General features: G+C 38.6%; 1 protein-coding gene across 2 annotated transcripts; it reads right to left on the minus strand.

Annotated features, from left to right (window-relative positions):
• Nucleotides 1-2,059: 2,059 nt before the first annotated feature.
• On the minus strand, nt 2,060-72,558 carry ARHGAP29 (Rho GTPase activating protein 29). Of its 2 annotated transcripts, XM_055339983.1 has the most exons (23): nt 72,426-72,558; nt 66,517-66,753; nt 52,069-52,203; nt 42,740-42,836; nt 42,309-42,381; nt 39,757-39,805; nt 39,143-39,280; nt 38,199-38,263; nt 37,460-37,570; nt 37,274-37,354; nt 36,899-37,087; nt 36,028-36,165; nt 22,448-22,605; nt 21,780-21,919; nt 21,399-21,503; nt 19,098-19,196; nt 17,710-17,849; nt 17,247-17,435; nt 16,852-16,989; nt 12,224-12,456; nt 10,448-10,778; nt 10,242-10,350; nt 2,061-8,074 (listed from the first exon to the last, which is right to left on the minus strand). In XM_055339983.1, the coding sequence occupies exons 2-23, from the start codon at nt 66,719-66,721 to the stop codon at nt 7,185-7,187; spliced, it is 3,813 nt and encodes a 1,270-aa protein (XP_055195958.1). In that variant the 5' UTR covers nt 66,722-66,753; nt 72,426-72,558; the 3' UTR covers nt 2,061-7,184. The 2 variants fall into 2 exon arrangements, with proteins under 2 accessions (XP_055195959.1, XP_055195958.1); XM_055339984.1 differs by lacking the exons at nt 66,517-66,753; nt 72,426-72,558 and adding an exon at nt 50,328-50,452 and having other exon boundaries at nt 2,060-8,074; nt 52,069-52,112.
• Between the last annotated feature and the right edge of the window lie 71,621 nt (nt 72,559-144,179).

Consider the following 144,179-nt stretch of genomic DNA (forward strand, 5'->3'; position numbering starts at 1 on the left):
GTTTTTAACTTCAACCCTTTTTCACTTCTATCTGAAAAGAACTATTATGTCCCTGGCTTCCAGGTGAAGCATCACTTTCTCTACCCTGCCAACTCCACCCTCAACCTTCACCAACTCCACATCACAATGGGTCACTAATCCCTGTCAATTATGTGCCTAAAAATAAATCAGAATTAGGTCAGCGGCTTGATTTAGGGCCTATTTCTCACCTGGATTGCTGACTCTCCCTGATTACCAAGCTGGGAGATCTCACGCAAACCATAGTCTGTATATGCTTAAATTCCTCAATAGTTCTCCATTACAGCACCATTTTCCAAGCTATTCTTTTGGAATTGAGAGAGAGAGAGTGTGTGTGTGTGTGGGGGGGGGTAGAATTGTTTATTCCATCAACTGCTCTATTATTCTCTCATTATCAGCAAAGTTTAAACTACAAAACTCACCGCAACCCAGAAAAACCTTAGCAATGTTAGATGCAATGGTTTTAATGAAATGAATAAAGTTTAATGCACACATACACTAAGAATGACCTTGGAGTTGGAATATAACCCAGAACTTCAGTATCCTAGCAACTAGTAAGAAAAACTATAGCCTGAAAATATATTACTTACCACAGCCTCTGGCCTAAAAAATGAAGATAAAATAATTTAGAAATGACAGAACTTACAATAAAAATACCTGAGTTCAAGTCTTAGCACCCTTTCTTATTAGCTCTGTAACATATAGTAAGTCATTTAATCTCTTTGAAGTCTATTTGCTTATCTGAAAAAGGCAGTTAGGAAAACTCACCTTGGCAATTTATTGCAGGAATACTTTACAGTAGTTAAAAAAAAAGGAAAAATATGTTTGCAGCTACATTTACATGGATTAATCTTAAAAAGATGATGAATGTAAGAAGCAAGCCACAAAGGAATCAAGGATGCCACTTGTAAAAGGTTAAAGAGACAGTCAAAATTAAATAATACAGACAGCAAATTTTTTAAGAGCCAGGAAATGATGAATATACAATTCAAGAGAGCGGTGCCTGGGGGGGCTCATTCAGTAAAGCACGAATGATCTTGGGGACCAGGGATTAAGTCCTCCCTTAGGCTCCCTGCTCAGCTAGTAGGAGTCCGCTTGTCTCTCTGCCCCTTTCCCTGCTTGTGCTTGCTAATAAATAAATAAAATACTTGAAAAGAAAAACTTAAAAGAAAAAAAAAAGAATTCAAGACAGAGATTACACCAGGGTGTGTGTGTGTTGGAGAAGGGGGAGAGGCAGTCATGTGATTAGAGAGGTGTGCTCTGGTGGCTCCTTAACATTCTGTGATGGGTTAGGGGTTAACGAGAGTTCATTTTATAGTCATCCTTTAAATAATACACATATACGATCCCAAGACCCTGAGATCACGACCTGAGCCAAAGGTAGATACTTAACCGACTGAGCCATCCCAGGGCCCCTATGATCCAATTTAAAACAAAAAATCATTTAAAACTGCCAGTGAATCTGAGTTAAATATGTATCTGCACTCGTAGGTGGAGATTCATAGGTTCACTGCTTTGTCCTGTACTGGATCACAGCGCAGTCTGATTTCACTGGCAACTCAATAGATGAACTCTTAGAACTTTGAAGAAAATAGCTGGATGCAGAGAAGTTTTTTCATTCATTGGAAGTGGATCTCAAAAAAGCAAATTTCTGGTGTAAAATGAAATGAGATACAGATCATTAATTTAGCAGGAAGCAATTACAATACGCCAGGCTCTGCGCCTCTAATGTAAATAAGATCTTACCATACTTGACCCACGTCCTGAGTTTTATCCCAGGGCCACATTCACTTACTGGTCAGCACTCCCTAGACAATGAAAAGGCCCCCTGGTCTATTCACATTTGTAACTCAAAAACATGGACAAAACAATCTCGTCCACTCTGTTCTCTGAGAAGTATGTTAGGGTAATTAAACTGATTGTAAAGACATTAAAATAACATGTAATATGGTTTAGCTATTACAGGAAGCATTAATGTCTAAAAATTACTTGTATTAGAGCTGAGACAAAAAAGAGACATTAAAATAATTTACAACTTTCTACAAGTTTAATAAATATATTCATTTATGTTTAAACATTTCTGACAAATATGTATTACCATTCATTTGCAAACTTTTCCTAGTGAATTTAATAAACAAATATTTAATAGTTGCTCATTATCAAAAGATCATGAATGTCCCTTCCCTCCTTTCTGGTTGGGTTGGAGGATTCAGTCAGATGACCAGAGCCCAGGATTGAATGGTGGGGTCAGGACTGACATCACTAGGGTCAAAGTTGAGCTGGCCTGGTCCTTGTTGTGGTTGAGGCTAGGGTTTCAACTGGCATATTAGGGAGTAGTGTTGTCAGCACAGTGCAGTGGTGGACTTATTTGACATATTTGGAGCTAGGTGGACCAATGCAGCTGCTGGCATTATCAGGAAGTTGGAATATAGAGAGAGTAAGCAAATAATATATTTAGAGTTATGGGAGCCAGATTTCTCACTATGAGAGAAAGGAATTACAAATATGTAAAGGGAAATACTAAATTAAACCCTGAAGTATTAAATTAAGATTGAAGGTATCAATATGAACCCAAAGTTTCCAACACATATGTATATACAGAAATACACATAGATGTATGTGTGTGTACACATATGTATTTTTTTTAAAGATTTTATTTATTTATACATGAGAGACATAGAGGCAGAGATACTGGCAGAGGGAGAAGCAGGGTCCTTGCAGGCAGCCCGACGCGGGACTCGATCCTGGGTCTCCGAGATCACACCCTGGGTCGAAGGCGGCGCCAAACCGCTGAGCCACCGGGCTGCCCACATATATATATTTTTTAAAGATTTTATTTGAGAGAGAGAGAGAGGTAGGGATCAGAGAGCAAGCTTGAACAAGAGGGAGGGGCAGAGGGAGAAGCAGACTCCCCATGGAGCAGTGAGTCTGATGTGGGGGTTGATCCCAGGGCCCTGGGATCATGACCTGAGCTAAAGACAGATGCTTAACCATCTGAGCCACCCAGGTGTCCCTAGACATGTATTTCTTTGATCTGCCCACCAATAAGGCTTTATTCAATGACTTATTCAAGTCAATCAATAACTTTTCAGTAGCAATGAGCACTTCTTATGTTGGTTTCCATATACTATTTTCCATTTAAAGGAGCTATGGATCCTTGGGAAAAGTACAAGGTAAGTTTGGGATACCTTATGCCAAAAAATAAGGAAGAGCTCAAAATATCAAAAGGACATAGAAGCAAGCTTGAATAGAGACTCCCATAGACCAAATGTGGGAAAAGTTCAGTATCAAAATACATGACAGACATATTTTACAACTTACTGAATATAGTAGGAATCCATTAGTACACACTGACATAAATGAATCAACAAATGAATGAAGGGACTGCTCTTCTTCACAGAGTATCAACCAAAGCATTAGCAATGATGAACTCACCATTTGGCAACCAGAATAGTGATAACTGATTCAGGTAACAGGTGTCAATGGACTCAAAGTTAAATGGTGACAATTTGATGAGAAATACAACATTTATATAGTCTCAAAGACTCTCCTCACAAAGTTTTTATTAATTTTAAAATAGTGAAAACTGATACTATCCTAACCAAGTGATCAATGTTAACATCACCAAGAACGGGACAATGTGACATTGTGTATCTCTAGGTATGATACAGTGAGAATAGAACATCATTCCTGACAAAAATATATATCCTGAATCTAATCACAAGGAACTCTAATCATTTTATTTAATCATTAGATAAACCCTGAGGGACATGCTACAAGTACCTTCCCTACAGTCTTAAAAAAATCAAGGCCATGAAAGAAAAGACTGAAAAAGTGTTCCAGATCAAAGACGACAACTTTTGATCTTGCATAGCGATGCTGGAGCAGAGAAAAGTACTGGGGCAATCAGCAAATCTGAATGCTCTCTGTGGATTAGATGTCCCATGTCAATGCTAATCTCCTGGTTTTTATCGTCACACTGTGACGACTGTGGTTATGTAGGAGTGGTTCTTTGTTTTAAGGAAATATCATTAAAGTATTTTTAGGGGTAACAGGGAATCATGTCTGCAATTTACTTTCAAATGGTTCAAAACTGGTTCAATATTGGATAAGACTACACTAAATTGAAAAAAAAAAGGAAGGTAAATGAAGATCTTTACAATATTGAGCCTTCCAATCCATACTTTTCATAGAACATACATTTTTTTTCCAAAATCTCCTTAAATACTTCTTGATATAGTCTAAAATTGCCTAATATTGATAGTCTAATATTGAGATCTTTCTAAAAACTTTTATTTTTTTATTAGTTGATGATATATAGGAATACAACTTTTGCATATTGTGAATGTGGCAACTTTCCTAAGCTCCAGATATTATTGAATTGTCTACATATATAATCACATCATCACATCAAAACAATTTCCTGCCTCTAGGAAAGAAAAACCCAGAGAATTATATTGACAATAACTTGCCATAAAAATATACATGGTTGCCATTTAAAGAGATTTTTATAGTTGTACAAATACTGTAAGTAATAATACAAGGTTAGCTGGGCATAATGTAACTATAGTATCATCTTTAAATTAAATCACCCAAGGAAGGGAGGTATGACTTCATTAGCTTCTGAAATCTCTGGACAAGTCCTTCACAGGGATCGTCTCTTCTTCATCTCTATATCAAAAAATGCATTGCCTGAAGTGCACTAAAAGTAATTTTAAATATTCATAGATTAAGTCCTCAGCATGTCAAACAAGCCTATCAAAGAAAGTCATGATCAACTCTTCACAAATGACTTCTTGCTAACTTGAACAAATGCTTCCCACAAACCTTTCTGGCAGCTCTTAAGAGTGCTCCCCACTACTGCCCTTTCCCTTAACTCATTTTCTTTCCATGTGTCATAAAACAATTTCCTAGGAAGAACTGCCACCATGTTACTAAGTAGATAGAGCAGGGCACAGTGTATGCCATGGGTACTCCAGAAATAGCAACATCTGCTCAGGAGTTACTTGATCAATGCCCCCTGGGAACTAGAAAGCACCTACAGACTGATGGATTAAGCTGGATGAGATGCCAGAGAGCCCTAAAGACAGAAAGGACCAAGCAGAATTCTCATTTGTGAGGTTTAACAGTGAGGGGAAACAGAGAGCCAACTGATCATATGATAGATTCGACTCAGTTTTCTCAATACATTAAAAGAAAATTGAAGGAGTTTAAAAGTACATTTTCAAAGTTTCAGTATGGGATGATGACAAAGTTCTGGTCATGGTTGCAGAACAATTTGAGAGTATACTTAATGCTACTGGACACCTAAGAATGGTTAAAATGGTAAATTTTATGTTACACATATTTTGCCACAATAAGATATTTAAAGGTGCATTTTCTATTGTTAATTACCTGATATTACCTAGTAATAACACAGGCATTAAGAATACTACTCATCGAAATCCAAAAGCCCTGTGTTTGAGACTTGACTTCAACTGTTAAACCTGTGGAAGCAAACCACATCATAACTAAGCCTTGGTTTCCTTATCTGTAACACAGGAATAGTAAAATACTTACCTATGTATTACAGGCTGCTGTGAACTTGAAATTAAATCATTTATGTAGGAATTTAGCAGAGTTCATGGCACCAAGAGAGGGTTCAAGAAATGTTGGCTCTTATTTTCCTTTTAGGTTTTCATAGTAATGCAATCCTTTTATATTCAGTACAATAAAGACTTAAAGCTCTAGCACAAAGGAGTTACTCTTTTCTCCCCAGTCCTAATTTCATATACAGCTATATAGCAACTTCCCACAAAATGCATTCCATGTTATAGTCAAGGGATGTATGAGCCCAAGTGTTACCACTAGCCAGTCTCAAAGTCTCATACTCTAAGAGGCAATAATCTCAGAGAAGCCACAAGAACTTGAAATAATTTAACAGGTTATTATATATATAATATATATTTTTATCAAGTATAACATGGTCATATAAAAGTATTTACTACAAATAGAATTCACACATAGAAAAAGAGGCTATTTTAATTTTTCTGTCCCTTTTATATCCTATTTTAGGCAAAATGATGAAACCCAGAAAATCACAGAACTGTACTAGTTCTAAAAACTGGGACTTTTATAAATGAAATATATCCATCCAATCATCTACATCTTCTCTCAAATTCCAAACAATGATGCTTATCGAACTATACCCTTAGAATCAACTTAAATAAATCTTTGCATGATTTGGATGAAACATACATTGTCAATGGTTAAAAATCCAGGTAGAAAAAGTACATATAATTACTTAAAAGTGAAAACATTTCATACCAAAGGAGTGGTTTAAAAAAAAAACCCAGACAATATGAAGAGGAAATGCACTTGAATCTTAAAACATTTTTGGATCATTATATAAAATACCCAAAAGTTCAGAACTGTTAAACAACAGTAGTTTATGTAGAACAAAGCCAAGAGGTGAAAAAAATATTGAATGTGTTATAAAACCATCTAGAGCCAAATACGACATAAACTATGTAATTTAGAAAAGTTTAAGTGCACTTTCTTTGTACAAGTCTTAACGGACTACCACATAGAAAATCTGGCAATTAATTAAAATGAAATTAAATAGAGACTTGCAAGCCTTTTGGTCATTATGTAAGTATTAAAACTGCCAACTGAAAAATAAAAGGTTACATATATACCATATAAATGGTGAAAGACGCACTGTAAAATTGTGTGAATGAAACAATCAATCATACCAGACAAAGATCTTTCAGGCACTTGCATTCAGAAATAGTCCTTTATAAATAAGCAATGTAGTTTCACTTCAAAAAATAAAGCTGATTTTCCCCAACTGCACCTATTAGTTGAGAACTATATCATATATTAGGGATGCATTTAAATGGACCACTTTATGGGAAAAATCAACTAAACTTTAAAAAACATGAGTCCACCTATTTATTCACAACTTTAAAAATACAGAGAATTCCAGTGAGGCACAGATGGGGCCCTAGCAAAACACTCTACCATTCAATATAACCAACACAGTAGAACATGATACGACGACAAAAAGCAAAACCCATGATGTGGCAATACTATACAGAAGGGGCCCTGTCAGAAGTTTCTTTCACGAAACAAACACAACACCATGAAACAAAGCAACAAAAAAGAAAAGCTGGATTCTGACAACCCTACACAAACTGTGGGATTTCATCTTCAAGGTCTTCAAACTGCTGCATTCGTTTTAGCCTTGGTCTCTGACACGCCGGGGGCACGTCGGGCAAGTCCCGCTGCTCAGCGTGCTCTTTCGGCTTCCCGGTGGGCTGCGTGGAGGCAGCGGGCGCAGTTTCAGAGTCAGGACCTGTTTTTAGCAGGTGTCCCTGGGGGGCGGGGGCTGGGCCAGGGGGTGGTGCTGGGGAGGGTGCTGTGGGTTTCTCCTCATCCCCTCGCACACCACCCACGGGAGCACGCGGTTTGTAAAATGTTGTCCAGTGCTGGGGCTGCAGTGTTCTGGGTGCTCTGACAGGAGCGGGAGGGCAGGAGTCAGAGGACCGTCTCTCGGACACCTGTCTCGCTGCCCTGGCTGGTTCTGAGTATGGCTTACTGGGCTGCGGGACACTGGCTGGGTGGTCCCCACCAATCCTGATGCTCGTGGTTCCTCCTCTTTCCTGGAGTGCGTTGGGCCCAGTTACTACGGTCTTTGCACTGAGGCCGTTTTGTTCAAACTGTTTCTCCCGTGGTTTTTGTAGAGTTTGCTGGTCAAAGCCATCCAATTTAGAATAGACAATAGTAGGAGTATCTTTCCTATTAACTCCTTCAAAGGCAGGATTCCTGCAAAACTTGTCTGAATTTACATTTCCCATATTTCTGACATTTCTCTCATTTGGAGGGCTTGCGAGAAGTAGTAGTCTATCTACAGGCAAACTTGCAGGCCTAACCTTGGTCCTTGGAACGTGCCTCTCAACACTGTTTGTTTCCCTATCTGATTTCAGAATAAGTAGCTTAGAAGTTTTATAGACATCTTCCATCTTTTGTGATACTGATTCAGGTTCTTGGTCTGCAAGCAAACCCACTTTGTTGTCTAAAAAAGGAAAAGATTTATTTAAAAATCTAACTTCATAGCATGTGGCTAACAAGAGTCTTATATATTCTTTCAAGTTATTCTGTTATCTATGCAGAGAAGTTAAATGCTCATAAAGTACTAAAGGTGCACTTGAAATAAAAATGTTAGAATTTTATATTTATTTAAATCAATATAATAAACAGCTACAAAATCCACTGCAGGTTGGTAAGAAAAAATTTGCTGAAATAACTTTTCCCAAAAAAATGTGCTGCATGTAAACAAGTATGTGTGAGGTGAAAGGAGTGTCACAATTTCAGTAGGTATTGGTAAATCAACCTCAGAAAAGCTACACCAATTTACACACCAACCAAATGCAGGTATGCCCTCAGTCCCAAGGCTCTTGCCAACTCAGTCTATCTGCTATTTTCAGTTACGTTCAACCCACAGTGAGAACATATCCTATTAAATGCCTTAGATGCCTTCTTACCTGATCAACTAATAAACGTGCTGTAACGTTCATCCTGTCCAATCCAGGATGAATGGTTCTGTTTTCAGTAAAGAACACCATTCTCCCCATGGATTGTCGACTCCCAGGCTTCCTTTCTTCTCTTTCCTCTCAAGCCTGGACCCATGGTCCAGGCTTTCTGAAGCTAGAACCCTGAGCTCCTTCAAACCTTGTCCCTTTGTGCAGTGTCTCCCCTAAAAAAAATCTCATTTCTGGAAAATGCTAGCCCTCTGCTCAGGCTCCCCTCTCCTGTTGGAAAACATCCAACATGTGTGTGCCTCGGCCCCGTCCTGGTTTGGAACTTGAGCTGCCCCGAGCACAGCATGCAGTCCTTCTCCCTGTTGCCGGGTCCCTGTCCCACAGCTTTGGGCAGAGGTCTGCAGACAGGAGGCCATCAGAACCACCTGTCAGTCTTCATTTCCTCTGACCTTCTTCCTCACCTGACCCCGTGGGCCTCTCTCCCCTGGGCTTCCAGGGCGACGCTCTCTGGGTTAGCTTTCCCGGGTCCTTCCCCGCACGTGTGGACCACTCTATGGAACTGACTGGTTGTGGTCGGGCGACAGCCCCCAACCAAAGCACATCCCTAAGCTTCCGAGGGTCACACTCCTAGTGGAATGGGTAAGAGCGCAGAGTCGGAAGCCCGATCGCTGGGTGTAGCTCAGTTCTACCACTTTTGCACTGGGTGAGGCAATGTCACTGTGCATCTGTCAAAAAACATCCCAGCTGTTTCTGGATGATGTGTGGCCTAAATGGTCTAACCATGGAAAGTGCTCACAGTTATCTGGTATATAACAGGCTCTCAAAAAAATGACACTTATTATATTTAACTGCTGTCAAGAGTATTCAGCTATGAGTCGAATGGGGCTGATACTACTGACTTTATAGCACAGAACTCTTATGAAGATCAAATCAGATAAATGAAAAAACAAACAAACAAACAAACAAACACAGTGCTTAGCACTGAGCAAGTAGATGGTTACAGGAATGCTAGCTCCCTTACTTTTTAGATCCTGTCAGGTTATGACCACTGATACAGGACTACACATCAAACTTAATATATATCATGACATTTTTAAAAATTGGAATTTAGCTCTAATGATATGTAGCATTAGTAACATATGGAAACCTTTTTGCCAGCATGACAGCTACTAATCATTTCAACTAAAATTATCATACAGTGAATAAAATGCAGTCAAGAAGCTACAACAGACATATTTGTGCTTAATGTGTGAAAGGTGACAGGTAAAAAGCATCTGAAAAAAAGTGTTAGGAGTTTTAGGAGTCTAAATTTTTTTAATTTAAGGGGCCTAATTGACTTGTTATGAGCAGTTAGGTCAATACAATGATTCATAGTAACAGATTGTATGATAATTCATACTGCTGAACACATTTTTGCCTTGACTTTAATTGATGGCAAAAATGAAAAAGAGTTTTTTTCAGAAAGACGACAAAAATACCTATGAATTCCAAGGTGTCTTTTTATAAGAAAAATTATTGTAAAGAATGACATTCATAAATGTAAGGTACAGTAAACAGCAATTTTTTAATGGCCAGTAAAGATCCATTTACTAATGAAGCTTCTCTCTCTGGTTTCTCTCAACTTCACTCATTTTAACTTTTAGGTAAGGTTTACCGGCACAGTTTTAAGTCAGCAAACATGTATTTTACATGGCCACTTACCAATGAGACATGTATCACATTTTTCTAATATATTTTGCTTTCGTTCCAATTCCTCAAATGATGTAGCTGGCTCAAAAATTTTGGTTTCACTATCCACAGTATGCATATCCTGTTGATAGAGGAGAATTTTTAAGTTTGAAGAAGTAAAACACCTCAATTTGAAGATTTTTAGCTCACTAACAAACATTACAAAGGTCAAAACTCACTTCTTTTGAAGAGAAAAATAGTGACTTTGTAGGATGTTCTGGGTCTCTTTCTTCTGGTGATAATAGGGGCTTTGGAAGACACCCTTGATCAATGTGAGGTGCCACACCACCTGTACTACACACGACTACATCTTGTGGCTTCAGGGACCCATCGAAGATCTTCTGTGAGTAAGTGATGAGGAACTCTACCAACCGTGCTTGGTTTGAGTATTCAGCAAGAGAGGAGATGGTGACAGGAGCTGTTGTGGGCCTCGGCCTAATGAGACTTGGTCCAAATATCACCCCCAAGTTTTTGGAGTTCATTTTGTTTTCTTCTGCGTGATCTACAACTCTGGAAAGTAGAAAACATAAAGCCATATAAGATTTGCCTATTAGATTTCCCTGGTGGTAGTTTACTATGGGTTGGGAAGGGTGGAGGAAAAATGGGTTGTAGAATTCTAGAGAAAGGATATATTTGTTTGATTAGATATTGACCACATAATGAATTGAGTTTCACAGTATTAGGATACAATTTAAGTAAATAGAAGGAACTACTAAAGTTTCATCAGCAGAAAAACAGAAGCAAAAAACAAGGAGCTGCTCCTATCTTAGTACATATAGCACATCCTTCCAGGTACTTATGCTGGAAACTGAAACATCAATGTCGATTTCTCTCTCATTGCCACCGCTAGTCTTCAAGTCAAGCTTATTCTGCCTCCTAAAGATCTTTCTGCTCGATTGCCACTCCCAATGCTCTGGCCTTACTTCAAGCTCTCCACCCCTTTTATTTCTATGACTACCTAAGAAGTTCTGAATTGCAGTAAAGGAGCCCCTCCAACCCATTCTCCATATTGCTGCCAGAAAGATGTAACAAGCAAATCTAAACATGTTAAATTCCTGGCTCAAAATTCTTTAGTGGGTACAGAAGGAAGACAGTCAACTCCTCTGGCAGATATGTATGACCCTCCTTATCAAACTTCTGCTGAGCTCACTTCAAGCTACTGCTTGCTATGTCCTAGCCTACCCAAACTACCTATACTTCCCCAAAGCAAAATTATCTCATGTCTCTGTGTCTGTTACCCTCTACCTGGAATGCTCTTTTGCACATTGTCACCAAGCCACCAGCTAGTTTTCCGAATCTGGCTCAGGCTACCTTCTCTGATTCATGATCCCTCCAACCCCTCATCTTCCTCTGCATGTCAGGCTGCCTCTGGTAGAAGAGGAATGATGCTGCACTGCACTTGTCTGCAGGTCCACCCTCAAGCTGACAAGCACCATGGGTGACCGAAACCTTACATTTGCATCATTATTTCCCCAGCCAGAGCATGGCACAGAAGAGGCATCTGAGGGGAAGATGTTAGCTGCGAGAATATAATATTCAAGGTCTCCTTTTCCCTAACACATATTAGAAATAAAACATTCATTTTAAAATATGACAATATCAATGTACTTAATACTACTGAACTGTACACTTAAAGTGGTTAAATGGGAGCGCCTGGGAGGTGCAGTTGGTTAAGTATCCAGCTCTCGGTTTTGGCTCTGTCATGATCTCAGGGTTGTGGGACTAAACTCCGTATCAGGCTCCACGCTCAGCACGGAGTCTGCTTGGGAATTCTCTCTCCCTCTGCTCCTCCCCCCACCCACTCTTTAAATAAATCTTTAAAAAATAATTTTAAAAAATGGGTAAGATGATAAATTTATATTATGTGTATTTTATCACAATTTAAAAAAATCAAAAAAGCAAAACAAAAAAAACAATTATCCACCCACTAATGAATGCTTATTTAAAATTCTTACCGCTTAAGATGAACTATGAGGTAATGAAGACTATTAAAATTTGATACTGGCAGTTGTCTTAGAAGGTCTTTGCTTTTTATAAGAATTCTGTTTATTTCTATACATGTACTCGGCCATTTTTTGTCCTCAGGGTTATCCTTTTTTGACTCCTGTTCTTCATTTACATGTTGGATCTCTTTTGCAAGGTCTATAAATTCCTTGTACAAGCGGAATAAAATGAATGGCTCTGGGAGCTAAAGAAATAAAATCACATTAGGAATATCAATCTGTCCATTTTTACCCTGTTAATAATTTAATGAATAGCTTATGGATTTACCATGTCCCTTCAGATTAACAAGATTTAAGGTCAATCCACATTTAGAAATGTACATATATTTGCTGCTGATGTGATCTACAAAGTGAATCTGACATCATCACCAAATTATATCTGTATTAAAAATGAGGTAAATGATAATAAAATGTTTTAAAATTTAAGACTGCATGATGGGATTTTAAAACCCTGCCCTATATCCTATACCAATTACATTCATGAGTTAGTATGATCTTCAACTATTTTATTAAAATAAGCCCAATCATATTAATCAGAAAAAGCTTCTATTCTGAATTTTACTGGTATGGGGTAGGCAGAGAACAAAATACTATAGGGTCCCTGTGTTTTACTTTGGCCAGAGTAAAGATTAGCATAAGACAATATAACTTATACGAGAGACACTGTCAACACTTATCTAATTTTTAAATACAACTCGAATTGCCCTAAGTATGTTAAAGAAAAAGTTCCTCTCTTACCAAGGGCAATGCCACCTTGATCTCTCTACTGCCTTCAGTGATTTCAATGTTTCCACTTTGAATGGAAACAGTGGAACCCTGGCTAGCTGGTGTCCTGTATTATCTATGGTGAGGTAGGCGCCCACTTCTCCAGTTTCAGAGAAGGGAAACCTTGAGATTAATTTCTGCCTCTACTAACTCTGGGATCTGAAGGAGTTCACTCAACCTCTTGAGGCTTCAGATTTCCCATATATGAGTAAAATGAAGGCCACTCTCTAGTACTATAAGAACTGAGCATGGCTCCCCACTCTAAAGTGTTTGTCTCCTAGTATTTTTTTTTTTTTACAGATTTTATTTATTTATTCATGGGAGACACATGGAGAGAGAGAGAGAGGCAGAGACACAGGCAGAGGAAGAAGCAGGCTCCATCCCAGGAGCCCGACATGGGACTCGATCCCGGGTCTCCAGGATCACGCCCTGGGCCAGAGGTGGCATTAAACTGCTGAGCCACCCAGGCTACCCTGTCTCCTAGTATTCTTGAGATGGAATAGTATTGGACCCCATTTATTTCCTTTCCCTGACTGCCTAGAAGAGACAAAGAATGATTCACTGTGAGATTAACATTCAGAGGTACTTTGTCTCCATTTCTCAGCTGAGAATTCTGCAAAATGTGAAAACCTGTAAAGAAACAAGTTTCCTGGGCTAACATGGAGGATCCAACATTTGTACCTAGTTTCCTTCCCTTTGGCAACCACACTGAAACACAGTTAAGCCTACCAGACTAGGAGAGTAGCAATGGTTATAAAAGCAACATTTTACTGCTGAAGAGCAGATAAATAAGTAACAATTTAGTAGTCCAGAGAAAGCTGAAATTCCAAGATGAGAACCAACACAATCTATAGGAGACCCAGGGACTGTTAGCACTAGGTACTCTGATCCTGGAGGACTGTGGGTTATTTAAGAAGTATTAGATCTCCAGACCCCATCTCCATTCCATGCTTCTGAGCAACTTCTACCCTAGAAGTGTGGGGATTTCTTCTCTGTACCATGTATGAGAGAGGGCCTCTGGATGGGCAATGTCAAGCACAAACAGGTGGGCAACTACCTAAAAAATAGGGATTTAGTCACTGTATGCATGCTTAGTCACAGATCCTGGAGTCTTCTTACCCAATGTGGCTCACAGAGTTCTGGCATCACACCTATAGGCAGGGAAAGATCATTCTCTGGGTATCTGCCAAGCCTCAGAGCAGAGACCTAGAGATACAGACAGCAGGTGTTTCCCAAATAGCCCTCTGAGATCACACTAAAGCTCAGAATCTTTAAAACCTTCATGTATTCAAAAGCTTCCAGAGATTTCAATTCCCAACTCTTTCATTTTATGCAGACAACCATGAAACACTGAAATAAAAATAAATGGAAACAAAACCAACTGAAAGTCTAGAGCTGTGCTGACAATATGGTAAGTCACTGGTCACATATGGCTACTGAGCACTTGAAATGTGGCCATTTCAAACTGACATGTGCTCTAAATGAAAAATACACACCAGATTTCAAAACCTCCTTTCAAACAAAACCAAAACACAAAAACAAAAATATCCCACTAATAATTTAAAAATATTGACTAGATATTCAGATGATATTTCAGTATGTTAAATATTAACGTCACCTGTTTCTTTTTATGTGGCTCCTGGAGAATTTAACATTATATACAGGGCTCACATATTCCTATTGAAAAGTGTAAGAAGCTAAAAGGATTCTTTGCTTAGAAAAAAGTGATGAATATCTCAGATATATAGGATATTACATTCATTAAAAAAGGATGCTGTAATAGGAACAGAGAACCAAATTCTTGGAAATTGAAATATCTCAGAAATGGAAATAGATTACGGTACATGTAGAAGATAAAACTAAGGAAATCTCAGGGCGCCTGGGTGGCTCAGTCAGTCAGTTAAGTGTCCAACTCTTGGTTTCAGCTTAGGTCATGATCTTGCAGATGTGGGGTTTGAATCCCATATTGGGCCCCATGCTGGGCATGGAGCCTACTTACAAAAACAAAATAAAACAATACCAACTGAGGAAATCTCTTAGAAAACCATTAAAAGAAAACGAAACAAAATGAGTAATAGACAAAAGATGAGGGAACTAGAGAACCAGTACAAGCTCCCCGGTACACACATTTCCAGAAAGAAAATACAGAGAAAGTAGAGAGGAGGAAATGAGCAACAAAATAAAAGCTCTAAGAACAGAAGGCCAAGGAGGACAGTGCTTGTGGAGTATCTGAAATGACAGATGAGAATACACCCACATCAACACATACACTGTGAAATTTTAAAACAATGGGGTTCTTGAGAAAAAAAAAGATTCTTTAAGCTTTCAGAGAGCAAACAATAGGCCTCATCACACAAAGAGTCAGAAATGGGAAAGAATTCACACTTCAAAGAGAACAGTAAAAAATGCCTTCAAAATTCTCAAGAAAAATAATTTCCAGCCTACAATACCATAACCTTCCACAGTAGCCACACTCTTCCATCCCATTGAAGAGAGTAGAATAAAGACATTTACAGATAAATAAATTTACTCTTACTCCACCTTGCTCAAGGATGGTCACAACCAAAACAGGAACATAAACCAGATGGGAAGACATGACACAGAAGACAGGTGTTTCCTCAGAAGAAAAAAGACAGTGGGGAAGGGAGAGCCCAGGATGACAGCTATTCACAATATTAAAAAGGATCCAGATGCTGAACAGGACTCCAGAGATGGACATGTTGAGGATCATTAATGCTCTGCTCTCTGTGACTGTCTCTTCATTTTAACCCAAGGACAGAATGCAGCTGGGCTTGACCCAGATATTTTCTGTATTTGGTTCAGCAGGGCAATGTTCTGACTGTTCCTGCAACCCACCCAGGAGCTGTTGCCTAAAACCACTAGGGCTGATTACTGCTTCACCCCACAGCAGTGGGTTTTTTTTGGATCTACTCCTTTAAAGTCCCAGGTACAACAGTGCATACAGAAAGAGAAAATACAGAGCAGCCCACTCCTGATCATATTCCACTGAATTTCCAGTACCCAGCTTACACAAAAGCCCTGGAGGATGCCCCAAATTTCATGATCTCAGGATGCATTCATGATCCTACCCACTGACCTCCCACAATAGCTGTATTTGAATATCACTGAAGGTAAAACTGGACTATGACTCAGACACTGTTCAATTTACTGAATCCTTCACTAATGGTGTGAATAATGGCCTTTTGGTACATAGCTAGATTGATGCTTTCCTCTCACCTAAAACTTAACGATACATTGTTTAGGAACATACAACAGGTATTAAAACTATTAAGAAAATAGAAGGAGGTATTAACATGGTTAGAAAAGATCACAGGGGCAGCCTGGGTGGCTCAGCGGTTTAGTGCCGCCTTTGGCCCAGGGCGTGATCCTGGAGATCTGGGATCGAGTCCCGTCGGGCTCCCTGCATGGAGCCTGCTTCTCCCTCTGCCTGTGTCTCTGCCTTTCTGTGTGTGTGTGTGTCTCTCATGAATAAATAAAATCTTAAAAAAAAAAAAAAGATCACTGGGGTGGAGTTGAGAGCTCTAATTGGAGAAGGGCACATGGGAGCCTACAATAAAGTAATGGAATGTTCTACTTCCTTAAGCTATGTGTGGGAAATGAGTGTTTTTATTATTATTGCTATTTAAACTATACACGTATTTCATATATTCTTTGATCTGCAACAACAATTAGAGATATACTGATGTGGTCTATGTCAATGAAAATATATCTGTAGCAAATGTTATCAGCAAAATACAGATCGTATTTTTTGCTCTCTTCTATTTAATGGTATGTAACAAGAGTAAAAACTTTACCTGTCGAAGGTATAATTTCAAGACATCACAGATGTCATGTGAACTAAATTCTGAAATGTCTACCAAGTGCATTCCATTTTCCAAGGCTTGACACAGCTTTTCAGTTTTTATTTTGTTTCCACATACACGATAAATTCCCTTGAGAAGAAAATGGAAAAATTTGGCAAAATTCTCCTTTAGTACAAATGGCTAAATGCAGACATCTACATATATCTGATGTATCTACTTCAATTTTTGTTAATAATTTAGAAAAAACTAGGGCCAAATGAGGTAATATTTTAAAAAATCTGAATAAATTCAGTTACTTATTAAAAACTTAGAGCATTGTCTCATCATTAGAACAAATCACACAGGCATTTGTATTTTTAAACTTAATTTTAAGAGTTAAAATGTACCTGTAGACACAAAGCTCTATTTTCAATCTCTGAGGCACATATTTTGAGTATAAACGGGATGCCATCTGGTTCCTTTTTTGCAACTTGTGTGAATTCTGCTCCAAATAAGTGTATTTTCCCCGGAAGTTTCTGATGACCACAAATGATGACTAAATTTTCCAAACACTTTCGGTGACAAACAAGGAGACACTATAAAAAAATGACAGTTAAAAAATGGTTTACTCACTTTAAAACTATGAACAACTGAGCAAACTATAGGTAGACTGGTAACAGAACAAAAATGGTTTTAAAAGGGTATTACTTGTGTCTGAAATACACTCAATAGAGAAATGAAATATAAAATTACACTGTGGTTCAGTTTATTAAAAATATATTTGTAAGAGAGCCTAATCAATAAAATAAGTAATAAAAAATATAAAGCAAAAAGCATGAAGGAGTTAATGTAATTCCAGAAAGGTCTTACCTCTTCACATTCGACACCCTGGAATACTACAATGCCTTCACAATCCCTACATTTTGTCGGAGACCTCAATTTTCGAAACTTGTGAGTGAGAGCTGCTTTTGACATCAATGTTTTCTTAAATGTTCCAAGGGAATTGGGTCCTTGCAACAGAAATAAATTAGTATAAGAATTTTAAGATGACATAACAATTATAACACATGACGCTAAATTCTGAAAAATCTTTAGACTTTGTAATCACTAATATGTTACAGAAAGCTATTAGAGTCTGTAACATCAAAATAGGCATCCAATTTATAGATCTTTTACAAAGTACACATTTATCAAACATTTGAGCTATGGAGTAAAAAATCACCATCAAACCAGTAAGATACTTCTAAAATAGCATGGTATAATGTTTTTGATCTCAGCAAATCTACACTGTTATTAATATATTCTTTATAGTGCCTGAGTGTTACAAAGGTGGCATTACATTTAGAGAATGGCCTTACAAAAGCTTCAAAGGACACTAGCTGTATGAGACCAGTGTGTCACTATTATTTGCATTAAAGATATAGCTACTCTTATTTTCTGAATTCATTATAAAATTATAGATAATACTGGCTAGTTCTATTTTTTTTTAATTTTTTTTTAAATTTATTTATGATAGTCACGCAGAAAGAGAGAGAGAGGCAGAGACATAGGCAGAGGGAGAAGCAGGCTCCATGCACCGGGAGCCCGATACGGGATTCGATCCCGGGTCTCCAGGATCGCGCCCTGAGCCAAAGGCAGGCGCCAAACCGCTGTGCCACCCAGGGATCCCACTGCTAGTTCTATATCAATATTCTACCAGAGGTCAGATGTTCCATATTATTCTAATACATAACACCCAAACAGATATAAGGAGTTCTTAAATGTACGAGACTAATTTATATGCGTCTAACTCAAGTCATTAAGGTAACTTGATTTCTCTTTTATATCTGCCAACATCTGTAACTTTCCTTGTCTTCAAGAACATATTTATTTACTTTTCCTGCCTAAATTCTTATACTATTTCTTTTAAAGAAACTTTTTCAGAGTTTCTCATGCATTACAACCCTTTTAACAGATAAGTCACTGTACTAGGTTTATAAAAGATCAAAATAACTAGTCTATTTTTGCACCATGCTAATACATAAAATACAGTAAAGTAGTAGTAGTTCTGCTACTTATTCTTTCATTTTTATTTGTAACATTTCACTATTGTCTTGTCAACCCATATTTGTACATGATTTTTTGGTATATATTAAAGTCATTATCATGTCTTTTCTTTAATACACAGCAAAGTAATTCTTTATATTATTTTTCTAATATCATGCGGTGTTGCTGACTGAAAGGGTGTAGTGGGAACTTGAATCAGATGAGAGCAATACCAGCTTCTGAAGGGGAAGGTGGTTCTCTTTCATCTAGATCATCTGCAGAAGACATGGTTCCACTGGATGGAGTTCGTGGAAGTTTTCGATGAAAGTCTCCTAAAAGAAAATTGTGAATACCATCACCTGACCACTTAGTGTAGAATTTAAGAAATGGATAATGACAATGTTTTTTGAGTAACACAAGTCATATTGTTTTGTTGGCTACGATACAAAAAGCCACTTCCATGCTCAGACTTTGGATATAGGGAATTCTGATACTTATTATTAGGAACAAAAGAGAATATAACTAAACCTGACTTTTCCAAATAAATTTAAAACTGAAGAATCATACATTCCAATGAGACCTCACTGCCAACTTCTGATAGTAGTGTTAGAGATTATATGCTGTATAAGAACAGGGAGTATTTTCTATTCATGTCTTATATCTAATATCTAACAAAGTGACTGGCACAATGGTATTTTCATTAAATGCCTGCTGAATTGAGTCACAAAGAAATGTATACAAAAATAATATACAAAAATCTATGAAGACAGCAATAGCAACAACACATTCATGTTACCAGGAAGATGGGAGAATGGGAACCGAGAATAAAGATCTCTGGCAGGGAGCTGAGCACACAGGACACAAGCTCTGTCAGCAATGGACGCTGTGTGGGCATCAGAGAGGCCAGACTAGGTTTACTGGCTCCCTGCTGATAGTACAAACAGGGCCATACCTATCTAGGTGGAAGATTTCACTTACCTCAAGGCCTTAATGAGCTGAGGGCAAAGAGCTAGAAAAGGTTTTCACAGATGATTTAAACTGACCTCTTTCCCCCAAAAAAGATTCCTCTTCAAAATATGCTGAAGAGGCAGGTGGTCATCTAGTTTTTGCTTTGGACGTGTTCTCAGTGACTGAGAAATCATGGGGTCCCATGTTCCATTTAGAACTACTCTGACTGTAAAATGGCTTCCTTGTATTTCTGAGCAGGAACCTGGCTGCCTAGGAATCCCAGCCTTTGGTCACACTTCTCCCTGAAGGAGCAGATGAGCACTGTCACTTTGATCCCTCCCCAGTCCAGTATGTGAGGATGACTGTCACGTCCCCAAATGTTCCCAGGCTAAGTCTTCACCATTTATCATGTGAATAGTCTTCAAATTTTTGTCTTTATCACATGAAGTTTTATGGGATTCCAAATAATTTAGGCCTTGCTCTAGAATGGATCTTAATTTCTGGGGACAGTGATAACCATCTTGTTTTTACAAATGGTTAAGTATTTAGGCTCACATCTTCAGGGTGTTGCTTGCACAGAGCTAGTTTTAAAGGAGGGCACAAAATAAACCTATAAATCCTAATGCTGCATCGAAGTTATTTCTAACTTTAAATCTCAAAAAACTTATTTATACAAATAAAATTTCTGTAATATGTAGAACACTACTAAAAAATGCCTTGGACTTTTGAGGTAGGTTTAATCTTATAACGTAAATCCACATTGCCAAGGATCCTAGAAAAAGGGCCAGGAAGAACAAGACTGAAACAGTCTTTGGTAGAAGAATGAGGGGGAAGGAATCTCTAAGGAAGAATCTCATGGGTTTTAAGTAATAATGTTGGGTTCAAATGCTACCTTCTCTTCCTGCTAGCTGTATTACCTACAGCAAGTTATCCTTTTTGAAGCCACTAAGGAAAGTTCAACACATCTATCCTGCCTCTCTAAGGAGCATGGGACTCTCTTTATCAAAATACCTTTTAAGGTACATTTGTGAAAACTAAGTAATCACAGGCACAAAGTTGGTATTAACTGTTTTGTTCACCACAGCAATTAACAATGAAACAATCTCAAAGATATACTTATGTTTACAGAATACTATATAGAATATAGTATAAAATACAGACATATAAAGACAGCTGTTCACATCATTATGGATCTAAAAAAAAAAAAGTTAAATAGTATGATTCCATCTGCATAACATTCCAAAGAGGGCAAAGCTCAAGTAGATACAGGTAGTAAAACATTTCATATAGCTAGAGAATGACTAACAAAATTCAGGATGGTGGCTTTGTTCTGGTGGGCAGCAGGGCAAGGTTTTCAAGGGGGTCACAGGGTCTTTGAATATACTGATAATATTTATTTCTTATAGGCTCGGTGGTAAATATTTGAGGGTTTATCTTATTATTTTTCTTTAAACTGCATGTGTATATGTACATACTCCTCTCTAGGAGACAGTTCACTAAAAAAAAAAAAATAAGGTAGTTAAAATATATCCCCAAAAAGGAATATTTCATTGAATGTTCTCTGCTAGACTTAAATGCTTATGTACCTGGACTTATAGATTCAGAATCCAGAGATCTAGATTCACTGCTTCCTCCAGTGCTCTCAGAGTCACTAAACATCCCAAATGTCCATGACCTTATAAAAGAAGGACCTTTAAGAAAAGAATATTTAAAGTCAAACTTGGCTACAGACGGATTTCATGAGGCGAAGTACTGACATTACATGGAATGAGACAAGTCAAATTTCTTGAACAGTGATCAACAATCGATTTTAAGATAGGCATAGTGGTTACAACTGTGAATAAGGCCTCATGAGATTAGACTTCAAGGCCTGATTTTTAAATTCCAGAGCAGCAACTCATTTAATAATCACATTTAAACAATTTGATCTTTCATGAATTAGTGCTCTCTTTAGGGTGAAAATCTACCTGTTACATCAGCACTATTGGAGCATCTGTCCTCTTCAATCTTACTAGAACTGTCAGGAAGGCGCACTACGTCCTCTAACGAGTCGGTAGGTCTGTATCCAGAAGTGTGGGGACTATTTGTTAATTGTTTATTTACATTCCTAAGAAAAACCCAAATAAAACTCATCATTTAGAAGAATGACTGATAATCAGCCTATTTACTCGATTTTACAGAAAAATCTGTTACTTTAATGAGCAGAGTAATTAAATATTAAAAATAAACCTTATTATATTGTTCAAGTTCTTAAAGGAGATGCGAACAAATTTATTAATCATTTGAACTTATTATAGCCGAAACATGGAAAAGAGTAGCAAAAGCATGGCTAATAAGTCATGTCATGATTAAATTTTTCCAGTATAACCACTATGGTAAATGCAGGTTAAATCTGTGGTCACTCAAAACAGATATGACCGTGATTTGCCATTCTCAAAGGATTTTTAAATCTCAAAGAACTGAGCTCTGTGTCGAAATGAAAAGCTTTACTCTTAAGTGAGTTACATCTGAATATAAAAAAAATTTAGAAAGTTTTAAAGTAAATTCTGCCAATGTTAGAAAAGATACCACCTAATCCCAGATAGGAACTTAGCAATAAAGGTTTTATCTTTGAAATAATTTCATTAATTCTTACCCATCAACTTTTTCTTCTTCTGTTGAATTTGTGGCCTTGACAAACTCACTGTACTCTTGGCCTGGGTCATAGAGTTTAGCGCTATCACAGAGAGATTGTAAATTGTCTGCAAGGGAGGCTGCCTGTAAGTGTTGCATCTGGAAGAGGTTAACCGTTACCTATGATCACAGAAACAAAACGTAAAATAACTTATGCTATATGGAATGCTATATAAATATACATTTATTTCAAGTACTAGCACCAGGGAAAAGGCCATACTGTGAAACATGTAACACTGAATGTCATTGAGAGCATACTACATTGCCTGACTCTGTGCAAGGTGTGAAGCAGGAAGCAAAAAAAAACCCAAAACAGTTATAATCCGGTATCTTGGAGTAATCATTGCCAGCCAAACTGGCTTTAAACTGAAAAGTTCAAAAATACATCCCCACGTCCCTACTGGTTCATCATTTTAGGAGACAGATGTGTTTTTGAGGATCCCCACCTCTTGTACTCTGATGGTCTGACCACAATGGTCTAAACTCCTAAGTGAAAAACATAAAGGAAAAAGCTTCAAATAGAGCACAATTATTATGACTTTTATTTTTTTCAATCCTATGGAAGTAAAAATGCTTTATAATTATAATGTATCCTATAGTACTCAACTTTGATAATTAGGCATTATCTTGAATCTATCCAAAATGTATTATCCCACTGAGTTTCTACAAATGCCTAGATATACTATTATTCCTACTACTGGTAGTAACAGTAACAATAGCAGCTGACAAGTACCTACAACTTGCCAAACCCAATCTGAGAGCCACATATGAATGAACTAATTTAGTGTTCCTAAAGACCTAGGCTTTGGGTATCCTAGGTCCTCATAGAGTTTATGTTCTGCTGAAGGTGGTGTCAGAGAGAGGGAAAATAAATTTTGTAAATAAGATAATTTCTGGTATTGAAAACTTCTGTAAATACTATAGTATTTATTTATGTTAAGTTCTGGACTGTGACCCGGTATACATTTGCACTTTTGATATGGTAGGTCAGTGAAGCCTCCCTAAGGTGACACCATCTGAACTCAGCCCTGACAGAAGAAAGAGCCAATGCGAAGTTTCAGAGAGAAGTGCAATCCAGGCAAAAGGGAGAGGCAGTGCAGAGACCTCAGAGCAAAAGTGAGGGAGAGAGCTGCCATGCTCAAGAGACGCTTGAAAGGTCAATACAGCTGAAGCACATCTGAAGAGGTGAAACTTTAGTTTGAGAGGATGCCAGAAAGAAACAGTCAACTAAACTACCGTGAGGAGTCTGTAAGAAGTCTGGATTTAAGCACAATGGGAAGCCAGTAGAGGGTTTTAAACGGTGTTAAGAGCTATCACATAATCTGATTTGTTTTTTTAAATGTCACTCTGGCTTGTGAGGTGAGGAATGTGATTAAATGCCAAATTTCAATTGGCTTAATATATTTTTTTTATAGAGCTTCTTTTTTTTTTTTAAGATTTTATTTATTTATCCATGAAAGGAAGAGAGAGAGGCAGAGACACAGGCGGAGGGAGAAGCAGGCTCCACGCAGGGAGCCCGATGTGGGACTCGATCCCCGGGGACTCCAGGATCACACCCTGGGCTGAAGGCAGGTGCTAAACCACTGAGCCACCCAGGGATCCCCAATTGGCTTAATATTATTTCAAAACTGCCATGTTTCCTCTTGATCTCTCTTGGAACACCAGATGATAATGCTGAACTTCTGATTAGCCTCTAAATCCTTTCCAAGTAGACAGCCATTCCCCAAGGATAACTAAAACTCAGCATAAATAGTATTGAAAAGTGCACATAGTAGAATAGCTTGTGGTCTAACTCTCTCAAGGAACAAAGGAAGTTCAAACTGTGGATGGTAAAGTTTAAGTCCTGCAACTGGTTATGATGAGAAAATTCACCAGCTAATGGTAAAATGAACTTACTCTCATTATCCTAAAAGGTAACTGTACATTTTTATACCTTTTAATAAAGCTCTATGAATCTACTTAAAAACACCAATAATTTAAGAAGCCAAATGAATATACTAGCATAATCAATTCATCTGCTGAATGTTTCTGTATTTATTAATAATAAAGACTTTAGCAATAATATATATGGATAGTCCAATCTTAAAATCTGTTTTCCCTAAATTACTCAGCCTTCTCACTTACCTAACAGAAATTCTAATGAGTGAGCTCCCCATGGGGGTAGATTATGCAGGACTTGCTGAGCATCTTAACTGGGGTGGCTCACAGGTATCTCAAAAATCATCACACTTCTAGATTTTTTTGTGCTCGAATCTGCTCCCAGAGTTAGAAACTTAAGACTTTTCTTTTAGGTCCTCTATTTAGCACAGTGACCTAGGTGCCTTGTAAAGGGGAAATGACTAAATGAATAGTAACAGAAATGTGATTAGCCAAGGTCATACTGTAATTCTGTTCGTTTTCTGTGACTGCTCATGCAAGCAACACAGGACTTCTGACTCTATGCCCGGCTTTCAGCATGTACAGCAAATTTTTAGTTACTCCACGGGCACATGGATTAGTGCAAATATTTATGACAGCTGTTCAACAGAATATTCCTTAATTTCAAATAATGGGAAAAGTTCCTTTCATATAAATTAGCAATAATGTAAAATAAATTTTGTTCAGTGTAATTCTCTATCCTTTTTTTTTTTTAAGAATTTACTTATTTGACAGAGAAGAGAGAGCACAAGCAGGGGGAGTGGCAGGCAAGGGGAGAGGGAGAAGCAGACTCCCCACTGAGCAGGGAATCTAATGTGGGGCTGGATCCCAGGACCCTCGGATCATGTCCTGAGCCAAGGCAGATGCTTAACTGATTAAGCCACCCAGGTGCCCCTCTATCCTGTATTTTTTTAAAGATAAATTTTTCTTGAATATATTTTAAAACAAAACAAAACTCTTGCTCTAATTCTTCCTATTCTTCAAAGCCCCATTGATTTGGTTAGGTCTTTAGTGACTGGTCTGGTCATTTCTTCTTCCTCTTGGTAATGTAATTATGATCTTTATCCCATACTCTTTAGTGCTTCATAATTCAAGACAATTTTAGATATTCAGAAGTAATCTTTGATGTCCATGATATAACTTACAATTTTGCTAGGACATAAATGTGATTTGTGTATCTTTCCTAAGATAATGAGCGACCCTGAGTGTCTAGAGTCTATCTCAAATAATTTTGTTTTCTCTGCAATCACATATGTGATATGTCCTAGAATGAAAATAAAATTTTTTAAAAAGAATTTGAGATGGTGTTTAAAAATAAGTTCCAAAACCCCCAAGTTCTGCTTTGAAGGAGATGAAAACATAAAGAGGGGCACCTGGGTGGCTCAGTGAGTTAAGCATTTGCCTTTGGCTCAGGTCATGATCCCAGGGTCTTGGATCAAGCCCTGCATCAAGCCCTACATTACGTTCCCTTCTCAGTGGGAAGTCTGCTTCTCCCTCTCTCTCTGCCCCTCCCCATTGCTCGTGGTTACCGTCTCTCTCAAACAAATAAATAAAATCTTAAAAAAAAAATCTCCTTGAGAGCAGATATCTGTCTTACATTTCTTTTATTTACAAAGTGGGCATTAATAAATACTTATATATTATATACAAAATTAAGTAATTCTTATTTATATCACATCATACTAAAGGAAATCATAATTACTGGATCACCAAACAGCATTTATCTGAGAAAGTCATGGTTTTTACCTAGAAAATATTATCCATATTCAATAACTGAGCATTGGATTTGGTATCTGCTTGGATTTGCAAGTGAATAAATGCTAGACAGAACAATTAAAATTGATTAATTGGTTCAAAAGAACTCTAGCTAATAAGTTTATTCACAAATATATACACAGAACACCTCTATTAATTGTCTCTATACATTACATGCTGTAGAGATTTTCCTAAGTTTAGGGGTTTGTCCAAGTTTGAGGGACTTTAACCTCAAAATCTACTTCATACACTGTTAAGTATTGCTCTCCAATTTTTCAGATGTGCTAATTCTCTCTTCTTAAATATATGCTAAACTCCTTGAGAGCAGGTATCTGTCTTACATTTCTTTTATTTACAAAGTGGGCATTAATAAATACTTATATATTATATACAAAATTAAGTAATTCTTATTTATATCACATCATACTAAAGGAAATCATAATTATTGGATCACCAAACAGCATCATTTTTTAAGAGGTATGTAAACAAACAAGATTATACCTTGTAAGAGAGCTTAAAACCACATTATTTAAAAAAAGAATCAAAATTTAGAAATGTTTAGTCTGGAAAAAAAATCCAGGAAAGGAAGATAACAATAATCTTTAAGTATTTAAAGTGTTATTTTGTATAAGGGGGATTATATGAGTAAGGTATAACTTGAAAGGTCCATAAGAAAACAAATTTTTCTTAGCTCAATTTAAAAATTATATTAATTTTGGAGCTGTCATACCTCGGCTAAATAATCATTCAGCAAGACAGCATAGTATTTAAGAGCACAGGTTCTAAAGTCATTCAACTGAGTTCAATACTAGCTTTACCATGCTGGATGACACTGATCAAGCTATTTGTAACTTCTCTAAGCAAATGCTTCAAAAAAAGTTAATGTGCAAATGAATCTTGTGCGAGATTTTTGTTCAAAATGCAGATTCCGATTCCAAAAGTCTGAGTTGAAAACCATGATTCTGCATTCCTCATAGGCTCCCAATGTAATGAGAATGTGACTGACCCAAGGACCACATTTTGAGAAGAAAGGTTTTCTAAACTTTGGTTTCTTTAACAGTAAGATGGAGCTAAAAAGTTATATTTATCTAATGGGACTGTGTGAGAATTAGATGAGTTAATGTAGGCAAAGAACTTAACACACCAGCAGGTACATACTCAATCTTAGCTATCATTAGCTATTGCCTGAGGTGAAAAGGACTTGTCAGATATAAAAGTTGGCCTAAGTGACTCATAATGTAATTCTGAATCTTGGGGTTTTATAATTCCCCAATTATAAATTATTAATTTAAGTCCTACTAAAATTGACTCTACAAATTAATCACATATTAATCAGAATTTGGTAAATGAATGAGATTCAATTTTAAATATTCAGGAACGTTTTATGGAGAGAGTTTCTGATTCCAATGGAATAGGCTCACTCCTCTCAGTTTCCCACTGAATTCTCAATTATCCGAGAACTCTGAAAGGTAAACGGTAGCAGGCCGATTGTGGAAAGAAACAACAAATCAAGGTACAGCAATCCAGTAGTATGCTTCCTGTTATTTCTTTTACTACTCTGTTTCCCAGCCAACACTGAACTCCTATTCAAAGACATTTGACTGAAAGAGTCGGGGGGAAACCCTCTGGTTCTTTTGTATGTTTGTTTTCTCTCGTACCCCAATGAACTAAGACATGGCAGCTGTGGCACTGATGGCAGTAGCAGGTGCATAGACACCTAAGACTTTGAGGGGAATTTTTCCCTATGACAGATAAACTGTGATTTGAGGAGAGAGGGGTCTGAAATCCCTGTTGTTTTTTGTCTTTATCTGTTCTCTACTTGGCCCTCGATAGCAGCAGAGTAGTTTGACTAAGTTTCAGAGCTAGAAGATGTGAGCTATAGAGTGATACTAACTAGAACAAATAAATGCCTGCTAAAAATTTTAAAAATCAGCATTCAATATCGGTTAAAAAGAAGATCCTGAGTTACATAAGGTAATACTGAACAGTCCAGAATATCACCCAAAATTACTTGTTACATAAAGAACCAAGAAATTTCATCAACTTGCAAGAGAAAAGACAATAAACAGACACTAATCTTAAAATGACTTACCTATTTGGATTATCAGATAGACTGTAAAGTAGCTATTAAGCTGGTTTAAATACATAAGGGCAAATAATCTTAAAACATGGGAAGACTGAGTCTCAGCAGAGAAATGGAAGATATTAAAAAGAAACAAAAGAAAAATTTACTACTTTGAAAAATATAATACCCGAAATAAAAATTTTTACATTTTTGACTGTATAGGAAAATAGAGGTTAACAAAAGAGAAAGTCAGTGAACTTGAAGACAGATCAATAGAACAACAATTAAGAGAAGAGAGTAGGGGAAAAAAAAGACTACCCCCAGATCTGTAGGAAATAACAAAGGTCTAAAATTTGAGTCACTGGAGTCTTAGAGGAACAGGAGAGGGTTCTATAAAAAAAAAAAAAAAAAATTCGGAGGGGATGCCTGGGTGGCTCAGTGGTTGAGCGTCTGCCTTTGGTTCAGGATGTGATCCCAGAGTCCTGGGATTGAGCCCCACATCACGTTCCCTGTATGGAACCTGCTTCTCCCTCGGCCTATGTCTCTGCCTCTCTCTTGGTGTCTCTCATGAATAAATAAATAGAATCTTTAAAAAAAATTTTGAAGAAACAATAGCTGATAACTTCCCAAATATTAAGTGTCAAACCTGCAGTTTCAAGAAGCTTAGGAAACCCCAAACAAAATACATTCAACAAAATTCACACCCAAATAAACTGTAACCAAAATGTTGAAAATCAATGAGAAAGAAAAAAACCTTGCAAGCAAAAAACAAAACAAAAAGCTCCCAACACATTTCACATAGAGGAAGAAATAATTCAAGTGACTATGGACTGCTTATTAGAAACACAGAGACCAGAAGCAGTGGAAGGACATTTTTAAAGTGTTGAAAGGAAAGAACTAAATTCTATATCCAATGAAAATGTCCTTCAGGAATAAAGATGAAATAAAGACATTCCCAGATGAAAGACAGAATTCATCACCAGAAGACCCACTATAACAGAAATGCTAAAGGAAGGTCTTTAGAATAGAGAGAAATGATACCAACGGGAAAGAACCTCATGGAATGAAAAAGTACTAACAGGGGATCCCTGGGTGGTGCAGCAGTTTGGCGCCTGCCTTTGGCCCAGGGCGCGATCCTGGAGACCCGGGATCAAATCCCATATCGGGCTCCCGGTGCATGGAGCCTGCTTCTCCCTCTGCCTGTGTCTCTGCCTCTCTCTCTCTGTGACTATCATAAAATAAAAATAAAATTAAAAAAAAAAAAAAGAAAAAGTACTAACAGAAACGGTAAATATTTGGGTAAATAAAAAAGATGACTTCCCTTCTTTAAAATCTATGACTTAGGAAAGCAAAAATTTTAATAACGTCTGGTGAGGTTTTCAAAGTATATAGATGTAACACACACATATCAACTACAACCCAAAGCAAGTAAAAGGAACTTATATGGTGGGACTATGTGGTTTCTACATTCCATTTGAGGTGGTTAAATACTAGTTCTACGTAGAACAGTGAAAAGTTCTTATAAATATAGCCCTAGTGCAACCATCAAAAATAAAACAAAACACACAACTGTAAAGAGATATAGTCAAGAATCCAATAAATTGGGATCCCTGGGTGGCGCAGCGGTTTGGCGCCTGCCTTTGGCCCAGGGCGCGATCCTGGAGACCCGGGATCGAGTCCCACATCGGGCTCCCGGTGCATGAAGCCTGCTTCTCCCTCTGCCTGTGTCTCTGCCTCTCTCTCTCTCTCTGTGTGACTATCATAAATAAATAAATAAAAATTAAAAAAAAAGAATCCAATAAATTAAAATGTATATAATAAAATGCAAATAAGCATTTTAGATAAATTAAAATATAACTCTAACACATAAATAAAAATAGATTTTATTAAATCTGTAATATAAATTAGTTGTAATTCTAAAAAATTACCAACTAATCCAATAAAGGAGAGCAAAAGGGAAACAAATGAAGGAAAACATAAGGTACAAACAGAAAAAAAGAAAAGAAGGCCTAAATCTGAACATATAGTTGCATGAAATATAAACTGTCTAAATATTTCACTTAAAAGATAGAGATTATCATAACAGACTTTTTTTTTAAATCAAGACTGAACTACATGACTGAACTACATGAACTACATGATTTTTTTAAAATCAAGACTGAACTACTATAAGAAATTCACTTTAAATACAGTGATAAAGCTCAAAGAATGGAAAAAGATTATACCATGGTAAAAATAATCAAAAGAAAACTGAAATAACTATATCAGTATTAAATAAAGACTAAAAAGTAATAATAATTACAAGGATAAAAAGAGACACTTTCATAAAGATAAAAGGATTAATTCACTAAGAATATGTAATAATCATTAATGCATAAGCAGCGGAGTTTCAAAATTTATAAAGCAAAAACTGAGAGACCTCAAAATATACAATATGTTAAAGACTTTAAAATTCCTTTCTCTGAATAAACTGATGGTTACCAGAGAGGAGGTAGGTAGGGGGGTGGGTTAAATAGGTGAATGGGATTAAGGAATGCACTTGGAATGAGCACTGGGTGATGTATGGAAGTGTTGAATCACTATATTGTACACCTGAAACTACTACTACACTGTATGTTAACTAACTGGAATTTAAATAAAAACTTTAAAAAACCCTTCTTTCTCTGTAATCGATAGAGGTAAAAAGTAAATCATCAAGGATATCAAAGAAATAAACAGGATCATAAACCAACAATAACCAATTGACATTTGCAAAATACTCGAGCCAACAATAGCAGAATACACATTTTTAGAAATATATGCATGGACCTTAAAATAAACCATAACAAGTTTGAGAAAATTGAAATTATACAAAATATTTCTCACATCATAACAGAGTTAAACTAGAAATCAGTATAAGGAATATATCCAGAAAATCCTCAAATACTTTGAAATTAGACAATCAGCTTCTACATTATCCATAGATCAAAGATGAAGTTCCAAGGAAAATTAGGAACTATTTTGTAGGAACCCTGGGTGGCGCAGTGGTTTAGCGCCTGCCTTTGGCCCAGGGCACAATCCTGAAGACCCGGGATTGAATCCCACGTCAGGCTCCCGGTGCATGGAGCCTGCTTCTCCCTCTGCCTGTGTCTCTGCCTCCCTCTCTCTCTCTCTCTGTGACTATCATAAATAAAAATTAAAAAAAAAAATAAAGTTTAAAAAAAAAAGGAAATATTTTGTATTGCACACACACAAAAATTATAAAATTCAACATTTGTGGGATGTAGATAAGCAGTGCTTAGAGAGAAAACTAAATAATTAAATATTTATATGTAAAAAGCAGGGAGGTCTCAATGAACAATCTAAGCAACTAAAAAGAAAAGCAAAATAAACCCAAAGGAAGCATAAATAAAATTTTTTAAAAAACAGAGATACCAAAAAAAAAAAAAATAGAGATACCAATGAAATTAAAAGCTAGTGTTTTGAAAAGGTGAAAAAAATTGATAAATCCCCTAGCCAGACCAGAGAAAGAGAGAAGATAAAAATTACCAGGAACAGGAATCAAAGAGAGGATATCACTCAGGCTACTGAAACACTGAAAGAATAAAGAAGTACTATGAACAACACTGTGCACATAAATAAGGCAACTGAGATGAAAGGGACTGATTTCATGAAAGCCACTAACTACCAAAATTCACACAAAAAGAAATAATTAACTTAAATAGGCCTATTATCAAAGGAAATTAAATACACAGTAAAAAATCTTCCAAAAATGAAAATTCCAAATCCAGATACTTTCACCAGGGAATGCCACCAAAATGAAGAAATAATACCAATTTTACACAATCTCTTCCAGAAAACTGATAGGAAGGAACACTTCTCTACTCATTTTATAAGGCCAGAATTACTGATACTAAACTAGATAAAGACAGCATAAGAAAAAAAAAATAACACACCAATGTCTTTCATTGAAAGAGAAGAAAAAAATACCCAACAAAATATTAGCAAATTGAATCCAGCAATATACAAAAGGAACAATGCACCCCAACCAAAAGTAGCCTATCCAGGAATGTAAGACTAGATCAGCACTCAAATATCAATGTAATCCATCATATTAATAGACTACTAAAGACTACAAAAGAAAAACTATATTATTGCAGCAATCAAATGATGCAAAAAAAATCATTTTTAAAGCAAAGACACAATTATAAATGCTTATAACAATTTAATTAACAAAAATTACATCTTAAGTCCTATAAATTGTACTTATATATTATTTGCCCTAAAATGTTCCTCTATCATATTTAGGTGTACATGATATAGTATATAGTATGTAAAGGTACATATAAAGGAATATAGAATATATACACATATATATTCAATATATACTATAGCAGACAGTTTTGCTGGGTTATGCTGCAATAGCAAACAACCCTAAAATTTTCAGCAGTGAAAAAAAAAATCCAACATCTTCATCAAAAAACTCTCAGCAAACTAGAAAAAGGGGAAAGTCCTTATCCAACAAAGGTCATCATCATCAAAAAACCTATAGTTACCATCATACTTAATGTAGAAAGACTAAGTGCTTTGCCCTTAAAGTCCAGAATAGGATGAGGATATCTTCTTTCACCCAATCCTATTCAATGATCAACTGGAAGCCCTAGCCAATGCAGAAAGAAAAAGAAATAAACGGAATACAGATTGGAAAAGAAGAAATAAAACCGTCCCTACTTGTAGATAACATGATTTTCTATGTAGAAAATCCCAATGATTCTATAAAAAAATTCTATAACTATTTAGCTTTAGCAAGTTTGCAAGATACAAGATCAACATACAAAAATTACTTGCATTTCTAAATATTAACAATGAATAACTGAAATTTGAAATTAAAGAAATGTGTGTGCCTAGATATTTACACATAAATTATATGTGGTATCTATTTATCTATTGATTTATTATCAGTTACATTTACAATAGCCATCCAAATACATAAATATATAGGTTTAAATCTAATAAAACAAGTGAAAGACTTTTATGTTAAAAACTACAAAATGCTGATTAAAAAAATATCATGTACTAAATAAATGGAGAGACTATCTTCATGGATTGAACAACTCTTTCTATATGGTTAATATGCTACATATGTAGTCAATTCTTCCCATCTGAGCTAGCATTTAACCCAATTCCAAATAAAATGTTAGCAGGATTTGTTCGTAGATACAGACAAGTTGATTCCAATGTTTTTATGGGTGAAGGATCTTAAATACTCAAAACAATTCTGAAAAAGAATAAAGTAGAAGATTCACACTACCTGATTTTAAGACTTGCTATAAAACAATAGTAATGAACATAGTAGAGTTTGGGCCCAATGACAGGCACATATCATATATCCATGGAACAAAATAGAGAATCTAGAAATTGACCTATAAAAATATGGTCAATTGATTTTTAACAATGATGCAAAGACAAATAAATGAAGATGGCACAATGTTTTCAACAAATGGTACTGGAACAAGTGGACACTTAGGTTAATAACGTGTTTTATTTTCCATATTTTATAATGTTTTGGCATCTTAAAAAGCTTGCTGGCTGGGGAGAGTCTGCTCCTCCCATGGCTAACCAATTCTTAGCCCAGGGAAGAGGGGGGTTGGGGGAATGTCTTTCTTATGCAACCCAAACAACCTCAATAATTAATTCTCTCATTAATTCTCTCCTGCTCTGAATCATCCCAGGGCCAGGTACCAAGCAACTAGAAACCATCCCTATACCCCAAAGCCTACAGGAATTATTCAAACTAGCCAGTCCTATACCATTTATCCTGACATAACTTGCCTTTCCTTCGGAAGCCCCAATAAAGGCTCTGTACTCAGCTTTCCCCTCACTCCTGCCTCTGCTTCACCAAACCTGGTATTTCTGTGGTCCTTTGTGGCATAGCATGTCCCTCTCTCTTGGGAAATGTAAGGAAGAAATTCATCTTTCAATAACATTGACCTCTCCATGTCAGCATTCAGTCACTTCCATAAATTAAAATCCCATGGGCATAATTTTAATATAATATCTATATGCAAAAAAATGAACCTCAACCTATACTTCACACTTTATATAAAAATTAAGCCAAAATAGATCATATATCAATGTCAAACTACAAAATTTTTAGTAGAAATAGGAGAGAAGTCTCTGTGACCCCGAAACTTTCTTAGATATAATGTGAAAAGCATGGCACATAAAGAAGAAACTGGTGAGACTCTATTAAAATTATAAACTCTTGTTCCCTGAAACAAACTGTGAAAGGAATAAAGATAAGTTCCAGACTGGAAGACAAAATATGCAAGCTCAATAATAAGAAAACAACTCAATTTTTAAAAATCGGCAAAATAGAGACTGCAAATAAGTTCTTTAAAAGATGCTCAATATCGGGGATCCCTAGGTGGCGCAGCGGTTTGGCGCCTGCCTTTGGCCCAGGGCGCGATCCTGGAGACCCGGGATCGAATCCCACATCGGGCTCCCAGTGCATGGAGCCTGCTTCTCCCTCTGCCTATGTCTCTGCCTCTCTCTCTTTCTCTCTCTGTGACTATCATAAATAAATAAAAATTAAAAAAAAATAAAAAAAATAAAAGTTTAAAAAAAAAAAAGATGCTCAATATCATTAGTTATTCCAAAAACCCAAAACAACTACTACTACACACATATTAGAACAGTTAAAATATAAAAACTACAACTGACAAGTATTGTTAAAGATGCAGAACAATTGGAACTCTCATACACTACTGGTTAGAATGAAAATGTTATGGCTATTCTGGAAAACAATTCAGCAATTTCTCATAAAGTTAAATAGACATTACCATAATATCCAGTAATCTCACTCCCTAAGTGCTTACCCTAGGAATATGAAAACATGTTCACACAAAAACCTACAAATATTCATAGCAGCTCTATATTCACAATCACCCTAAACTGGAAACAACAGAAATATCCAACTGATGAATGGATAAACACTGTGGTACCTCTACATGATGGAATACTATTCAGCAATAAAAAGCAAAGAACTACTGATACAGGCATAACATTGACAAATATCAAAGACATTAGGCTGAGTAGAAGAATCCAGTCTCCAAGTTATATACTATAGGATCCCACTTATATGACACTCTGGGAAAGACCAAGCTGTAAAGTTGGATAACATATCAATACTTGCCAGGGGACAAGGGTGGACAGAGAGTCTGACTACAAAGGGGCAGCATAAGCAAAATTTTCTGGAATGCCAGCATTCTTCTGAATCCCCACTGCGATGGTGGCGGTAACATACTTATACATGTGTTAAAACTTGTGAAATGTACACCAAATAAAGGCATTTTATATATAAGCTTTTCATAAAAGTCATTTTAAAGAGGTATATGAAAATACTTGAGGCCAGGATGCTTTTTTTTTTTCCCAAAAAAATCACTGGGTTCAATTTTAATATTTAGCTTACTCAAAATTTGAAGAACAGATGTCATAGTGTTGATAGAAATTTCAATGTCAAATTCATTTTGTCAACCAAGCCAAGAAATACAGTGGCTTAGAGGCAGTTAGTTTCAAACTCTCGTGCTTCAATTTTAATTGGACACATCGCCAATCCACGGGGTGGTGAACCAGATTAAAAATGTTAACTCAAACCATTTACCACTATTAAAAGCTGAAAGTTAATTTTCAAGCTCTAAATGTTTCATTAATCTCAGAAATTAAATCCTTTAAGAATCATGATTCATCAAACATCCCTCTCCCTTCTGCAGACATTTAGACACTTTTTTGCCTCTGGCCATCAAAATACTGAAAAAAATACTTACAGCTTTAAGGGTAAGATCACACTGAAAAACGAGTTTCTGGAGTTGTGTTAAAATTTCTCTTTTGGTATTTTCTAGATCATTGCGTCTCTCTTCAACATTTGTCACACAAACTTTGTAGAGTTCATTTGCTTCTTCTACCTTTAAGAATACCCCAGAAAAAAAATAACACTGATCACTAGAATTTATATTTTAAAACAATACTTATTATAATAAAACTCAATATAAATAACTGAAGAGCCTTTTTGCATAAAAATTCTGAAATAAGTCTCTTTTAAATAGGGTATTTCTAAAGATAACAACCTGTTCTGGTCAGGGACCCAGGGCATTTGACTTTAATGGATAGTCAAGGAGGACTTATAATTAGCATACTGTCTCCAAACAAGTGTCTACTTCTATTTAAGAGGCTTTTTGATTTATATTTACCATTTTCTATATAATCTTACAAAGTTTATTAAATTATGTTTCATAAGCAACATAAAGCTCCAGCCTAGCTTTGCTATCAGGTACCAGAATCAGTACACATACACACACAGTTGCTTAAAAGGTGTACTTACTGAACAATGAAGTAAAAAATACTGAACTACTGCCCTTCTCTAAGATACTTTTTCAGAGACAAACCCAAAGATTTAAAAGATAAGCAAAAATCATACTGGTTCTCAAAGTGTGGCTCCCCACCACCTACAGCAGCAGCATTACCTGGAAACCTGTTAGAAATGCAAGTTTTGGAGGCCAATCCTAGAGCCACTGAATCAGACACTCTTCCTGTTTTAAGAAGTCTTCCAGGCAATCCTGACCCATGCTAACATTTGACAACTGAAGCCTTAGCAGATTATTGCTAATTCAACTTGCAAATAACAACAAAGATGATTACTTTTTGAAGAGCCTCCTCTTCCAACCTTCTCTTTTTCTCTAGCTGCTTGTTGAGATTTTTTACTAATCCACCACTTGAGCACAGATGCTCCTCTTCTGCACGAAACATGGAAGATTTTGCTTTTTCATACTCATCTTGACGTTGCATGCATAACAATTTTGCCTTTTTGAGAGCAGTCTCTGTTTCAAGCTATACAAGACAAAAACACAGAATAAGAAACAAACCCTACTGTGCAAGTATCTTTAGTATATTCAATAAGACAGTTAAGACAGAATTTTAGAAAAATTAGAGAGTAAGGTATGCATCTTCCAGGGTAGATGCTTATATACTGCAGATGTTTTGAGTAGATAGATGAAACTCCATTGTAATACTAACCATTTTATTTTGCTCCTGTTTCCAAAGTTCTTTTATTTCTTTCCTTTGCTTTTCCATTTCATTTTTCCTCCCAAGTAGAGGCTGTCAAAGGCATTTTAAAACAAGAAAGAAAGGAATAAAAATAAGCTGTTTTATAAAGGTATGCTATGTTAAAAAAAAAAGTGTATTATACATATAAATTTTTACCTGCACAAATTTGTTGGCTTGGAGAGCTGCAATTGTTTGTTGTAAAAGGTGACTGTTCTTTATATCATTAAGGAGAGCACTGGTAAATAGAGACTGCAATGGCATAAACTCCTAGAATTTAAAATTGAAAGGTAAACCTTCCAACAGAAATAGCACTAAGAGTTCTAGATAACCCCCAACTATTCTTCAGAAGGAGAAATTTTAAGTTTAGATCTTTTCTGCAGAAAAATGAATAGTCATAAATATGGCTATATAAGAAAAACCTGAAGAATATTAATTATAAAACTAGGTAGCGAAACTAGTGGCTAACAAAACAATCAACATTTGTATCAAACTGTGAATTTCCTAGTTTTTTTTTTTCATAATGGGTCTACATGTGAGTTTAAAATGCTTTTACTTTGCTGAGCCAACAGTTTCGCATTTCACTTCCTTCCTATATTAATTATACAAATTTCTTTTTTTTTAAAAGATTCTTATTTATTTATTCATAGACACACAAAGAGAGAGAGAGACAGAGGCAAAGCCACAGACAGAGGGAGAAGCAGACTCCATGCAGGGAGCCCGATGTGGGACAGGATCCCTGGTCTCCAGGATCACACCCCAGGCTGCAGGCGGCGCTAAACCGCTGCACCACTGGGGCTGCCCTAATTACACAAATTTCTGACTTTGCAAGGCACTATCAGGAGTTCATCCGGGTAACCTCTTGGTCCAATACCCTAGGAGGTCACTGAACACTTACCTGCATTCCAATGTTAGTTCTAGTTGCCTCTGCCAATTTGACAATGTTTCTAGTGGACTCCAATTCTGAAAAGATCAAAGAAAGCATTAGAAGATAAATTTACTTCTTTTACTTCTCTATAACCTAAACTTATTTGTAATTCCCAAATTAAAGAGTGAGCACGTATACTAGTCTGCATCATATGATACCGTGATTCTTAACCAGAAGTGCTCATCAAAACCAACTAGGACACTTTCAAAATACACTTGCTTGGTCTCACTTCTCTTGGAGATGGGACCTCGACCTGCGTATTGCCCTCTTACAAGGCTATTCAGGGATTCTGATGGGCATTCCCTATTAAAGGCAAATATGGTAGAAAGAGCATAGGCTTTGGGTAAATCTTATACTCTTCCAACTAGTGCTATATAATCCTAGGCAAAACTGCCATCTGACCTTAAGCAAACCACCTGTCTTGTTTGCCTGAGCTGTAAAATGGGAATAATTCTTTTCTTGCCTTCTACCAGGGTTTTGGTAAGGATTAAATAAAGTATAAGATGTGAGAGTATTCTGTCAACTGTAAAACACTGGGAAAACACTAGCTATTAAGATGTTTCCATGCCTGTGCTCATATACCTATTGTTGCTTGTATTTCTTTTAACTATATTATCTGATCGCATTTCTTTTCGCTCACTGAAGTATGACTTCCTTAAAGGCAAAGACAGTGTACTACTTGTCTTTATGTCCCCAGATCAAGTGGTTGGCCCACAGTAATGTTCAATAAATACATGTACTGCAAGATGAGTCTTTCCTATTTCAAGAAGAAAATACGGACAATGATTTTATTCACTACTAATGAAGCAGCTACTAATCTGGAATCATATTAGTCATCGTCTGCAGAAAATGAATTGCAAACTATTTAGTTCTTACACTCCAAAGTTAATCAGATGTGCCAAAGGGCAACTCACCCAAGTTAAGCTTCTTTTCAACCCATGAAACTATGTTCTTGGTATATTTTGACCATGTTTTAGCATAAGATAAAGCCAATTCTACAGAATCAGTGTTCTTCAATAGCACACTGTCTAGTTCTATAGGAGAAAAATTTCCTGAAAATAAAAATATCAAGTATATATTAAATATCAGCATGTAACTCTGAACAAAGAAGCATTTAATCCTAAGATGTTCTTCAGTGAAAACTGTTTTAAAAAAATACAAGTGACAAATTTAGAATTAAAGGTCACAGTTTAAACTTAAAATGGTTTCAAATTATATTTTTTACCTTAATATGTACTTCTATTATTCATCAAGTTACAAATTCTATATAACTGTTGATCAGTCTCTATATTATCTATCTACTTTAGCAGGTTTTCTTCCTTAAGTTTTCATGTAAAATTTTACGCATCATTTTGTGTTAAAAATGAATACTTTAGGTTACTGAGCAAGAAGAGATTAAATAATCCAAAACATGTATTGAAAGTAACTGCAGGGGATTGGACAGTGGTAGAAAGGAAGGAAGGAGAGAAATAAAGAAAGAAAAAGAACTAAAAAAATTTGAGTAAGATTGAAAGTACTTCAACATTACCTTTTTCATTGGATGAGTCCACTGATTCCACAGAAACATTTTCGAAAGACTTACAACATGGAAGAAAACAAATTTTAGATTAGAGCAGAAGATAACAGAGCTTTACTTCAGAAATTTTTCACTCTAATTTGTTACTGTGACATAATTCCTGTTAAAGAATTTAAAGTATTTAGAACTCAAAGGGCCTAAGAAATCTGTTTAGATGCTACATCTTATAAAAATTACATACCTTTTTACAACTACAGTTCTCAAGATCCAAGAATAAATAACCTCATTGTTTACTAACAGCATTAGTTAACATTAATAAATCCATTCAAAACTTTAAATTCTGCAGATTTCAAAAATATTAGTCAGGAAGTTACAGAAACAATCTAAATAGGTTATCACTTAAACTGAAGACAAGGATCTGTTTCTCCAAGCCATCTTTCATCATTTTATCATATGACAAGCATTTCTCTGAAGGTCTAGTGGACAACTTAGTGCAAAACTCTCTATGATGATGGAAATGTTCTGTACTACTGTCCAGTAAGGTTACATGTGGCTATATGAGCATATGAAAAGTGGCTCATGTAAATGAGAAGTATATTTCCAATTTTATTTATTTTAATTAATTTAAATTTAAAGAGCTACATGTGGCAAATGGCTACCTTACTGGATAGTGCAGGAAAACATATCTACCAAAATTATGAGATCTTAAACAAATTTGATCTATTTGGTTGGGCAATACAGACTATGCAGGGATTCAATGCAAAAGGATCAAGGAGTCCAGCTCTATCACTCAGCAGCTGTATGACACTAGGCTATATATTTACACTTACTTAACTTTGGTTTGCCCTTCTGTAAAATGGGGATAAGAACACTTTGACAAGGCTATTTTAAGGAAATGATATAGACTTAGTGCAGGGCATGGTATATAACAAAAGCTATTAAACAAATGGCAACTATTATTTAAAGTATTTTTCAAAATTCTTCATCCAAGTAATTTTATTTGTAGTATTATATCATCATGGACTTTTAAAGCTCAATCTCTATGGTTAATTAAAAACTGCAAAAAGGAAAATAAGGTGCAAAAGAGAAAAAGGAAAAAGTATTTTCCTATTAAGAATTAGAGAAGGGACACCTGGGTTGCTAATCAATTAAGTGTCTGCCTTCAGCTCAGGTCATGATCCCAGAGTCCTGAGATCAAGCCCCAAGTCAGGATCCCTGTGGAGCAGGGAGCCTGCTTCTCCTTCTTCCCACTGCTTGTCCTCTCTCTTGTCATGTCTCTCTCTCACATAAATAAAATCTTAAAAAAAAAAGACCTAGTGTAATACGTGTACATAATAGAGCCAACAGGAACAGGAAATATGATTCACACCTAAAATTTTAATTCTTCAGAGCCTTGTCACACAGACATAATGTTATAGCTTCCGAATTAGTAATATGTTTGAAAAGATAAAATTGAATAAATATAAATGATAGCAAAATATTTAAGGATCTTAAAATTCTTCATTATTACTATCCTTGATTCATTGATGGATGACTTTAGAAATAGTCAATTGCTTTAATATTATAGTACATAAAACAAAGGCCTCAATTAGTCATTCATATTTTGTATCACTTTAAGAAAGACCTGCAGTTTTTATATTATTTTGAAATAACACAAACACTTGGCATATTTCCAAGTATTTGCTGAAGTCCCTCTGGATCTGAATATCCTTAAAAAAGAAATAACTGACATAGGTCCCCACTGAAATTTTTAAAAATACCTTGCATTTGGTGAAAAACTTTTAGTCTAAAAATATTACTACTATAAATCTCTAAAACAATATTCTACAAATATTCTTCATGTTCTATTATTTCATAGCAATTTTTCTTTAAATTAGGAATGGGGGGGTGGTATCTGTGTGGCTCAATCGGTTAAGCAACCGCCATTGGCTCAGGTAATACATAATCCCAGGGTCCTGGGATGGAGATCTGTTTGGCTGGGCTCCCTGCTCAGTGGGGAGTCTGCTTCTCCTGCCTCTGCCTCTCTCTGCCTGCTGCTGGTGCTCTCTTAAGTAAATAAATAAAATCTTAAAAAAAATAATAAATTAGAAATTGGAACTGCAATCCTCTGACATACTGCTCTTAGGGAGAATTAAGACCCACAGTCTATTAATATGTGTTTCATGGTAACAAACTATAGGATGTGTGAAAAGATTAACACCTTCCTTCTTTACTTCTTGAGTTATTTTTCTAAGTTTCTACCAGTTTTTAAGAACTGTGACAATATCAGGAGAGAGAAATTGTTAAGAATTACTTACTAAAATTTTGGACCATATGACATATAGATTCATTACATAAGACACCATAAAACTATCAGATATATTGTTTTAAAATGAATGCTCCACTTAGTATAATTAAATTTTAGCTCCAGAAATTGACCATAAATTATACTTAAAATGAACTGATTGATCTATTTTTCTCAGTCAACTCAAAATCTATCAAAGACTAATACTGAGATTAAGATCAGGAAATTATTGAAATGTTAAAAATATTAAAGTATCTACTTTCACACAAACTTGGCCTACCTTACTTTCCCGAGAAACAGGCAATCGCAATAATGAATCATTGCCTACATCTCCCATAAGGAAGTTTGTCAGGCTATCCAGGGAAGTTTAAAAAAAAAGAAATAAGAAATAAAAAGACAAGTCATTACATTGCTCTGTCACAGGCTTAACATTCAATATGTCATCTAGAATAAATTTTTAAAAAGAAAAACCTTAGAAATAAATTCCTAGGAATCTGTTCACATAAACCACATAGTCACCTGCAAATGGATGTTGCTTTGGAACAGCTATACAAATACTACTAAATTTACTAACAATAATGAATGTATTTTTTCCAGTGGTATGATATTTTATATTGATTAGTACTTTACTTTCCATATATCTACTGAATTATGTGACATGGTCTGAGATACCCAGGCCCAAATTTCTTTAAATGACAGTTGTCTACTTACATATTTCCAAAGGTAAAGGCCAAGGTCTCAATGGAAGAAAACACTTCTCTGAAGAGATCGTTTTTGTTTTCTTCATTAACTTCTGTGAAGTTCACAGCTACAGGGAAAGGTTGGTTACAATAAATGAGAAGAAAATATTTTAAACTAGGTTTATACGAAGTCATTTAATCTCTTAAAAATTCACCCTTACTTATAGAAGCATTAGAAGATTAAGCAATTGAAAAGCCTAATACGCAAAATGAAAAAGATGTTCAAGTTCTTTATTAAAGAAATCATACAAAAGAATCAGCTTGCATAAAGTGGCCGGCATTCCAAACTTACTACTCCATGCATTACATAATTTGACACATCTAAAAAGTGACGCAATGTGAAATCAATCCGTCTCAGAGTCACAGAGTCCATGTTACATCAGACCTCTCATTAAGAGCACTCTGTGCAATTTTTTCTTGCTTATTGCCTTATAGCATTTGCTAAAATAGTTGAATGCACTGTGGCTCACTTTAGTCAAATGAGCTATATTTTTCACGATGCATTACCAATAACTGAAGTCATACATACATTTGACATAGCAAAATCCTATATACAAAGCATATCACATAAACACCCAATGCCTTAGAACATTTAAATTCCTATTTATTTACAGCCTTATTTCTTACAGGCTTTTGGGCTCTGAGGTCCATGTTAATGGATTTATATTGTGGTCTCTCGTTTGCCGTAGAGATATTCTAACATTTTGCATTTTGCTAAAGCAAATTGTGTAGCATAACTGAAAAAGTTTTTTATTGTGACTTCTTCTCTATGTGCCTTTGTGAAAAGCCCAGATACAATTTACCAAACAAAATCTGAAGGTGGAATTGGCCATTTTTTTCAAGTAACCCTTTCTACCCACAAAGTAAGTTTTGGGAACAAATGGCTCCTTGTATCCTATCCTCCCTAGGAATCTAAGGTAGAGAGACCAAGTGAAGAGCAAGCCATTCTTTGCTTAAAACCAGCTGTTCTGAAGTTTGGGTGCACAGCAGAATTACCTAGGGAGTTTTAAAAACAAAAATCTGGATCCTACCACCAAAAATTGAAGATTTCACAGGTCCAGAGAGCACAGGTATTTGTTTAAAGGCTCTCCCAGGTGATTTTAGTGTATATCTAGGGTTGAAAATGCTTGCTGGATAGCAAGGATTCCTAGGCAAGGAGGAATGAAACCTCAAGCCTCTAACCCTCATGAAATTACAATCCAGCTTTTATATGGGTAAGTCTTTGTAGATATGAGGGGCTAAGGGCCACATCTTTCATCAAATTCTTCTAAGTATCCCTGATATAAACAAAAAGAAAACTTTTAAGAATCGCCATAAATAGTTTTAAAACTATTTTTGGACTTCTGCTCTGGCCAAGATGGAAAAATAGGTTTACACTTCTGCCTGAGACAACCAAAAGAAACTCATACAAATATATCTAACAAAAATTTTCAAGACATTGGCTATAAGGCAAGAAAAGACAAGAATCTTGACAGGTTAGAAATGAACATGGTAAGTTCTACAACAACCCCAGCTTACTGTCTAACATCACACAGAGTAGATTTCCCAGCAAAAGAAACTACTACCGATAAAAATCATTTCATAATAATGGAGTCAATTTATTAAGAGGACCTAACAATTCTATACGTTTATGCACCTAATAAACAACTTCGAAATGCACGAAGCAAAACCTAATAGAACCACAATGAGAGTTTCAATAACCCTCTCTCAATAATTGACACAACATGTAGATAGGAAATCAGTAAGATTACGGAAGACTTCAACAATACTATCAGCCTCCTCTACCAGATGGACATTTGTAGAACACTCCATCCAGTAATAGCAGGGCTCATGTCTTTTCAAGTATACACTGAATATTTGCCAAGATAGACCATATTATAAAACAAGTCAAATTGATTTTAAAAGGATTCAAATCAGGCAAAATATGTTTTGTGACTAGAGAGAATGAAATTAGAAATCATGGAAAGATCTCTGGAAAATCCCCAGATACCAGGAAACTAAATAACACACTTCTAAATAACCCATGGGTTAAAGAAGAAAAAGGGAAATTAGAAAGTGTTTTTGAACACAATGAAAATGAAAACACCACATACCAAATTGGTGAAAGGAGGCCACAGGCAGGTGCAGAAAGAAGAGAGTACCAAGAAGCACAGGTTGTCTGGATTGGAATAGTTTCACAAGGGTTTTTATGTCAAAATTGATGAAACTGTATCATTTAAATAGATGTACTTTATTGTACACCAATTATACCTCGACAAAGCTGTTTTAAAAATCTCACTGGGAACTAAAGCTTAAATAGTAATTTATAATGTCTAGTTAAAACAACTTATAACCAGCAAAAAATGTAAAGCCTACTTATATTTTCTAACCTTAACCTGTTAGACTTTAAAAGAAAAAAAAAACCTTATCACACTACCCCAAATTCTATAATTATTCTTACTCTTTCTACCTATAAATATTTCTTTCATAGCACTACACATGACTGGGAGATTTAAAAAGTAGTCATTGGGATAGCAAAAAAAAATATTTGAATCATCTTTCTTCTTCATCCTTGCTTAAATGAGGTTACAGTCATCGAATGAAAATTACTATTATTGCCCTTGCCCCCAATTCAAAACAGCCCTATATTCCTAATACCTTTTCTCTTTTTTGCTTCTGCTCAGTGTTTCAAAGAAAAGCCTCTGGCTTCTTTCCAGTAATAATTCTTCCCGCACTCCTGCATTCTCCAAACCCTATGCCACTTCCCTCCATAGATTTATTATTTCCCACTCAATAGACATTTTTTCTTATGCTAATATACTTAAATCTTTCCTTTGTGAAAAAACTTTCATTTTACCATATTTCTTCTTAAAGCTATCATCCAATTTAATAGTTTTTTTGTTTTTGTTTTTTTATTGCCAAACCTCTACAAATAGGTTATGACTAAATTCACCAGGATTTGGAGTTTCATCCAGTCTAATGGTTATCAGAGGTTGAAAAACTTTGTGAAAAGGGGAAGATAGTAAATATTTTAGACTTTTTCAGACCACATGGTATGTTGCAACTATTCAACTCTGCCGAAAAGGAACCATACATAAATGAATGACACGGTGATACATAAAGAATAAGACTGGCTGTGCTCTGATAAAACTTTATTTACAAAAATAGGCAGCAGGCCAGATTTGGCCCACCAGAAATAGTTTGCTTAGCCTGGTTAAGCAGATGGGTTCCAAAGCCAGTCTGTCTAGGTTAAATCCTAACTCTGTCTCCTACTAGGAACTTAATGTAACTGCTCTGTGCCTCAGTCTCCTCATTTATAAAGTGGGGACAACAATATGTATTTTGAGACTGTTATAAAAACTGAATGAATTTAGAACAGAGCTTGTTACAAAGAAAATGCTCAATGAATGTTAGTTATTATTTTCACTCAAAACCACCAAACAACACTGCCAACAAAAACCTATTAGTCAAACTTGGAGGCCTTTTTTCTTCTAAGTTTGCATCCCACTTGTGCACTCTACAACTCCAGCTCTACCACTTAATATATATGCAGCCTTGGACAAACCTCTCTATGTCCCAGCTTCCTTAGTGCAAAATAGAAGTTGACAGAATAATAGTTACTAACCTGAAAAATTTGCTGTGAGGATTAATGGGATAATCCATGTAGAGTTTAACAGTGTCTGGCATACAGTAAATACTTGCTTAATAATGCCTGCTATTATCACTACAAATATTCACCACTTTCTTCCATCTTGAAGTATCCTGCACTCTTAGAAGCAACGAGTTACAGTAACTAGAAGAAGTAGGGCTTCAGAGTTTCAGACCTGAGTTCGAATCTAACCTCCTAACACTTCCTGTATTATTCTGGAAGTATCACCTCACTGCAATTTCTTTATCTGTAAAATGGCGTATTATTGAAAGAAACGATTGAGAAAACAAATGTAAAGCACCTAGAATACAGTGTTTGATAGGTAGTAACATGAATGCATGCTCATGTGCTGTGTATCTATTGACAATTTTACTTTATGCAGTTGTTCCCACCCAGCCTGGGGTTCTCTTTGGCTTTCTTCTCTATACATTACCCCACAGAACCTTACCCACTTTCATGCCTTTGAAGGAAATGAATCCTTGAACTACCTGTCCAGTTCTAACCTCTGAGCTCCAGATCCACATTTCCAATGCCCTGTTTGATATATTCCTTCTCCACCCATGATCTATCCATTACAACCTCAAAATGTCCTAATTGAACCCACTCCCTCCCTTCTACTCTGTTCTGCAAACTTACTCTTTTCCATACATTCTTTAGCTCATTATCTTTCCTTTCAAAATGCCTCTAAAATATTTTCTCTTCCTTTCTATTCCCACTGCCATTTCGTTCAAAAGGCCACATTTTACCTGTAGTCTGGATTATTTAACTATCTGCTAATTGGTGTCTCTGTCTCCACGCTCTTCTCCCTATTAGCCATTCTTCAAAATTGGATCAAAATTTTGCTCAAGGTTTAAAGAATTACCTCCCTTGGGCTCTCTATTAAATCACAACAATAAGCGCTAACACACTTTTAGTATCTCTTTAAGAAATCACACAAATAGCTTTCATACATTCCATCTATTAGTGAGTTTCGAACTTTTTTGACCACAACCTTCAGTAAGAAATACATATATCATGACCAAATATACCATATACATAACAGTTATTAGTTATTTAAGACCTATGAAGTTTCAAAGCATCCTTAGATCTTATAGAATGAATGTTGCATTCTGATTTTTCTTTTCTATTCTTCACAATCTACTAGTGTAATGTCATAAATCAGGGCCCACAGTTTGCAAACTAGAGTTAAAAGATATAACGTAGGCAAATTTTCACCACAGGCCTTGGGGAAAAAACAAACAAAAAGCAGTAAGACTTACAAAATGAAAACTTTAAGTAGCTTCTAAGAAACACAAAAATAACTGAGGAAATGAAATGCATACTATATTCTCAGAAATGCTAAATATGTAACTTCTCTTTAATTTATAAATTTAAGTTTACAAATTTTACTCATCATCCTCAAAACACCAATAGATACTTTTTTGGAACTAGATAAGCCAATTCAAAAGTCCTGAGGGAAAAATAAAATCTTAAACAAAAGGAGTAACAGAAAGAGCTACCCCTACCAGATACTAAAACATACTATACTACTACAATAAAGATAGTGTAGTATTGGCACATGACTAAACAAATCAATGGAACAGAATAAGGTCCAAAATAGATATAAATGACAGTTTAGCATATTTATGATAAAAATGGCATTTTAGATCAGTGAGGAAAAGATGAATTATTTGATAAATAAGTTAGACATGTAGACATTGCAGAACATATCAAGGACTTAAAGTTAATAAATGACATCATGAAAACATTAAATGAAAACACACTGGAGAATGCTATTATAATCTCAGAATGGGAAAGTCCTTAATACCTAAAATCCAAGAAGCATACAAAAGACTGATAAATTTAAATGTAAAAATAAAATGTCATAAGCAAATCAAAAGATAAAGAAAATTTACAACTTGTATCGAAGATTAAGAGTTAATTTCACTTACACAGAGTTTCTACAAATCAGTACTAGAAAAAAAAGACTGACTATCAAAAACAAAGTGTGTAAAGGGACAATTCACATAAAAGAATGTACAAATGGCTCTAAAACATATGAAAAGATACTCAACTGCACGCAAAATGAGGGAAATGCAAATCAATCTACACTGAGATGCCAATTTTTACTATCAGACTGGGTAACAAAGCTTGGTAACCAGTTCTGTTGGCAAAGATACAGTAAAATCAGCCTTTTCAGTGCTGCTATCAGAACCACAGAACCACTGCAGAGGGTATTTAGCGATATAAAAAATATAAATACAAATGAACATGGCTATTCATCGAAGCATTATTTGTAACAGAAAGAAAAATGCAAATAATCCAAATATCCACTAGTGAACTGGTTAAATAAATTATAGCACATGAGCGTAACAGATAACCTTGCAGCTTTGAAAAAAATAGAACTCACAACAAAAGAATTAAGGAACCCTTTATATATAGAACATAAGTTAGAATAATGAGCAAGGAGCAGAATGCTACCAATTTGTGTAAAGAGGAGAGAAAAAAAAAAGAACATATGTTGCTTATATATGCATAATATGTCTCTAGAAAGATACACAAAAAACCAGTAATAGTTGCTGCTTATCTAGGTAAAGGGTAACAAAGCATCTGAGCTAGGAAAGACACTTCACTTTTATGCCATTTGCATCCTAAACCATTTCAAACTATTGCCTATTAAAAAATTAAGTCTTTAAAACAGAAAGACATCATGAGGCTTCTACAATTTTATTTTATTTATTTATTTTTTGGCTTCTACAATTTTAGATGCATAATTAAAGCTTGTTTTTCTTGTCAATTTTTAAATATAGGTTAAAATACAGATCATGAAAAGCCTCAATAAATGGTCGTATTAAATTACAAATAAGATTGACCAAAATAATTGTAAATAGTGAAAACACAAATACTTAAGTACATAATAAATTACTAAGTGCTGAAGATGTCTTTTATCTACTTCAAAAGTAAGCTGTATCTCTCTTACCATATTGCAAATATTTTGTCAGACTGAACTTCCTGCGTGGAAATAGGAGGAGACACAGGAAATACAAATCACTACTAGAATGAATGGGGAAAAGCTTTTTCTTTTAAAGTTCTTAATTTAATTTAAAGCTTTCAAATTTTCTTTTAAAGTTATCAAAAGGTAAATTCCAAGGTAAAAATTAGAAGAGTCAAAGATTTCAATTTTATTCCAATGCATTTATTATGCATAGGAAGTAGACAGACATTATGCATTCATACCTGTAGTAGCACAAACAAGATTATACCTCCCTGACTCTAGTTATTCGGTATATATATATATATATTTTTATATGTCGTGGCATATTTGCCAAATGCATCAGCAGTTAAGATGTCCAAAGCAAGTCATGTCATTTTTTTTTTAAACATGTAAACAGGGCTTTAAGACACAAAATGATCTCCATACTCCTGACAGCTTTCTGATCCTAAAGTACAACAGCTTTTTTTCTTTAAGTTTCCCTCTTTAAAACACAAATAAAAATGCACTTCTACAGGTTTTCTGAAAATATTAAGAGAGACAGCCTACGTGAACATCTAGATTGCCATAGAATAGAGATTCAAAAACGGTTTCTACCTCTACCTTGCTTTTCCAGGGTTTGAAAATTAAGTTATCATTAGAAGAAAAAACTAAATAAGCTCTAATTTGACCTCAATTTTTCAGATCACTGAATATTTATTATTATTAAACTCGCTTCACTTAGATGTCCTCAACATTAAGAGTAAGGAAGAAAGGTTTTATTTAAAAACATAAACTTACACCAAGGAAAAGACAATTTCTTAAATTTTCTAGTTTCATGGAGTTTCACAGAAACAGAGTAAGTTTAGGAACAACAAAGTAATCTTTTAAGTTTCACCCAACACAAAAGTAAAATCTTAACAATAATCCCAAAGGTAAAGACAGCCACAGTGGGAGATAATATTCAAAAGATAGCTTTACCTCAAAGGAGAAAAGATCTCCAAGGCAGCTGTGAGGCCACTTTCTTCAAGTCTGTTTCTGGAATGTGGACACCAACTATACACAGGCACACTCCTTCCCCAGGACATCCTGACTGCACACAATAGCTACTGACAACAATTGAATGAACTGTGGTCGCTATTTCCAAGCATGGAAATTTTACTATCTATAGACGCAAATTTCCCTATCTAAGTCAAGTTAAATGGCACTTATAAACAGTCTATTTAAAAACAAATTTGGTTACTAAGCACATTCTAAAAAATCACAACAGAACTATCCATTTTTCCCACTTAAAGCCATCTACATGTTTTTCAGTATTTGACATACGGGAAAAAAAAGAGAGAGAGAGAACCACACAAACACAGTAAGTCTATGTCAAAAAGCAGAGGAAGTGGTTCTCAGGTGTATGGACCATTATTTTATTAACAACACTATTTTCTCCCCCTGCCTCATCGCTTGACACTTGCCCTTTGCCTTCTCTAGATAGGAGTTTTTTCCAAATCCATCGTGTTCTTCACATCCAGATTTCTTACACAAGTGCTCTGCATCACAATCCCCAACCTACCCTAACCCAGGAAATGCCCACCTGACCTTTGAGACTCAGAATAGGTAATTCCCCTCCCCAAAGAATCCTTTCCTTTCCTTATTCAACCCATGGTGTGAGTCACTTTCTAGTTACAGTGCTTGAATTCCGATTACTTATCAGCGACATTTAACATTGGCGATCACAACTTAGAACCTTGAGCTTTTAAAATTTCATGACATCTTCTTCAAACCATCTATTCTTAGGTGTTTCCCAGGCTCCTCTATTTTTTCTCTGTTCCTGGGATCTCATACTCCACCTACATTTACTCTGCATACTCCGAGTTGGTGCCGTCTTGTTCCATTACCACATATATACCAACAGCTCTCAAGTTCTCATCTTCAACTCCAAACTTCACATTAATCCTCAACATTTAACCTGTCCTAGGCTTCATCAAACCAACATTGAACCCCTTTTCTATAACAACTATGTTCCACCTCTACCACACTCCAGCTTCTTAGATCAGACTGTCACCCCACACCCAGCCCCTTATTTCTAATGATCTCTGGCTCAACTCCCTGCCTCATTCTTCTCAAATACTCCCTTCGCCCTCAATCCTCCTTATACACTGCAGTCTGGAATAACAGATTCTAATAAAATAATTTTGGATGGCAAGTTACTTCATTAGAGGACAACTCCCAATTCTTGATACTTTAGTACATGTAATATACATATATGTGTGTATATTCATATGTAATTTTAGTTTCATTTTTTTTTTCACATTAAAAAAAGTTCGATTTAAGTCTTTTTCTCTATTTGGCCCCCTTCTTTAAGCAGAGTCACTACAAATGACAATTTTCCAGCACCAACTGTCCTCACAAAACAAAGACATTTTTACACTAAAAACCTACTTCAAAAGAGCATGTACTCTTTCAAAAAACTCAAAAATTTTAAATGCCAGTTATTTAGTTTATTTCAGTTACTATTTTTAAACTGCGTCCTGCCAGATGAAGTTTTAATTTTTGAAAGGAAGAGAGTTTCAGGTGTGATCTAGTGGGAATATCAACATATCAAAGTATACATAATTCCTATTGATATATACCAGTGCCATATGGGGAGGTGGGACGATAGTCATTATAGACCAAATATTACTTAGATGCTTTTCCCCCACACCAACCCACTTTTATACATCTTTCTTACCTTTTACTTTTGCAGTAAGCATTTCTGCAGCATTATGAAGATCAACAGAATTGAGGTTCTGATGTTTATTCATTACAGATTTTAAAACACGAAGAAGTTCGTCCAGACGTATATGAATGACTTCTTTAAAACAGTCTTAAAGGAAAAAAAAATATATTTGTTTCCTCAACTAAGTTTCAGGAATGCAAACTATGTAAGTCCATTTTGAAGCACACTTCAAGAAGCAGTAGACTCACAATTTTTGCCTACTATATGTTCACTTGTATTTTCACCATTGCAATTATTTATACGGCCTTCAAAAAAATCTATAATAATTTTAAAGTCAGCAAGGATTTCACAGTTATGGTCAATTGAGCCCTATATTTTTCAGTTTTCCCAGTTTAAATATGCTTTCAAGATTGTGCCTTCCTTTCCAGTCCCTCCCTGTCTACTCCCAGGCTGCTCCACTCATTTATACCGACTTTAGTCAGATACCAGCATATGGGATTTTATAACTCCGGAAATAAGGTGGCTATATACTTTATCATCCAAACCAAAAAGCTCTAATCAAGTGAAAAGAGGAGTGCTACTCCTCCCACCAGCACAACAGGCATATTCCTGGATCACCATCCTAGGTAAATAAAAAAGTATAAACACCTTGACTTTAAAATTCCACTAGTAGTCCTCGAAAAGACAATTACCTTAAATACAACACTCTGATGTTATTTTTCTTTCTGTAACCTTACATATAGCATTAGTGTTTCATAATAGTTAACATTTGTTAAATGCTTCCTATGTGGTAGGCACTGTTAAAAGCACTTAAAAGATAATATTCTATTAACTTTCACATCAATCTTATTAGAGAGGTAAATTTAAAATATCCATTATACAGATGAGAAAATTGAGGCACACCTAAGTTTACCAATCTACTAAACTATGGGGCCAGAATTTGAACTCAAGGGAATATATTTCTAGAAACCATGCTCTTAATGTTACACTGCCTCCCCCACAATAGATTGAAAAACAAACAAAAACCATTTTTTTGGGACCTCTGGATGGCTCAGTGGTTGGGTCAGGTCGTGATCCTGGGATCCAGGATCGAGTCCCGCATTGGGCTCCCTGCAGGGAGCCTGCTTCTCTCTCTGTCTGTGTCTCATGAATAGATAAATAAATCTTAAAAAAAAATTTTTTTTTAAATAGAGTGTCAGCTTATAATTATACAATTAATTTTTTTCAGAAATGTTGAAAAGATAACCATTAGAAAGAAAAAGTCTTTAGCATAAAAGGACAAAGATGAAAAATTCTACCATTATCTGTCAAATATGCTGTTCATTAACCATACTATCCAGAGGTGGGGGGGGGAAGGTGTAGGCAAGGTGGGGAGCTGAGTATATTAGGGCAAAGAGTACTCCAGGAAGAGACAAAGAACAGTTTAGAGGGTGATGGAAGCAGAGAGAATATAAGTGCTTTCAGAAGAAAATGTGACTCATTCATCCAAAGAATTTTAACAACGGAAATATAGGAGAATAGGTGCTGGCTGAAGCAACCTTGGAAATGAGAAGTCTATAAAACTAAAAAGCAAAGGAAATGCTATAGGAAAGTACTATACTCTAGTTGATAAAATGTTTTCAGTGAGGGTTCAGGTTAACAATTCTGATGTTGCTAGAACGTATTCACTGGAATTGAAAAACTGTAAATGGATGGTGGAGGGTGGGAGCCAGGGATCTCACTGTTAGAGTAGAAATTTACAAATAAACAGGAGGGGAAGGCTATAATGATTCATAATTGTGGTAGGTTACAGTTGGACACTTCAGTAAGAATTCATGTTTAGCTTAATACAGACACAGGTGGTTACAAATCGAAATATTTACAGATATGTTGTATTTACACAGGTTAGTATACACACATATATCTCTTTGCTCTGTCTGCTGAAAGGGCCTAAAAGAAATGACACACAGTAGCAACAAGCACATGTAACCACTCTGTTTGGTTTCTTCTATCATTCTCTAGAAAAAGGAACCAAGGCCCCTCAGGGAAATGGATGATTCTAGGACTGGGGCAGAAAACATACAGGATGAGTTAGGCACATCTAGAAAAGCCAGAAAGTAAGAGCTAAGAAAAAACTAACCCTCGTACTGAATAAGGTATGTCAAGGGTACACAGGAGCCAGCTTAAATAGCTCTAAATGGCTAAAGCTAGAACAATTTGAACAACAAATAAAGTAGTACTAGATTAAAATTCAAAGTATAAAGAAAATATCCATGACTACATACTGACACAAATAAATGACTGAATAAGTTAGTAAGTGGAGGAAAAGAGACAAATCTCTTGTATAGAAGAATGCCAAATAATTTACAGAAATATACTATTCTCAAGGAGGTGGAGCATACATATAATGACTTTCTTCCAAAGAGTATAGTAGAGAAAGGGGGACAAAATGAGTAACCTTAAAGTATACTTTATTAAGACAGGTGATCAAGGTCGACATTAATAGTGACATATCATGTTTCTAGTATTATTCTTGATAGGACTCATGATGAAAATGGCATTTACATCTGTTATTTTCCTCCCAATATCCCAATCTAATCATGAGAGAAACATCAAACAAATTCTAATCAAGATTCATCCTACAAAATTCCTAACCAGTACTCCTCAAACTGTCAGGGTCATCAAAAATGAGCTAAGTCTGAGAAATGATCACAAGCAAGGAGGGCCTGAGGAGACATGAGAATTAAATATAATATGATACGATCCTAGAAAAGAGACATTAGGAACAATTTATGGAAATATAAATAAAACTATGGGCTTTAATCAGTAATAATGTATCATTATTATCAAATATTGGTTCATTAACATATGTACCATACTAATCTTAAGATGTTAATAAATTTAAAAAATGTATATAAGAATATTGGGAACTCTCTGTAATACCTTCTCAATTTCTCTGTAAATAAAACCTGTTCTAAAAATAAAGTCTAGGGGATCCCTGGGTGGCTCAGTGGTTTAGCACCTGCCTTCGGGCCGGGGCGTGATCCTAGAGTCCCGGGATCAAGTTCCACATCGGGCTCTTTGCGTGGAGCCTGCTTCTCCCTCTGCCTGTGTCTCTGCCTCTCTCTCTATGTCTCTCATGAATAAATAAGTAAAATCTTTAAAAATAAAATAAAAATAAAAAAATAAAAAATGAAATACAAATGGGTAAGAGATATTAGAAATTTTATGTACTTTTGGAATTTTTGTCCATAAATATGTATTACTTTTATAATTTAAAAATTCATTTATAATTTTCTTAATTCATAGAGAAAATGTGCTATAGAGTTTAAAGAATTATCTTAAATGATCACTATCTAGATCATCTATTTTAGAATTGTCGACGTTAGTTTGCTCAGGTTTACTTAGTTGAGACAATATAGCTTGGTGGTTGGTTAAAGCATTATCTCTAAAATCAAACTGCCTAAATTTGAATTTAAGTTCCATGATTCATAAACCTTGGGTGAGTTACTTAACCTCTGTGTGCCTATTTCCTCACCTGTAAAAGGAAGATAATAGTAGTTACTTCATAGGATTGTTGGATTCAATGAGTTAAAACATATAATGCAATTGGAACAGTGGCCAAAACATAGTAAGCCCTTCACAAATGTTTACAGCTATTTTAGTTAACTATTTTTAGCAGAAATAGTTTAATAACAAAGGTTAAGTCTGAAATGGAACCTAGTAGCTTTGAAATACAAAAGAAGTTCTGGAAATTAATATAGCTTGAATAGTTGTAAAAAAGTAACATAAACAAATTCTATTGTTTAATATATACATGTGTGTGTATATATATTTATAAAACAAAATAATGGTAATGTTAATGGTAATCCTTTGGCCTACTTATAAAACCAAGGTTGACTGATTACTTAATATCATAGAATTATACTGTACTATTTTTAAAACCTAACTTACATTAGTCTTAAAAAAGAGAAAGTCGGTTATCTCTATTCTGTATTCTGATGTTTCACAATAAAATCTACAAATATTAATACACTTGGGGAATACTATAATAATACTTTGCCTTATTTTATTTTTTAAGATTTTATTTATTTATTCATGAGAGACAGAGGGGGGGGGGCAGAGACACAGGTGGAGGGAGAAGCAGGCTCCATGCAGGGAGCTTGACGTGGACTCGATCCTGGGTCCCCAGGATCATGCCCTGGGCTGAAGGCGGCGCTAAACCGCTGAGCCACCCGGGCTGCCACTTTGCCTTATTTTAAAGTCTCAGGTCGAAAGAGCTTGATTTTTTGAGTGCCCAACAACCATCAATATTCAAAATCTGTACTGGGCATTAAGATGGAACTACAAAATACTAATGGCTTAAGTGCCTAAATAAACCAAGGTAATAAATTCTGGCCTTTTCAAGAAAATTAAATATGTGCAATTAAATATATTTCAAAACTATTATATGTTTTTCAATTTTCTTAGTTTTAATTTCTAACACAGTAAATAGTAAACAGATACAGCCCATATAAACAAAAACATTCAGGATCCTTGATAATTTTTAACAGTGTAAGAGGTCTTGAGATTTCTTGCTATGGGATTTTTTTATTTATTTTTATTTTTTTACAATAGTCATACAGAGAGAGAGAGAGAGAGGCAGAGACACAGGCAGAGGGAGAAGCAGGCTCCATGCACCGGGAGCCTGACGTGGGATTCGATCCTGGATCTCCAGGATCACACCCTGGGCCAAAGGCAGGCGCCAAACCGCTGTGCCACCCAGGGATCCCTTGCTATGGGATTCTTAAAAATCACTGAAAAGTGTGCCTGGGTGGCTTAGTAAATTGAGTGTCTGCTTTCCACTCAGATCATGATCTTGGGGTCCTGAGATGGAGCCTCATGCCTGGGCTCTCTGCTCTGAGGGGAGTCTGGTTCTTCCTCTCCCTCTGACCCTCCCTACCCCCCCACCCCCCACTTGTGCGTGCTCTCTCTCAAATAAATAAAATCTTTTTTTAAAAAAACCTCTCCAATAAATAAAATCTTCTCAGAAAAAACACTGCAAAACATTCCAGTAACTGTTAATATAAATGTTTTATCAACTTGAAATTCTTTTTTTCCTATACAGAAGCCTTTATAAACAGATATTGAAGTTGTCTCAAGTAAAAATAGTAAAAAACAGTAACTGAATTATTTAGTAATGAATTTCAGAAGTATATCAAATGACCCTATTAATAATTCCAATTCCCAATTTAAAAATGTTAATTACAGATTCATAAACTTTCCTGAGTTAGATGAGTCAACTACTAGAACATCAGTATATCCTGATACTGCTTCAAATGGTACTTTATAAATTAGCAAGCCCTTAATTATGTTTTATAAGTGGTAAGAAAATTTTCCGTGTTTACCAAATGTTCTTTTCCAATATAATAGGCTAAAGCTACTTCAAATTATTTTTATGAAGCAAAAGCCTCTTAAACTTTTTATTTTTTTATTTATTTTTTATTTTTTTTCTCTTAAACTTTTTAAAAAGGTTTAAGGAGTTTAAGCAGCTCTCTAACGAATACTAAATAATCTTCCCACTCCACTCTACCGAACAATAGCAGCAATCAGCAATCAAATGAGTTAGTAACCGTTCTTCCTTAATACAGAAGAAAGCTGTAAGTGGCTGACTGGTGTGATAGAAAACAGATCTAAGGGCACCTGGCTGGCTCAGTGGGTAGAGCATGTGACTCTTGATTTCAGAGTTCTGAGTTCAAGCCCCCCATTGGGCATGGAGCCTACTCAAAAAAAAAAAAAAGAAGAAGAAGAAGAAGAAAAGAAAAAAGGGGTGTCAGGGTAGCTCAGTTAAGCATCTGCCTTCAGCTGAGGTCATGATCCCAGGCTCCTGGGATGAAGCTCCATGTCGGGCTCCCTGCTAGTGGGGAGCCTAGCCTGCTCCTCCCTCCTCCTTGTGCTCTCTCTCTCTCAAATAAATAAAATCTTTTTTTTAAAAAAATATTTTATTTATTTATTCATGAGAGACACAGAGAGGCAGAGACACAGAGGGAGAAGCAGGCTCCTCATGGGGAGCCTGATGCAGGATTCGATCTCAGGATCACAGTCCAAGTCAAAGGCAGACGCTCAACCACTGAGCCACCCAGGTGCCCCTCAAATAAACAAAATCTTAAAAAAAGAGAGAGAGAAAAGAATAGATTTAGATTAAGAAATTTGGGTACCAAAGCTTATCCTCCACTTCCTTGAAATGATCTTGAAATATACAACTCTTAGTTTCTCTTATCTCAGATTTATCATTTGTAGAACAGAGTTAGTAAGAACACCTGTTCTACTTTGTGTAGTTGTGATTATCAAATAAATTAGCAAAACTGCTTTACAGACTTATTATATATAAACAGCTATTATTTCTAGTAAATCTGTAAGCCAAACTAAATACTTTTGGTAATAGATTTGTCTCACACAGAATTACACTCAACAACAAGTACACATACAGCAAAGTCCCACAATATTTTGGCTAATGAAAAAGAGATATTAAAGTTAAGTTTCAGTTTCATTTTATACATAAAATCTAAATTAGTAATTAATTGGAAATAAAGTTTTAATAAAGGATATATTTAATAAAGATTTTTATACTTACCAAGTTATAGTAGTCATATAACTAAATACAAGATCATTTTTAAGTTTTATAGTGTCCATATTGTAAATGCAATGAAATTTATACCACAAAGGTATTACATATGAAATTATAATGTTCAGCCAAAAGCTTAATACTGTTATCTAGAAGAGTAAAACTCCTGTATCCCAATGTTTGTTTATCTACTATCCCTGTAATATGGTAATCTGAATTTTAATTTATTGTTTCACTCATTTGTGCCATTTATTTTGTTTCATTCAGCTTATCAAGTGAAAACAGATTAGTCAGCTCCACTTTTTGGTTCTCATGCATTAACACAATACCACAGTGTTTATATTGAAAACACTTCATGGAAATGCTTAAGTAAATAAATGAAAAAACCATGGTGTTTTCCTTGATTTTAAAAAACTGACAATAATTTTTAAAACGAGTCTTATTAATTTAACTTAACCTCTTTGGGAAAGCAACAAAAACAAGGAGGAAAATAAGTTTCAGAACTTATCACTAGGAAACTCCCTTTTTTTTTGTTGTTGTTGTAATGATTTCTGAATTTATAGGATAAGAGCAAAGTCTAAACCGCAGCTTTCTTTATCCAGCCACTTGGGGACTGTAAAAATAACATTAGCTGACATTTTAAAACACTTATTCTAGGAGCTTTACATATATGTACTCTAATCTTCACAACATCCCAGGGATGTAGGTATTATCTCCTTCCAACAGATGTAGAAACTGAGGCCCTGAAAAGATAAGTAACTTGTTCAAGGCTATATACAACCAGCAAGTGCCAGAATGAGGATTCCACCTTAGGTGTTCTCACTCTAGAATTTGTGCTTTTAATCACTATGATATGTTAACATGATTAAAGAAGATACAGCTTAATGACAGGTACTGTGCAGTCTGTGATTTAACAGGCTTTAACTTCTAATCAAATATGCCAATTACTATTGTAAATGGTGTTAAATTATGTAAACCATTCTAGACAAGTAAAAAGAACAAAGCAGTCTCCTAGGAACTAGCATACATGTCATAAATGAGCTACCTGTATTTCATGCTTCATTCCTCAAAGATTCATTTCTAAGTCATAACCTACCAACATTTACCTGAACTTCTCCTAAGTGATATCCATTAGAAATCACTTCTGGAGAGGTTTACTTCTAAAAGAACACAGCAGGAGGACTATCTGAGACTAGCAATGTAATGTTTCTAATATTTCACAAAATTTTTGGCACAATATAGTGGATGAAAGTTAATTAATATTCATCAATGGTAAAATTAACTCTACTGAAATTTGTCTGAAATAAATTTGCACATCCTCCTATATATTCACCAGGGGAAAACAGAGTTAATCAACAAGACAGGATTTTAATTAAGACTGAAGATTTATGCAGAACTTCCCTCTCACAACAGAACATACTATTTAATGGCATTAAACTTTTTATTTAACTTCTACTCAACAAAAAGTGCTTTACAAAGTTAACATACCTCTTCTGACTATAGTTCTGCCAAATTTAGAACCTAGACAAATTCATCAGAAGCTATCACTTACAAGATTCAGTTATGTTTTCACAAAATAAAAGGGATATACTCAAATCAGAAAGCTTTTTTTTAAAAAAAGATTTTTATTTATTCATGAGAGAGAGAGAGGGAGGGAGAGAGGTGCAGAGACACAGGCAGAGACACAGACCGAGGGAGAAGGAGGCCCCATGAAGAGAGCCCAATGTGGGACTTGATCCTGGATCTCCAGGATCAGGCTCTGGGCCGAAGGCGGCACTAAACCGCTGAGCCACCCCGGCTGCCCCAGAAAGTTTTTTTTTTAATTAGAGAACTTTATCTGAAACTGATACTAAAGTTTTATCTTCCTTGCTAGCCTATTTAATGAACAAAACAAAAACAAAGCACTACTATCACAATAGTAAACTTTTATTAAAATCCAGTTTTAGAAATAGTGTATTAGATAAACTACCAATTTTCCTTAAAATATATTTTACACCAGCAATGGATACTTCCAAGCACTGAGGACCAGAAAACTTAAGTAATTCACACTATTCTTTCTAGCCCAATTAAAAAGCCTCAAACCTTTCAAATTCCCAAGTGTTAAGGCTCCTGGAATGGTGTTCTACCTGAAGTGAGGAGATATGTTGCAGAATTTAAGATTATTGTGTGAACTATAAGAATACTTATGAATTTGTTCTTTGGAATTAAGAACCTCTTATTCCTCAGGCAGACAACGAGAAACCTGAAGTGGTATTCATACAGCACATATGTTAATCTGCTAGTGTTATATTTAAACATACATACATATCCATAATAGAATGCCTTCAGCATTTTAAAATAAAATGTAAAATTTGGCTCTGTAATTATTCCTAATGCATCTTAATGACACTGGATAGAAATCTAAAACTTCAAATTCCATATGTGCTACTTAATACAAGACTACAGGGTAACCTCCTCTTGGAAATAAAAAGTGGACAGGGAATCAACAAGCTCTATCAGTTATGCTATCAAAGCATGAGTTTTCAGTCATCTAATGTCCCACATTAAACTCTCCATTTTATTTGTAAAAAAGAGCCCACACAAACATACCTACTTTTACCACAGAGCTCTTTAGTAGACACTTATTTTCTCTAATCAGTTCCTCAACAGCTACGGCAATATAAACTTTACATTAGACTCACTTGGAAAATTTTTCACAAATACTACGTTTTAGAAAGTTATCATAAAACTTGCATTTAAAAAAATCCTATAGACTAGTAGAATGCAGATGTCCTCTAAAATGCATTATATAAGGGGCACCTGGGTGGCTCAGTCAGTTGAGTGTCCATCTCTGGACTTTGGCTCAGGTCATGACTGAACCCCTGTGGGGCTCTGCATTTAGCAAGGAGTCTGCTTAAGATTGTCTCTTTCTCTCGCCCTCTCCCTGCACCCCCCACCCTGGTCACATGCATGCTCTCTATCTCATTTTAAAATAAATAAATCTTAAAAAAAATAATAAAATGCATTATATATAGTTGGAAAACAAATACTTGCCTGTCTTCTCCAGCTCTGAACTCTCGATATTCAGAACAATGTAGAATCTCCAACTCCAATCGAATTTTGAATCACAGAATTATAAAACTGGTAGTTATCTGGTATAGCACCTCATTCTTAAATCATTAACTGATTTAAGCCATATTCCAAAACCAGTCAATAGCAGAATAAGGCCTAGAACCTAGATAATGTGATTTCTTTTCAGAGCTCTTTCTGCCTCCATTACTACTGATTTTATCAATTTGTATAACCTGGCTGGAAACTGATCTGCTGGTTCAAATCAAAAAATGGAATGAAAGCTCTGTACTCTAAAGGCAATTTAAGGGGATTCCATGCAGACCCCAAAGTTCCTATTTCTAAGTAAAATTTTCTTAAATTTGCTCCAGTTACAACTTTTTCTAGGTTTCTTTTAATGCTCTGTCCAACAGAAATTTCTGCAATGATGTAAATATTTATACCTTCACTATCCAAAATGGTAGCCACTAGCCACATATGGCTAATAAGCACTTGAAATGTGGGTACTACAACTGAAGAGCTGAACTTTTATTTTAATTAAATTTAAATAGCCACATGTTTCGATATTAGCATACTGAATAATGCAGGTCTAGATAATCCCCATTAAAAAGGGAATTGGCTGATGAAATAATGAACACTGAGCAGTATTTTTTTTAAAGTACCTGCCATGTGAAGCAGTTGAGAAAGCATGTAAGGAACACATCATTCTGCATTTATAACCTCTGGATTCTGTATGAAACCACTATATAGCAATAAGAGGCTCATGAAATTACACAATCTAGGTTATATATACAACTCATCTGTGAAATGGAGCTAAAAGTTAGCTAAAATGGAGCTAAGAAATTACACAATCTAGGTTATATATACAACTCATCTGTGAAATGGAGCTAAAAGTTACCTTTGTGGGAACTCTGTGATTAAATGCTGTTTGTATGTAAAAGTACTCTGTGAAATGCAAAGCACCATATATAACTAAGTATCATTTCTATAACTAGTTCAAGAAAATGAAAATGTGGCTATAAACCAATCACTAAGCTATTTATCTAAACCTAGCCTCAAAAGTATGATTGAAACTAAAGCAATATTTAAGTGATTTTGCACATCTCTGCCTCATGACAAACATATATAAAGAAAAAGGTATTTAAATTATACCAAAAGTGATTTAACTGTATACCTACATTCTAAATTCCTAAAAGCTAAGTTTTTCACTTTATAACAGCCAACTGACATGAATTAAAGGGTACTAAACAATGTCAAAAATCTGGCATCCTTCCTTTCAATGAAGCAAAAGATACAATACTGGCAAGGCGACTACCAAGGCTTCCTCACTCCAAAAGAAAAACAGTGAAATAGCTCTTTTCTGTCTGGTCAGTTTATGACCAGGGTAAGAGTAAAGAATACCAGATGTGCAGGGAAAGTTCTCAATACCCAGAAGACAAAAGTATAGCCTACATCTAATTGATAGAAACATATAACAACAATACTATCTCAAATAATTACAGAATTTTAAACTTTTTACCTGGTTTCCTGAAGATTATATCTTGTGTGATTCTTATAATTTTATTAAGGAATAGTCTGATACTCTAACAAGCTGAAATTCATGATCAAAATTAAACCCAAGCATATTATTATATAGTATTCTTATTATTTATATTGAGGTTAATTTATGTTTATACATATTCCCTTGTTAAAGAAAAACAAATAAAAAAGGTTCTATCAGTGCAAAATTAGTATATTTCCAGATTTTATTTTTTTAAGGATTTTATTTATTTATTCATAGAGACATAGAGAAAGAGAGAGAGGCAGAGACACAGGCAGAGGGAGAAGCAGGCTCCCTTCAGGGAGCCCAACGTGGGACTTGATCCCGGGACTCCAGGATCACACCCCGGGCTCCTGCACCACTGGGGCTACCCTCCAGATTTTAATAATATTGATCCAAAGACAGAAAACAAATTATTGTTAAATCCAAGATATGTGGGCAGCCCGGGCGGCTCAGTGGTTTAGCGCTGCCTTTGGCCCAGGAGGTGATCCTGGAGACCCAAAATCGAGTCCCATGTCAGGCTCCCTGCATGGAGCCTGCTTCTCCCTCTGCCTATGTCTCTGCCTCTCTGTGTGTCTCTCATGAATAAATAAATAAAATCTTAAAAAGAAAAAAAAAAGAATTAAAAAAATAGTTTTAAAAAAATCCAAGATTTGAGATATCATACATATATATACTTTTATCTCCGACTGAAGAACCAAATATTAAAATCAATCCAAGGGTAAATAATGAAAATTCTCTGTTCATGGCTTACGAATGAGAGTTGGTTATCCAAAAGATGGTTTTTACATTTTTAAAATGAATTTACCAGCCATAAATGGCAAACTTTTTTATTATTAGCAATATTTAAATTTTGAAGCACTGGTTTTCTTATAAAAAGAATATCTTGAAGCACCTGGGTGGCTCAGTTGGTTAAGAGTCTAACTCTTGATTTTGGTTCAGGTTATGATCCCAGGGTCATGAGATCAAGCCCTGCATGGGGCTCTGTGCTCAGCAGGGAGTCAGCTTAAGACTCTCTCACCCACTCCCTCTGACCCCCTACCCCCTCTACCTCGGGTGTGTGCTCTCTTATTCTCAAATGAATAAATGTTTTTAAAGGGGCATATCTTTATAAATTTTTAATATTAAATTTCCATAAAAACTATATTTCCATATGCATACTTTTATCTCAAGGGGTAGTCTCCTTTTGTCATCTTATTTATAAATTTTCTCTTTTCTCACTTAGGATCAGCTTTCAATCCTCTTCTTTCCTAGTCTCTGAATTATCTATTCACAAACTGAAATTCACATGAAAAAACTGAAGATAAAGAGGTGTCCAACTTGTTTTAAATTATTATCATTTTAAATCTGTGAGACAAAGGATAAATATGCAAGATCAGGATTTGTAAATGACATAAATCTCCTGAGGAAAACAAATAAAAACAAATAAAAATCCTAACTAAAAATCTTATTTATATTAATGAGCACTTACTTAAATTGATACATTAAAGAAAATCAGATTTTACCCTAAATTGAGGTAAATGATTTGTTCAATCAAGGTATCATTTTAAATTTCACTTTCAAAATTAGTCCAGTTAATGAACTTATATCAAAAAGGATGACTTTTACTATATGTAAATTTAAAAATAAATTTAAAACAATTAACCCAGTTAAGAACAGTCTTTATTTAAAACTAGACTTCTTTAAAAATAAACAGCAGGGATCCCTTGGTGGCGCAGCGGTTTGGTGCTTGCCTTTGGCCCAGGGCGCGATCCTGGAGACCCAGGATCGAATCTCACGTCAGGCTCCCAGTGCATGGAGCCTGCTTCTCCCTCTGCCTATGTCTCTGCCTCTCTGTCTCTCTCTGTATGACTATCATAAATAAATTTTAAAAAAAATTAAAAAAAATAAAAATAAACAGCAGATGGTGTTATTTTGATAAGAAGTTTATTCCCAGTAGAATGCTTAATATATTTAGAATAACTTTCCACAATAAAAAGAAAACTTTATTACCATTTAATCAACCATAATTAGACTTTAAAATTAAGCTATTAAAATGAACAAGAATACAGGCAACTTATTTTTAAAATAATATTATATATAGTCACAAATCAGGATTGCTTTAAGGAAAATTCAAACACTAAAAATTTGAGGCTACAATTCAAGTCCAGTTATTCTGAGCATTTCAAATTGAAAACTAGGTTAGACATAAACACTTGAAAGCAGCATTCAGTACAAGATGTGATTTTAGTCTTTTTACTAGAAGACAGATCAGAAAATGAATATGTATCTTATATACATAGAAAATAAAGATTGAACTCGTATGTCTATGATGCCCAAGGAGGTCATAGGAATATTCATTTTCTACATCCAGACCTACCATTATGAATATAGGAATGAATTATTTATCACAAAGAATGGGGGCTGTATCTTTATTATCATTGCCATCAAATTTGAATATAAAACATTTAATATAAATTAAAAGTTAAAAGACTCAGGGACTGGGCAGCCTGGGTGGCTCAGCGGTTTAGCACTGTCTTTGGCCCAGGGCATGATCCTGAAGTTCTGGGATCGAGTCCCGCGTCAGGTTCCCTGCATGGAGCCTGCTTCTCCCTCTGCCTGTGTCTCTGCCTCTCTCTCTCTCTCTCTCTGTCTCTCTCATGAATAAATAAAATCTAAAAAAAAAAAAAAAAAAAGACTCAGGGACTAAGATCAAGTTGGGGAATCAAGATGTATGCTGCTCTTTAGAAGAATCGAGTCTTGTGCTCCATTATCCATTTCTAACTAGACAGAGATTATCCCTTAATTGAAGAATAGGTTATAGAACAGCAAAACGAATTAAGTATGATTTTTGAGAAAAAAAATTCACTCAAATGCAGTGATTCTAGATTAGATTTTAAGAATAATATGGAAAACTGCATTGAGGCAGAAGTTTCCAAAATGTAAATGATAAACATTAGTCTGCTTATTAAAGGCTAATCAAGGCACTGTGTTACCATTAATGAGAAGGTTGAAATCCCAACGATCTAAAATTCTCCCATGTCAAATGGACCTAAAAGAACCAAAGACTGAGTTCTGTTTTTTGTATTCTTGTTCCCTCACACTTACCGTTTCTATTAAGTATTGCACTATCACTGATGATAAAATAGTTTACACCATAACACCAAACATTTGAGGGGGAAAGTCACAAAATAACTAAAGCAGTATACCCTGTTCCAACCACTGTGTATGCATTTATCTGCAGCTAGGCTGGCATTTAAAATTTTATAAACTATCTAATAAGAATGCTAAGAGAAAATAGTTGACAAACCTGAAAGAATAGCTTCTTTCAAATATAGTAACATATGTGAGAACTTCCTGATATCATTCACCAACTCCTTGATGTAATCCGGATCAAAAATGGAATTGGAACTTATAGACTTGAGCCCCATTTCAGGAGTTGTAACATCAGTAGAGAGTTGGCCTGATGACAAAACGCGTTTTTTCTTTGTCTTTTTCTGTTTGTGAGCAATCATCCTTCCATCGAACAGTCAGAAAAACGGAAATCCTTAAGTGGAAGGGAGAAAAAAAACAAGAGAGAAACGCAAATACCACATCAACCGGGGAAACATTATACGAGGTTTCCACAAACAGCCCATACCCCACCTCAGTATTCTATTAAGGACAACAATAAACACTGTACTACGAATTTATTTATTAAGTGCTAGTAATCTTGACAACTCTTATATCCAAATTACTATTCCCTTCATTTCACAAATAAACAACCTGAGCTTTGGAGGTTAAATCATTTGCCAAACTCTCAGCTAAAAAATGATGAACTGGTACTTAAAACCCAGATCTGCCTTGTTGCCAAAATCCATTCTCTTAATAGCTTCTTAACTCCTAGGGTACGGAATTTTTTTAATTGTAAAAGTTGTTCTGAAAAGTCACTTGGCGGAAGAACACACTCTACTTCCATGACATCAGCTTCAAAAATAAAGATGCAATATGAGCTGTAACAAAAGAAAAGACCTGTTTTCAAAATCCCCTCCATCATTTACTATGTCTGTCCTGACAAGCTGTTAATCATCTCTTTATTTTGGTATGCTCACTTATAAAACGGGAATACCTACCTCGTGAGATTATTGAAAGCATTAAAAGAGACAATAGTATGGAAGTGTCGAACACATAAAAGAAGTTCAATTACAGTTAGTTCTCAATAATAATACATACACACACACACATATTCTAGATGATCAAGTTTCAGCAAGAGTATTTCTTTTTCGAAAACAAGTTCTAAGGGTACCCACCAATCTGATACATCCTGATTAGTTGAACAAATAAACGTCTGAATATCGGAGCAATATTTTTGGTAATTTTAAGATGGTATAGTAAAACCACAATCTTTTGAAATGAGAAATATTTATACATGACTTCTGGCTCAGTATTTTCTAAATGTGTGACCTGTACAATTTTGCTTACAGGCTGTGTGAGAATTAAAAGGGGACACAATATTAAAAGACCTCACATGTAAAACACTTAATCCTGACACATAGTTGAAACTTAAGAAAATCTTAAGTTTCTGTTTCATCTTCATATTTTACCTCTCCAGAATTGAGAAGTCCTAATTCTGTTTGCATTTCTTGAATCAGAAAGGAAATTACTGGAAGAATTAAGTTAGCTCAAGCATTATCATTAAAACATTTTTCAAATATATTTTGTCTTCAACATTTTGATACTTTCAAAAAAGGTAGAATTACTAAGAACTTCTGTGAAATTTACAGTAGGAAGTTTTATGTAATATTCACTTTTAGATCATGTGTAAGATATTTTTTCATTTATTCTTTCCTATACCTCACCCAATTCTATAGAATCTGCAGTATCTTTAGCCTATCTACTTCTATCAGTACTATCACAGCAAGTGAATTATCGTCATTTCTTGTCTGAGCTATTGTTACTAGTTTCCTAATGATCTCTCCACATCCATTCTTGTCCCAGTCCAAATGTAGTGAGTACACTATTCAAAACATGAATTCTAGCATGTCATTTCTCTGCTCAAAACTCTTCCAAAGGACAAGTGAGAATCTACTGCGACCTATAAGGCACATGAGATCTGGCTCCTACCTACTTCTGCAATGTCATCTGGAGTCATAAATACTACTTGACACTCTCAACATTCCTGCCACACACATTCCCTTCTCATTTTCCAACAGTATTTGTTTACCATGACCCACAGGAGAAAATAATTTAGCATCCTGAGCCAGTACACAGATTAAATATGTTATGTTTGTGTGTGGTGTGTTTGTTGGAATGTATAAAACATAAAACAGATTCTGGCTTGGGAACCAGGTGATGTGCTCAGATGTTTTCTATCCTATCCCATTCCATTTTTTAAAATTCTGGCTGCAGCCCATCAAATTGAGTTTCATATTCATAATGGGTCCATGGCCCTACAACTTGAAAATAACTATTTGACTCAGGGTCCTGTCTATACACAGTTCCATTTGCCTGGACTACTCCTTCCCCTTTCTTTGCTTATTCTCACCTCAGCTCAAAGATCACTTCCTCAAAGAAGTCTTCCTGGACCACCTCTGCCTCTTTAACTACCATCACCAAACCAGAACAGAATCTTCAGTTAGATGCATCATAGCATCTTATACTTTTCATCACTTACCAAAGTTCAATCGATGATTCATGTTTTCCTATCTAGATTACCATCTCAAGGAAATCAAGACCATGTCAGTCTGCTAACCATGTGTTTTCTGCTCAAGCACAGTGCTTGGTACAGGAGGAAGAACTACTTGAAACTATTTGCAGAATGAACACCAGGTTTATAAATGTGTAAAGTGGTGATTAATTTTTACAGAAACAAAAAATGTTAACTTTGGATTGCTGCTGTGTTTTAAATGGAAAATATATACAGTTATTCAAAAAATCTGTCTATAGGGATCCCTGGGTGGCGCAGCGGTTTGGCGCCTGCCTTTGGCCCAGGGCGCGATCCTGGAGACCCGGGATCGAATCCCACGTCGGGCTTCCGGTGCATGGAGCCTGCTTCTCCCTCTGCCTGTGTCTCTGCCTCTCTCTCTCTCTGTGACTATCATAACTAAATAAAAAAATTTAAAAAAAAATTTAAAAAATCTGTCTATAAAACAGTGTCTTTCAAAAAAGAAAAACCACGCATATACACCTGATAAAGGCAGGATTACATAAAACTGGAATCAAAGTTGGATTTCTATTCTTGTTTCTCTATTTCTGACTATAAGATTTCTCTACCTCTTTAATAGCTTGCAATGCTTCTTTATTCAATACTCTTAATATTTCTGAGAACATAATTTCTATATTTAAGGTAGTGTCAAATCGGTCTAACATTAATCCTTAAATGTGTAGATAATTTCAAAATGAGCCCAGGACAATTTTTTTTTAGTATATAAATAAGTTTCCCCATCAACAATAAAAACGAAATACTCAAGTACCATGTCTGGGCAGCTCTTTAACAAATCACTAATTAAGAAAACTATTCCTAACTTAACATTTTTGTGGCTTACTTAAGCCACTCTGATTAATTTTGACAGCTTTTAGTTTCGTAAATTAGATAATCAGTCACTGTCACTGGTAAAAAAGATGGTTATTAAAGATACATATTGTAAGTTTCAAATAAAATAAGTCACCTAAGCAATTCACCTATTTCACCATCTTCCTTTATGTCAAATTAGTAACCCAAAGTTGTAAACAGTGTTTCAAAGATGCTTAAACATTTTTTACTCAAGACTAAGAAAATCTATAAGCAAACAAAACGGGGGAGGGGAGGGAGGAGCTAAAAAGGGTTATACTCTGCCTCTTGTCAGCGTTATGGTGAGTAACGTACTAATTTTGTTATATGTACTTTACTATTTTTCATATTGGAAACTAAAAAAAGGAAATCTGACAGTTGAAAAAAATTTTAGGGATCCCTGGGTGGCGCAGTGGTTTGGCACCTGCCTTTGGCCCAGGGCACGATCCTGGAGACCCAGGATCGAATCCCACGTCAGGCTCCCGTGCATGGAGCCTGCTTCTCCCTCTGCCTGTGTCTCTGCCTCTCTCTCTCTCTCTGTGACTATCATAAATAAATAAAAATTTAAAAAAAACAAAAAAAGAAAGAAATTTTAAATAGCAAAGTGAATCCAAGTTTTCATAAAACTAAACATGATAGTGAAAAAATTTAGAGGATGTACACTTTCCAAGATCATCCACACTACCTTCCCATGTCCTAAAATGAATATCCTCAATAAAATGTAGTTACTAAACATACTGCAACCGGCAATTTAATTAAATGAGGTAATAATATGGAAAGCACTTAACACTGTACCTGGTTCATCATGAAGACTCAATAACTGTCATTATTACTGGCAGTGCTTTATTGTAGGAGATAATTTTTTAATATACTTAAGTAATGAACAAGATGTGGCTTCACCATAATATACCTGTAGATTCTGAGAAGAAACATAGCACTGGAAACAATTTCAGAAGCTTTAACTGACTCTGTGGAAACCTACTAAATGGCTTCCAAGTGAAGTTTGAACCGTGCAAACACACTATTGAGCAAAATATTTGTGAAACACTCCTAAATCTCATGCATCTCTTCCAACTCAAAACCATCAACATTAAAAACATGTTTAATTCACTTAGCAAAAAACTTTGTAGCGGACGGATTACTGTGCAACACTACTTTCTCTGTACCTTGTAAATTCTAAATAATACGCACATTTGAAATGTGAACACTAACCTAGTACACTGTAACGTGACTTTTCCAAGACCTGAGTAGCCTGTGTTAATCAAATGCCCCATGCCCCATTCATCCTCCCCAAAACAAGTCACTATGTAAGTATTTTCATTTTAGGCAGCAGGTTAATTGAGTGTGAAAGTGCCCCCAAATATTTACTTAATAGTTCCCCTCTTACTATTCCTACCTCAGGAAAAATTGTCAGATATTTCAGAAATCTGCTATTTCAGCACAATTTCTGATTCGGTCAGAATCTATTTAAAGATGCTTTTAAAAAATCAGGGGAAAAAAATCATCCTGAAAGTTTTCGATCACGTTTTTGTAAAGCTCTCCCTACAAAAAAACAAAACAAAACAAAAAAACCAAAACAAAAAGCAGAGGGGCATGTCAAAAGGTTTTACCAGTAACATGCAAATAACTTTAATTTCTAAAGACAGGCATGCAGTGCACATACACTTCATTCCTGTGCAGTAAGAACCTAGCACGTCTAAAAAAGAGGAAGCTGCCCAACCTCCCACGCCTCCAGAATGTCTAGCATTCCTGGCAGGCAGGGCTCGCTCTTGGACCAGCCGAAAGTACCCAGCGCCCAGGGCCGAAGAGCACGCTCCCCGGCCCCGGCCCCATCCCCGTCCCCGGCCCCGGCCCCGTCCCCGTCCCCGTCCCCGTCCTTGGGTCCCGAGGGGCGAACGCGGCGACCGAGAAGAGCAGCCGCGTGGACAGCGACCGCCGCAGGCACCGCCACCGACGCGGCTGGAGAAAGCACCGGCTCCGCTCCCGCCTTCAGGGCGACAGCCCTGCCCTTCCGAAGGCGGCGAGGGGGGCCGAGTCCTTCGTGAGAATGAGCAGAAGAAGATTAACGTGGAGGAGACCCGAGGCTCGGCGGTCCCCGGGGCTCCCGAGCTCGCCCGTCGGGAGGAAATGAAACGAGTCCAGCCCCGAACGCCCGCACGACGGAGCCGGGTTAGCCTCCGAGGCCGAGGCCCGCACCTGCACTCCGGAGCCCAGGCCAGCACCCGGAGGCGACGCCAACGGTCCCGGGATGCAGTCCCGCCCCGCCGGAGCCAGCCCGCCGTCAGCTCAGGTGGCAGCGGGGGTCGGGGCCACGAGCAGGCGCGGGCACCCAGCCGCCGGCGTCCCCCCGCGCGGGCACCGCTGCCTGCTCCGCAGGTCACCCCTTTGCCCCGCGTAAAAGGAAGTCAAAGGATCATGGACCTGCCGCGAGGGCGAAAGAAGTTACAATGCGGGCAGGCTTAGGACCGGACGCGGAGGGAGGGTCGCTACGCCTTGGCCTTCAATGTAACCCGCGTCTACTGCGGGCCACCCCCGCCGCGCCGCTCCCGGGACCCGCAGCCCCGAGGACACCGCCCGACCCCGCCGGCCGCCCCCGACCCCCGCTCCGGGCCGCCGCGTGGGCCACCCACACCCCGCACCGCGACCGTCCGGCCGCGCCCCGAGCCCCGCGCCCCGCGCCCCGCACTCACCGCGGCGCTCCATCCCGCCGCCCGGACGCCGCCGCCCGCCCAGCAGTCACGGCCGCCGCCGCCCCCGCCGAGGGCTGCAGCGCGCCGCCCCCATCCCCCACGGCCCGCGGACGCCCGGCCGAGCCGCCGCCGCCGCCGCCGCCCCAGCAGCTCCGGCCGCCGCCGCGCCGCCCGCTCGCCCCGCCCCCGGCCGCGCCCCGCCCCCCGCGGCCCAGCCCATTGGCCCGCGCGCCCTGGGGGCGGGGCTCCGGCGCCCCGCCTCGGCTGGGGGCGGGGCCGCCCACGCACGCGGAGCGCGGGGTGTCGGGCACCCAGCGGGCGGGCTGTCCCCGGCACTGCAGGACGCGCTGGCCACCCCGTGCGGCTTGCGGCGCGACAGGCGGAGCGCACCTTAGGCACAAGTCACCTGATGACTAGATCTGGCCAGCAGGAGTTTCTCGGATGAGCAACGTACATTTAAGTTACCTCTTGACCACCTGTCCCTCCCTCTCCAACCCCTTTAAGACAAAAACAAGACCTCACACAGGTAAAGTGTAACACAGGCCTGGCTCAACTCCCCGCTGCAGAGGGTAATAGTTTCCACTTAGGCCTAAATTACTTCCTTAAACTGCACTCTCAGGACTCACTGAGAATGAGAAAAATGTCGGAGAAAGATGGAATAATTGAGGAAGGCATCAGGGGCCCAAAGCACGAAAGCTTCTATATCACAACACACACTGGAACAGGCAGTGTCCTTTGTCTCGGTGTTGGAACATTCAGGAAAAGATTGATGGAGAAACAGAGGGCACATGGGGCCGGTGACTGTGGGTAGTGGTGGAGACGGAAAAATTATCACCACGGGAGAAAGCAGAAAAAGACACGGGAGAGTGTGAGGAGGAAAAGTAGAAAGAAAATGAGGGTGCAGACATAGGAGGAGGTAAAACCTCAAACAATGCAGAAAAAGGTGATGACAGAGGAATCGGGAATGAGAAATAAAAGAGAGGAGGGAGAGACTACCTACTTCGATGTAAAAAAAAAAAAGTAAGCATAATAGAACCAACTGGTTGTGAGAAAAGGAGAAAATACCCATTGACAAAGAGAAGGGGAACATCTCTGAACCTTTACAGGAAAGACAATCTTAGCTAAATAAAGCAAATGTGGTCCCTCAGATGCTGCTTGGAAAAGATAAATATGGAAACGCTCAGCTCCTTGGTTACTTTAGCTGCACACTGGATTTTTCAAATTCAATCCATACAAATTTACCCCTTCAAACCCCAAATACAACCGTACTAAGGACATGTCGCAGATACTCAGGAAACGTCAAAACCAAACTGTCCTTCTAAGCATACTTAAAAAGAAAAATGCAGCATGGATTCTCATCGCGGAAACTGATGGTGCCTTGCATGGAAACAAACTAGTAAGAGGAGCGGTCAGGAGTCCTCCGGGCCAAAAGGGGACCGGGGCAGTGCAACCCTGACTAAATCATAAGACTGTGGGGAAGCAATCCGAGGTACTCGTGCAACCTCAAACATCCCCTTATGTCTATCTGAAATGATATGACCCGCTTCGTGCTATCTTATCCACCATGACCCTTAATACGGAGGACTGTGTGCCTCCTCATGATGCCACCAACAATGTCTTGAATAAGGTCCAGTTAAGGAGCAAGGATATGTGGAGAGGAGGCAATGGTGTGACAGAAACGGTAAGGAGCACACAGGAGGGAGGAAACGAAAAAGTGGAGAGGGAGAGAGAAAAAAGTGTGAGCAGGTGAGAAACAATTGTGGAGAAGAGAGAAAGGCAGAGAAGGAAAGACAAAGATGCAGAGACAAGGGCAGGCAAAGAAAGAAAGATGGAGACAGAATAATTTTTTTTTAATTTATTTATGATAGTCACACACACAGAGAGAGAGAGGCAGAGACACAGGCAGAGGGAGAAGCAGGCTCCATGCACCGGGAGCCCGACGTGGGATTCGATCCCGGGTCTCCAGGATTGCGCCCTGGGCCAAAGGCAGGCGCCAAACCGCTGCCCCACCCAGGGATCCAGATGGAGACAGAATAAAGAGAAGAGAGAGAAGAGGCAGATAGAGAGAAAGAGACCTAGAGACTACCCACTGACAGAGAAAGAGAAGAGGGACACGACTCACAGTTCTAAGGAAGTGAAGCTAATCAGGCCCCTATGTTGTTATGTGAAAAAGATAAATACAAGAACTCCAGGCTCCCTGATTACTGGGCTCTACCATTATTTTTGTAGGCCTGATTTTTAAAAAACATATCCATATCCATTCAACCTTAAATATAACCATACCAATTTCAAAAGCACTAGAAATGCTGAAGACACCTAACATCTTCAAACTCCACTGGAGGAGAATGATACACCATGGACACTCACCATGGAAGCGCTCATGACTAAACTGAAGGAGACCAATAGGGAAAGAGGACAGGGTTCTGAAGGCCAATGATAGTAGGGGCAGGGCAACCCCTAGGGAGCTCACGGGAGGAAAGTCTGCCCCTCAGCTCTGCTCTGGCTTAACCTCAAGACCCTTCCCACCAGATCTACCTCTACATCATCTCAAAATGTAATGACTGTGCATAGAATCTGACAGAGAGTGGTTCTTCAATGAATATTAGACAGTTAATAGTAAGGTTAGGAGGGAAATTTTGAGAAGTCTCCCAATCCCATCCTTTACATCTTTAAAAAAATAGATCAATTATCTGTCATCTTCTCCACCCTCGTTCCTTAGTAAGGAGGATAATAACATTTGGAAACATTTGCCAAAATGGCAGTTCACCTTAAAATTAAAAGGCTTATTTTATTAATTCTCCCAACTTGCATTTTAAGTAATCTTATATCACACAAATAATATCTTTCTATAAGTTCACAATTCTTGGCTTATAATTAAATTTTAAAGTGCTACAAAAAAAGAGTAAACCCATCTGTATATCTATTGTAGAAGTCCAACATCTTAAAATGTTCGATGAATTGCAGGAAAAAAATAACATTTATGAAAGCAACATATAATTTAAAATAAGCTACTTTTGTTTTTACCAATTTACATTATTATTATGTCTATCATTTTTTCTTTCTGAAACAGAAACTCACATTCTCTATAATGTTGCTCTTGGGTCAGCTAGTCTATAAAGCCTCTACTTGCCTATTGTTAAGATCTTTTACATGTGTTCTCTGCAGTGTTAACTAGTCAGTATTATCATTTTTGCTAGGTAGGTGTTTTCATATTCCTGACATTGTTTCTGTAGTTTAGGTAGCCTACTTTTCATAACAGAACATGAGTCTAAAAACATTTTACAATGTCTGGAGACATTTTTGGTTATCACAACTGGGGAGGGGGTTGTACTGACATCTAGTGGGTAGAGGACAGGGATGCCTCTAAAACATCTTACTTGCACAGGAGAGCACCCCCCCCCCAACCCTTATACCTCCACTCCTAACAGAATTATCAGGATCAAATAGTGTCAAGTTTGAGAAATAATGTCAAGGTTGACAAACTCTGCTCTAGGCCTAAATAGTAATTTATAAGCAATAGAGAAAACAGAGGAACATGCTAGATTATATCACAGGACGCACCCAGCAAAATCTAGACTGTGGGTTTTTTAATAGAGCAAATAACACAATTTCTTAAATAAATTGCAAGGAAAAAGATGGAAAGAAATCTCTAGATCAAAGAAGGATTAAATTTTTAGATACATCAAATACAGGAGGAATAAATGAGACCAGACTTGCCCTCCTACTATATTCTTTTCAGAACTGGACTACGGACAGCATAGAACTATGATCCGTAAGATATGGGATTGCAAACAAATGAGGTAGGCCCTCAACAGCCCCAACTCTCTGCCTGGAGGCATATTCTAGACCATGGCACAGGAAATAGATAAGCAGAGCAGACTGGGGCAGCTAGAATCTGTAGCACAGGGTACCAAAGAAGAAGGAGGTAGGCAAACGATGAGCTCCAGTAATTTGCACAGACAATTTCTGTTTTTTTCCTTTCTTTTTGTTAAGATTTTATTTACTCAAAAAAGACTGTGTCGAGAGAGGGGGGGGGGGCAGAGACACAGGCAGAGGGAGAAACAGGCTACATGCAGGGAGCCTGACATGGGACTTGATCCTGGGTCTCCAGGATCAGGCCCTCAGCTGAAGGTGGCACTAAACGGCTGAGCCACCCGGGCTGCCCTGCACAATTTCTTTATTCTCTTGCTAAATGCTGCACATGTGTGAGTGAAACCCCACAAGTACGGATAAAGAATTTCTAGGGAGCTGTAACTAAACAGTTCTCAGGGTTCCCACAGGGCTTGAAGACTTCTGAGTTTTCATCAGCCAGAGTTGAAAGACCTGATGAACACTGAAGAAGAGATACCCAAACGGCAAGTGTTAATAGTATAGATTCACCCCCCAAACTTTAAAACAAGCCTCATTCTGTAAATTTAAAAAATTCATATTTATGTTTTTTAAAGATTTTATTTCTTTGTCACAGAAAGAGTGAGAGAAGACCACAAGAAGAGGGAGTAGGAGAAGGAGAAGCAGGTTTTCCACTGAGCAGGGAGCTGATGTGGCTCAATCCCAGGACCTGGGGCTCATGACCTGAGGCAAAGGCTGATGCTTAACCAACTGAACTACCCAGGCGCCCTAAAAAATTCATTTTTTTAAATTCATTTTTAAAACAAAAGTAACAACAATGTGTCATGGCATTAACAACATATACAGAAGTAAAATGTATGATAATAGCACAAATAAGGAGGAAAATAAAACTATACAATAAGATCCTTAGATTATCTGTAAAGTAACATAATATTATTTGAAGGTGTATAATAATAAGAAGAAGAAAATAATAAAAGAAAGCTAAAATGTATATTAAAATCTTCATAGATACATTTAGGAAGCCAATAGAAGACAAAAATGGAATTTTAAGGAGTTAATTCAAAGAAAGCAGGACAAGAATAAAAAGAAGAAAAAACCAAACAGATGAGAAAAATTAGAAACAAACAACAAGATGATAGACCTAAACCCAATCAGAGCAATTATTACACTAAATATAAATACTCTAACACCCCTATAAAAAGGCAGAGATTATCAAATTGAATATGAAAATAAAACTCAACTACATACTGCCTATCAGAAATAGATTTGAAATCTAAAGACTGAGATAGATTGAAAGCAAAACAACAGAAAAAGATCCATCATCCACATACAAATCAAAAGAAAGCAGAAGTAACTCTATTATATCAGAAAAGGAGTTTTCCCAGGGCTAGAGTATCATAATGGTAAATGAGTCATTCTTCATAAAGATATAATCCTAACTAATGTTTGTACCTAAAAAGAGCTCCAGAATATATGAGGCAGGAATGGACAGAAATGTGAGGAAAAATAGACAAATCCCAATGACAGTTAAGACTTCAACCATCCTCTTTCATTAATTGATGGAACAAATAACAGAAAATCTGTAAGAATATAGAAAATTTGAACGATACTATCAACCAACTTGACCTAATAGACATTTACGATAACTCCACCCAACAATAGCAGAGTACACATTATATTCAAATGCCCATAAAATATTTACTAAGACCATATAAATGGACCATACAAAAAGTCCCAATAAATGTGAGGGGGTTGAAATCATATAGGGTATGTTCTCTGACCCAAACAAATTTAAATTTGGAATTAATAATAGTAAAATAATTGGAAAATCCTCAAATATTTGGAAATTATAAAATATACTTTTAAATAATATTTTGAACTGAATAAAAATGAAAACACAGCATTTCAAAATGTGTGACTTACACAGCAAAAGCTGTAGTTAGATAAATATGCAGTTTTAGATGCTTTTATAAAGAAAGTTCGAAAATCAATGATCTAAGCTTTCACTTTAAGTGGCCAGGAAATGAAGAGCAAATCAAACACACAGTAAAGGAAAGGAACTAATGGTAAGAGTAGAAATTGATATGGAAAACAGACAACAGAGAAGAATCAGTGTAACTAAAAGCTGATTTTTTTGAAAAGAGCAATTAAAAAGATAAATAGCTAGACTGATTAAAAAGTAAAGGGAGAAAATGCAAATTACTAATATCACGAATGAAAGGAGAAATATCAGTACAGACTCTACAGATATTAAAAGAGTAATGGGAAAGTTACAAAAATTTTGCCAGTTCAACAACTCAGGTGAAATGGGAAAATTCCCAGAAAGACACAAATGACTAAACCTAACACAAGAAATAGAAAATCTAAATAGTCTTCTATGTATTAAAGAAACTAAACTCATAATTTAAAATGTCTACAAAGAAAACTGCAGGCCCAGATGGACTTAATGATGAAATCTATTGAACCAGATAAAGAAATCCTACAAGAACTCTCAGAAAATACAGGAGACAGGAACACTCCCCAACTCATCCTATGAGATCAACATTACCCTGATAACAAAATCAAAGACATTACAAGAAAACTTCAGGCCAAATTTCTTAACAGTATTAGTAAGTCAAATCCAACAATATATAAAAAGGGATAAAAAAAAAAAGGGATAATACACTATGACCAAGAAGGACTTGTCCCAAGAAAGAAAGTTTATTTTAATATTCAATAGAGGAAAGCCATTTGCTAAAATTCAAAACCTATTCATGAGTAAAGCAGTCTGCATAGAAAATAATTTCTTTTTTTTTATTTATTCATGAGAGACAGAGAGAGAGAGAGAGAGAGAGAGAGAGAGAGAGGCAGAGACACAGGCAGAGGGAGAAGCAGGTTCCATGCAGGGAGCCGATGTGGGACTCGATCTCGGGTCTCCAGGATCACGCCCTGGGCTGAAAGCAGCGCTAAACCGCTGAGCCACCCGGGCTGCCCAGAAAATAATTTCAATCTGCTAAAAGGCATCTACAAAAAATCTATAGCTAATATCATGATGAAGGACCATGTTTTCCTCTTAAGATAAGGATTAATAGGGCAGTGGGGGTAGAGCTCAGCGGTTTAGCGCCGTCTTCAGCCCAGAGCGTGATCCTGGAGACCAGGGATGGAGTCCCATGATGGGCTCCCTGCATGGAGCCTGCTTCTCCCTCTGCCTGTGTCTCTGCCGCTCTCTCTCTCTCTGTGTCTCATGAATAAATAAAATCTTTAAAAAAAAAGGATAAGGATTAATATTGTTACTGAAGGTCTCTGCCAGTACAACAGAACAAAACAAAGAAACAAAACACATTCAGATCAAAAAGGAAAAAATAAAATACTTTTTATTCCAAGTTGACATGTTTGTGTACCTAGAAAATCCTAAGGAACCTACTAATAAGCTACTATAACAAATAAATGAGTATTATAAGGTCACAGAACATAAAGTCAATATACTTCAATTTTATTTCTACATACTAGAAACAATTGGATAGTAAAATTTTAGACTAATACCATTTACAATAACATCAAAAGACAAGATTTTTTAATAAAACACATAGAAGATCCTAAATTTAAAACAATAAAACATTAATGCAAGAGACTAAAGAACTGAATAAATCAACAAGTCTACCAAGTTCATGGATTGGAAGACTCAATGTAGATAAGACTTTTATTTCTCTCAAATTGATCTATAGTTTGAAGCAATCCTAAATAATACACCTCTTGGCTTTTTTGTAGAAATTGAGTCTAAATGTATATGAATACATAAAGGAACTGGAACAGCCAAAACAATTTTGAAAAAGAACCCAGTTTGAGGACTTACACTACCTGATTTCAAGACTTAACTACAGAGCTACAGTCGTCAAAATAGCATGATATTGATATAGAGACACACACACATCAACATTAAGAGTCCAGAAACAAAACCATGTAACACAGTTAATTGATTTTCAAGAGGTGGGTGTCAAAGTAATTCAATGGGGGAAAAGATAGTCTTTTCAATAAATGTTGCTGAAATAACTTGATATCCATATGAGAAACAAATGCTCCTGGACCCTTACTTCATAGCATACCTTAAATTAAAGAGAGTATCACAGACCTAAACATAAAACCTAAATCTATCAGCCTCTTAAATTCAGGATTCAGAGGGGGCAGCTGCCTGTTTTTATAAGTAAAAGTGTTGGAAGAACACAGCCATTCCTAATTCTTTATGTATTGTCAATAAAAGCTTTTAAGCTATAACAGCAGAGCTGAATAGTTGAGGTGCCATCGTCTTTAAGCCTAAAATATTTATAATCTAGTCCTTTAGGAAAATGTTTGAGAATTCCTCTTTTAAAGAAAACATGGGGGATCCCTGGGTGGCGCAGCGGTTTAGCGCCTGCCTTTGGCCCAGGGCGCGATCCTGGAGACCCGGGATCGAATCCCATGTCGGGCTCCCGGTGCATGGAGCCTGCTTCTCCCTCTGCCTGTGTCTCTGCCTCTCTCTCTATCTCTGTGTGACTATCATAAATAAATAAAAATTTTTAAAAAAAAGGCAAACATCTTTAAAAAAAAAAAAGAAAAAGAAAACATAGGAGAAAATCTAGGCAGCAATTTCTCAAACAGACACAAAAAGCAAGAACCACAAAAGAAAACATTGGTAAACTGGACTTCATCAAAATTTAAAACTCCTGCTCAAAAAAAAAACCTCCTGCTCTTTGATAAACAACTTGAAATGAAAGACAAGGGATGCCTGGGTGGCTCAGTGGTTGAGCATCTATCTGCCTTTGGCTCAGGTTGTGATCCCAGGGTCCTGGGATAGAGTCCCACATCAGGCTCATTGCAGGGAGCCTGCTTCTTTCTCTGCCTCTCTCTGTGTCTCTCATGAATAAATAAAATCTTAAAGAAAGAAAGAAAGTGAGAGAAAGATAGGAAAGAAAGAAAGAAAGAAAGAAAGAAAGAAAGAAAGAAAGAAGAAAAGATGAAGAGAAAAGAAAAGAAAAAAGAAAAGCTAAGCCACAAATTGGGAGAAAATATTTGACAAAGGAATTGTATCTAAATTATATCAAGAACTGTTACAACTCAGTAAAAAACAAACCCAGTAAATTAACGAATAAAATACTTCAACAGAAACTTTGCAAAAGAAGATACACAAATGGACAAGAAGCGCATGAAATAGTGTTCAATATCATTAGGATCAGGGAAATGCAAATTTAAACCACAATGAGACACCACTAAATATCTACTCGAATTCTTAATTTTAGCTAGATTTAAACACCAAATTTTACGTAGGACGTAGAGTAATTACAACTCTCACACATTGCTGCTACATGAGGTACCACTTTGGAAAACAGGCTGGCAGTTTCTTACATAATTAAACATACGTTTACCATACAACCCAGCAGCAGAAATGAAAAAATACATTCATCCAAAAACTTTTACATAAAAGCCATAGCAGCTTTTTTCATAGTCAAAAAATGGAGAAAAATCAAATGTCCATCAACAGATGAATGCATAAACAAACTGTGATATAGCCTTACCATGGAATACTATTTAATAATAGATATCCATGATATGGCAAAAAAACCATGGATGAATCTCAAAAGCATTATGCTAAATGAAAGAAGTCAGGCACAGAAGAATATATACTGTATAATTCCATTTACATGAATTCTAGAAGATGATGAACCTAATCTTTTGTAACAAAAAGCATGACTGATTGCCAGGGGACAGGTGCCGTGGTGGCGGAGTTCCAAACGAGCATGAGGGAACTTTTTGGAGTGATGGCAGTGTTTTAATATCTTGATTATGGAGGTAATTACATGGGTATACACATTTGTCAAAACTCAAAGTGTATAAAAATCTGATGGCATGTTAGTGCTCAATGAGTATTAGATAAATAAATTATAAAATATAAAATGTTACATTTGAATAGTCCTTCAAACTCAACTGACTCCCTTCCTTAATACTTTTCAAACTGTTTTCCATTTTCCTCCTTAGAAAGGAAGACTATGGTATTTGAAAACTTTCTCAGTGACAAATATTGAAACATTTTCTAAGGAAAACAAAAATTCTTATCTAGGGAGGCAGTGTAATCAAATGGCTCTTTTTCTATATCATGGATTATTGCTTATCAGAGTAATAATAAAGATCAAGAAGGAAGGGTAAACATGCCACAAAAATCCTACTATACCAAAACGTGTTCCTGACTTTCCTTTTAAACCTCCTTGTTTCTTTACACATCAATATATCCTTATGTATTGTGGCCTGTTATCATCTGGAGGTGAGGTAGGAAATTAAAAAAGCAAAACAGCCTTCAAAGCAGAATCACGGAGCTGATCGGTAACATTCTGGTGTGCATTAGAGATAACCAGCAATTCTATCCAGAAGGGCAAAGCTTTCTGCCTTCTGTGCTTATTGAAATTGTTCTCTTAATTTCAATCTCACACAAAACATCATTCCTTCCAAGAAGTCTTTTCATTCCCTCCACTGAAAATAAATCATCCCTCTACTTTCCTATAGGACATTCAATATATCTTTCTCGTGTAACCCAATATAGTATGCATTGGGCCCTATGTATCTGGAACTAGCTACTTCTATACGATAGACTGAAAGGTTCCACAGGACCCTATGTCATATACAGTGGGATGAAACTATCGTATCTGGGTGACTGCTGAATGAATCACCAATAGCACAGGAATGCAAATCCTTCCAGGGGGCCTTCTGGGTGTGAGCTTTGTTCAGCACAGTGCTGACTCCTGGGACCAACAGCAGTGGCTGTGGAAGTCCACATTCCTAGATCAAGGGCTTCTCCAGATGCAAAGTGAAGGCACCGATAATTTGGGTGGATGTTCTATTTTAGGCAGGTGGGCAGAGTGGGAATGATCAGCCAACACATATTTGCCAAACAGTGCGTTCTTCATCTCAGCCAAAGTTCTATTTCCTACCAATTTGGGGACTGAAACATTTTCTACCCAGGCCTAAGTTACCTTCTTTCAAGTTCACTCTCCAACCCTTCTTAAAATTGGGAAACCAGGGGCGCCTCTGGCTCAAGTCGTGATTCCAGGGTCCTGAGATCCAGTCCCGCACCAAGCTCCCCTCTGGAAGCCTGCTTCTCCCTCTGCTATGTCTCTGCCTCTCTCTCTGTCTCTGTGTCTCTCATGAATAAATAAATAAACATCTTAAAGAGAGAGACAGACAGACAGACAGACTGGAGACCAGAGCTATTTGTACCATTAAAGCTAATGAAATTTAAGCTTAAGGGTCACTCACTTGCACTGTTCCTACAATCAGGAAGTATTTCTAATTATGCATTTCTGGCAAACCGCCTAAAGAAATCTCTGAAGAGAGGGATCTAAGTCTCCAAGATTCTCATAATTTGTTCTGACTTCTTTACTCGTGAATTCTTGAAGAGAAAATCCCTTTCCTAAACTGGATGAAGAGGCAAAGCTTATTCCCAATAAGAGAGGAAAGGAAACGATAATTGAGGAACAAAAAGCCCTATGGCAATTTTGGCTCCATCAGCGTCCTGGATCTTACACAAAACATTTCTTAACACTCCCAAAATACTCAACATCGGGAGACTGAGGACGTTAAAATATAAATAAACAAGCAAGCAAACAAACCCCACAAGGTACAGAGGGGTAGTGAAAACAAAGATTAAAAAAGAAAAGAAAAAGCATCTCGCCCTCGTCTGTAGAGTAGTGGTGGGGGGCGGGGGGGGGGGGAGCGAGATAGACTCTGGACACCTCAGGGGGGCTCAAAGGCAAGGACAGCTACTCTCCGGGCCAAAGGAAGGCGGCTCCCAGCACCAAGTTTCCATCCCAGGGTCCTGGGACATCCAGGGAAACAAACTCACAGGGATACATCCTCCCAGGAGCTGCAAGCCCCCGCCTGTCCATTTCATTTTGCAAAGCACAGGACTTGCCCTAGAGCCAAGGCTCGGGAAAAGGTGGACGCAGGGGGTGGGGGGGGTGGGGGGCAGGTACCGGGGAAAAGACGGGTAGGGCGAGGGGAGTGGTGCGGAGAGAGGGGCGGAGACGCACGAGTGGGGGCACATTTCTATCCGAAGGGAAAAGGAGCGTCTTTCTACCTTCAGTGCTCCCCCCACCTCTCCAAATAATACACAGTCTGGGCCTCGGTGACCTGAAGTGTGATAAGCAAAGGCAGATATGGAACACGAGATGTCTGTTATTTTATCTCATCCTTTGCATTTGTCAGACTGAAATTTCAGAAAACGCCACCAAACTTCCAAAAAGATCCCGAGTGAGGATGACGAACGTGAAGTCCCGGTGGAGGGAGCCGATGGGGTAAGGGGGCGGGGGGGGGGGGAACCCCTGCACTGCGCACCGAGGCGACCAGGGCGCGTGGCCAGGAAGGGGCGAGGGGCTGCAGGACGCTCCGGGGGCGCCTGGAAGGGGACGAAAGCCGCCCGCGAGCCTCTCCCCCGCGGCCGCGCCTGATTCAGGACACGCACCCCGGGTCCCGGGGCTCCGGCAGCGCCGCTCCCAGGACCCGCAGCCCCGAGGACACCGCCCGACCCCGCCGGCCGCCGCCGCCCCCCGCTCCGGGCCGCCGCGTGGGCCACCCACACCCCGCACCGCGACCGTCCGGCCGCGCCCCGAGCCCCGCGCCCCGAGCCCCGCACTCACCGCGGCGCTCCATCCCGCCGCCCGGACGCCGCCGCCCGCCCAGCAGTCACGGCCGCCGCCGCCCCCGCCGAGGGCTGCAGCGCGCCGCCCCCATCCCCCACGGCCCGCGGACGCCGGACCGAGCCGCCGCCGCCGCCGCCGCCCCAGCAGCTCCGGCCGCCGCCGCGCCGCCCGCTCGCCCCGCCCCCGGCCGCGCCCCGCCCCCCCGCGGCCCAGCCCATTGGCCCGCGCGCCCTGGGGGCGGGGCTCCGGCGCCCCGCCTCGGCTGGGGGCGGGGCCGCCCACGCACGCGGAGCGCGGGGTGTCGGGCACCCAGCGGGCGGGCTGTCCCCGGCACTGCAGGACGCGCTGGCCACCCCGTGCGGCTTGCGGCGCGACAGGCGGAGCGCACCTTAGGCACAAGTCACCTTTTGTGTCTTCCAGCAGGTAGCAGATCCTCTGTCCCTGTTAAGTGGACATGTCTTTGGTGGGCGCTGAATTTCTCCCAGTCGGGAATCCTGTCTTCAGCTTGCCTTGTCGGCCTTCTTTCCACACCTTCCTTCTCCCTTCCAGAACAAGAATACATTTTGTGCTCAACTTTAAAACTGTCCCACTCTCTTCTATCTTCGACTGGTGGTCGTTTTCAAAAAACTAAATTACTCATAACCTTAAGTCTTATATAAAGTACCTGCCTCCGTAAATACTATTGAATACATGTCCCCCTGACTATGCGCTTTGCTTCTTACCATTAAATGCTCCTCGAGTAGTGGGACTCATGAATGCTGTTGGGGAAACAACCCAAATTAAAAGCCTTTATCTAGATGCTGGGTCACACATCATATATGAAACAAAGTACAGCATTTTTATTGAATGGTTAGAGCATAAATTAGTAGCACTTACCTCTACCAGGAATACTCTTCCTGTCGTCTATGCTAGGAGAAAGCAGGCGCTTCATGAATACTTGCTGAATAAATGGGCAAAATTATAGGAAGGGAATTAGGAAAAAAAAAAAAAACTCGATCTTATCCTTCCTTTAAATCCCTCCAAATATATTAAACACCGGTCATAGTCTCTACTTTTCATCAATAGTCACGAGAAATATGATACTTGGAAGCATTCTCAAAAAGGAAGGTAATTCATTTCTACAATAAAATAAATACAAGCATTAACTGAAAAACAACGAACATCAAAAATCTGTCTTCTGGGACAGATGTCTCATGTGTTTAGTAATGAAAAAAAAAGAATAAACGGCAATATCTCTACTAAATGCTATAATAATGTCCCAGCACATGGCCTTATAGGCTGATTTGTTTTTTACCTATGTGTTCCATGATTAAAGTAGCTCAGAATTAGAGTTTGGGAGCACAAGGAACCGCAGACAAATAGAAATTCAGAGACATATTTGGGGGTTTTTTGTTTTGTTTTTTTTTAGAGCCATATTTGGATGCTTGATTACTAATGAAACTTTTGACAGATGGTGTAGTATTGCTATTTTATAATTATAGTATTTATTAATGACACATAACCACTCTGCCTATTGAAATGTTCTTCATTCTTTCCATGATAAAGAGAATACCACCTTTTCTCTGAAGCTTTCCTGTTCTCGTCACTGAAAATCAGTCATCCCACTTGACATTATATGGTATATAGAATCCTATTTTTGTGCCACTTGTGATTCTCATGAAGTACTTTATTTGGTTGTGTTTATTTATACTAATTAGAGAACACAGGTCTACAGTATATTGTTACTCTGGCCTATGTCCGATACAGAAGGGGCCCCTACTAAGTATTTTCTGGAGAAATGTTGAAGGAATGACCAGTGAGCCCAGGAATAAACATCCTTCCAGGAAGCTTTTTCCTTCTTTTCTTTTCTTTCTTTCCAAGCTCTGCTCAATCTGTTGGAATTAGTGAAACCAAGTGCAGTGGCCACTAAAAGTAAAGCCTGCCCCAGGTACCCTGTGCCTTGAGTTAAAGAGCCAGATAATGTAGGCAGTTGCTGCATGTGGCAGGTAGGGATGGGAGTCCAGCCCCACAGGATAGTACAGTAAACAGGCACTCTACCTCTCAATCATGTCCGTTTAGGAGAGTGCAAGATGGCCCCCTAAACCTATTGTATGTTTAATTATTTCACAAATACTTGATGAGTACCTCCAATATGCCAGGCATTGTTCTAAGCACAGGGTTTATGTTAGTGAACTTTGAATCCACTTCCAGACTCTCCGCAACCATGAGTAAATTCCTGGGAGAAGAGAAAAAAATCATGGAAGAAGGTAGGGATGGCCCAAAGGCAAGCAGGTTCCCTGTCTTTGCTGTTGTCCTTGACCTTTGCTGCAGGAGCATTTAGAAAGAACCACAGAAAGCCCGGCAGGCCACAGTGAGTACAAAGGCTCCAGATTCCAAAGTGTACAAAACTCACCAAGCAGGTTATTAATCTTGATTCCATGATGGTTGTAATTGAGAAACAAGGAATCAATTCAGACCACATGCTGGAAATGAATGTGAAAGAGATTGCAAACATCCAAGAATTCTGTGTTGCCATCAGGAGAGGAAACTAAGATTGACTGAAAAAAAACAAAGAAAAACTCAAGTGAGTATATGGCAAAATCATACTCATTTTATGTCCAAATTAACATATTAAATTTCAAACCCCAGTTCTTTTTCATGTTATTTTAAGTTATCTGTAAGATAGTTGATGACATGAACCTCTGTGTTTAAGTCATCACATACCATGATCTTACCTAATGTCCTAAGAACATGTGTAAGGAAACTCTCCCAATAATTAATGATTGGCACAAAATAATACTATTGGCCTAAAAACTTGAATTATTGATGTTGTGAATAAAGAGATGATGGTGGTGGTGATAGTAATAACAACTAGCCCTCCATGGTCCACTTTACAGTAGACACTATCTTAATTATTCTTTATATTTAGTAAGTCATTTAGTTCTCCCAAGCCTATGGGTTACTATTATCATCCCCATTTTACAAATGAAAAACCAAGACACAGAACAAAAGAAGTTCAATAAAGAGTTTCTACTGGACTTGAGGTGCCTGGGTGGCTCAGTTGGTTAAAGTGTCTGACTCTTGATTTCAGCTTGGGTCACAATCCCAGTGTCCTGGGATGGAGTCCCTAGTCTGGTTCCTTGCTGAATGGGAAATCTGCTTGAGATTCTCTCCCTCTGGCCCTACCCGCCCCCCTCCCCACTTGTGCCTGCACTGTTTCTCTCAAATAAATAAAATCATTAAAAAAAAGAGTTTCTGCTGGACTTAAAGTCAATGTTAAGATGAAAATAAGTTTGATGGCTCTTCCCTTGGAAAAAACAACCAGGAATCTTTTCTCTCATTCTTATTCTACCACTCTGGCCTTCTTGCTGTTTCCCAGATACCCCAAGGCCCCTCTTGCATAGAACTTTTGCATTTGCTGTTCCCTCTACGTGGAATGTATGTACATGACTTCCTCTTTATTCCCTCACAGTTGCCTGCTGTTCCATATCATTGACGTATTCCCTGGCCACTCCGTAGAAAACAGCATTTCCCCTCTTTGATACTCCCCCATCTTTCTTACTCTGTTCTAAACGTTGCCATGGTATTTATTCCTCTACTGATTTGGTATAGTTATTAGCTTATTTGTATGTATTTTTATTTTCTCTCACTGGCATGGGAAGTTAAGCTCCCTGGTAGAAGGGATTCAGCCTGTTTTGTTCACCATTGTATCCTCAGCCATGGAAAAGTACTTGAAAGTAATCAACAAATGAAAAAGTTTAAAGAAAATAACATATGCCTAAATACTAGATTTCTCTTTTGGAAAGATTAATTTGTTAACATTTTGAAAATTTTAAAGCATACTGCTTTGTTTGGTAAAGATTTTATGTTAGCTGCTTAGAACCAATGTATTAACACATGACAAATTTAATCACTTCACCCATCTCTATCTGAAAGAGCCATAAATAACTCTAGAATCTAAAATTATTTCCTTCCTTCTTTAAAGTGGAGGGACAAACATTTTCTGCTATTGTTTTTCTTTCATTTATTCTGCCAAATGCTAACTTAAGAAAGCAAATACAGCCACCCCTCACCTGTGTATTCTGTTCCCTGGTCGACACGATACTTTGGAGTACATCATGTCATTTGAGCTCACCAAAAACATTATGCGATAAGATGAGATCTGTTTTTCCCAAGAGCATATCATAAATTTTTGGAGTCAGAAGGGTATTAGAGCTCATCTACTCCCTGCTCCTTTATTTTATAAGGAAAGCCCAGCCCAGCTTCCCCAGAGATCATATGGTTAGTCGTTGACCTAATTAGGCTAGAACAAAGACCAGAGCTCTTACTATACTAACTGATAGATTAAGCTCTTAGACAGTCTATAAGTCTATGAAATGAGATTAGAGCACCTGCCCAAATCATTTTTAGTTTCATGTGTAAATATTTAAGCTATACTAACATGTTTAAATAGGAAATTTGTTCTACAAATTTACTCCTATTATTTTGGAGGTCTGACCAATTACATTACTAAAATTAATGGCCCTAAAAAAAAACGAGTGGCTTAGCATGGACCCAATGAGGAGTTTGGTTTGCTCTTGAAGTAGAAAGTTGTCCTGAGGCACACACACAGATTACTGTCTTTCTCCTAGGGAGAAGGTTGGCTGGCTTTAGGAAGAAGTAAAGCCCAATGGAAACATTGCTAATCTCTTTCTTTATCTGTCCACTGAACAAATATTGCTGAACCCTGAGAAACAATGCTACCACTAGGGACTTTAATGAGTGTTTATCTTTCTAACTGCATATTTATATAGGGGTGGCTGCCTGTGGCATGCTTGCCAGAGGACTGGGAAGTAAGTGGCTGCTTGTAAAAGTTGAAAAATATTTAGTTTTACAAACCTGTTTCAGCAAAGCCTCCTTTTAAGTTTATTCAAGAGGAGGTTGCATTCTATAGCATCAGAAGAACTATTATTATCTAGTCATTTAGATACCTGGATTTAAACTATTTTATATCTAAATATCTCAATAGCTGGGGCTTAAATTAGGAGGAAGGAAATAGGGGGAAAATAGCACTATGAATTAATAATCCTATTAAAGCTTAATGGTATCTGGAAATGTCTATAAATGCCTCTGTTTCAAAGACCTTGAAAAATATTAATTGATTATCATTGATGGACTGATATCCTTTGCCAATGATAGATTTGACATTGTTATGCTTGATGACATATTCAGTTTAGGATGCTCATCAGTGTAATTAAATTTTGTCTGGGAGCTACATGGTCCTAGAGTATATGAGATCACAAGTATAACCATATATGCTACTAGCCAGAAAGCTGATGAAATCCCTGTTATGTAACATCATTGAAACCATCAGCTTAGTATATTCAGGGTGGAGAACAAATGGAGTGGCAAACAAGGCATCACAACTGTAACTTGCCTTGCTTAGGAGTTAGCCTGAGTCTCACTCATTGTAAGGTGAAACATGCTTTAGATCTCTCGTGTGAATAGATGAAGACAAATATTCTTAGTTGGAATGAACAAGATCAAGCCAACTTCTAATGACTTCCTTCTGGGTAATGACTAAAAATCAAGAGGAAAAAAAAAAGGGTTCCATTCTGGAAAAATGACTAAAAGGATAAAACAAGAAACCAGAATCTAAGGAAATGAGTAGACTGATAGACAAGAGGTCTTGATATAGACGCTGGAGTTAGATACTAAAATAATTAGAAGCATAGGATGTGGGTCAAAGAACAGTGGCTTCTAGAAGGACTCTTTGAAGATGTTTCATGGAGAAGTGGTATTTTAATTTACACAAGCTTTTCTTGAACACCAAGTCACTGAAATGGAGCTGCCAATGTCAAAATCAATGTTATATTCAGGAATTAGTATTTGAAGTGCTATGAAACTGAAGGTGCCAGATGGTTTTGGTAGTGGGGATGGGACAGGACTGTGGGGAGAAGGAAAAGATAAAGGACCTAGCCACAGGGAAAATTTCTTGAGAACAAAGTAGATCTCTGATTTATCTTATAAGATGTTATGAGCTGAATTGTGTTCCCTCAAAATTCAATGTTGAAGTTCTAACCCCTTGTACCTCAGAATGTGACTGTATTTGGAGATAGGGTCTCTAAAGATATACTTTAAGTTAAAATGAGGCCATTAGTGTGGGCCCTAATCCAATATGACTGATGTTCTTATAAGAAGAGAAGATTAGAGATTGCCTGGGTGGCTCAGTTGATTAAATGGCTGACTCTTAATTTTGGCTCAGGTCCTGATCTGGGGATCCTGGGATGGAGCCCTGCTTCAGGTTCCATGCTCAGTGGGGAGTCTGCCTCAGGATTCTCTGTCTCTCTCTCAGTCCCCCTCTCCTTCTGCCCCTCACCCTGCTCTCATGCACTCCCTCTCTCTTTCTAAAATAAATAAATAAATCTAAAAAAAAGGAAGAGAAGATTAGAACATAGACACAGAGACCGTGCAAAGACACCAAGGGAGACCATGTGAAGACACAGGGAGAAAATACCTAGCTATAAGCTGAAAGAAGCCTCTGAAGAAACCAATCACATGAAGACCTTTAGCTTCCAGAATTGTGAAAAAATAAATTTCTGTTAAACCACCCAGTCTGTGTTACTTTCTTATGGCATCTGTAGCAAACCAACACACAAGATAATACACAAGTTTTAGGAATCAAAACTACACAATTAAAAGACACTTGGTGTCTTTGCATACCATTAACGGGTTCTAGTCTGACCCAAGACCATTTCCTTCTCCTGCCCCATAGAAATATGAAGTCCAAGTCTGGCTAATGTTGCCATTATCCAACTCTTTAAGGAGGTATTTCTTCTTCATAATATTCACAAGTCCCAATGAGTCAATATCACTCCTACTCTGGGGTGTAGGCCAGGATGTGGCATCATTTCCATTGTAATATTGTCATTAAAATCAGGAGGCAGGATGTTTACAAGTCTGGTGTTCTGTGAGTATTTTCAGTAGGAAAAGACTGATTGGTTTCTGCCCAGAATGGAAGGGGTGCTCTGGTTTCTTTATTTATACCTAACAGAGGAAAATTTAGAGTGGCAATTGTAAGGATACCATTGCTGCCACTGCAATTAGTATATTGGTTGCTAGTTAATGATAGCAATTCCATCACCATTCTTGGTTCATAATAAGAGCTTAATAAGTGTTAATTTACTTTTTTATTATTTTTCACAGCATTTCACAGTGTACAAAGCTCTATCACATATGTTATCTCAATTTATCTTCAAAACAAGTCTGTGAAATATGAATTATTGTTATCATTCTTAGTCAGATTTCTTATAAGAAAGCTGTGTCTCAATGAGGGTAAGCTATTTACCCAAAAGTTGCACAATCAGTTAATAGCAGAGATTGAACTCAAAGTGCGGTCATCTGTCTCCTCAAGCAAGACACTTTCCAAATTGCCCACCAGCTCTAAACAGTCCTGTCCCACACTGTAAGTTCCAAATACTCTACCTTAGGGGTGGCTGGGTGGCTCAGTTGGTTAAGTGTCTGCCTTCAGCTCAGATCATGGTCCCAGGATCCTGGGATCGAGTCCTGCATTGGGCTCCCTGCTCAGGAGAGCGCCTGCTTCTTTCTCTCCCTCTGCTGCTCCCCATGCTTGTGCTCTTTCTCCCTGTCAAATAAATAAATAAAATCTTTAAAAAATTTCAAATAATCTACTTTGATCAAAGAATGACATGTTGGGATCCCTGGGTGGCGCAGCGGTTTGGCGCCTGCCTTTGGCCCAGGGCGCGATCCTGGAGACCCGGGATCGAATCCCACGTCGGGCTCCCGGTGCATGGAGCCTGCTTCTCCCTCTGCCTATGTCTCTGCCTCTCTCCCTCTCTCTGTGACTATCATAAATAAATAAAAATTAAAAAAAAAAAAAAAGAATGACATGTTCTCTGTATTTCTGTATTTTGTATATTTCTGTATATCAAATATTCTAGGTAATAAAGAACTTTGACATTTATTATATATATTGTGCCTATTTTACAAATACTACATGAATAAACATTTTGCAATACAAATGAGCAGATGAAGAGAATGTTCACAAAATCCCCTCAGCTGGGCAGCCCAGGTGGCTCAGTGGTATAGCACCGCCTTTGGCCTAGGGCGTGATCCTAGAGTACCAGGATCAAATCCCACATCAGGCTCCCTGCATGGAGCCTGCTTCTCCCTCTGCCTGTGTCTCTGCCTCTCTCTCTCTCTGTTTGTGTCTCATGAATAAATAGGTGAAATCTTTAGGGAAAAAAAAAAATCCCCTCGGTAAATTACTTCTCCCGCCACTGGCCTTGGTTCAGAATTCCTAAAGGTAAGTACTTATGGAAAAAAAAAAAAAAAAAAAAAAACAAACAAGAATACTTAGAAGATACTTCCTCTTACATACAGAATTCAAAATACTAATAACCCAGGGATAGATTATTACTCAGTACTAATCTTTAGATATACTATTGTATATTTATTTTAAAATATATATATTTCATTTTAATTTGGGTATATTTGTGTATCAGGTGAAGAGGTGACAGCATCATTTTATTTATTTTTAATTTTTTTAACTTTTTGACAGCATCATTTTAGAAGAGTATGTCTTTTGGTTCTTTATGCTAGACTAACAAGCAAACTGTTGGAACACAATCCATTCATTGGATGAGGACTCCTTAACGTTTTTCAAAGAGTTAGTTTATGTTTCTCTTAAACCAATCCTTTCATGATTAAGAGGGTACTTCAATAATCTTACAATGTCTCTAGATTATTGTGACATATGACATAATCCAATGATATATGCCCTATAGACACAGAGAAGGACGAAGGACTAATTAATAAGACACTAGATGATGACAAAGTATTAATGACATTACATAAGTGTTACTATGCTTCTGGAAATTCTGTAAGAATCTCTGATAGTCCCTGAATGAAGTCCAGCATATGCATTGATTGATAACTCCACACAATCTTTTCTTCTTAGAGAAGGAAGGTGATAGAAGCCCAGGTCAGAGATGTTTGATTATGGTGGTGAAGGGCCAATTATTAGGTGAGATATACAGAGGTATTAAAATAGAGGTTGAAAATTCAAAACCCTAGAGGTAGGAGCTAACTGAGAGAGCCAGAAGGCAGGTACTCATTCCTCCTTAGTTCCAGAACACTGGGATAATGAGTAGGGTGGCCAACCACAAATCCTTATTTGCCTCAGGTGGTTTCAGTCAATGCTTGTTGTTCAAGCATAATTATTAATAGAACCTCCTCTCACTCTCAAAAGTGTGCCAGTTTTAAAAAAAAGTGCCAGTTTGTAAAATATGGTATATGGACATTCTAGTCATGGGAAAATTTAGGCATAATATTGCCTGGTCTTCTGATTTTTCAACTCAGAAATTTGGGTTTTTAAAGAATATCTTTGGATTTTTAATGTGGCCAACAAATTCCAAATTTTAAAAAATGTTGTCTAGGCAAAGGAAAACTCATGAGGGACAGAATCTGGCAGGGGATCTGCCAATTTGCAACCTCTAGGTTAAAACATCTGGCTGATATGAGAGTGCTCTTTGGTTTGTCTTTTGGAGAATTTGTCTCTTACGTGGCTGGTGAGTAAAGGTATTTGGGTGCTTCCTACACAGGAGAGCCTTCTTGTTCTAGGAAGTTCCAGTAGAAATCAGTGTGGCCTCTATGAGCTAAAAGGCCTGATATGAGCAGCTTGGACCTGTTGATGCAAACTCAGTAATGATTATAGCTAGAACTTTGCATATATATTACATAGATGATATCATTTACTCTTCACAATAGTTCTACAGGGAAGATACTACTATCTCCATTGTTCGAATGAGGAAACTGAGACTTTTAAAAAATATATTTTATTTATTTATTCATGGGAGATACAGAGAGAGAGAGAAGTAGAGACACAGGCAGAGGGAGAAGCAGGCTACATGCAGGAAGCCCAATGTAGGACTTGATCCCGGGTCTCTAGGATTACACTCTAGGCTGAAGGTAGGCACTAAACCACTGAGCCACTCAGGTCACCCAGGAAACTGAGACTTAAAAGACTAATTAGTTTGAACAAGCTCATCCAGCCAGTAGGTGGTGAAATCAGGATCTGAACCCATGTCAAACTTGTCTCCAAAGCCCACACTTTTATTAGTGTCTGCACCTTCCCATGGTAGAGATCAACTTTTTTTTCCCCCTTGCGACATTGTTTCATTTGAGTGAATCCTTTTTGACCTCTTGTCACTATGAAAAATTATAATCTTGACTCTGGGTCTGTATGAAGACATTTTCTTACTTTTATTTGGGGCTTTAGACGAAAGGTCCAGTGGTTCAGCCCAAATCTTGGAATGGGCGGGCGGAGGAGTCCGTTGGCAGTTTAAAGCCAAAGTCCCAGGTAGTTATAAGCAGTGTTTATTGCCAGGTGTGCCTTCTACTCAGATCACTTGAGAATCAATGGTGATGCCAGGCAGCTGGTCAAAGATTTAAGGTTTCATGACCTTAGTCATTTCTGTATCCTGTATCCGTTTTAGAAATGTAAATAAGAAATAGACCTCGTCCAACAGAGACTAAGAAAAGCATAGGATTTTCTTTCCGTTATTTACTTGACAAAAAATCAGGTATGTTTAACATGTTGTTGTTGTTTTTAAGATTATATTTATTTATTCATGAGAGACACAGAGAGAGAGAGAGGGAGAGAGAGGCAGAGACATAGGCAGAAGGAGAAGTAGGCTCTATTCAGGGAGTCTGATGTGGAACTCGATCCCGGGACTCCAGGATCATGCCCTGAGCTGAAGGCAGACATCCAACCACTGAGGCACCCAGGCATCCCGGGAATATTTAACATGTTAGACTGGGTTGGATTATGTCCCCTCAAAACTCATATCTCCCTGGAACTTCAGAATACGACCTTCTTTAGAGAAAGGGTCTTTGCTGATGTCATTTGTTCAAATGAGGTCACACTAGATAAGGGTGAACCCTAATCTGATGACTGGAATCCTTATAAGAAGAGAAAGAGACACAGGGGCCCACATAGAGAGAAGATGGCCGTATACAAATGAGTAGAGATTAGAGTAATGCAGCTATAAACCAAGGAAAACCAAGGACTGCTGGCAACCAACAGAAACTAGAAAGAGGCAAGAAAGAATTCTTCTCTAAAGCCTTCAGAGGGAGCGTGTTCCTGCCACTGTCTTGATTTGGGATTTCCGGCCTTCAGGACTATGAGAGAATAAATTTCTATTGTTTTTAACCATCTAGACTTGTGGTAATTTGTCACAACAGCCATAGGAAACTAGTACACATGTTAAAGAAAAAAAAAATTAAATACTATAATGCCCATTCAGAATAGAGTGGAGGAATCTGTGTTGACTATTTAAATTCAGAGTCCTGAAGCCAAAAGTTCAGAAAGTATTTCCTAACCCACTGTTAGCTAAAGAATATACTCTTCAGAGAAGCAAAATTCCCTCCTTAGATATTGCGAAAGAATCTAAGGAATTTCAACAGAGGACCAGAGGCATCCAGTGTGTTGGGTCAATCAATATCGCTCAATCCTACACTAATCCTGACCAAGACTTGTTGTGATAGGAAGTCCATTAACCAATTTACTACCATTTGTCATACTATCCCAAGTCTGAAATCCAATATGGCTGGGATGAGCTATAGATATTTGAGTGTGTGTTATGTGCTAGTCTTTTCCCATTCTCCGCCATGTCTGGCATCTGACACAATTTCCCTCATAGGTCTATGATTCCCACAACTTCAACCTTTCATTTCTCTAAGAGGAGATCCCTGTCTTTCTCTAACCTCAGGCTAAGGTTTGTCTCATATTGGATGAACTCTGTACAACAGAGAGGAATCTCTTATACTCTCAATTCCTAGAATGCCTATTATCCATTCTGAGAAAGGCTAACCACAGCTTCCACATCCTGGACTCAGCTGATTCTAACCACATTTGCGTGTCTCATCCAAGAGTAGCCTATTTTAGGCCTATCAATGTTCTATAACATGATCAGGCAGGAGAGCTCTACCCAATGAGGAAAAGGGTGAGCAACAGCACTACTAAGATCTTCTATGTTGGAGCTGTTAAGTCTCTGGGGAGCACTGCTGTTGGTAGCAGGGACAAAAGTTGGAAAGCCACAGAAAAAACATACACAGAACGTAGAAACTATGAAGGTGACAGACACCATTAGTGAGCAGAAGCCATGAAACAAAAAGAACACATGAAGTTGACATTAAAAGGCAGGAACAGTAAAAACGGGCCAAGTGTAGCTGTGGCATTGTTAAAATGACAGAGCATTACAGTCAGGTTGCCCAGAGTCTCCATAGGACAACCCAAGCTGCATTTTGCATTCTAAAGCAGCTTCTAGTTTTTAAATGTTGTTCTGGTCTCTGTGGCACACAGCTGTGCAGCCATGAGGAGGGTTCCCTGACTTCCTTACACCTCTCATCCCTACAACACCATCTTCTTATCCCTGCCTGACCTCTGCCATTAACTAAGGTAAATACATCTCTACTCTTGAAACATTAAAGAACCAGAGTATGAAACCACCATGTGCCACTGCCGAGTTCCATCGGATTAGAATTCTTGGATACCCTCATGGTGATCCTGAGTATCCAGTCCCCCGTTGGACATTAACACTTAGCCTGCTCATTACCATAGCTTAACTAGTCCTTCCTACCCCAGTTCTGCTGGTTCCCCAGTTCACTTGCTGCGGAAGCTCTGACATGCCTTATTAAATCAAGACACATGGGTTATAATACTGATTCCATTCAGTGATGAAGTAATAAATATTTTTATTTATTTCAACAAGGTTGGGTCTCACTTATCTTTACTGTGTTATACAAATGGGTCGAGTATAGCTACATCTCAACAGAAATAAAGATTCCAGTAATTTAAAAGTAAAAGATTTGGTGTTTTATGCATCCAGTTTACCTGCAATTAGAGACATCAGTGCTCTCAAGAAGTTAGAAGTCTTTTAGACCGTGTGTACATGCATGATTTTTGAGGTACGATTATGATGCATCAAACAAGGAGGCAGAGGTCCTCAACATAAGGAATTCCACCCCATGCCCTAATTCTCCCTGGTATGTTTCCATTTTCTGTTTATAATAGAAACAGGTTCATTTTAGAAAATTGGTGAGAATTTTAACACAATCTGTAATATCCCTACCCAAGATAGTGACTTTTAATGCTTTAGTAGTCCTCATTTTAATTTTTGTGCATTTGTAGATTTATTTATTTATTTATTTATTTATTTATTTATTTATTTTTAAAGATTTTATTTATTTATTCACAAGAGACACTGAGAGAGGCAGAGATATAGTCAGAGGAAGAAGCAGGCTTCCTGTGGGGAGCCCAATGTGGGACTCTATATTGGGACCCCAGATCACACCCTGAGCTGAAGGCAGACACTCAACCACTGAACCACCCAGGCATCCTCATTTGTATATTTATTTAAAATTTTTCACATCATTGAAATTTTCCTATATACACCACTTTCTACATCTGTTTGTTTGTTTTGCTTTTGCTTTACCACTTAGCATTAAGCAACATAAGCATTTTCCCATGCCAGTTAGGATTCTTCAAAGGCATAATTTAGTGAGGTCATATAATAGTCCATTTTCCAGAAGTTCTTTACATTAACCTACCATTGAATGTTTGTATTGCTTCTGGTTTTCTTTAGATATGAATGACAAGATGGTGAGCTTCCTTGTACATAGAACTGAGTCTGCATCAATCCTTATTTTCTTAGATTAGATCCCTAGAAGTGGAAGTTTTGGTCAAAGGCAAGGCATATTTTTTATGGATTTTCAACTTATGGCCAAACTGGTCCCCAGAAAGGATACGCCTATTCACAGTCTTGGCAGTGGCACATCAGAATGTTGTGTCTCAACACAGCAACATTTGATTTCTTGCCCCCATGAGGTAACGTGAGTCCCACTGAGCCTTGGAGTTCTTGCTGGCTCCTCTCTGAATCTTTCTTTGTTAGGTTCCACACTGATCCTCATCTCATCTCCACTATTGATAATTAGCACCCAGATGTTCAAAACCTGCCTCTTCCATCCCAAGACTGGGAAGACTTTCGTTAGCAACATCAATAGCACTTACCCTACTAGTCAGTGCACGTCTGGAAATGGTCTTTGGTTTTCTAGCTGAAATAAGACCCAGGTGCTTTCATGTCTTTGGGCAATGATTCTCCCTGGAAGCTCCTCTATAGCTCTCTTCCACTTGCTTCTCTGGGGTATTTTATTTTATTTTATTTTATTTTATTTTATTTATTTGAGAGAGAAAATGAGTGAGAGAGTGAGAGAGTACAAGCTGGGGAGGTGGAGAAGGCGAGGGAGAAGCAGACTCCCTGCTGAGCAGGGAATCTGACTTGGGACCTGATCCCAGGACCGGGGGATCATGGCCTGAGCTGAAGGTAGAAACTTAACTGACTGAGCCACCCAACTGTCCCCCTCCTGGGTTTTTTAGTTCAGTTAGGGACGTCCCACCTTGTACCCCACAATCAAACTGGTACCTATTTTCACTATATTATTTTGCCTGCCCCATTTCCTGGAGCTGGGCAATCTCTTGCTCTTCCCTCCCTCCTGTTGGATAGATTTCCTTGAAAGATTTAGCTTTATATTTCACAATCCTACATTCCAACAATCTTTCATCCTACCTCACTCCTGGTCTCTGCCAGAAGTCACTGAAACCATTCCCTTTAGCTGTTCCCCTGTGTTAGTTATCCCTTTGACCTTGACATCCATGAAATGGGCCAGTATTTCCTATATCTTTGCTTGGTCTTGGTCTCTTATTGCCATCCTCTTCTCTGGGAAGCCACCTCTGCCCTAGCTTTGCCCTTGACTCTGCAAGTCCCTCTCACTTTGGCTCAGAGTTTCTTCTCTGTTCCCAGCACGCCCTGGCCTATGTGCTGCCCGTCCAGTGAGAAGCTGACAGCTCAAGGCCTCGCTTCAGGATATTAAGGGAGTGTACTAAATGAGCACTGAAGGGCTGTGGCAGCTTGCCAGTTTCATCTTAATAAATTCTGTTCCACTCCCCAGTCTTATCCCCTCCCTACTCAATGTCCATTTGGTCCTTCCTATCTCCCATTTGTTTAAGCTCCATCTCTGGCATCGAACACGTTGGTTGACCTTCCCTCTGGCCTCTGGCCCACCATTTGATACCCTTATTCCCCAACTGGCTCTTCCCTCCTATGTTGAATTACTGGCCTGGTCTGGCTTCCCTCTGAGCTATGTACATAAGCTGTGTTAGCAGGGATATCCTGGCATTCCTCAGGGCCCTGCCTCCTCCTGGGCCTGGCCCTGCTCCAGAAGCTGTAGAGATAGGATATATTAACCCCTCCAATCTCAGTTTTCTTTTGAGAAGATAAGGCATAACTCAGGCTCAGATCATCCTTTTCTAGCAAATCCTTTTCAAGGATGTACTTTGGGAAAAAGGAATGTGGAGAATAAAGGCAGCCACTTCAATCTAAGGAAACAAACTGTCAGTCATCTAGAATGCCCTGATCATCTCCCTAATGGGATATTCTTAGCCAATCCAGATCTTTGATTGGGAGCTACCACGGTGCTTGCATCACACAAATGGGATCTCATCTCCTTGCAGCTGCTGCCCACTCCTCAACCCTGATAACTTTTTCCTTAGACCTGCTGCTGGTTGGCTGTCTAAATCACCTGCTTCAAGGGTGAGGGTGGCTGGTTGTCTTAGTGAGTGCTACAGGGCCAGAGGCTATTTCACCAAAAGTCATGGGGGAACACCAAAACCAAAAAAGTAAAGAGATGTCTCTGGGTTTATAAAGCCAAAGTCCACAAAAATCCAGAAGAGTCTGGTGCCTTTCCACCCTGGCAGCTGTTGCAGACTTGGCACAGCACCAGGAATGCAGAGATGCAGGGAGATTGGGAAGAAGCACTCTTCTTGTTTCTGGTCTAGTTTATGAGCCAGCAGGCAAGGCACATGGTGATATTCTTTCTGGTCAAGCTGCTTTTCATTAAAAGAAACTGAAACCTACTCAGGGTTCAGGCAAATAGAATGAGAGGAAGGGCTGGCCCTTCTAAGGTAAAGCTAGCAGGGAAGTAGAGGGTGACAAGCTAACCGACATGGCCAGAGCAACGGCAGCAAAAGCTCCAACGCCAGCACTAACACGGACACTGATCCCTGTCATTGCCCTTCTGTAATGCTTACTCCCAGGCTCCCATCTGCTCAAATGAAGACTAGGAACTCCTGAGGCCTGTGCTACTCCAGAGACGGCTCTCAACAAAGTCAATATTCTCTGATCTTCAAACTATGTCCGGGAATTACCAGTGCTTTGGATGGGATTCCGAATTTCTCGTCCTGAGACAGGGGCTAATTTTCCTGAACATTGTGCTTAGTGTACAAACCTAAAAGCTAATAATACCTTTGCCCTTCCACTGTCTTCTCCTCCCCACTTCATGATCTGGGCCCTTAGCTCTACAGTCTTTGCTCTTCATCTGCCCTGTGGCAGGGGTTCAGGGTGTAGAACACAGAGAGGGGCTTGGAGAACCAATCTATTCCTCTAACTATGGCTCTAAAGAGGGCTCTTTGGGGTCTCTGGAGTTCCTGTTAGCCAATCCTAGCACTGGAGTTTCCCATTCTCAGCTTTCTGAATCAAACTTTCTGGTTCCAAGATGCACATACAAATAAATTATTTGTGACAACCTATCATTAGCTCCTAAAGGAAAAACGCCCATTGGCATTCTTTAATCTTTACAGCATTGGGCCTCATATGCATGAGGAAACCAAGGCCCATAGAGGTGAAGTGACTTGCCCAAGGTCACATGAGTTAATGGTAGAGGCAGGACATGAACTCAGATCTTCTGTCTTCAGTCCAGGAATCTTTCTATGATTCTATCATCCCGTCCTCAGCACTTGGTTCATTTAAGCTTATGCAACACTGTCTCTTGTTGAAATTACTTGTGTAGCTCAGAAATAGGCCGGTTGCCTGTTTGGCATTTTCTTTTTTGGCTTTCTGGCTTCATGCAATGGAACCTCAAAATAACATGGCCTGCTAAAGTATGCAATGGGGCATCATGGGACTATCTTAGATCCTCAACAGTAATCCCAAATCCTGGAAAGTGCTTGTTGGTATGTTCTTACTTAGGATATATTTCTTTTTTTTAAATTTAAATTCAATTAGCCAATATATACTACATCATTAGTTTCAGATGTAGTGTTCAATAATTCATCAGTTGAGTATAATGCCCAGGGCTCATTACATCATGTGTCCTCCTTGATACCCATCACCCAGTTACCACATCCCCTCACCCACCTCCCCACCAGCAACCCTCAGTTTGTTTCCTATAGTTAAGTGTCTCTCACAGTTTTTCTCCCTCTTTGATGACTTCCCATTCAGTTTTCCCTCCCTTCTCCTAAGATCCTCTGCACTGTTTCTTATATTCCACATGTGAGTAAAACTGTATGATAATTGTCTTTCTCTGATTGACTTATTTTGCTCATCATAATACCCTCCAGTCCCATCTATGTTGATGTAAATGGTAATCCATTCTGTGGCTGAGTAGTATTCCACTGTATATATATATATATGTCACTCCTTCTTTATCCATTCATCTATTGATGGACATCTCAGTTCCTTCCATGGTTTGGCTCTTGTGGACATTGCTGCTATGAACATTGGGGTGCAGGTGTCTCTTTAGGTCACTACATTTGTATCTTTGGGGTAAATACCCAGTAGTACAATTGCTGGGTTGTAGGGTAGTTATATTTTTAACTTCTTGAGGAACCTCCACACTGTTTTCCAGAGTGGCTGCACCAGCTTGCATTCCTACCAACAGTGTAAAAGGGTTCCCCTTTCTCTGCATCCTCACCAATATTTGTTGTTTCCTGTCTTGTTCCGTTTTAGCCATTCTGACTGGTGTGAGGTGGTATCTCCTTGTGGTTTTGATTTGTATTTCCTTGATGCCAAGGGTTGTGGAGCATTTTTTCATGTGTCTGTTGGCCATTTGTATGTCTTCTTAAGAGAAATGTCTGTTCATGTCTTCTGCCCATCTCTTGACTAGATTATTTGGTTTTTGGGCGTTGAGTTTGATAAGTTCTTTATAGATCTTGGATACTAGCCCTTTATCTGATATGTCATTTGCAAATATCTTCTCCCGTTCCCTAGGTTGCCTTTTAGTTTTATTAACTGTTTCCTTTGCTATGTAGAAGCTTTTTATCTTGATGAAGTTGCAATAGTTAATCTTTGCTTTTGTTTCTCTTGCCTTTGGAGACATGTCTAGCAAAAGATGCATGGCCAAAGTTGCTACCTGTGTTCTCCTCTAGGATTTTGATGGATTCCTGTCTCACATATAGGTCTTTCATCATTTTGAGTTTATCTTTGTGTGTGGTGTAAGAGAATGATCTAATTTCATTCTTCTGAATGTGACTGCAATTTTCCCAACACCCATTCTATGAGACATTGTAAGAAAATGGTCCAGCTTCATTCTTCTGCATGTGGCTGTCCAATTTTCCCAGCTTTATTGAAGAGATTGTCCTTTTTCCATTGGATATTCTTTCCTGCTTTGTCAAAGATGAGTTGACCATAGAGTTAAGGGTTCATTTCTGGGTTCTTGATTCTGTTCCATTGATCTATGTGTCTGTTTTTGTGCCAGTGCCATATTATCTTGATGACCACAGCTTTGTAATATAGCTTGAAGTCCGGCATTGTGATGCCTCTAGCTTTGGTTTTCTTTTTCAACATTCTTCTGGCTATTCTGGGTCTTTTCTGGTTCCACACAAATTTTAGACTTATTTGTTCCAGCTCTGTGAAAAAAGCTGATGGTGTTTTGATTGGAATTGCATTGAATGTGTAGCTTGCTCTGGACAGCATAGACATTTTCACAATATATGTTCTTCCAATCCATGAACATGGAATGTTTTCCCATCTCTTTGTATCTTCCTCAATTTTTTAAAATAAGTGTTCTATAGTTTTTAAAGTACAGATCCTTTCCCTCTTTGGTTAGGTTTATTCATAGGTATCTTATGGTTTTTGGTGCAATTATAAATGGAATTGATTCCTTAATTTCTTTTTCTTCTGTCTCAAAGTTAGTGTATAGAAATGCAACTGATTTTTGTGCATTGATTTTGTATCCTGCCATGTTGCTGAGTTCCTCTATGAGCTGTAGAAATTTTGGGGTGGAGTCTTTTGGGTTTTCCATATAAAGTATCATATCATCTACGAATAATGAAAGTTTGATTTCTTCTTTGCCAATTTGGATGCCTTTTACTTCTTTTTACTGTCTGATTGCTGAGGCTAGAACTTCTAGTACTATGTTGAACAACAGTGGTAAGAGTGGGCATCCCTTTTGTGTTCCTGACCTTAAGGGAAAGTTCTCAGTTTTTCCCCATTGAGAATGATATTTGCTATGGGCTTTTTGTTTATACCTTTTATGATATTGAGGTACATTCACTCTATCCCTGCACTGTGGAGAGTATTAATCAAGAAAGAATGCTGTATTTTGTCAAATGCTTTTTCTGCATCGAGAGGATCATATGGTTCTTGTCCTTTCTTTTATTAATGTGATGTATCATTTTGATTGATTTGTGAATGTTGAACCACCCTTGCAACCCAGGAATAAATCCCACTTTGTTGTGGTGAATAATTCTTCTAATGTCCTGTCGGATGCTATTGGCTAGTATCTCGGTGAGAATTTTGGCATTCATGTTTATCAGGGATATTGCTCTATAATTCTCCTTTTTGGTGGGGTCTTTGTCTGATTTTGGGATCAAAGTAATGCTGGCCTCAGAGAACAAGTTTGGAAATTTTTCTTCTTAAGATGCATTTCTTACAGCTTGGTTTCCAAAGGCAATAGTACCACAAGTCTTAAATGTGGTTATGACCGTAATGTCCTAAGTCATAATTTCTTGGGCAGCCCGGGTGGGTCAGCGGTTTAGCGCCACCTTCAGCCCAGGGCCTGATCCTGGAGACCCAGGATCGAGTTCCACGTGGGGCTCTCTGCATGGAGTCTCCTTCTCCCTCTGCCTGTGTCTCTGCCTCTCTCTCTGTCTCTCTGTGTCTCTCATGAATAAATAAATAAAATCTTTTTTTAAAAAGTCATAATTTCTTAAGTTCCGGGATAAGGTAATAGTGCAATGTGATTGTCAAATCCGATTATATTTCTCCTCTGTTCTTGTGAAGATTTAACTCACCTACATTTTACCTGCCATGATAGACACAAATGTAAAAGTAAAATGTAGTGGAGTCCAACATCAAGAATGAGGTGATGTTTGAGGTGAGAATGATTGTGATATCAGACAAATCTGAGATTATATCCTGACTTTATTATAATTATTGCAGTCCTTTGAACTATGTCCGTCTTCACTATATAACAGGAAATCTTGCTACTAGATGATATTACTCAAGCTACTAGATGATATTACTGCATTTCTTTGGCATCCTGGTGGTATTAATATTTGTTCTTTTAACTTTTCCCTCTCTCTAGCTTTCTTATTTTTACCTTGTATAAGCTTTAGTTAAACATAGGCTTCTTTTGACAAACAGAAAAGAATAATGAGTAAATTTCATTAACTATAATTCTGTTTCATATTTTGATTTTTAAATTATGTCTGTCTTAAGTAGATATTCTTTTTAACTATAACCATTGAAACTCTTAGTTTAATTAAAATATTTGTATTAAATCGCAAGACCTATACACAATATTCAATATGTTAATTTCAAAGATATCCAATTTACTAATTTCCTCTTCTTTAAGTTTTTGTCCAAGTCTCACCTCATTAATAGGGTTTACACTGGTCATCCCATTTAATTCTGCAAGCTTCCACCTTCCCACACTTCTGCCACCACCTCCACTCCCTCCACTGGCACTCCTGTATCATTTTATATCGCTCAATTTTTTTCCATTGCATTTATCACCACCTAACATACTATGTAATTTTATTATGTTTAATGTGTATTTCCATATAGACAGAAGTTACTCTCTCTTCCCTCTCTCTCTCTCCCTCTCTCCCTTACTCTCCCCCTCCCTTCCTCACTCTCTTTCTCATTAATATTTTCCAGGTGCCTACCATAGTGCCTAGGACATAGATATTCAGTGAATATGATAAATATTAATGTTTGTTAAATGAATACATGGACATATGTCCTTAAGCAGGTCTATTTAGAACTGCCAAATGATTATCTTCCATAATAAAAATATAGACAAATCTCTGAGCCATTATTTGTCTTTTCTGATTTTCTTGCTAAGCTAAACTGGACTTCAGTAATAACTATATATATCTGCATGTGTATATATGTGTGCACACATGCACATATATAATATGCATGTAAATACACATGTGTACGAAGATTAGATTTTTGCATCATGCAATAACTTTTAAGCCTGTCAACAGAGTGTAATCCTTTTTTCTTTTTTTCTATTTTAAGGCAATGAGTGTTTATTTTTAAAGCCATAGATACCATCACAGATCCCTGGGGTAAATGCTGTGGGGTGAAAGTCCAGAAAAGGTTTCTTTTCAAAACTCCCAGAGTTGAGTCCTCATTTGGCCCTGATCCAGTTCATTCTCCACATTGATGCTTGAATATGGAGCATCATTTTAGAGGGAAGCTCAGAAAGAATCTGAATCTGTTTTTATCTAAAGTAAAATTGTTATTTGCTGATTAGCCTTGGCAGGCTGACTTTATTCGTGTTCATGAACATTGATTTAATTAACTTATTTATTTCACATTCTTTGTCAGGCATGGGGCTAGGTCCTGGTTGTATACAAGGGAAGGACAAAGGTCCTCCCTTCAGGAATCCAATATGGGACTAGTAATAGACAAGTAAAAAGACAATCATAATGCAATATAAGTGCCTCTTTACCACTGACAACAGGATGCTAAAGGAACACAAGAAGTTAGGATATATTCGTGGTCTCTAAGTAATGCAAACCACTGCCAAGTTCACCCTAGATAACTAGATTTTTGAAATTGGATCAGCCCCTTTGGACTATTCTGAAGTGGCAATTGCTCATGGCCAGGAACAGAGGAAGCAAAATTTATTATTATTATTATTATCATCATCATCATCATCATCATATTTTTAATGATAATGATGACAGTGAGGGAAAGACAGTTTACAAACAAGGTAAACAATCTTACTTAAACTAAAACAATGCAAGTTAAAATAATAATGCAATTGATTTATTAAATTATTGAATACCTACTATGTGCCAGGCACTATGGAAGGTACAGGAGATACAGCAGAGACTAAACCTACAAAGTTGTGACTCCCAGAGAGTTTATATTCTAGTTGAGGAGACATTAAAAAAAAAAAGAAAAGAGTAAATAATAGGTAGGTGCATGAGTTTATAATTAGAGTCCTGGTTAAAGCCCAGTTGTAGTGGGTCCACTGGGCCCATGGATCCAAATGGGAGTCATTTCCCTTGTTCTCAAGTGTATAATTGAGATTAACAGACTTGAAAGTTGGAGATGGAGAAAGCCAAAGGATGAAAAACAATATTACAGCTTCGCTCCAGGGTTATGCTAATTATCCCACTTATCACAATATAGTCTGAAAAAGAGAGCTGGACTTCTCTCAGAACATTATTACGTTGATAACATCATGCTGATCAGGCAAGAAAACCAAGAGGTAGTTAGCATACTGGAGACCTGAGTAAGGTACGTACACTCCAACAGGTGGGAAATAATCCCAATGAAGATTCGGGCATCTGCCACTTCAGTAACGTTTTCAGGGTCCAGTGGTCAGAGGGGTGGGGTGCTGGAATGTGCCTCTAAAGAGACACATTGCTGCATCTTAACATTCTCTGCTACAAGCAAGAAAGTTCCATGACTGATAACATTTTGGGTTCTGGAAACAACACATTCTACACCTAAATATTGTGCTACTTCATATCCTGGTGTCATGGAAGACTACCAGCTTTGAGTGGGGCCCAGAGCAAAGAGGGGCTTTATACCCAGTCCAATATAAGCAGCTGAGCTGTTTCAGCAGATAACTTCTGCAGATCTATGATGGTCAAGTTGTCAGTGGTGGAGAAATAGCGTTTATGGTCAGTGTCAGTGGGAGAATCACAATGTAGGCTTTGGAGTTTTGGAGTGTGGCCGTGCCATCTGTAATGAAACAGAGTTCTTGATAGGTTACTGAGCCCTATAGATGTGAACTACTTGACCAGGGAATACCAAGTACCTAGACCTACCCATGATGAGCTGGGCTATTTTGGTGCCATCAAGTTATAAAGTCAAACAGATCCAGCAGTAGCCCATTAAAAGATGGAACTAGTCCATCTAGGATTGAGTCCAAGCAATACCAGGAGGCACAGGTAAGCTGCAAGAGTGGGTAGTCCAGACCCTCATGTCACCCACAGCAATTACAAAAGCATTTCTCCCTCAACTAGTACCTACCTACGTTATACGGGGGTCCCTGTATGACCAGCTTAGATGGGAGGACAAGGCCTGAGTCTGAGTTGCAGATAGGGTGACCTCACATATGAGAGCAAGCCAAAAACGGACAGCAGCTACATTACAGCCATTCTCAGGGTGGACTTGAAAGAAAGAAAGAACATCTTTCCAATGGACAGAGCTGTTATCAACTTTATGCTTTCTTTGTGAAGGAGAAATGTCCCAAGATAGGAAGGTATATTTCTTATCCATTGCTACATTACAAATTGCCTCAGCAGCTTAAAACACTTATCTCACAGGGTCTGTGCATTAGAAATTGGGTGTGGTTTGGCTGGACCCTCTGGCTCAGGGTTTCTCACAAGGCTGCAACTAAGACATCAGCCAAACTGGAGTCATCTCCAGGCTCCACTGAGGGAGGATCTGCAATCAAGCTCACTCACAGGATTCAGTTTCTTACAGGATGCTACACTGAGGGCCTCAGCTCCTCACTGCTTTTTGGCCAGAGTTTCTCTGCTCCTTGCCACATAGGCCTCTATGGGATGACTTACAACATGGCAGCTGGCTTTCATGAGAGTGAGTGAGTAAGAGAATAAGAGAGGGTGAGCAGGATGGAAGCTAGTCTTTTTGTAACTAATCTCTGAAGTGGTATCCCATTATTTTTGCTTTGTTCGATTTGTGGGAAGTCACTAGGTCCAGCCACCCTCCAGGGGGAGGGAGTTACATAAGGGCATGGACAGCACTAGGTGAGGAGCATTGGGAGCCATCACAGAAATTGCCTTTCACAATAGAGATTACCAGACAATGGCTATTAAAGCATTGGAACAGCCAAGCAAAGGTACAGCTGAGGTGCCGATTAGATGGCAAAACCTACAGGACGGAGGGCCATCCTTCAGGACACAGTATCTCTTAGGGACACCTTTATGAGACTATCCCCTCTAAGAATAAATTCAAGGATGGAAGCAGAAGTAGTCTTGCCATTATTCCCAGTGACCCATCCTGGTAATTCTGAGATGTGCACAGTTAGGAGTCCTGGTCCTCAAAGGAAGCGCCCCCTTGCCATGAAATGGAGCAAGGGGTCCCATTGAATTATAAGGAACAGCTCCCACCAGGATACTTCAAAACCTTTGTGTCCAGAGACCAGTTGACAAAGAGTAAAATCAGAAACAATTAACCCTGATCAGCAAAGTGATTGGCCTGCTTTTACACAATGGGGTCAAGAATGAATACATGTACTTGGGTACCTCCAGGTAATCTGTTACCCAACTATAACAGTGAATGGATACATGGAGCAACCCCAGTGCAGGAAGGATATGAGTACCCCTCAGGAGTGGGGGTTGGGGTTCAACTACACAGGAGAGCCACCAATACTTGCTGAAGTGAATGTAGAGGATGAGGGAGATTTAGAATGGATAGTGGAAGAGGGAGAGGGAGTCAGTTTTGACTCTAAAACGAAGTGCAGAGATGGGACAATAGTTTGTCCCACTAACTTCCTTTTTCTAAGTCTCTCCTTAGGAAAAAAGGACTATGGGAACCAGAGATGAGTTGCTCTTTGAACTTGTATGAAGTGGATGCCTTTTGAGGCAGTAGGAGTGGACTATGGTGACCAGAGAAGTGTGTTGTTCAGTTCTACCACCAAGAGAACCAGATGTAAGGCCAGTTTATTGCACATTTTGGATGCATCTCAACATTCACCCTGAGGCCACAGTCATCCCAGGCTGGCCCCAGGCAATGCCTGAGATGGGGGTTCCAGAGCGAGGCCATTTCTGTCTCACATGAGACTTCTCTGATAGACTGTCTCAGCTAGAATAGAGCTGCCTTGCAGTTCTCCTTCAACCTTCTCTCTTCACATGTGTTAGCCTGCATCAGAATTGGAAGGCTTCATCCTGCCTGCTCCCACTCTCTATCCCCCTATATCCTTGGTATCCTTGGTGGGCTTTGCCCCCAGTAAGCCTAGGACATGCCTAATTTCTTCTTGGGACTGCTTCTTGGAGAACCTGAGCTGACACAAGAGCAGAGTGAGCCTATCCCTTAGAATTCAGGATAAAAATCCCCAAAGAAATTTCTTAAAGCAAAAGAAAGAAAGAAATTTCTTAAAGCTAAATAGATTATAACCTAACACATGAGTCTCCCAACTTTACAAATCCACACTACCATCCCACTTACAGAGCATAGGTTTATACATTAACAGAAACAGTAAATTCCTGTTGCTCTGGGAAGTTAGCCATAGTGCCCAAGCAGGTAACCCCACAGATGGGCAGATGAGTACTAAAAGCAGTCAAAGTAAGAGTTGCCTACTGCTGCGAATTCCTGTAGAGCAAGCTCTTTGGTCAGTGCCAAGACTTCGGAAATCTTGAATGCTAAAAGAAAAACTGAAATTCCACTTAAGCTCCACAATCAGAAAAAGAAATTAATAAATAAGATGTTAGGTGAGTCAGAGAGCTGTCCTCCTTTGCCTGAGCTACAATCCACTCGGCAGGACATCTGTCTGATGAAAGGACTCTAGCAATTTAATGGGAGTGGTCAGCTAGCTTTCCAGAAATGAGGGCTCCAAGTTAAGATGCCTTTAGAGATTCTTGGCTTGGTTTCCTATTATCACTCAGACCTTTTCACTACAAAAAGCCATTTGATGTATTTAGTGCTCCACCCCCCCCTCTGCATTTTTTCAAGATTTTTAATGGAAGTGCTATGGGGGTCTGATTTTAGAGGCAGTGGAATAATATGTAAGACAGATACCAAGCGAGTGGATAAATGTGTGAGGTCAAGGTACTATTCTGTCTGTTGTGATTGAAGCTTGAGCAAAAACAAGCATCTCATAGCAAAGTGTGTTTATGAAATACCCAAAGATCTTGTCTTGATGTTTTTTAATAGAAATCAAGACTTACTTAGAGTTTTGTTCTAAGGAGCTGGGCATTTTATCATCAAAGAGTGGTTGAACCCAAAGTTCTTTCAAATGGCAATGCTTCTGAAGCTAGAGAATGCTCTGGTCTTGTTTTTACCAAAAAATTTTTAAGCATATGGGGAATTACAGAAAAAAAGACAAGAAGGAATATAGGCAAGTTTTTAAAGTAATAAAAATAACAGCAAATATTTGGTGAATACCTAGTATGTTCAGGCTTACAGGAATTACCCCATTTATTCCAAATAAAACCATATATGATAGAACAACATTACTACCCCCCTTATCCAGACAAGGAAACCAAAATTCAGAAAAGTTGAGCAATGTGTCCAATGTCATACAGGTCTGTACAACTCTAGGGCAGGAGTTAGTAAACCCTCATATAAAGGGCCACATCAGGGGATCCCTAGGTGGCTCAGTGGTTTAATGCCTGACTTTAGCCCAGGGAATGATCCTGGAGTCCTGGGATCGAGTCCCACATTGGGCTCCCAGCATGGAGTCTGCTTCTCCCTCTGTCTGTGTCTCTGCCTCTGTGTGTGTGTGTGTGTGGTCTCTCATGAATAAATAAATAAAATATTTTTAAAAAATAATAATAAAGGGCCAGACCATAAATATCTTGGGCTTTTCGTGGGCCACGCAGTCTCTGTCTCTCTGCTGCAACTACTCAACCCTGCGGTTACAGTGTGAAGGCAGCTCTAAATGATAGGGCAAATGAATGGGTGTACATGTGTTTATTTTTTTTTTAATTTTATCTATTTATTCAGGAGAGACAGAGAGAGAGAGAGACAGAGACAGGCAGAGGAAGAAGCAGGCTTCATGCAGGGAGCCCGATGTGGGACTCGATCCTGGGTCTCCAGGACCACACCCTGGCCGAAGGCAGGTGCTAAACGGCTGAGCCACCTGGGCTGCCCTGTACCTGTGTGTAGATTTTGTTTACAAAATCAGGCCACCTGGATTTGGCAGGTGGGCCTAACCTCTGTGAATGTTGTTTGCTGTTCTCAGATGGGACAGTGTTTTAAATTGTGAAGCACATGGGTAGCTTTTCAAAATAAATGCATTTGGAATCCTGCAGAGAAAATTCTAACGAAATTGGAACCATCTAAAATGCAAATTCATTTAGCCGACACTGTATGAGTTCTTAATGTTGAGATACCAGCAATATAGTGATAACAGAGAACTTAGATGGAGTTTACAATGGAAAAAAAGTCATGTAAGTAGGCGATTGCTGTGTTAATATACTGTATGAGCGCTATGTGTGAGGGACAGTGATTGGGTAGCAAAGGACCATAGAGGAAGGGCAATTATCTGACCTGAGGAATCAGGGGGCTTCTGGCAGAATGGGCCGATGATCCAGCATCAACACTGTGCTCCTACCACTGAGCTCATTCTCTAGGAACAAAGGTTATTTGTGTTTTGAGTGTGGGGGTGGGGGGGGGGGGATTTAAGATTTTATTTCCAAGTAATCTGTATGTGGGGCTCAAACTCACAACCTGCCCCACCCCCAGTCACACGCCCTATCTACCAACTGAGCCTGCCAGGTGCCCAACAAAGGTTATTTGAATAAACAGCTGGAGCAGTGCTTCAACTTGCTGTGCAGTCTCCATTAGTTTGAAACTCAGGCTCTTAACAGTGTAAATTTCTCCTGGCCAGGCCTTGATGAGTCACCTGGAGGTCTGTTCCAAAAAATTACTGGTTGATTTTAGGGATCTTAGTTTCTCTAACTTGGCTTTAAATCCTTACTCTAGGGATGCCTAGGTGGCTCAGTGGTTGAGCGTCTGCCTTTGGCTTGGGTAGTGGTTCCTGGGTCTCACATTGGGCTCCCCTTGGAGAGCCTGCTTCTCCCTCTGCCTATGTCTCTGTCTCTTTCTGTCTCTATCATGAATAAATAAAATCTTTAAAAAATAAAAAATAAATAAATCCTTACCCTAAGAAGCATCGTGCTCACTCTCAGTTGCTTGTCCACTCCCCCAAAGAACAGCAAGTAGAGTAAGTGAGTCACTGTGGATGGGCCTACTAGTAGTTCTGAAACCTAGCTGTCTATGAGATACTCACTTGAAATAGCATTGTAGGGCCCTAATCCTAAAGATCGTGATTTAGAAGGTCTTGGTTAAGTGTCTGAGAATCCAACTTTTTAACAAGTGCCACAAGTGATTTTGATGTGTATGAACTATGTTTAGAAACTGCTGGTCAGGAGGAGTTCTAAAGTTGCTTTTAACCTTTCCAGGCAGCTACTCTGTGTTTATTGCCATGACTACATTTACAAACATCTTACCAAGAAGGAAGGAAAAATCTAACTGGTTTTAGGGATGTTTACCACGGTTACTACCTTCCCATCACTACCATATAGGGACAATGATTTGTTTGATAGGCTGTTGTGTGGAAGTTAAATTTGTTGCCCTAATATGCTAAAGAATGGTCAGGAGTTCCTCCTTGTTAGGCAACAGAATAAAAATGAGAATCTTGGATGGATCGTGCCCACATGCTTACTTCAGGCATGCTTTACATAGCAAAAGAGCAGCACCTATGTATAAATCAAGCCTAGGAAAGCATGAGCAAGATTCTTTCTGCCTCCAGGTTCTGGACAGCCAGCAATCTTCTCAACCCGAGTGGGTTTAAACTAATGTCCAGTAGGGTCACTGAGTGCCAGCTGGTAGAACTCAGAAGCTGGAAAAGCAAAAGGGTAAAGGAGTAGGAACATATAAGAGAAGGAGTTTTAGAAGGCAATGAGAAAGAAAAGAAATGTTGGAGTGGCAAAGTTTTCCAATTTCCTGATTCTGCTTTAAACATTGGTTCAGGGGCACCTGGGTGGCTCAGTCGGTTAAGCATCCACTCAGGTCTTGATCTCAGGGTCATGAATTCAAGCCCCACATTGGGCCTGGTGCTGAATGTGGAGCCTACTTAAAAAAAATTAGTCCAATTATTGGGTTTTCAGTTCTCTGGCACTCCAAAGACCTGGGACTTTCATCTTTCATTCCAAATTAGGGCATTAGGGTAGAAGCAGAGCCATGAGCCCAGCAGGAGTATTTTCAACCTAAAAAAAGTTCTAGACACCATTCTGGATATTAAATTATTTCATTTGTCTCTTCGGAGAGCATAGGGAAAGGAGTGTCTTATTAGGCCATAGAAACGTAAGACGATCTTTTTTGGGACAATCTGATAAAGGCATCAAATGATCACATTAGGTATAACTGTCCATACACAGAGTTGATTTTTAGAGATTTTTAAAAGATACAATATGGGTATTAGAAATTCCTGAGTCCCAATTTTCTATTGTTGCTGTAGTTCCTGTTATTGACATATCGAAAAAATACTGTGCATGTTTCTCATTTTCTTTTTTGTGGTATTCGTCACTCTGTTCCTGAGCACTGTAAATGGCCAGCTAACTTGAGTGAATATTATGAGTCTTGGCACTAACCAGCCAGTGGGTTTAATTCCCATAGCTGTGACCCCCAAAATTGTTACTGAGGCCTTTATGAATACTAAAAATGAAGACAGGCAATGCTTTCAACTGGTTTTGACGCAGCAGGAACTTTCCCAAACAGCCAACTCTTAATTTTCCATGCTTTAGAGCAGAGTGCACTTTTTTTTTCATCTTACTTTGGAATGTGTTTTTATTCTAACATTTGAATACGGATGTTTCTAGAATTCTGGGAATTCAATGGACTTTAAATAAAATAATGTTGCTATTCGGGGAAGATCCAGCTCTGAAGAAATTGGAAAGCAAGCCAACTTCTCATTCTTAAAGATGAGTTAAATATGCAAGGGGGAGGGAGTAGTGTCACAAAGAAACTGAAAGGCAGATTTGTCATGGATTTGGATAATCAACATTTGGCTACGCTGAATGAGACAGTTCAGACCTTATTTTTCCTCAGATCATGTTCCCCTAAATTATTGCTCAAGGTGAAAGCAAATGCTCATTTTGACAACAACTTTAAACAAATTACAAAATAGTTTTTTAAAGTTCCATTTGTTTTTGTAGGTGCTAGGTTGGTCAGATTCCGCATTTTAGTCTACCGTGCAGGTGCAGGCCTTGCACTCCCCAAGTCTACCTGGGAAGAAGGACCATTCCACTGTAGCAACAAAATAGTTAATATTTTAATTTTCCTCTTTCCCTTTCTTTGGAATTCTTGCCTCCTTCCCCCGTCAAGGTAAATATCCCACAGTGTGATCTGCCTGACAAGGAAAGAGGAGAAGGAAGACAAAAGAGCTGGCTGGTGATTTGCTTTTCCTTAAATTCCTTCTGGAGGGAGGCAGGCTGGTTAGAGCTATTCTTCTTCATCTCCAAGATGTAGTTCTAAAAGAGAAAACAGCTCAAGTGCTCAGGAGCAGAGGTGTTAAGGCATTTGGGGAAAATAAATACACTTTGGTAACTCCAAATTGTCTCCAAATTTTATATTTATCAGCCAGTTAACAACATCTTTCAAGGAATGTTTCTGTACACGGAAAACATCCCCATTCCTAATTCTGCCACTTGTGCAAAGCTATGAGATTGAGATTCTCTCTCTCTCACACACACACACACACACACACACACACACACACACACACACACACACACACGGTATATTTTGCATAGTTTAGGATCCTCTGCTTCCCTTAAAGGGGAAGTACTGAGAATAACCATTCCACTGCAGACTTAATAAAAGGTAAGAACTGGAAGGGAATTTGAAAACCTTGTCTGAACCTTTTCCTTTTCAGGTAAGGAGAAGGCAGTCCAAAGAGGTTCAGTGATCTAGATATGCTAGTACCTGGCATATCAAAGCCTAAAATCCATCCTTAGGGTGTATGCGTGCCTGTGTGTGTTTCTCACCACATCTAGGGAAGAAATGTCTTGAGAGACATTCTGAAACTCATTAAAAAATTAACCTAATGGAGGTTGAAATTGAAGGTGTCTTAATTAGTTATTAAGTTTATTAAACCAAACTTTGCTGTGGACCCTCAGGGAACAGTCACATTAAAATATTTGAAGCCATATAAAAACCTCACTTTAATTACTAAGTAGGCATACCAGCCTGGAAAGATGAGTTTTGGACCAACCTGACAGTCAATAAATAGGAGCAAATGCTTCGAGGCTTCACAGCATTAGACTGCTCACCTGGTAGAAGGACTCCTGCCTTCCCTGTCATGAGCCTTAAAGGAAGTGGAGCTATGAGGACTGTAAGCTTATGGGGTAAAGCACAAATGTGACCATTAGGAAAATACCAACCTCTGATGTGCAAGAGATAAGATGGTAATAATATTGATCAATTTGCATTTGTAGAGAATCATGGTAGTCTAATTACTAAGGACATTTGTAATGAATCAAGTTGACTAATAACTTGTTATTAATCTGGCTAGCATTCATCTGAGTGTTGGACAACAGTGTCCTATTTCCCAGCTTCTTTGACCATTTGGCCGTGTTTGCTATTTCTCATGGTTTCCTTTTGTTCATTAACACAGTGGTTCTCAAAGAGCAGCTGTGAGGGTCCTCCAGATGGTTAATCTCTAGCCGTCTTAATATCTCTGTGTAGATTAGTGAGCAGCTGCTTATAGTATGAAGCAATACTTCACTTGCCATGCAATTTCATGCCCCTTGTCTCTGCTATACCCTGCCTGGGTTGCCCTGCGTCTCTTCTCCGACTGACCAACTTCTACATTATGCTTCAAAGAATAGGTTCGAATGTCATCTGTCTGAGGTTTGTCTCTGACCCCAGAGGGGTGGCACCAATCTCTTTTACTCTATGCCATTTCACTTAGCACATGACCTCTATTACAACAGTTTTAGAGCAGATCAAAATCACTAACTTACCTTTCTATCTTTCAAAGTAGAATGAAGGCCATGATGGCAGTGACTCTGGCCCTGTGGCCACAGGGATGGCTTTTAATTCATGATTGTCAAATGCATGCTGTTGCTTCATTGTTTTATGACTCACTGAATAAGTATTTTCATAGAATTTCTTCTCTGGTCTAAATTTTGTCTTAATTCTTAGACCCCGCCTCCATCTCCATTGCCACCCCAGTCTGAGGGCCTTCTCTTGAGAGTGGGTTTGACTTGGACTTTCACTGTAGCTAGTCTTTCCCTTAGGGTCTTTCTTTCCAATTATTTGGATGAGAATTTGGTGAAAATTGCTCTCGTGAGCCTAGGTTTCTCTAATATGATCCTAACTTTGTCTCCCACCATCTTTTTTTTTTAAGATTTTATTTTTCAGATAATCTTGACACCCAGCATGGAGCTTGAATTTACAACTTGGAGATCAAGAGCTGCCCACTCTACGGACTGAGCCAGCCAGGTGCCCTTGTCTCCTATCATCTTGACACTACTCGCTATCACATACCCTGACCATATCCAGCGATTACACACTGCTGATCACAGTTTCCTTACACTTTCACAGTTCCTAGTCTTTGCTCAGATTTGGCTCTCATTCATTTATTCATACACACTTGCATCTTATTCATTTATTCAATAATTATTGAACACTTACTATATGCCAGGCACTGTTGTCTCCTGTGTTCTGCGAGAATCACCCTTTTTCCTCCTTTAGAAATCGTACTCATTTCCTAAGCTCCCCCTGTTAATCTGAATTCTTCCTTCTTCCACCTTTTAGCACTTTGCTGTTTTGTATTGACATGGATTTTGTTTGATGGTCAGTTTTTTGGCTTCCTCCTCCAGCAGCTGAGGAGCCGTTGGGGGACAGGAGATGGTCTACAGCATTGTATCCTTCATCCACACTGGCGTAGCCTTTTACAGGCAAACCTCCCTTCAATTCAAGTCTCTTGAATTGAAAAGTGAGCAAACTATTAAGAAACCTGTAGAGGAAGATGGAAGGGTAGGAGGCTTCTAGGGTTTTTACTTGTACACTCTTGCTAATCTCTCCCGGAAGCTGCATAAGCTAGCTACAGTCAGCATGGTGAACTCATGGAATTTGCCATTAAGCAGAGAAATCCAATGTTACTGGATTGTATATTTACAAGTGGTTAAAATGACAAATATTATTAAATGTTACCCCATTAAGAAAAAAAGGGAAATGTTTTGCCCTGACTTAGGAAAATTAAAAAAAAAAAAAAGACAACAGATAACTTAGGGGCACTAAGGGAAGTTGTTTTAGGAATGAAAGAATGTCTATAGCTTATCCTGATTCCTTCTGCAGACTGCAATCCAATCTTCTAACTATCGCATTCCTCTTCCATAACTGGGAAGAGGGAATGGATTTGTCAAATTATCTTATAGATGGAATGGTGGCGGGAGAAGCAGAGAAGACTCATGTTTCCATTCCATTCTCCAGTGTCACATCCTCCACCCAGAAAGTCCTGACTTTCTGGGCGTCGCTTCCCAACTTTGAATAATGACTTCCAGTGACATAGAAAGGTAACCAGTTCAAGGATTAATTATATCTCCACATGCGGTGCTTGGCTGGCTCAGTGGGTAGAGCATACAACTCCTGATCTCAGAATCGTGAGTTTCAAGCCCCACATCAGGCTTAGAGCTTACTTTAAAAAAAAAAAAATGTATCTCCACAGGTAACAACTGTGCTCTATTATGATTATTAGGTACCAAAATGACCATGGTATTGCTCTTTGAGATACAAGAAACACTAGCAAATTTGTGTCATATAGTATTTTTGTATAGACATGCATCCCAATATCACACATATGCCTACACATAGCCATATCGTTGCACTTATAAAATATTCACATAGATATATGCATACACACATTTAAACTGACTTTCTGAAGCAAATGTCTGCAATTTTCTAAAATCTCACTAAATCCTTAGGTTTTCCAAGAAGGACAGGATGCTAGGGAAGGCACTGGAGCCCTCGTGCTATCATATCTCTCTGGGCAAGCACCAGGTGGGAGGTGCGCTAGGGGTTGCTCTTTTTGAAAACAGCCCAGCACTTAAAGCTAACCCTGAGTTCAACACCATCAGTGAGAGAAGTTACAGGACTTCATGGCAGTGCATAACAGAAATTCAGGAACGTATCAAAGTATTCGTCCCTCTTGGTGGCAGGAAATAAACTGAAAGAATTTAGAGAATTGCAATCACACATAATAGTGTTATCTTTGGAAACTGTAGAATTTGGATTATGTGCACATAGGCTTTTCCGATTTATTTATTTATTTATTTATTTATTTATTTATTTATTTATTTATTTATTTATTTAAGATTTCATTTATTTATTCATAGAGACACAGAGAGAGAGAGGCAGAGACACAGGCAGAGGGAGAAGCAGGCATCCTACAGAGATGCCTGATGTGGGACTCGATCCAGGGTCTCCAGGATCACGCCCTGGGCTGCAGGCGGCGCTAAACCTCTGCGCCACTGGGGCTGCCCCTATTTATTTATTTATTTGCAGATTTTATTTATTTATTTGAGAGAGAGAGAGAGAGAAAGAGGAGAGCAAGAGCAGAGGAAAGGGTAGAGGGAGGGGAAGAAACAACAGACTCTCAGCTGAGCGTGGAGCAAGACTCAGGGCTTGATCCTAGGACTCCAAGATTATGACCTGAGCCAAAGTCAGGCGCTTAACTGACTGAGCCACCCAGGTGCTCCTAGGCTTCTCCTTTTAAATGAGTTCCTCCTGCAGGTACTAAGCACTCAAGGGAAAGGGAATTCTGGATAAAATCAACTAGGGAGCAGCTACCCATAGGTGGGCAAATGCTATATAGGATGAATAATAAGACGAGAAGCAGCTAGAGTGGGTGAAAATCAATTCTGAGTGATAAGCACACTGGCAACACTGTTGGGGGATTTCATCCCTGCCTCCAGGGGGATGTGATCACTTAAGACTGTCAGGATGATGGACATACAATCACTGAGGCCCCTGCATGGAATATTCTCTGGCCCATAGGTTTGGGCTCCGCAGCATCTACAACAGCATGGCATAGGTGTGGGAGATCTAGAGCTCGAACTAGATCTCTCTAATTGCCAGAATGATCCAAGCCCCAGGTACACCTCTTTTCCCAAAAGTAAAGGCCAAGGTAGCCCACAGCCTCGCAATCCTCTCAATATTTCACAAAGTTGGCAGATAATCAGAATCATGGAACTCTTGAAAAACACAAATTCTTAGGCTCTACTACCCAAAGAGTCTGATTCAGAAGGGCTGTGCTGGAGCCCAGAACCCTGTCTTTTTAAAATATTTCCATGAGTGGTCTTGTGATCGATGGCTTGGGAATCACTGGTTTAAGTGATAGTCCATTTTTCCTAATGCTTGGTAAGAAAATAAAGAGACGAGACCCAAAAAGATGACAGAATGGGGTCTGAGGGTTTCTTACCATCCCTCAGCATTTCAGGGCTCTTTTCTGCTGCGGGAGTGTCCACAACCCTGAGAGTTTTTACTGGATGCTGAGACGAGAAGCCTTGCAATCCAGAGAGCTGTGAGCTGCTTCGTGCTGACAGAGAGCTAAGAAGGTGTCATGTGTAGGCTCATTAGGATAATTTCCCTCTCTGTGTGTTTCATCCCCAGGCAACAATTAAAACAGAACACCCGAGTGAATCTAAATTACCTAAGTCTAGCTCAAATCAGTATTTCTACGTCTATGGATAAGAGAGGATGTATTTATTCCCCTCCTGTGGACATGTTTCCTCAATTCTCTCTCCCTTGGCAGACTAGGCCCTAGTATTTAGAACTTTAGAAATACCAAGTTAAAAAGTTTATCAAAGACACAGACCAGCTGTCAGCAATCTTTTTTTAAGCTTATGAAAAAAAATGCATGAAAGTACTACTCTAATCCTCAGGGCCAATCCTATAAAATTCCTATTGTTATCAAATTATCAAGTTCAGTGAGATTGCAAACATGGCAGGTTCTGTTTTTGTTTTGTTTTGTTTTAAAGATTTTATTCATTCATTTCATTCATTTATTCATTCATTTTATTCATGTCTCATTTATTCATGAGAGACACACACAGAGAGAGATAGAGAGAGGCAGAGAGACACAGGCAGAGGGAGAAGCAGGCTCCATGCAGGGAGCCCGACATGGGACCTCGATCCCAGGACCCCAGGATCACACACTGGGCCAAAGGCGGCGCTAAATCTCTGAGCCACCCAGGGATCCCCTGTTTTTGTTTTTTACCAAATATGTGGCCATTACTTTGAATGGCAGCCTAGGTACCACTGCTCCTATCTTCAAAGCATCACCCTGTCACAAAGGTATTCAGCACAAAATGACATTGCCAAGGGATAGTCTGGTGGCTTTGCATCACGGTTCATTGGGTCGAGTGGCTTAGAGAAGTCTCCAAAGGCACCCCCTTTGACTTCCAAGCATCATGCCTGTCCCTCACATCCAGAGAGATTTCTTAAGAGGTTAAATAGGAAGATACATTATTTACTTCAAAGTCTCCTTTTGAAATGTCTCCAGCTGCATATTATTTTTTAAATCACATTTGATAGTTCAGTTACCAAATATCTAAAAAAAACTAGAATCAATTATCTCATGGAAAGAATTTTCAATTATTTTCATATATAGAATTTCTTTTAGTCATGCTAGGAAGAATAATCAAAAAGTGGTAACTTTTTGTTCTACTTATTTTTCAATGGGTGAATCCAGAAAGTGATCCTACCAGCATTTGTGTAACTTGATCTACACCACTTAGACAACCATGTTCTTTGCTCTGACATTATTTGCTAGAAAATGATGTGTAAATTTAATAAATAAGCAAGAGGCTATTAAAAGTAAATATCTCACAATGTGACTATAAATTCAGAAAATCAGTGGATTCTGTGAAATGACAACATAAAGTTCTAATTCCATTTCTTTTTCTTTTCTTTTTTTTTTCTAATTCCATTTCCAAATATCTTTATCAGCACCAAGAAATCCTCTGGGTAGGGAATTATGCTAGTTTCTAGTGATGCAGAAAGTTATGAGACATGGCTCTGTCCCAGTTGCTTACAATCCTGTTTGGAAAACAGACTTTCAACATGAAAAAATGAATAATAAATCACAGAATTTTTATCCGGTTTATTTCTTCACAGATCATCTTGATTCTGGCAAGAATCATTTGATGGAAAAAAACATCAAACCAGTGCTGGAAACAGTTCAGATAGTTTAAGTGGAGCCTTCAAAAAAAAAAAATCAAAAGAAGGCTGAACAAATTTACTTTATTCTGAAGTACTTGAAGAGCTTCACTTACAGTAATTTCTTAAGCTGAATATCAGGATTTGTAAACCTTTAACCCAAAATAGCTACCATTTCCTGACAGACTTTAATGTATCAAACACTTCACATCTTCACCTCTGTCTTCAATGAAGAGATTATTACTATTATTTTACAAATGTTAAAACAGAGACTTGAGCCGGTTAGGACAGATACTATGGTAGATCATATTACTGGTCACCCTTCTTTGCTCCTCTCTGTGTGCTGACAGATGTGGTCATATAATGCTTCAGCCAATAAAACGCAAGCAGAAATGATGTGTGTCACTTCTGACAGAAACATTAAGAGCCAGTGCATCGTTCATCATGCTTTCTCTCTTGGCCATGAAGCCCGGAATGGAAGCAGCCTAGACCATCTGGAGTAGAGCCATAGTCAATCTATGGTGGACATGCAGCATGAATGAGGAACAAAAGTGGGAGGTGATAAGCCACTGATATTTTGGGATTGATTGTTCCTGCAGCAAAACCTAGTCCATCCTGATCAATATACATAATAAATGACAAAACTAGGATTCAAATCTAAATCTGTTTAATTTGCAAGCCCTGGGCATAGACGAAAGGTGCTTGGCACACAGTAGACACTCCATAAACATTTGCTGAAGGAAGAAATACATAGCTATTGCCCAGAATCAAACACAATACTTCATATGTGGTTTGGTCCACATAAGAATCATTTGGATTACAAACACTTTTTTTTTTTGCACTAAGCTCTATTTAAAGGCTTAGAGTGCATTTGCTTTTTTTTTTTTTTTTGGTCAAATATATTTATTTCTTTAACAAAATTGTATTGCCTATCAAACATGTACAAGCACAGAAGGAGATGTCATGAGAGATAAGAATAGAAAAGGTAAAAATAATTGTCTTCTAGCTTTTCATAATCTCATGAGTGAGAGTCATACATTCATAACCAACTATGTCTCAAAACAATGCACAGAGAGTTGGAGAGAGTGTGTTGTTGAATGCAGACTGAGAATTGAGCTAGGCAGCCATGAATTTCAGTCATTCATTCTACAAATATATATTGAGTGACAAACAGTGAGTTGGGTGTTGTGATTGTCTCTGCAGATACGGATTTTAAAAAAAAATACCAGCCCCTAATCTCAAAGATCTCACTAGCCAGTATGAGAGACAGATTCATTAATAGGGAATTACAATAAGAGCTGTGATAAAGTCAAGCTCAGGAAGATATGATATAGAGGAATATGAAATAAGCCTGGAAGGATCAAAGAAGGGTTTTAAAGGAAGTGATCCTTGAGTTCTTAACAGATGAGTGAGTTTTTGCAAGATGATGAAGGGAACGTACTGGTGAAGAGAGAAGAAACTAATTCAAATTCCAGTGAACAGTGGGTGAAAAAGGCAGGTCACAAAAACAAGATAGTCTGAAAAAGCGTGATTTGTTCTGAGAGACAGCAAGTGGCACGCTGTCTTAGCTTGGGTTACCATAACAAATTAGCATAGACTAGGTGGCTTAGACAGTCATTTATTTTCTCATAGAGTCATAGTGGAGGTTAGGGCTTCAACATATGAACTTTGAGGATACACAAACCTTCAGTCCATAACATAAATCATGGTGGAAAACACTATAATTTGAGGAATAGAGGAGAAAGAAAATTGAGAGGTAGGAAGTATAAAGTATGGTGGACACTCATTAGATATACTCTCAGCTCACAGCGATTCCCGGTTCTTTGAGGATGTCCTATACACAGGAGGGACTCCCTTGATGGTCATCCCTGTGCCATATGCTCCTCTCATGATTCTAGAAATCAAACGATTTATCTATGCTGGGTGGTCACTCAGAATATTATTCCTAGGAATTTTGAACCTAGAAGCAAGGGACACGGAGCCTGAGAATCTTTAAATTAAGTCTCATTAATGATAAACTTACAGAGAGAGGGTCCACTACAAATTGTACAATCAGCACAATTATAAGTGGTGGCCCTAGTTAAGGTTGTTTCTTTTTCTAAGTAAACTGTATACCCAACGCGGGGGTTAAACTCATGACCCCGAGATCAAGAGTTCATGTTATACCGGCTGAGCCAGCCAGGCACCCTCCCTGTTAAAGGTTTTTTAACTGTAACTACTGACATCCTCAGAGCTGTCCTGGTTCAGGTTCTGCCTGCCATTTGGTTGTTCAATTCCTCCAATTCCATAAACTTATTCAATATTTCTCCAATAAACTACAGTCTTTTTTTCTCTTGAGTTAGCCAGAAGCTGGTTTTTGTTCCTTGCAGCCAACAAAATTTATACTATTAGAGATTATCATATCATGCTAGTATGTCTGGATTTTACCTTCAAGACAATGGAGAGTCACTGAAGGGTTATTTTTTTTGTTTGTTTTTCAGATTTTATTTATTTATTCATGAGAGATACAGAGAGAGAAGCAGAGACATAGGCAGAGAGAAAAGCAGGTTCTCTTCAGGGAGCCTGATGTAGGACTCAATCCCAGGACCCTGGGATCACAACCTGAGCCAAAGGCAGACGCTCAACCACTGAGCCACCCAGGTGCCCCTCACTGAAGGGTTCTGAAAACGGAAGTAACAAGGTAAGACATTTGCTTTGGAATGATCATGCTTTTTGTGGCATGACAGATGGGTAGATTGGAATTATAGAGATTGTTTAGAAGGTTGTTATAACATTCTAAGCAAGAAATAATGAGGTCAGAAGGAATAGAGAGGATGATTGGATTTCAGAACTATCAAGAAAGAACCAACAAGAGCTTGGTGATCCAATGAATAAGTAAGAATTGGTGCATTATGAGTTAAAGATGTCTACAGAAAGTCAGGTCCTTGTGACTGGGGAAATGGAAAACTGCCATTCAGTTGAGGGAGAAGACTCGGGCAGACCGTAATGTGAATTTTGTGTATGACATACTGAGTTTGGGATAGTGGTCAAACATACAGCTAAAAGTCTCAGCAATTAGATATACTGCTTTGGGACTTAGGAGCAAGATTTGACTTCTAGACTTAGGGACCCTCTGCTTACAGGCTGTTCATGCTGGTAACCATTGGCAATGGATAAGAACACCTGGAGAGATGTGAAGGGCATTCAATAAGAGGAGGATGAGAAGAAGGAAAAGAGTGGAACCTCTGGCAACAGGAGGTAATATTGAACTGAAAGGCAAGACAGTAGAGGGTTTCAAGAAGGAAATAGACAGCATCATCAGTGCCTTCAAGAGGTCAGATAAGGCAAAGCCTGAAAATTCAATCACCCTGAGAAATTAGGAACGTGTTGCTGACCATGGAAAAAGAATGTCAGTGGACAGCATGAGACTGAAAGAAATTGGAATGAATTAAAGTGAGAAAGAAGGGGTGCCTGGGTGACTCAGTCAGTTGAGCCTCTGACTCTTGGTTCTAGTTCTGGTCATGATCTCATGGGTCATGGGATCGAGTCCCATGTTGGGCTCCCTGCTCAGTAAGGAGTCTGCTTGAGATTCTCTCCTCTGCCCATCCCCACTCGCTCTCTCTCTCTTTCAAATAAATCCTAAAAAAAAATAACTAAATAAAGTGAGATAGGTAAAATGGCAGTGTTAGATCCTCCTTGCAGTTTAAGCAGGACTGAAACTATATTTATGGTTTAGGAGAAAGAAGATATTGACTAGGGACACCTAGAAAGGTCAGAAGTGGGGTTGGAGATTGTAAAAGAGTAGTGACACCCCAGGTACAGATGCATGTTCCTCTCCTTCGGTGCTAGGTAGAGGGGGGACAAGGTGGATAGTTGAATTGACTCAGGATTGAGACTTCTCTAGTTGGCATGTAGAAGAATGAGGAGACAAGCAATTGAGAGTATTAAGCAAGAAAGAGATTGAAAGACAAATGTATCTTTGTTTTTAAGCTCCCTGAAGAAGGGAATGAGGACAAAAGGAGACTGAGAAACTGGCAGTGGGGTGTAGGAATCAAGGGCTTTAGTGTTTTTGTTTTTTTAAAGGTGTTTTAATTTATTTATTCATGAGAGACACAGAGAAAGTGGCAGAGACATAGGCAGAGGGAGAAGCAGGCTCTCCATGGGGAGCTTGATGCGGGGATCACAACCTGAGCCAAAGGCAGACACTCAACCACTGAGCCACCCAGGCATCCCGCTTTAGTGTTTTTTTAATGCAGTTATGAAATACATATAGATAAGGTTAGGAGATTATGCTCAGACACTAGAGTTTAAGATTTCAGAAATGGGACAATTCTAATTGATGACAAGATCTAAGATGTGATAAGGAGTGTCAGATAGAAAAACTAGATAACAGGTAAAGACAAAGGGTTCGTGAGGCTAGGCTAATTGCACATGTTTATATGTTGATGAGAATTCATTGGAGGAGAGTGTGTTAGTCAGTAGGAAACAAACAAAATACTTTGGGATCATTTGAGGAAAGGACTCTTTACAATGGTACAGTTATAATATAGGGAACCTATAAGGGATTGTAGAGTACCTTGAGGCAAGAAGTAGTGGAGCAATGACCTCAGATTTAAAAGGGTGAGGGAAGGGAGAAAATACTGGAACCCAGAAGGAGAAGGCTGTCTTGAGAAAGCAATAACTTTGCTCACAAGAAACAGCCAACCCGAAAAGACTTTGAGGTGAAGAAGTCAGAGCTCCTATCTCAAGCTCCTACCTGTACTCTCGGATCTCCTCCTGGGACTTCTCATTGGCCATCTCCTCCCCCAAAGAACAAAAGGCAAAATCACCTGCTGATATAGTTCACACAGACTTCGTCTCCCCCAGCTAAGGCAGGGTAGAGAAGGATAAAAAGTGGCTCTGGAGAGGCAAACAGAGTTATCTAGCCTAGTGAGGTTAGAGAAAGGCAAATTGATAGTGTGGATTTTTGACAAGATGGGATGGGATGAGATCTGAGTCTTAGGTAGATGAATGAGACTTAAAATAGGAAAGATATCCCTTTTATTTTGTGAAGAGAATTGATAGAGGGATGGGTTCCATTTTGTCTGTGAAGCAAAGGTCACCAATTGAGATTGAGTGGGGCAGAGATGATGTTATCATTAAGGAACCTAAGAGAAAGTCAACTAGAGAATTAAAGAGGATTGCTGACCATCCTGAGAACCCATAAGAGGTCTAGTCATGAACCTGGGGTGAAATCAACCTTCCCTTTGCATGATTTTCAAAAATTTACTGCCATTTAATTGCTCATGTTCAAGCATGGAGAAAACAGATAGTTAGGCTCCATGGACTAAATTTTTGCCAAATGAAAGAGAGTTTTTGAAATGATGAACCATAAATCTAAGTTACAAAGGGAGAAAAGGGAAGGTAGGACGGGACTAATGCATATGGAAAGAGTGGAGGAGTTGCTAGAAAACCACGTGCCCTCCTGGGTGGCTCAGTGGTTGAGCATCTGATGCCTTCAGCTCAGGTCATGATCCCGGGGTCCTAGGACTGAGTCCCACATCAGGCTCCCTGGGGGGAGTCTACTTCTCCATCTGCCTATGTCTCTGATGCTCTTTCTATGTCTCTCATGAAGAAATAAGATTAAAATATTAAAAAAAGAAAAGAAAAGAAAAAAGAAAACCGGGTGTCCTGAGAAGGCATCATTGAACAAACTAGCAGCAAAGGTGACAAGTTGTAGAAAAGAAGATGATGCCTGAATTCATGATTTTGAAGTTTACAGTGGTCTGCAAACTTGAGATTGGTGAAACTGAGTCAGAACCATCCACCTACATGACCTTTCATGGGGATTTATTTATTAATAGGATCATGTATTAGTAGCTTTTTTTTTTAACTCACATACATACACTTTAGAAAGCTTTATATTGCCTAAGTATAAAGAAGTAAAATTTCTTTTAAAATAGCATGTATTTTCTTTCTATTATAAAAATATGTCCATTGTAGAAGATATAAATGGTAAATCATTTCTAGTTGGACTAAGAGTTTGTGGTCATTTCTTCAAAGATTGAGCACTGAATCTTTGACCAGAAAAAAAAAAAGGCTTTCTTATTTGTTGTTCCATAGAAAAATCACCTTGACTTTGATCATTTTCTACATATATTACCAGACTTAGGAATACCAGGCATGAGGAAAGTGAGGATGTGTACTAAAGCTGTCTCTAATTCTCTCTCTTTCTGTTTCTCACATTCTCTCCTTAGATTTGTGTTTGTGTTCATTGGATTTTACATAAAATAAATTTGGCATAGTTCTTAATGATTGTTTTTGTTTTTTGGCCTACAATGTATTAATAAAAACATTTACTAAAGAGCAGCAAAATAAGTGTCCTCAGGGTCAAGAACCTATGATGCTATTTGCCACAAAAATAGATGGCGACATAGAAGAGTAAATAAGTTATAATGAATTCATTTGTACGGTCTCACATATTTAATCTTGCAAACCCAACTCATGACAATACATTTATGAAAAGAAAACATTAAAAAACTTAGAAAGTAATAATAAACACTACGCTGCTGAAACTCCACTCCACCACAACCTCAGTTCTGGTTTGGATGTAACACAAGTGTTTTAAATTGCACTGGGTGGAGGCCCTGGCAGGAAGGAAGCATCGGATATTGCTGGAACATATCTTTGTTTGAGCAACAGCTAATGAGAAAGGTCACCATTATGCTTTGCTTTTAAACACTGTGTCTGTTTTGAAATGAGTACTGAACATTTCATCACAAATGCTGATTTATAATCATTGAAGTACACAATCCTGTAATATTCACTTTTTTTCTCCTAAGTGGAGGATAAAAATGAAAGCCTACGCTCTCGTCACTGTTTTGATCAGAATATGTCAGTAAAAGATAAAATGACTTCCTATTTACTGGCTCGGGGTTCTTGGCTCTTTACAAAATTCCAATAGTGGATTTAAAGAAAATGAAACCTTTTTTTCCCCTGAAGTGTCAGCATTATTTGTATTCTTGTTAAACTCATTGCCAGTGTTTGAGACGGAAGACTTGCTGGACTTTGTTTCCCAACATTTTATTGCATGTTTAGTGGGTCAAGTCAGTGGCACCGAGGTCCTAAGAAAGAGCTTAACTTTTTTCTGTGCTAAATGTTTACTGTCAAATGCAATAAACTTCAGAAGATCTCCTTCCAGGATGGGCCGATTTAAGTCAAGGATGGTAAAGGCAGTAATATTAGTAATAACAGTAAAAGCAGATATTTCGGGTACAACTTTGGGAGGAGGGCAGGAATCTTTTAAATCTCTCCGTTTATATTTTTGGTTTTCCCTGTTGGCCAGGCTCTTGTATTCCCATGTCCGCAGCACGTTCCACTGTGGGAGCCTGGAGCTCTCAGAATAAACTTTGGGAAAGGCTGGGTCCACCCTCTGGGGATGAGGGAGCCAGAGGGAGGAAGGGGAGGGGGTAAAGGAAAAGGCAAGGGGACGGCTGTCTTCCTGTGTTTGGATGACCTTTCCTTATGTTTATCTGGCGGGACTGGGCAGCTATGCTGGGTTCGGTGTCAGTCTGCCATGTTGGCCCCATGTGATCTGTTTCTGAGCTTCATGTGGGTAAAGCTTTGCTTCTGCTGGAAGGACTGGATTTAAATCTCTGAAAAAACAAAAGTGTACAAGTCTGGAAGGGTTGAGTGCCTGGAGAAAGAAGGCTTAGCAAACACACACATGAGCCTGGGTCTAATGGGCTCCTAAGGGAGTGATCTGAGTGTGTCTTGGAGCCATTTGAGGCAGGGCCCCCTGTGCTTCTGCCCTCCTGCTGGGCACCAGGCTAGAGATCTTCCTTCTGCATCCTCAGCCTGTAGCACAGTGCTCCCCATCTGCAGGTCCTCCGTTAATATTTCTTAAATGAGTCAATAAAGGAATGAATGAATGGGCAGCCATTGAGCGGTGACTGGGGTCGGGTCGTACAATTCCTAATGTATTCTCCAGTCCCTGCTCCAAGGGCCCTGGGGAGCAGCTCCACTTCAAAGCCACCATTTCCAAGCCTCTCTCTGCCTCGCATTCCTAATGGGTGAATCACTTCTTCAGGGTGGCTGAAACGACTCCTCTGGTTTCCACTAGTCCTTTGCAGTGTTGACCCCTCACCCTGGCCTGGCCTTGGCTTCGGGGTCACTCCCCAGAGAAGCCATCCCTTAATGCCCTCACCCTTCTCTGTCTAAATTAGGGGCCCCCCTCAGAAGCTTCTTATGAAACTGTTTTCTTCGTAGTGTGTAAGGCAATTTTCTAATTATGTTCATTTGTGTAATAATCCACGCTGTGTCTGCTTTCTCTACTGGATTACACACTCCTTAAAGATGGGGAGCCAGATCTCTTTTCTCATCACTCTGTCCTGGGCACCTAGCACGGTAGCTGACATAGAGTAAGCACTCAGCATGTGTTACATGAATGAATGAGCCCGACAAGGAATGAATTATGTTTGAAAGGAGAATGCGACGTTACTGAGTGGAGGTGGAGGAGAAAGGGCAGAGTCCCAAAGCTCTATCCCAGTCAGGCCTCGGACACTTTGTGGGTCTGAGATTCTGGAAGAGGACAGAGTGGTTAACAGACATAAGCAGTATTGCGCACCTACCTTTGGAAGCTGGCAAGCACTCGGGGTTCCTGGGAGTACCGGTAATTTACTCTCTTCTACCCAACATAGCAACTTCTACCTTTTCAATAATGGAGGGGTTTTTTGGTCACCACGTATCCAAACCACAGAAGGACTCTTGACTTCTCCCTATTCCTCATACCACGTAGCTTCATAACACTTCTGATTAGTTTCATCCTTCCCATTCCACCGAGGGCCACTTGATCCAGTGTACTAGTCAGGGTTCCTTCTCTTGCAAATTCTAGAAATTCAACTCCAATTAGCTTAAAACCAGGAATGTATTGCATCCTGTATCTGGGAAGTGGATGAGGGCAATTGGCTTTAAATGTGTCTAAATCTCGGGGTCAGATGATTGCTCAGAACTCCACCTGTCTCGCCATCTCTCCTGCTTAGCTTAAAATGGACAATTATCACTCCTGGGTCATGACCTCCTCATAGCACCAGAGAGGACTCTGACTGCATCCGGGAGACCACTCTTGAATCAGTCCCTGTTTGGGGGGAAGGGGCAAGTCTCTGATTGTCCTGGCTTGGGGTAACATGCTTACTCTTGTGGCCCTTGTATGGAGGGCAGGGGACAGTTTAGAACCATAAAAAGAGTCTCTCAAGGAAAAGATGGATTGTGTTACCAGGATGAGTTGAGGAAGTGGTGCTAAATAATCAAGAACAATAGAATGTCTTCCTGCAATAGTCACCCTGTGCCAGGTGCAGCGGTAGGTACTTAACCTATGAGAGAGAGAGAGAGAGAGAAGCAGAATGTTAAGGGGTGATAGGGCTGCACTACAGAACCAGATTGCTTCAGTCTAAATCCTTACCTTTTTGGGGCACCTGGGTGGCTCAGTGGTCGAACATCTGCCTTTGGCTCAGGTCGTGATCCCGGGGTCCTGGGTTTGAGTCCCATATCAGGCAGAGACATGGAACCTGCTTCTCCCTCTATGTCTCTGTCTCTCTGTGTGTGTCTGATGAATAATTAAAATCTTTTTAAAAATTTAAAAAACAAATCCTACCTTTTCCACTTATTAGTAATGTTTTTGGGGAGCAGATTAACCTCTTTAAGTCCAATTTTCTCATGATGAAACAGTGATATAAGACATTCAATAGAATATTATCCAGCCTTGAAAATGAAGGAAATTCTGACACATGCTACAACATAGGTGAACTTTGAAGACATTATGCTAAGAGAAATAAGCCTGCACAAAAGGACAAATACTAAATGAGTCCAGTTATATGAAGTATCTAGAGTAGTTGAATACATAGAGACAGAAAGTGGAATACAAAGGGCTGGGGCTGGGTACAGGGAGTTACTTTTTAATGAGTATGGACTTTTACCTTGGGAAGTAAAAAAAATTCTGGAGATGGATAGTGCTGGTGATTGCCCAACAGTATGAATGTTCTTAACGCTACTGAATCTTTAAAAGAACTAAAATAGTCAATTTTATGTGTGTATATTTCACTCGAACAAAATGAAATGGTGATGCAAGGATTAAATGAGACAACAGGCATAGATGTGAAATATTAACTCCATAATAACCCTTAGAATGAGGTATTATTTTTAATTTAATTTATTTGAGAGAGAGAATGAGCAAGTGAGAGAGACAGAGCACAGGCAGAGGAAGAGGGAGAAACAGACTCTCCACCAAACAGGGAGCCCAACTGAACCCCGGGATCATGACCTGAGCTGAGTGTCCAACTGACTGAGCCACCCAGGTGCCCCAGAATGAGGTATTACTATCTCTACTTTTATCCACTAAATGGAGACTTGGAAGTTGAGCAACTGGTTCAAGGCTACCCAGCTAGAAAGTGGCAGAGCCAGACTCAAACCTACTACATGATCCCTGAGCCCTACTGTTTTCCATTTCTCCCCAACACACTGCTTGTTTGCTACTATTGCCTGATTAATATTTTAAAATGCTGCTTTGATCATGTAAAGCTCCTGCTTAACAAAAACTTAAGGGATCTACCCCTAGTCTAAAACCCAAATGACTCCTTTGGGCTCAATTGTCCTTGCAATCTGACCCCAGTTATTTTTCTAGCTTCACCTCAAGGTCAACGCTCTGCTTCACCCTGGCCTGGGCTAGCTGTATCCATAGCATATCCTGGTTCTCCTGCTGGGACGATGTTGAGACTCAACCCACCTTTCAATGCTCATGTCAAGACCCAACACCTCCAGAAAGCCTCATCTAACTGAAAGAAAGACATTGGCACTTCTTCCCCTTACCCGCCTTCATAATTACTGTTTGATAGCGATACATAATGTAGTGATTTCATAGAAGTTCTTATTTCAGTTGTTCATGTCTTATCTCCAGCAGGCTATATGCTCATGGAAAGCAGGGATTGTGTTGGTTCTTTACATTTTCTTCAATGCCAGCTTAGTGTCTTGTATTGCGTGGCAACTTTAATAGCAATTTCTTGATGATGCTGATGCAGGAAATATGATTAATGATGACTAATTCACACAACCATGATCTGGACTAAGGAAAAGCATGTATTATTCCCTTTCTTGGTAGAGAAGGTACAGGAACTTTTCCCTGTACTTTTAGGCCAATTCAGAACATAATGGTTCCTAGTCAGCTTGGAAATAAAAAGATTGAGTCTGGTCAAAAAGGTGATCTGGTGGTAGGTCTGTGTGAAAGGTAGATGTCTCTTGCTGATTAAATTCTGAGAAACAGAAGCAGGCAAAACCATTTACAAAGCAACCAGAGACAAAGCAGTGTTGTTTGTTTTGTTTTGAGCACATCCTAAAAAAATATAAAAAGTCATTTCAGGTTCTGCAAATAGTGTCTACTGTGAAAATACTACAGTCTCCACATAGGTACTGGAAATGTTATCATAGTATCTTCAAGCTCATAAACCTTTCTAAATGACACTGTTCTTACCCCCCAGCCCCTGCTAAAATGGTAGTCCTCTGTGAACTTTGGAAAAGATCTGCAGAAGCTCCGCAGGAAGAGACTCAAGGTCAAGGTGCTAGAAACAGTGCCAGAGCTGATATTCAGCAGAAAGCCCCAGTGCAGTAGTTTTTAGTGGTTATGAGGTTTGTCCTGGTTGGCCAGGTTCCCATTATTTAACTATTTTGAACACCATCCCTGGGCAAAGGGATCACCACTGAAAGTTCAGGTAGTTCTATTTGGTAGGGGCACAGAGCATCAACGGGAGACTGACAGATGAGTCCGGCAACACAGGTAAGGACCAGAACTTGAAAGAATTCAAACCAACCATTTATGCAGAAAATCCACAGAAAATTGTTAAATAGAAAATTACCATTGAGTACATTTTCAAAAAGTGAGCAATGCCAGTTAACAAGCTTTTATAATACTGAGAAGTGATAAAGACTTTAAATCAAGAACTTGGCAGTGCCAGTCGATAAGAGGCGATAGATATAAAAGATATATTTTTAGGCAAAATTGACTAGATTTATGATTGGATGGAGGTAATGGGAGAAGAAGTGTCAAGGGGAGTCAGAATCTGAAATGTGAATTTTCTAATTGATGGTATGTGCCAAGAATACATTGATGTTTCATGTTTATTTTTCCTCTCTTACCTCAAAGTTCAGGGGATAAGTTGTGGTTGATCATACAAAATACATGAGCAGAGTAATTGAACATGAGGCTGCAGGCAACTCTTGAAAACTGTGGTCACCTAATTTGGCCACCTTTTGGTTCAGTGAGTCTACAGAGGAACAACTTCTTTAAAATTACATGAGTTCAGTTTGTCATGACTGCAGCAGATATGGAGAAGGTTCTGAAAGCTGATGGCAACTATGAAACAAAAGCCAAGATGCCTTTGGATGAGGCCACCTCCAAACCATCCCACAGGACATGATTGCTGCTTTGCAGTAGTTGATTGCTGGGCGTCATTGGGATTGATACAGCTACTTTGGGTCTTTCCCCACCTCTGAGGCAGTCGGGATGGGTATGGGGAGCATCCTACAAATCTGGGAAGCCCCAGAAGAGAGGCTGAGTTATATCCCCAAGGTGGAGCTGAGAATCACCTGGGTTTGTGGGGAGAGAAAATGGAAAAAGATGATTTTATGAATATCCATCATCAGTCATATCCATCAAACCCATCATCATATCCCTGATGAAAGCCTTCTTTAATAGTTCTTAAACTTTGCTTGTCTGAGTAAAGGAAAATAAAATAAACCACAATCTGAAACATTGGTAGACGTTTACATTTCATCTAGATCTTGGATCTTCAACTTTAAACTCAGGATTTTATTTTGAATGATATTTCTTCAAAATAGCAGCAATTTCTCCCCTCGATGAGGACCAAGACTATAGTATCTTTACAGTTTTAAAAATAAACTGTTCTTTGGACCTGCAAAGAAATATTCAGATGTCATAACCTGAAAATGCCTCAGAATTTTCCCACACTCTAACAAATCCCTAAACAGCCACATGGATACGCACCAACATTTCTAGATCCCCCTGGGAGCACATTTGAGAATGCTTCCTACCGAAGAAAATGTTAGGGAAATATACACACTCAAAAAATAGGAGTTTAGGGTAGCCCGGGTGGCTCAGTGGTTTAGCGCCACCTTCAGCCCAGGGCGTGATCTTGGAGTTCCGGGATCAAATCCCACGAGGGGCTCCCTGCATGGAGCCTACTTCTCCCTCTTCCTTGTGTCTCTGCCTCTCTCTCTTTCTCTCTCTGTGCCTCGCATGAATAAATAAATAAAATCTTAAAAAAACAAAACAAAACAGGAGTTTACACCAAACTGCTCTCCTGTCAATACAAGTATCTCAGTATAACATGACAATATGTATAAGGTAAATTATTTATGCAATGCCAAGAGCATGTAATTTAAACTTCTTGCCCACAAGTTAACATTTTTGTTTTATTAACTTGTTTAAAGAAACGAAACAAGAGAGTAAATGAAAAAAGAAGAAGAAGAAGAAGAAGAAGAAGAAGAAGAAGAAGAAGAAGAAGAAGAAGAAGAGAGAAAAACCAAGAAACAGACTCTTAACTCTGGAACAATCTGATGGTTATCTGAGAGCAGGTGGGTGGGGGAGGGGAAAATAGGTGATGGAGATTAAGGAGTCCACTTGTGGTGAGCACTGGGTGATGTATGGAAGTGTTGAGTCACCCCATGGTACACTTGAAACTAATGTTACACTGTATGTTAACTGTGCTGGAATCCTTTTTTTTTTTTTTAAAGATGTTTAGGAACAAAACAAGAAAGTTGCACCTCTATTTGATGAATGGAAAACAGGTATTTCTATTCCATCTTTACTGAGTGCAAGACAAAGAAATCAAAATATCTTAATTTCTTCTGTCCCTCCCTCCCTCTGTTAGGCTTATCTTGGTCACACCCAACCCCAACATGAGTCCAACTAAATGGTTCTTCTGCTTCCTCCTAAGCAGCTGAGCACTGATGGGAAGTATCAGCCACACTGGACATAGGTGCTGTTGTAAATTCTGGGCTGCTTCTTCATCTGCAGGACGATCTAACTGCCATCCATAACAGTTATTTCACAGTTCGCTCTCTTCAAACATCTGCTCTTCTCCTCCATGCCTTATTGTGAATTAATCCAAATGCTTTGGATAAGATTTTGTTACAGAAAATATGGGACGCCTGGGTGGCTCAGGGCATGATCCTGGGGTCCTGGGATTGAGTCCTACCTCGGGCTCCCCACAGGGAGCCTGTTTCTCCCTCTGCCTGTGTCTCTGCCTCTTTCTCTGTGTCTCTCATGAATAAATAAATAAAATTATATATAAAAAAGATTTCAATATGGAAAATACAAGCAAATCATGACCAAAACTATGAAAGACTTTTATCATGGAACATGAAGTGGTTTGTCCAAAAAGTAAATACAGAAGGCTAACCAAGAAAATGAGAAAAACGAAAATGACAGAGGCAATATGGCCCTCCCAGCTATCAAACAAACTATAAATCTTCCATAATTGAATAATGTGGGCTCTCTGAAATAGATAATGCACCAATGGCACAGGCCAGAGGCCACATATAAGAATATAAGATAAAGGTAGCATTTCAAAATACAGGGAAAGGATAGGATGGTTAGCAAATGTTGTTAGAAAAATTGGCTATCCATTTGGAAAAGATAAAGTTTTATCTCCACTTCTCACCAATTAAAAAAAATGGAGAGATTTAAAAGTGGTGTGTTAAATACAAAACAAAATTATAGAAGTACTAAGCAGTAATATGGAGAATGTTTATAATTTTCATGGTAGGAAAGGCCTCACAAAGCAAGACTTAGAACCTAGAAATAAACAACAAAAATTTTTGACAAACTGACTGTCACTGGTATACCCACTGACCTACTACCCACTGACCTAACCTTTAAGAAAGTAAATCTGGCAATATCTATGAAAATGTTCCGATCCATTCCCAAGATTCCCTTCTTTAAAAAAATTCACATATGCACAAAGATGTTCATTGTAACAGTCTTTGAAACAATAAAAAAGTCAAGATGATCTCACTGTCCTATAGCAGAGGAATACTTTAAATAAATCACAGTATGTTCATGCAATATGAAAGCTACAAATCTTCCCCCCAAAACGACGTGGATAATAATGTATTGACATAAAAATACCTTCCAACAGAGAGAGTGGAAGAAAATCACATATCAGGACACTAGAATATGTACCTCACATTTACAAAATATATCAAAAACAAACAACTATGTGTATGTGTGTATTTGTATTACAATCTTACATATATAATGCATAGAAAACAATTTCAAAGGATCCATGTCAAAATGTAATTCCCAGTAGTCCTGTAAGTTGGGAAATTCAATTTGGAAAGATGGCAGATATTTCAGTTTTTACTATACCTACATCTGCTTTGTTTGAATTTATTACATTGGACATATATTCTAGTATACCTCCATAATTGAATTAAAAATTAAAAGGGCATCTAAGTGGCTCAGTCAGTTAACAGTCAGGCTCTTGATTTTGGCTCAGGTCTTGATCTTAGGACTCTGGGATCAGGCTCCAAGCTCAGTGGGGAATCTGCTTGAGGATTCTCCCTCTCACTCCGCTCCTACCCCCGCTCACTTGTACATGCTCCATCTCTCTCTCTCCCTCTCAAATAAATAAATAGAAATAATCAGAGCCCATCGCACATAGCAAAGGCAAAATATTGTTGCACTAAACTATTGCTTTCTGAAACATTTGTTTCAAATTGTATGTGTGTAGAGCACATGCTGAATCACAGTGTAAAATATAGTTCTTTCTGGGAGTTGCATTTTTTTAAAAAAACAATTTAAGCAATTTTGCTCTCACGAATTCTTTTCATTAGCTTCTAAACAGGCTCTAGTATCTTCCATCTCTGAAAATTCTCCATGAGCTTCACATATCCATCCATCCCGCTGCTATCTTTTTGACTCAGGTTTGTGAGAGTGGTTCTATGAGAGATTCCCTTGTGCAAAGTGTGTAACTTCCCAACCACTTAACACACACTCTCTCTGTTTCTGTCCAGTCTTCAACTCCAGCTCTTGTATGGTCACCAATAGCCTCCATGGGGAGGGAGTGTGCAGTTCACAGGCCCATGCCCCATTTGATGACTCAGCAATATTCTACAGTAAGGGGAGGCTACTTCTTCCTTCCTCCTACACTGTCTTCCCTTGCCTTCTATGAGAATGCTCTCTCTCCTGGTTTTCCTTCTGCCTCCCTGCTTAATCCTTCTCAGTCTCCCTTGGAATCTTGTACATGTGCATTTAATTGTCTTAAAATCATTTTGAAAAATACTCCTGAATTTAGGAGTGTAATTTTATTTTTTATTTTTTAAAGATCCATTTTTCTTTGTTCTTAATTTTTTTTTTAATTTTTAAAATCTAAAAAAAAGGGATCCCTGGGTGGCGCAGCGGTTTGGCGCCTGCCTTTGGCCCAGGGCGCGATCCTGGAGACCTGGGATCGAATCCCACATTGGGCTCCCGGTGCATGGAGCCTGCTTCTCCCTCTGCCTGTGTCTCTGCCTCTCTCTCTCTCTCTGTGACTATCCTAAGTAAATAAAAATTAAAAAAAAAATCTAAAAAAAAATTTTAATTTCTTGTTTTAAAGATTTTATTTATTTATTTATTTATTTATTTATTTATTTATTTATTAGACAAAGAGGCAGAGACATAGGCAGAGGGAGAAGCAGGCTCCTCACAAGGAGCCAGATGTGGGGCTTAATCCCCAGACAAAGTCTACTCACCCTGAGCTGAAGGCAGATGCTCAACTGCTAAGACATCCAGGCATACCTCTTTCCTTTTTTTTTTTTTAAAGATTTTATTTATTTATTTGAGAGAGAGAGAGAGAGAGAGCATGCGCATGTGCACATGCACAGGAAAGCAGGAGCAGGAGGGAGGAAGAGGGGCGAGAGGGAGAGGGAGAAGCACTTTTCCACTGAGCAGGGATCCCAAGGCCAGCTTAATCCCAGGACCCTGGGATCACGACCTGAGCCAAAGGCAGATGCTCAACCACTGAGCCACCCCTGGGCATTGTATTCGTTAATTCTACAGAAACATATAGTGTCTGGAAAAAAAAAAGAAAACTAATGTCTAAAATCCACCCTCTTTTTCTACAAAGAGGTGGTTTATGGCTATAATATGAAAGTCGAGTCATGTCACCATCTTCTTTGTTCCCGTTTCTGTCAGATGGGGTCATATCTTGTGCACCATTTCAAATCCTCCTGACCCCATCTTTGACTCCAGCCACTGCTTCAGGAACCCAATCTGAGTAAATTTCAAAGGTATGTGACATGGCCTTCCACTTTGCGCTCATGTGGGTGCAGCCCAGTCAATGCCCAGCGGGCCACCCTTGATCAATAGAGATGGGAATCTAAAACTCTCCCCCTTGAAGTGCCCTGAGGGGACAGTTCTGAAATTCTTGTCATAGGGCTCCTCAGAAGGTCACATGGGATTGAGCCGCAGTCACCTGCAGCCCCTACTGTCCCGACCAACTTAGCATCATACCCTTGAACAGGCCTTCCATCCTTCCTTCTCTCTAGTCTCACTCCCCAGGATCACATTCCCAGATATATAACATGGGGGCCATGCACGCAAGTCTTTGGCTCAGACTTTGATTTCAAAGGAGCCCAAATGCAGACTAGGGGTGAGCTCCTTCCTTTCAAATGAAATGAAGGAATATTTCCGTACAGAAACACTGATGGATATTTGTTTCACACTTTCAGGCATTCTCTCTCATTGCCCACAAAAAACTGTTGGGGGAGATATCTCTACTTTCACTTGATAGATGAGGAACACTGAGGCTCAAAGACCAGGGTCACATCAGCTAAAGAACGGTAGAACCAGGGGGTCCCTGGGGGGCTCAGTTGGTTAAGTGACTGGCAGTGGCTCGGGTCATGATCCCAGGGTCCTGGGATTGAGCTCTGCATCGGGCTCTCTGCTGGATGGGCAACCTGCTTCTTCCTCTCAATGCTCTCAAACGCTCTCTCCTTCCTTCTCTCTCTCTCAAATAAATAAAATCTTAAAAAAAAAAAAAAAAAAAGAATGGTAGAACCAGGACTTAGCAAGAGTTCTCGGAGGAGAAATCAGTGCGGGCTTTGCTCTGACACAGCTGCCTTCTATCAGAATATTTGCAGAGGGCTTTGATCTCTGGGCCTACCCCCTCTGGAAAGTGCTCTTTCTAGCTTATCAGCTCTCTGCCACAACACTCACAGCTGTTCCAAAAACATCCAGCTTTTTCCAGCCTCAGACACACCATGCTTGGGGGATTTTTTTTTTTGTCCAAGAAGTTTTGTTGTGAAGGAATACAAAGGACCACAGCGGTAGCTGGAGAGGGAAATGCGGATCAAGGAAAGGTTTTTGAAGGTGAGCAGATGCATGAGCTGAAGGGAATCATCTGGGAAAGAGAGAGGTGATGCAGGAGAGAAAATAGGTAAGAGGAGGTGAGTACGGCAGTACCAGTACGGAGATTGGCTTTCAAAGGGTAAGAGTCAAGTCCTCCGTCATAACTCAAGGAGAGAAGAAGAAACTCCAGTGAATAAGTTCAGGTCTCTAGGTAAGTTAAGATCTTCCTTATGCCAAAATACAAACCAAAAGGTCCTTTCCCGGATCCTACCCCGCACATTCTGTGAAAGCAGGGGCCGGGCCTGATTTGTCTACTACTGCTGTATTCTAGTCCTGACCTTGTGGAAAGTTCTCAATGAATGTAAATGATTACTGAATACATAGATGTAAATAAGTTATACATTCCCCCTCACCACCAGAAACTTCTGAGACTAATAGTAATTGATCTAGAATGGATAAAAATGTCATTATGAATTTTATTCTTAAATAAAGAATATTATTTAATATAATATTAAATTTATTTAATAAATAAATAAATTCATTTGGGGTTGGGGTGACTGGGTGACGGGGCACTTGATGGGATGAGCACTGGGTGTTATGCTATATGTTGGCAAATTGAACTCCAATAAAAAATAATAAAAAAAAGAATTTTATTCTTATTTACTTATTTTTAAAAGTTTTATTTATTCATGAGAGACACAGAGAGAGAGGCAGAGATATAGGCAGAGGGAGAAGCAGGCTTCTCTCCGGGAGCCCAATGCGGGACTCAATCCTCCCCTCCTCCCCTGGGATCATGACTGATGCTCAACCACTGAACCACCCACGTGCCCCAAGTATGCTTTTTAATAAGAGTTGAAATGATCCACAAAGAAATCTTTCCTCTAAACTTTGCTATTTAATATGGGCAAATATACACATGAGGTCCAAAAAACCCCAACTCCTCAGGTATGGGGCTGCAGAGGCCTTGCCTGGCAGCAGGACTTGAACAAGGAAGACACAGGGGTTGTAGCCAGAGAGCTCAAGGTGAGTTAGCACGGGAGGAACGAGACCAATGGCTTCCAGTACCAGTGAGAGAGGGTGTCTATGACCAGGGCAGAAGAGATCCCTACCTACTTCAGTAGGATGGAGTCTTTGTTGTGCGTTGTTTCCAGGTGCCACCCTTTCAAAGGAAGAAGATGGAGCATGTTCAGTAGAAAGCAAGTAGGCTTTTAAAAAATATACAAGAAACATTCTTCTAACATACCCATGAAGAAACTGGGTATGTTTAATTCCAGCAAAAATACTCAAGAGGATCAGAATGGGGATTTTCAAATATGTGAAAGGCTGTGCCACCTTTGAAACTTCAAAGCCAACTGTTCCTCCATCACCCTGGGCCTCCAGTTGACTGGGTCCTACTACCTCCTTTTCACAATCTCACTTTCCTGTTGACTGGCTCAGATTACATAGGCTAACATGGTAAATCAATTTCCTGTTTATACCCTCAAATTTCTCACTCCTTTTTACCCATCTTCTGCTGGCTTCAGGGTTAAAGTGGGGTTCAAGAGGCCGGGTGGCATCTCATGATCCAAGACCTTTCTTTCAACTTATGACTATCATGAGGAGAACTTCCTTCCCCATCCCTGCTGAGGGACATACATTAGTGTCACATTCCTGGCCTCCTTCTCTCTCACTTGCCCTCGTTCCTCCCCCAGATAAAATGATATACCTGATTGGTGACTTTAGTGCACCAGATAGGAACACCCTCTTGCCTTTCTCTTCTTGGCGGTGAACTGCCTACAGCAGGTCTCTTCTTTTCTTCCCTTCCTCCTCCATGCTGTTAAGTTTCTGGTGAAGCTCCTTGGGGGTGTCTGGGATGGTCCACTGAAGCTTGGGCCTGAGCGAGTAGGCCTAAGTAGTAGTGTCTAATTCTGAGGTTCAGTGTATCAAAGTTCACTTAGTTCTCAGCTCAAAGTCATGTTCTCCAGCTGCTTCTTCCCTACATCCTGAAGGGAGCTTGCTGCCCCGCAAAGAACATCCATTTCTCTGTTTCGTGGAGGATGAGGGCTGAAGGCCCCAGGGGAGCCAACCTTTCCTTCCTGCTCTCTGTCCTCCCTACCTACCTCCAAGCCTGACCCTGGAGAGAATGTGCCTCACTGTACCTATGCACCTAGGACCAGGTTAACTGTGACACATGTGTTTGTGGATGAATTAAAAGAATAGGTGCTATATGTTTTAAAGCAAAGCACACTTAAAGGGTGGGGATAAAGGCAGGCCTGGGGGTTGGTGGTTTAATCTCGATGACCCAACAATGACATCTAATCTTAAGTGACCTCAAACCCTTAGTGCTGCCTGGAGATCCCAGCCAGTTTCCTCAGGTGACTTACTCTCCCTGTCTCCTAAAAAGAGGATTTCACTGGTTCTCCTCTCTCCTCCAAACTCCTTGCTTGCTGAGAAAATAAAAGCACAAGAGAGCTTCTGCAGAGGTATCACTAAGTGTGTCAGATGTCTGTATCTGCATCCTTTTATTCTGTTGCTCTCCTGTTGCAAGACCCTGTCTGCAACTGTCCATGTTCCTCTCCAAGGCCAGCCTTCACCTGTGCCCTGGATCTCTTCCCTACCCCCACCCCAGGCAAAGCCCTTGCTCTTGCTCCCTGAACACTAGACCAACAAGGGGTCATTTTCAATTATCATCCTTACAGATGAAGTTTCCTTTTTCCTCCCTGGCTTAGGAGGCAGCCTTGAGCTGGTTGGGTCTGGTGTCCCTTCTCTGACCCTTCTCTTCTCTTGCGGCTCCTTTAAATGTGGGTGGTACCCCCCATTTCTGACCTTCTTCTCTTTTAAAACTCTAAACTCCTGTTAATCATTATCGTAAGATGATATCAATAGTTTAAAAAAGATTAGCAAAAATGCTAGAAGGAATATTTTAATAAGCAAAATGCACTTTGCTTTGCATTTTAATGAGAATCCTGATTTTGATGAGGAAGACTGAGGATTGAGCCCAGCTCTGCCACTTACCAGTTTTGTGTCTGTGTGCAAGACGCCTAACTTCTCTGAGCTCCCACTTCTGCAGTTATAAGATGGGGATAATGATGTTGTACCCTACATACATTATCTTAATGTATGAAGTTTGAATGCTCTATGTGTGGAAAGGTTTTGTAGAATATAATCTGATCTATAGGATCATAGGCTCTATCATGACAGATTCTATCAGACAGATACAGCATAAAAAGGGTCACTAAACCATTGTCTATAGGGAATAATAACTGATACAAGGAATTGTCTTTTCATTTATTTCTTTTTTTAAGGTTTTATTTTTAAAAAAAGATTTTATTTTATTTTTTTTAATTTTTTTTTTTTATTTTTTTATGATAGTCACAGAGAGAGAGAGAGGCAGAGACACAGGCAGAGGGAGAAGCAGGCTCCATGCACTGGGAGCCTGATGTGGGATTCGATCCTGGGTCTCCAGGATCGCGCCCTGGGCCAAAGGCAGGCGCCAAACCGCTGCGCCACCCAGGGATCCCAAGATTTTATTTTTTATGTAATCTCTACACTCAACATGGGGCTCACACTTACAACCTCAAGATCAAAAGTTATGTGCTCTATCCACTGAGCTGGTCAGGCACTCCTCTAGTACTCTAGTTCTAGTTCTCTGTACTTCCGGGGAGAAGGTTGTATGTGTAGGTCCACGATGCCTTTTCAGTCCTTTGTCAAGACCCAGTCCAATCAATAACAT

Source organism: Nyctereutes procyonoides, unplaced genomic scaffold (assembly GCF_905146905.1).
Source record: "Nyctereutes procyonoides isolate TBG_1078 unplaced genomic scaffold, NYPRO_anot_genome, whole genome shotgun sequence".
In the NCBI taxonomy this organism is placed as follows: Eukaryota; Metazoa; Chordata; class Mammalia; order Carnivora; family Canidae; genus Nyctereutes; species Nyctereutes procyonoides.

Excerpts from the sequence above, each read along its gene's own strand:
- ARHGAP29 (XM_055339983.1), bottom strand. The coding sequence starts at position 66,721 with ATGATTGCTCACAAACAGAAAAAGACAAAGAAAAAACGCGTTTTGTCA. Across the intron at positions 21,920-22,447 it reads GAAGAAGAAAAAGTTGATGG|GAATGTAAATAAACAATTAA; the intron begins GTAAGAATTAAT and ends GGTTTTTCTTAG. Across the intron at positions 16,990-17,246 it reads ATAGAGCTTTGTGTCTACAG|GGAATTTATCGTGTATGTGG; the intron begins GTACATTTTAAC and ends TTTCTTCTCAAG.